Genomic DNA, 144,179 nt, shown 5'->3' with positions numbered 1-144,179 from the left:
TAGTTCCAGATGGTCCTGATGCGACCCCCAGGATTGGCTGTACACGACAATGTCGTCCAGGTAAGCAGCAGCGTATCCAGCATGCGGTCTTAGTATGATGTCCATCAGCCTCTGGAACGTGGCGGGGGCCCCATGGAGTCCAAAGGGTAGAACCTTATATTGGTATAAGCCTTGTGGGGTGGAAAAGGCAGTTTTCTCCCTATCCTGGGTGCGTAGGGGTATCTGCCAATAGCCCTTGGTTAAATCCAGAGTACTTAAGAAATGGGCTGCTCCAAGGCCCTCCAGTAGTTCGTCCATCCGAGCCATTGGATAGGCTTCGTATCGGGACACTGCATTTAATTGTCTGTAGTCCATATAGAAACGGACCGAACCGTCCGGTTTAGGAACGAGCACTATGGGGGACGACCAAACGCTGACAGATGGCTCGATGATATCCATCCGTAACATTTCATCCACCTCGGATTTAATGATGTTCCGTCTGGCTTTGGGTATCCGGTACGGTCTAAGCCTCACGGGTGGTCCGGGGTCCGTTTTGATTACATGCTCAAGCACGTCGGTTCGTCCAGGTAAGGAGGAAAAGGCGTCAGCATAGGGGAACAGCCTGTTCCTAATGTCCGTCTTCATTTCGGGGGAAAGGGTGTCACCCCAGTTGACTGCATCCAGGGTATGGGGAACGGTGTTCAGGATTTCTTCTGATTCGGGTTCCTCGATGCTCACAAAGGCGCCCAGAAGAGGCTTGTTCCATTTTTTTAGAAGGTTGATGTGATAGACCTTTTCTGGGGTAGTTTGATCGGGTTGTTGTACCCGGTAGGTCACTGGGCTTAGCACATCAATGATCTTGTAGGGCCCTCTCCATCTGGCTAAGAGCTTGTTGGTGCTGGTAGGCAGGAGTACCAATACCTGGTCCCCTGGGCTGAAGGTTCTCATCCGCCTCCCCTTGTTGTAATTTCTTTCTTGAGTTGTTTGGGCATATCCAAGGTTGATCTGGGCCAGTGTACGTAATGCGGTTAGGTGTTCCTTTAATTCCTCTGTATACTCGGTTAAGGACACCTCTTCCGTGGATTCCCACTCCTCCTTAACCAGGTCCAGTATCGTCCGAGGTTGTCTCCCAAACAAGAGCTCGAAGGGAGAAAAACCAGTGGAAGACTGGGGGGTGTCTCTTAACACCATTAACACCAGGGGGATCGCCCAATCCCAGTTTTTCCCGGTTGGTCCCGTCACCCTTCTTAGCATTTTTTTGATCGTCTGGTTATATCGTTCTACCAGCCCATCAGTTTGGGGATGGTATACTGAGGTTCTCAATTGTTTGATCTGAAGCTGTCCACATATTTGTTTTAGGAGGGTTGACATGAAATTAGTGCCCTGGTTGGTGATTATCTCGGAGGGTATCCCCACTCGGGCAAAGAAGGGGATTAGTTGGTCGCATAATACCCGGGCCGATGTTCCCTTTAGGGGAAAGGCCTCTGGGTAGTGGGTGGAGTAGTCGACTACGACCAATAAGTATTTATAACCGCGGCTGGCTGGTTCCAGGGGTCCCACTATGTCCATGCCGATCCTCTGGAATGGGTTCGAAATGAGGGGCATTTTCTTTAGTGGTGCCTTGGCGGGTAGTATCCCGCTGGGAAGCTGGCAGGTGGAACAATTCTTGCAATGTTGGGCTACCTCCCCGTAAATGCCAGGCCAGTAAAACCTCTTTAGAAGATTTTGTTGGGTCTTAAGGGAGGCCATGTGACCCCCACAGGGATGATTATGAGCCAGTTGTAGTACTATAAGGTGGTGACTCTTCGGTAACACTAATTGTTCTTTTACGGCGTCATCGTCACCCTTATACCTCCGGTATGGGAGACCATGGCGTAGAAGGAACCCTGGGCCACTGGCTAGGTTGGGTTCCCCTTCTCTGGCTGTCCTTTCCCTGGCCACACGTAGGGTTGGGTCGGTTAGGGTCTCTCCCCTTATGGTGTCCTCGTTATCTTCAAGCTTCCAATCGATGGGTCGGGTCATATAACTGGCCTGACACCATGCCATCCGGGTCCGCCTCTTTCGCCCTGGTAGGGGTTCCCGGGGAACAGGGTCCGTTCCCGTAACATTGGATTCGGGCGGGTACTTCTCTTCCCTTAGGTCCCTTATGGTCTGTTTGAAGTGGGGAAGGTCAGTCCCAACTACCACGGGGGTGGGAAGACAAGGTAGGATGGCAACCCTCAAGGGAGTGGAGGTTTCATTTAAGTCAATCACTACATCCTTCATTGGGTAACACTTGGTGTCCCCGTGAATGCATCGGATAGGTACCGTTACGTTAGATAAGCAGGGAGAGTTACTCACGGTTGGTGATATGGCCGTCTGCCTGCTGCCGCTGTCTAAGAGTGCACGTGATGGTCGGCCGTCGACACGAATGTCCACCACATAGGGTCCCAGGACGCCCTCCTCGTCTATTGGGTTCAGGTAACCGATGTCCATGGGTTCAACCGGTCTTCTCCTGGGACAAAACCGGGCTATGTGGCCCCACTCGTTGCACTCATAACACTGCGGTTGCTTGTAACCAGGTGTCGCCATTGGGGCCTTCTCTTCGCTTCCTGGTCTCTTGTCCTCTGGTCTCCTGGTGTTCTCGTCTGAGGGTTTCCATCTGAAGGGTAGGACTCGGCTACCCCTAATCACATGGGGGTCGGAAACCGGGATGGCAATGCGGGCTGATACTCCTGTGGGTGGTAGCCGGAAGTGACCTGCCTTCTGATATGCCGACACTATGTCCACTGCTTCGGTTAGGGTGGGCCGATGGTGCTGCCTGACCCATTTCTGCATTTGCCCGGGCAGGGCTTCTATGAACTGTTCCAGTATGATTTTATCGAGCAGGGGTTGGTTAGCGGGGTTTGGAGCCAGCAACCATTTCTCGGCTAGGTCTTTTATCCTATAATACAGCTGGCGTGGGCTTTCCCCAGCCCTGAGTCTGGCTTCCCTTAGCTGGATCCGGTATGCTTCATCGTCCAGGCCTAAACGGTCTAGCACTGCGGCCTTGATCTCTCTGTATGGCGTATTGCCGTTGGGGTTTACCGCCTGGTAGGCGCCCTGCATCACCCCAGATAGAAGGGGGGCAACATACTGACCCCACCGGTCCAGAGGCCATTGCGCGTTCCTGGCTATGCGTTCGAAACTGGTAAAGAAAAAGGCAGGGTCCTCCCCGTCCCTATACTTCTGCAGGAGGGCCGAGGGCACCAGTGGTTGGTTTCTCGTATTGGCTACTGCATCCGTGAGACGGGTTATGGTATCATGCTGTTTGTCCTGCGCAGTGGTCTGTATAGTACCCTGCAGTTGGATGGCCTGTTGAAAGGCTTGCCGATCCGCAGCTGCTTGTTGTGACTGTAGCTGCACCATCTGTTGCAATTGCTGTTGACCCTCGGTCAGGGTCTTTATCAATGCCTCCATAGCGCTGTCAGAAATCCCACCTTCGTCGCCAGTGTGGAATTAAGCTCGGAGACAGGTGGATGCTGAAACAATAATTTAATCACTGGTTGAAGGATAGCGTTATGTTTAAGGGAATTACTATCAAGTCCTCCCGGTTAACTTCACTGGTGTCTTGGTCTTCCAAAATATAACGACGTTAGTCCTGGTCTGGTCTTATCTTGAGGTGTCCGGATAGGCCCACCACTCTGTTTCTCCCCTCTCTCCTTTCTCCGTGTCCTGTGGAATGAGAGCAAACCATTAGTTTGGTTTGGCGCCCTTTTATCATAACAGGAGGTTTTAAACCCCCTCCAATCACTGAGAGCCTAGGCTAACCCCCTTCTCATTGGTTCCTGGGACGTTGTCCCGCCTCCCTTAAAGGTTGCCGGCCTGGGCTGTCGCCATTCCCGTTTCCCTTGAGGTGGTGAGGGTTCACGTTGGCCATGCGGCCGTGGCCGCGTGGTGTAAGGATGCATCCGGACGATGGGCGTCCTTCTCCAGCCACATGTAGTCCTGGCACCATCAGAAGGAGCACGGAGGCGGCGATCCGGTCGCTGCTCTCCTGCGTCCCGGCACCACCGCGAGCACGGCTCCCCATTCCCCGGACAGGGGTGGAACCCAGGTGAGTGTTCCGCGGGCCCGCCGCGGCTGTCCGCGGCGGCTTCCCCCTTCCTTGCTACAACGGGAAGGGCGGGCATGGATAGGAGGGCGGGCATGCCGCCAGGGTGTCCAGCGTCTCCGGGCTTGTGCGGGTTGAGTGCATGCCGCGGCACCACCCGAGGCATGACTCCACAGTTTGCTACCCTGTTTTTTCCTGTTTTTCCTTGTAGGTCGCGGTGTTCTTCAGTGCGTGTGCAACTTCCGGAGTGGTGCCAGCCGAGAGGCGACCAGCCAGGTAAGCCTTTAGAGCAGTTCGTAATTTACAATGTCTCTTATGCTTTCTTTAATGTTATCTCTATCTTCCTCTTGCAGGTCGTTTAGTTCGGGATGTTTTCAGATTCAATGAAGCTGTTCTCCGGAGCTGCAAGTAGCTAAAGATGAAGACTGCAGGTAAGATTCTGCTGCTAATGATGTTCCTTTTGTCTCCTTGCAGGTTCTGCTTCTCTGAGGTTCGTGGGTATAGCTGGACACGGTGAGCGTCACGTTGCAAACTGCAAAGTAACGCAAAGCGTGTTGTCTTGCTTGGGTGTGGTTTAAAAAGCCCCAACAAAATAGTCCAGGTAAAGTAGTCCCTAGGCTACCACACCCAAAACACTAGACCGCATAGCTTGGTTTCTAGGAACCAAGTTATGTGGATGCCTCCATGTTGGCTGACAAACACAATAAAGTAGTTCCCAAGCATATGCTCTTCACGGTGCATGAGCCTGGCGCCACAGGTGCCAGAACTGGCCCCAGAAGGGCTTTTGAAGAGGATGCCAAGCTCTAGAGGCCCGAGTCCTGACTCCACCTGGCCAATCGGTTTGCCAGAAGGGGTTTCAGGCGAGGGTCGTGACAGCTACATGGCAAACTACAAAACCTATGAGTACCTGTGGTTGGCTCTCAGTGAACATCTACATATATGTATTATATAGCCACTGGTTATGATTGGGTATTTATGTCAGGTGAGCATCAGAACCCACCCCCAAATAACTGGTCATCATTGTCGTCACTAAATACACAACGATCAATTGGTTCTTCAAACTATAGGGCACTTCATTACACGGCTCAATATGATTGGTTTGGCACCCTTGTACCCCTCTGAAATATTCCACACGCTAGCAGCAACCAGGCTACCATCCTAGGTGCATGGAAGCTTGGTGTGATCATGCCTCCCGTCCAATTAACCCACTATCCATCAACACTCCTTTCAGTCTATCAGATAATTAGGCTTTTGAACCTGGCCTTGTAACTGTTGACTTTGTCTGGGAAATAAAGGGAGCATAGCTTCACTCTGTCTTCTAGTTTCGGCACAGCCTGACCCAAGCTATTTCAATCTCGCCTATGTGACTTGAAGACCACTCTTTGCGAGCCTTTTGCAGCATTTAATCCTATTTAATGGTGAACTGTAGAAACCTTTAGAGTTTTTTCATGCTGCTTCAAACGGAAGCGTGTTCCCTTCTCACATTCGGTGTATCCTTCTTCACTGGCATCAGTTTCATTGTGGTCTTATTTCCTTGGTTCTGGGCCAGCCCTATCTTCTCTGAAACTTGCCTTGCCATCAGTAATTTCCAACTGTGCCTCTCATTTGAAAGTCTTTTCCTTCCTTGTTCATGAAGTTTCAGGCCTGCTAAATTGCGTTGTGCAATCATCCAGGTTATATACATTCCTATGTATATACATTGGCGCATAACCGCAATCTAATTCACTACATAGCAAGCTCATGAATACTTTTCCTGACTTGCGTTTCAGCAGTGTACACGTGTACACTGATTTACATATTCTTCAGCGTTTCTGTAGCTTGAGCATCTTCATCTCGAGCCCGAAATGTTGCTCCTCTGTACCATTTGTTGTTCAATTCTTAGAGAATACTGTTATGTTTCTTCTCTCCATCCAACCTTTAGCTACGTCACTCCTATTTCATGTGACGTTATCAGGCTCCTTTCTTTGATCAAATGCACATTTCTTCCGGTACTTCATCCAAAAGAATACAATGTCTTTGTGCATTTAGGTAGGGTTTCCTCAATGGATTTCTTATCTCAAAGGTTTTCTGCGGTATTGATATACTGACTGGGACTGCACATGTCGTCATCTCTGGTTCCCAAAATATAGGCAACATGGGGGCAGAGCTTGGAGTGAGGATGTCTGACTGTACCTCTACACCTCCCGGCTCCACCTCGGGCCACCTGAACTTTCACCCCCTGTGCCTGCTCGGAGTCACTGCAACGCTCCTCACTGCACTCTGCTTCCGGGTGGATGGGAGAAGGGGCTAAAGGATACACCTCCGGCCCACGGGGACCCTCAGGGACCCTCGGGGACACCCGCCCAAGCTCCGCCGGCACTCCTCTACTTTTGGCTGGGCGCCTTAGCTGTTGCGGGCTCTCACTACCGGTTCACAAGACCACGTGACACTGCCTCACCCTGGCAGGTACTGCTCTCAGGACTCCCCGGCCCACAGGGACCAGAACTGGATCGGGTGTCGTGCAGCTTCCGTTAAATCCAGGGGGGGTCTGCTCCTTTCCCTGGAGGTTCATGGGGGTGGGGGGCTCAACCCATAAAAGGGAGCATTGGGACAGAGCAGCTCTCAGGAGTAGTTCATTCCTGCGCCCCATAGTGGCTAGCCGACATTGCTATTCTACGTTTGGCAAGTATATATGATAGGTCCTTCATTTAAGATACATGATGTGTGGTTCTGGGGTGAGTGAAACATCATAATAGGCAAGCGGGAGGTAATAGCAGGTTTGTGGTCAGGCCTGCTTTACCCAGTCTAGTCGCCACTTTGGCCCAATATGTCGCAATAGTTGAGCATGACCAAAACACATGCAGTATACCTGCATTGGTGGCATGGCATCTAGGGCACTATTGAGTGGCGGCCCTGGGGAAGCTGGATATTCTGAGGGGCATCAAATAAGCCCTGTGAGTAATAAACAGCTAGATCAATTGCAATCTGGCCTTGCAGGATACTTTCTTATAGTACTTTATCTTTGCCCAGTCCATGTCCCGGAAGAGGGCACCAAAGTCCTCCTCCCATTTGCCCTTATTCGCTAAAGCCCTGGGAGGGCCGTTGGTCAACAGAAAGTCATATAACCTTGTTATTGCATGACCTCCCTCTGCAATGTCATACAGGGTATTGACTACCGAATGTGTTGCCATTGTCTCGCTATATGTTGGCCATCTGCAGATTATTGTGTTCAAAACAGTGTGGTGCAGCAAATATTGCCCATGGTGTATACCCGTGTTGTTTACTAATTCGTTGAACGGTGTAAAGGAGGTTCCACTCATCAGGTCCTCTATAGTGGCGACGCAGTGAGTTTCCCAGTATGTGTGGATACCCAGTCGAGCTTGGGGTGGTAATGGAACAAGAGAGGCGAGAGGTATCTGGACTGAGAATGGGTCAATCAGTCCTATCAATTTGAGAGATCTGTCCCATACTTGTATGCCCAACGATACCAGGTGTGGGTTTGAAGTGGGTTGTGGCTTCTTGTGCTACAAGAGCTCCCCGAGAAAGTGATTAGGTGTGGTGGGCTGAAGCAATTTGGTGTCTGCTGTGGGCTCGTCAGCCAGTCAGCCCGCCACAAACTGCAGCTGTCCTGCAATATAGCATGCCTCAAAGTGTGGAGCCATGATGCCGCCCTCGTTGTAGGGCCTTTGTAGGGAGGATAATGCTATTCTGCACCTACCGTTCTGCCACAGGAATTCCCTCCATAGGGAGCTTAAGGCCTTGAAGGACTGAGGTATGTTGAAAGGGACATTCACAAAATGATGTAGGAGCCCGGAGAGCGCCACCATTTTCAGCAGTGTGACTCTGCCCATAAGTGAGAGGGGTAGTTTGGTCCAGAACTTCATTGAGCTTTTTGTGCCATCTAGAGATTTTAGAGTATTGGCGACGTGTTGCTCTGCACGGTCATGTTGTATGTTAATGCCCAGGTATCTGAAAATATCAGTGCTCTACTGCAAAGCTAGAACAGGTAGTCTGTCAAGACGGGATTTGGCTAGGCTTGCAAGTGGGAAAAGGGATGATTTATCTATATTGATTGAAATCCCAGACTCTGTGTGAAAAGCCCTAGGGTGTCTATCAGAATTTCCAAGTTGTCTTTGGGATTTTGCACATAGAGCAATGTATCGTCGGCATACAGTGAGATTAGATGGAGTGTTCCATCAATGATGTTTTCTGCCTGTACGTATGCCACTATCGGCTCCATTGTGAACATGTAGAGCAGCGGGGGAACATGGGCAGCCGTGTCTGGTACCTCTCTCCAGCTCCCATGTACGTGAAACGTGTTTGCCCATCTTTACTCTAGCCATTGGCTTGGTGTATATGAGTCTCACCCAGATGATGAACGCCTGGCCGAAGCCGAAACGGTGAAACAACGCAATGTGGCATGAAGCCAGTCCCATTTAATGGAGTCTTAATGAAGGCTATCGCACAAGGAGTGTTCCACTTCGCGGTTCGGTCGATTACGTGGTGCAGGCGCCTTAGGTTTCATTAACCATCCGTGATGATATCCAGCAAAAGATGTATGTCAGCCAATCTTCATCGTCTCCTACTGGGTTTGTCACTGCCTCCATTTTGGCTTGCAGGTCTGATAATTGCATGATTGCCTCATTGAGTGTCCCTTTCTCTGCATTATGGGAGGGCACGTACGTGCTGCAAGATAGCCAAATCTTGGTGTACCTGCCTCCTTCCATGGCTGTGAGGAGATCCAGAAAGTTTCTGCTCTGTAGGGTCATGAGTCTGACAGCTCTCAACTCTTCTTTGATAGCATTGAACCCTTTGACGGTCGAGTTTATTTTCTGCAACATTTCCCATCTAGTGATCCGGAGACATTTGGTGTTCACATTGGCATGAACTCCTAGAACTACTGAGGCAAAGAACATTTCAGTTCTGCTGAACAGTCTGTGCTCTGGGGGTATCGCATCCAATGCATCTTCCATCATGTTTGATACATAGTTTCCTCTCTTTACTCTTCTCAGCTCTACAGATCTCTTCTTCCTTTGGTGTATGTTCAGTTTGTGGAACCCATCTACTTGCATGTCTTTTTCTAGGCACTACTATTGTTGGTGTGTTCAGTTGTACTAGAGAGTATATTCCTCCCCAGTTTGACGGTAGCTACATGTATGCCTTGGGCCAGTAGGCCCAGTAGTGATCCATTATCACTTTGGTACCGACCTTCATGCATTCTCGAACGGTATGATTGGCATGGGACCTGTTTCGTTCTCCACCCAGGTGAGCAGTTTTACACTTGCTGCCAATTCCCTGAGGCAATTGTAACTGTCCTTCTGCACCACTTCTACTGGATATATGAATATGTGTCTGTATCTGTATACCAGCAGCTGAGGTCTCTCCCAGCATCCTGGCATCCCTACTCCCTCCCTTTGTCCTGTCTTTGGGCATTGTAACTCCTTTTGTGTCACTAGCCTTGCTTCTCCTTTGTTTGGGCCATTGTGAAAGTATTCTATTGTCTTGTCTGTACTCCAATAATCATCCATAATTTCTTGAGTCTTGATGTAGCTATCTTCATAAGGGAACATCTTCTGTAACAAACATCTCAGTGTGACCCATCTTCCTTGAAATCGCCCTCTTGTTGTGCAGAGCGATTGATGCATAAGGCATTATGCTCTGGCCACTGGAAATTCTGTAACTATGAATGTACTGAAAGCACTCATGGCATAGGGGATGAGAGAGCACACATAGCAGCTCTCCTTCATTGTCTCTCTCCCATCCTTGGTCATGTGCTGATACCACACATTGTTAGACACATGGGCCGAATCAGCTGGATATGCATTTACATGTTCACAATCTATGCCTGCGCTTCTCCTGAGTCTTTTTACCTCTCAGGCAGTGCTAGTAACTTGCCAAGATATGGCTTCAGTAATGGCAGGAATAGGGGTTGTGTTAACATGTACTACAGTGTGTCCGTGAGACAATGCAACCTTCAGTAACGCAAAGAGGGTAAAGAGGTAGGGACAGCAGAATGCAGAAAATTTCAACACAATTGTTCTCGCTGTAACTTCCATATCTTGTAAGGCTGTATGCTCCCTGTTTTGTACAAATATTCCACAAAACCGCTTGCAAAAACCTTTGATGTTCATTATTATTACTTGTTAGGACAATCAGGATCTTCTGCGTAATACTGTGTCAATATGGCAGTGAACAGTCATTCCCAAACAAATCATATTTTCGCACTAGTAAGCAATGCAATAACAGGTGTGACGCCTGTGTCAATATTGGGTAAGTACGGGCTACGTAGAGAAGGAACGCATAAAAGAACACCTTAGGTGGTATCATTTGTCCGGAGATGGCTACAACTTAGTAAATGTGATCTTCAATGTTTGTGCTGGTATAAAATTCCTTGCCGAAATCAGTCCAAACATTCACGATGATTAGCTAGTGTAAGGAAAAGACAATGGGCCAAATCAGGGAAATGTGGATGAAAATGATGATGCAATGGCACTACACGCCAGAACGACTACACACAATGTATAGCACTACCCCAGATAGATGCTGGAGGGAATGTGGAGGTCGAGGAGACTGGCGACACATCTGGTGAGATTGCCCAAGCCTAAGTACATTCTGGGGAGAGGTGAAAACCCAAATGCAGGGAAAGTTCCCAGAGCCGAAGGGCATAGGGTAAGACGTGTGGCTAGGGGGCCTCTGGGACCCCAGGGACAAACAGTGGAATGTGACTCAGAAAAGGAACTTTATGGGTCTATTGATAGGGCCATGGATGGAAATAGCTCACAAGTGGAAACAAAAAAGCCCCCCACTTACAGTGGATTGGATGAGAAGAGTATGGTCATACCTAGCCATGGAGCGAATAACTAACTCTATCCAGGGGGAACATCAAAAGTTCAGAACAGACTTGGGCATAGCTCTGGGATACCTCCAAACGGACTAAAATGAACAATGGTGCCCACATACAATAAGGATACTGGACCTCTTCAACTGAAGCAGCTGAAGTTGAATGAGCAATTTCCCGAAAGAAAGAAAATGGACGAAACTCTTCCGGAGGGGAAGGGGAGGGGGGAGGGAATTAAATGTTGTATACACTGTTCAATGAAAGGTGACGTTTTGAAAATTAATGAAAACACTGTAAAAAAAAAACAGACAGTGGACCTCATTACGAGCTTGCCGGCCCAGATACAACGGTACCGGTAAGCTTGCTGGTAACGTTGTATCTGGACCGGCAAACTCTGAGTTATGCTCGCGGTGCCTTTCATTCTGCCAGGTCTGACCTGGCGGAATGAAAGGCACCCGCAAGCACAGCATTTCGGATACACAGGCACCGTTGATAACGGTGCATCCGGCTTCCCCATTCCCATTGAGTCCTATGGGGTTCAAATAGGAATGGGGAAGAATTTATTCGGGCACCCAGGAATGGGCAAATAGCAGGTCCGGCAAGGCCGTAATGACCAAGTAATTGCACATTTCTGGGCGCTGGAAAAAATGCAACTCCAGCGGCAACCGTGCCTGTTTTACAGGCACGACTGCTGCTGGGTTGTAATGAGGCCCAGTGTGCCTAATCTGGCTTTTCAATTTGCTCTTTTGTAGCTCTAGTCCTTGATCATGTCTGAATTTGTCACTGTGTTTCTTCTTCTTTTTCTTCTTGTGTGTTCTTGTGTCAAATTGTCTATGCATTGGGCCGAGGGGGTCTCCAAATTAGTTCCAGGCTTTTTTCCCTACAAGCTTTACAGCCTTGTCTGTGGCTTGCTCTACGGTAAAAGGGCCATAAAACCAAGGTTTATTCCAGGACTGGACAGTTTCTTAGGAGCACTCAGTCTCCTGGATAACAAGGTGGTTGCTTCAGCAGTACAGATTGTTCTACTGGTGTGTTATCTCCATCATCCTTCCTAGACCTCCCCTGCCGTGACTTCAACTGTTGAGACAAAAGAAGCACTAGCCATCATTGGAACGAGATATTCATGCATTTCATCAACCAGAACAGTAGCTGTACTTTGGGCATCTGTCCACGATCCAGTGGGAGGAGGAAGCGGGAGGCGCATGTGCCGTCCTGTCACCATCTCATGAGTGGTTAAATGGTGGTCAGATCCAGGTTGATTAACGAATGTGAACCATGCTAAGGGCAGGAAATTGAGCCATCCCTTTTTTAGTGCGACTTTTATTTTGGCCATTTTTTCTTTAGGCTGGCCATTGAGTCGTACACAAATCCCATTCGCTTATGAGTGATAAGCACAGGAAAATGTCTGCTTATTCCCCAGCAGGGCTATGATTTGCTCAAAAACATCATTTATGAAGTGAGGTCCATTGTCTGAAGGCAGGAACTTGCACACTGCGCATTGTGGGAACTCCTCTCTGACGACGGCATTCAGTGTGAGCAGGGAGCAGCTTCGATCCAGCAAGAAAAGGGGCACACTACCATGATCATATACCTTTAATATTTGCATACTTGGATCATGTCCATGTAATCCATATGAAGATGTTGGAAAGGCCCATTAGGGCACAGTATTGCTCCTCGCACTACGCGTAACATGTGACCTGCGTTGAACTTTGAATGCATTTTATGCACTTGCTCATAAAAGTGGCGAAATATTCCGCCACATTGGGACAGAACCAATCTTCCCCAATATGTGCCACAAGTACATCTTTACTAAGGTGAGTAGGCTAGTGCAGCTGCATGAGCGCAATCTGCAACAAAGCTGAGGGAATCACTCGCTTTCCTGTGATTTCCTGTCACCACAGAGTATCTGTGGGGGATATTGAACACCCTCTCTTTATCCACAGCTCTTTCTCCTTTGCTGGTGCTCGTCCCTGAAATTCCACTATTTGGGTAACTGGTAATGAACTTTATCCCTCTCGCAATATCATGCAGAGCGAACGTTCACGTTTATTAGGTGGGGTGTCAAACTTATTTATTTCTGTGTAATATGCTGCTCGTTTTGCTTCTGTGTCTGTGGCTGCGTTGTGGCGAGCAAGATCGCATACTCCCCCCTCATGTGTGCCTGACACTTCACGACTGCTATGGCTGATGGGAGTTGTAGCACGTCTATGAGTCTAGCCAACAGAGCCGCGTGCAGCGCCGGCATGCCGTCAGCACGTCGATAGCCCCTCCTTTTCTAATGTGACAGTCTTGCATTTACTGTTGATGTCACGTAGGCAGAGTCCTTGTCCTCATGCGCTTCTAATGCGATTATGAGAGCTACTAATTATGCCGCTTGTGCTGAAAAATGTGAGGGCAATCGCGCACTCACCACTATTTCAACTGTCCTGCTTGGTTTCAGCTTTACCACTGATGCCCCAGTATGACTCTCCCCTTTTGTCTGGTCAATGGTCAAGGATCCATCAATAAAGATTACCTCTCCTCCCCGAGGGCATTTTCACCTGCTCTGGGGATGTTGTCATAGTGTTCTTAGTACGTGCTATAGTCATATTCATAGTCTCCTTCCTCTACTGGTTCTGCTATGAGTGTCGCAGGGTTTAGAACTTTGCATCTTACTATTTTTGTTGCTGGATTCAAGATAATTACCTCGTATCCGGACGCTCTCTGCGTGGTCAATGTGCTCTTGGGCTTTTTGAGGTAGTACAACATGGTACTACAATCCATTGTGACATTTGCTGACTTTTCTACTGCAAAGGCAGCAGCAGCCAACACCTGTTCGCAAGGGTAATTACCTCTCATTACTGGATCTAAATGCCCACTGTAGTAGGCTATTGGTTTATGCCCTAGGGTTGTTTTCATTGTGAGCACTACCGTCATCACCACTCCGTTGGAGTGTCAGAACAAGTACAATTCTTACCTATAGTCGGGAATCAAGGCCGCGGTATTGTGCTATGCAGGTGAGCAAGAGACGCTGCCGGTTGATAGGTAATATATTACACTTATGTCCACGCATCCAAACCTTTAAGAACCGAGGATCGGACCCTCTGCGACAAAGCCCTTGCAGGACAAGGCCACATTGTTGTGACACAGGTGTGCAGGAGACACTGCCCGTCAATACATAATACGTTGCACCTACATCCATGCATCAAAACCTTTAAGAACGGAGGATTGGACCCTCTGCAGCAAAGTCCTCGCAGGACAAGGCTGCAGTGTTGTGTGATAAAGCTGTTAGGGGACAAAGGGGTATCGATGCGGAGTGCAATCACGTGATGCAACCGTCCACCACCTGGGTCCCAAAGGTAAGAAAGATGCGGGGAGCAGTCACTACTGCTCTCTACTAAACTTCCCGGCCTTTGCGCGTACTTCCACCTAACCGCCTGACATAACATACTCTGTCCCTGCACAATCCGAGGCTCTCCCCTTCCAGCTGTTAGGCGTACTTTGTGTTCTCTGTGTTTTCTCTAGGTCCCCTCATTTATGGTTACTATTGCACTGTGATCGGTGCCCTTTTGGATCTCTCCCACTCTCTAAGTACCCCCCTAACTGTGGTTACTGTTGTATTGTGATCTGTGTCCTTTATGCTCTCTCCCACTCTCTAGGTCCCCCCTCCCCTACTCTGGTTACTGTTGTACTGTGATCTGTGACCTTTAGTCTCTCGCCCACTCTCTAGGCCCCCCACTAACTGTGGTTACTGTTGTACTGAGATCTGTGTCCTTTAGGCTCTCCCACTCTGGGACCCCACCATGCTGGGGGTACCATTTGTACTGTTACTTGTACCTGTCTGCCCCTTCTGTGTGTTCCCTACTGTGTGAGCCCCCTTTGGCGTGTCCTGTGCATCCTGCGAAAGAGAGAGTATTCTATCTTTCGCTCCCTCCTCCTCCTACTTCCTCCTTGCACCCTCAACAGCACTTTCCGTCATCCCTATCTTCTCTAACTGCTACTCTATCTCCTATCCTATCCCTCTAACTAAGTCGGGAAGGAAGAAGTTCAAGAGGGACATCCCAGTCTCCAACCCAGGACTCCCTATCGCTGATGCCTACATCAGTGCTTCCTCCAGGCAGACTCTTACCAACATCCTCTTTGTCATTCCCTCTCCAGACCTATGGACCCCTTATATGGTCTCTGTTATCTCTCCTTTTTCCTCCTGTCGCATTAATGGTGGCACGCGGTGGGTGATCCTCTTGGCCTCCTTCAACTCCTACAAGACCATCATTAATGTCTATCTGAATGCCACCGTCTTGTTCCAGGGCCATGAGCCCAAACTCTCTTTTTCGATAGGCATCTCCTGCTTCTTGTCAACTTCCTTCCCTCTACTGCTACTCCCACCAGCAACTCTCTGGCTCCTCTGACACCTCCTTCTCCTGCCATCTCGCTGGCACTCTCCTCATCCTCTCTAGCTACTTTGCCATCTCCTTCTACCTCCTATGCCCACTCTCGGGCCCGTCTACCACCTCCGCAGGGTGTACCTCAAGCTTGTACCCTTCCACAGAAATCTTTCAAATGTAGCAACCTGCTCCACATAGCTACTCTTCACTCTCGCTCTGCTGTCAAACACTCCTCTGACATCTGCCAACTCCTTGAAGAACTTGACCTGGATGTCCTTGCTCTCACCGAGACATGGTTCATGGCCAGCTCTTGAAGAGGGATGGGGAAGTTCGCCCCTACCTCCCCCTCCTATAAGATATATGACACAGGAGACACTGTGAACCCCCATACTATTTCGGACCAATTCCTAGTGCTCCAATGATAGACAGGTATGTCGAGAGGTACCCTCTCACCAGCCCTACAGGTCAGGCGTGGTACAAGTCTACACCAGAGTGGATGAGGAGCCCCAGGCTGCAACCAAAGACACCTCAATTGACAGTATTGACTAAAGCACCAAGAAGCCAAGTTACTGACATCATTAGAGACACCATGACCTAGCTGCGTTAGAGATGAAGCACACGTACCATCTGCACTTCGGGACATAAACACACACTCGAATACATGAAGAACACGAGTGTACAGTTCTATAGATAGTGGACAGATACATATACATACTATCATTGCTTTATTATTTTGCCATTAGCTAAATGCAGAAACTGCAAGAAGTAAGAGACCCTGAGTAAAGCTTGCAGATGTTTATATGCAAATGACCTTATGGAACTGCAGGAGCACCTATGGGACCTGACATGAATGTATGCACAGAGGGGGGTAAGGATCCTACTGCGCCACCTGCCCCTCCCGAAACAAAAACCGAAGAAAGTAAGGACGAGGGATTATACCCGTTAAGGGAACTCAAAGCAGCCATGGGGTACAGCAACCCTGCATATGAGTCACCTACACACAGTAGTGACGAGAATCAAGGGAGAGAAAAGGACAAAAATCTTGCCTCCATAGTCCCAAGGCACAAGGGGAGATGTGATGATGAAAGAAAAGATCAGGCACAGACAAGTGCATCTCTCGACAAGGAGAGAGAAGGGAAGCGATGGAAAGGGAGCGAAGACAGAACTGGTGAGATAGCATTCGCGAAAGACGAATGGATGGGAGGACAAATCTTATTGAAACTCGATGGGAAAGGCAGTGATGACGCGAGACAAAAGGAGAGTTCAGATGAGACACAGAGAAAAGGGAAAGAAAAGGAGTTAAGAGACGAAAGGATAAGAAGGAAAGACAGACAAAGGCGAGAACAGCTATATCGCGAAGAGCAAGAAAAACAGCTTGATCGCAACCCAAGAGCAGCCTATGGTCAAGACAGACAGAAACAGCAAAGGTTAGAAGAAGAGCAAAGGGTACGTGAGAAAAGAATAAAAAGACGAAGAGATGAGGAAATACGATGGGCAGATGAACGTAGAAATGATAAAAGAAAGGAAGAGGACAGGGTCAGAGAAGAGGCGACGAAGTGCAAAGAAGTTGATGACGACGTAGAACGTAAGCGAAGACAGAGCACGCAATCTCGAATATCTGGGGAGAGAAGTTAAAAACCCACTCCAGTAGTAGATTGGGAAGACATCAAAGAATTCTTTCCTGCATACGATTCAGTACCAGGCACGTCTAGAGCAAATATTGATGATGACTTCGACACCAGAAGCATTGGAGAAACGATCAATAAAATATATGATGAAATGGGGCTAGATCAAATACCCCAAGGAGAGGGGGAAGACGAGCGCCCGGAGAGCACTCAGCTGTATGACACTGTCACCCGAAGTAGTGGGAATAGGGAACTGTCGCTGGATAGATTAGAAATCAGTAGAAACGATGAAGACACAAGAAGTTGCATGAATTGGGGACAAACAATGTCCGACTCCGAAAGGGAGGAATGCGAAGAAAACAAAGAAGGGAGGCGCAGCGAAAGGTGACTCCCAAGGGAAAAGGAAATAAGATGGTCAGACACTAGCGAGTCTGCACCAAGAGCGTAAGAGTCAGCCATGCAGTCTGACCAACATGATGGAGTACCTCATGGTCAGTGGGGGGTGTCTTCACCGCCCTATGTAGACAGGCTAAGGACATTGCCAGGTAGACGGCGATGCAGGAATATAACTCCTGCAATAGACCTGAGAACAATGAGAGAAGAGAAAGAGGGCTACGCATTCCAATTTCTGCTACTAGAGAAAGGGGGAGTAAGACCACAATATATTCCATGGCCACACAAGGATCCAGAAAACTTGAAAAACAAGCTTCCAATGCTGACATCGGGAGCCAGAAAATGGATAAATGAGTTAGAAAAAATGACAGGAAGCAAACACGCTAGCTATAGGGGACATTAAAGGTCTCCTGATCACCATACTTGGTGAGCGAGCAGACGGTGTGTGGGCACGAGCAGGGTACCCTGGTGTAACCACAATTAATACCACACATGACGGAGCACCATTTAACAATTGTAGAGCAGCAGTATGGAAAGCGCTACGAGTACTTTACCCAGATACTTCTGATATGGGAGCTATAATGACTTGAAAAATGAAGGATTCTGAAGATCTGTTAATTTATATACAGAATTTCCAAGACGCGTGGGTACTCAAAGCACATGAATCTTGGACAAAATCAATACCTGTGTTTTAGCATATATTGTGCCAAGGGTTGCCAGAACCAGTGCAGAAACAACTCAAGAAATTGGTAGGAGTTGAGGCAAAACCTTGGGCAGAAATACAGTTGACCATTGCACATTATTGTAGACTGTTGCAAGAAACGAATCGCAAAAAGGAAGCAACTCGAAAGGGTGAGGAAGCGAAGTTGGTGCAAAAGAAATTATCAAAGTATGCTCTTCAAGGAGCTATGCTAACTAGTGCAGCTGAACAAAGCATGCAGCAGGTGGCTAGTCCACAACAGAATAATCAGGGTAACGTAGGATTTTACCCACGACTAAGAGGATTTACAGGAAGAGGATGGCAGAGCAATCAGGGAGGTTTCCAAAATAATCAAGGAGGCTTTCAAAATATGCAGAATGGTAACCAAGACATGTCAAATGGGCAAATGATCCGACCACCGCCAGTGTGTTGGCTGTGTGGAATGACAGGGAATTTGGCACGCACATGCAGAAGTCAAGGCATGATGCAGAACGGCCAAGGAATGGGAGCAGGCATGGCGAATCCACCTGCAATTTTACAACAGGGCGTTGCACAGAATCACACGATGCAACAACAAGTGCCAGGAGTGCAACCTCAGAGCATGGGCAGTTTCCCACAAAGACAAACCCAACAGGCAACATTGCAAGTGTCACACACGATGAGCACAGGGCAGACCCAGAACCCTGGAAGGGGAAGTAACAATGGGAATGGGGACAATTCACAAGTGCACAGTGGGCCAAACTTGTGTATGAACTAGGACAGCTCACTGGGAACCCTGATGTGCTCTATCCTATCAGTGACACCAGCCCCTCATAGGGAACCTAGGGTGGATGTCGTTATAGGGGGTAAAGAATATTCCTTCCTAGTGGACACGGGTGCAACACGCTCGTGCATATGTGAAGGCAAGTTTTCCTTGTCCGGCGAGGCCATAGAAAGTCAGAGTTTTACAGGAGCTCACAGTCGAGTTCCCTTTACAGACGCACTCCCAGTCTCCATAGGAGAGTGTGAAATGAATGTACCTTTATTATATTCACGTCAGACTCCAGTAAACATTTTCGGTCGAGACTTAATGACAAAGTTGAACATGACAATTTTGTTCACGGAGGAGGGCATAGTATGCTCCACTCCAGGAATGCACTACTCAAATGTATGTGAAATGGTTAGAGCATACTCAGGACCATACCATTGGAGCCAGAAATCTTCGCATATGGCATGCGAGTGCTTATGGTGGGATTGCCAGGCCTTGCAGACAGGTTCATGAGAACTCCTGACGAGTTTTTATTCAGACCAAGAATACCTATGCATGAGAAGGAGGGACAAGTATTTCCCTTGATGATACACACAGCTGCAGTGCGAGGGAAAGTGGTATTGGTTGACGGTTACGATGATGAAGGCAGACAATGGTGCGCGATTATCGCCATTGAAGAAGGATATCGAGTGATTGACGTCACCGATGACTATCTGTTTGAAGAACAAGCAGAAATGGGAGAGACAATGGTGGAAGTGCCTCAGAGAATGATGTTGCCACTAAAACGTCCTGAATATTTTGATGACGATATAGCTAAAGTGCCTTTCTCAGTGTGGACTACTGGACCCTATGATGTGGGGTTGGAGAAGTGAAAACTAAACTAAAACCAGGAGCAATTCTACCAAGAGCCCGACAATATCCCATGTCCAGAGAGGCAGATGAAGGGATTTCTAAGACAATTTCTGCCATGATGGACCAGGGCATCTTAGTGATGTCAGAGTCACCATGTAATACGGCAGTTTATCCTATCAAGAAATCAAAAGCGGGTCTTGGAGGCTAATTCAAGATCTTATACCGATTAACAATATTGTTGAGGCCGAGTTCCCTTTAGTCCTGAACCCGGCTACAATATTATGCAATACACCCGTCAAGGCAAATTATTTCACAGTGATTGATTTGAAAAATGAATTTTCCTCAATCCTGTTGCACCGTGACTCACAAGATCTGACGTCATTCACGTTCAGACAAATGCGTCTGAAAAACATGAGGCTGCCACAGGGGTATTGCGAGTCCCCTTCTATTTTCAACAGAGTCCTGCAGATGGATTTGAGCAATATTGCACTAGAAAGTGTTGTCTTACAATATGTGGATGACATCCTAATTTGCAGCACCACAGAAGAGCAATGCAGGCACGATTCTGTTGAGCTACTTACTATACTGGCTGAGAAAGGTTATAAGGTTGACAAAGAAAAGTTACAATATTGTCAACAGGAAGTGCTATTCATAGGCCAGCTGATCTCACATGAAGGCAAGAAAGTGACCCCAGAAAGGGCTGAAGCCATATTGAACACGGCTAAGCCACACACGATAAAGCAAATGCAGAGCTTTCTAGGCCTGTGCAACTATATTAGGGCATGGGTTTTTGATTACAGCTCTTATACTAAGCCTTTACATCAAGCCCAAAGAAGGCCCAAGAGACAAAAGAAAAGATTGAATGGTCTGAAGCCATGGAGAAAGGGTTTGCTGAACTCAAGAGAGCGATTTGTACAGCTCCAGTTCTCGGAATTCCCAATTATGCAGAGGAATTTTTCCTGTTTTCAGACACAGATGGCAACGTCATGACGGCAGTGCTCACTCAAAGAACCTCCTTGGGGTACAAGCCCCTAGCATACTACAGTGGCAATCTGGACCCAGTAATGAGAGTCCACTTCCCATGCAAACAAAGTTTAGCTGCTGCAGTGTTCGCCATAGAGAAGGCGGCAACCATTGTAATGGGATGCTCCATGACGTTGTACGTCGATCACTCATTATTTGCCATTCTAGAGGAACCAAAGGGCACATTGACATCTCAGAGAGCTTCTGCTTATGAAGTGATCATATCAAACCCATCGATTAAAATAGTCCGATGTGAGATAGTGAACCCAGCTATGTTTATAGCAGAGCCAGTCACTGAAAGAGAGCCGATACATGACTGCACGATTTATGAAGAATTCTATGATGAAATTCTGAGGGTAGAAGAAAATGCCTTGGCAGGAGGAGAGGTTGTCTTTATTGACGGGTCTTCGAGAATTGAACAAAGTGATGGGCAAAGATACACAGGCTTTGCTGTGATGAAGCACACAGCGAATTGAGAGTTTCAAGTGCTTCTTAGTGCAAGAATACCATCTCATTATTCAGCACAAGCTGCAGAATTATTGGCGTTGATACTCGCCATTGAGAATCACACAGACCAGGAAGTAACAGTATACAGTGAATCTGCCTATGTGACGTCAACAGTGCACGAAGTCTTAGCGCGCTGGAAAAGGAGGGGTTACCTCTGAGCGGACGGCACACCAGTGCAGCACGCAGCCTTATTGGACAGGCTGATAAAGGCACTACAACTCCCAGTGGGCATAGCGGTCGTGAAATGCGCCGGCCACACCAAAGGGACAGATTTTATCTCACACGGAAATCGAGCAGCAGACACCAAGGCCAAGCGTATGGCATCCAAAAGTGAGACGATTGTGGAAGTGGCGTGCACCAATGAAAGGATGATGGTTGCACGTACAACATCTGAAGCCTATAATGATCTTGGGCAAACGCAACTAATGCAGCTCCAAGGGGACGCCCCACAGGAAGAGAAAAACCTGTGGAAACCTCGAGGGTGTTCTTTAAACCCCTCTGACAGCTTGTGGCGACAAGACAGCACTGGTAAACCAGTAATGCCTGTAGCCCTATTAAAAATAGTGCTGGAGCAGTTACATTACCCGGCGCATATGACAAAAGAGAATCTAGCAGCAACGCTCACGGAAGACTGGTTCATACCGAATTTAGCTGAGCATGTTGAATATTTTGTGGTGAACTGCATAATCTGCCAGCAATTCAACGCTGGGCATACATTAAAAGTACTGAGAGGAGTCATCCCCAGGCCAAATGGGCCTTTTCAGCACTTGCATGTCAATTACGTCGACATGATTCAAGTGTGTAACAGGTACAGATACTTAATTGTTGTGGTGTGTCCATTCTCTAGATGGATAGAGGCAGGTCCATGTACACACACAAACTCTACCTGTGCAGCCAAATTTTTAGTGAGGGAAGTGTTCCCCAGGTGGGGGGTGTGTGAAGTCATGAGATCAGATAATCGGGCTCACTTTGTCAATGCAGTCTTTGAGCAGATTAGCTTGCTGCTTGGTATAAAGCACAAGTTCTCGTCGGCGTATAATCCACAAGGTAATGGGATCTGTGAGAAGCTCAACGGCTTGTTGAAAGAGAAAATAGCCAAATTGAAGCTTACTCTAAAGAGGGGATGGTTGCACTGCCTTCCACTGGCACTGTATGCTCTTCGGAACCAACCAGGCTCCGATCATCATCTTACGCCACACGAGATAGCCACAGGAAGAAGAATGAGAACTCCCCTAACACCCTTAGATAGAGCTAGATGTGATGCCCAGTCAACAGGGGAGGTTTTAGGGTCTGAAATGCAAAACTATCTGAACTGCATGACATCTTGCTATACTGTAATTTCAGACCAGCTGCAGCGACGATGAAAAGGGTGCAGCGCAGCACAGAACACAGTAGGAGACACTACAAAAGACTCAGTTCAAGGTCTACGTGTTCCACTCGTCTTCCCGGGAGATGCCTTCTTAGTGAGAAACCATACAAGGAAAAAGTGGGGCGAGTCAAGGTTCAACAGACCGATCACAGTTGAAGACGTTACTCCATCTGCAGTCAAGCTACAAGGAAGAAGAGCTTGGATCTTCCTGGGTGATACAAGAAGAGAAATGGACCGTAATGGCATACCCTATTCGGGAGAGTATAAGTACGTTTCTAGGGTAAATGTTAAAGAAAGTGAAGAAAAGAAGATTAAGTAGTTTTAAGGTGCAGAGGAGAGAGAAACAACCTTGACACCTAGGTTGTGTAGAACAATGAGAAAAATGGCTAAGTTCCCAACTTGGGAACTCACATCCCCTGTACACTTGTTTGCGTCTGGAATACCAGACCAGTAATTAATTAATGCTTTTAACAGTAAAACACATGTTATACCCAAAAGGAATTCAAGTTTACTAGGTTTGCAAAGACAAATTGTTCAAAAAAATAGGCTTTCAATCAGATTAAGGTCACAAGAACCAATCTTCATTTTATTCATAATGTTGAAGCTGTGGAAGGCCCAACGCATTTCGAGTGATTCAACACTCTTCATCAGGGGCAGATCAAGTTTCTAGAAAAGATATGTACAATCATATTTACATGAGTATTTTGACATAATATTCAAATCCAATAGTTTTTTATGCAAATATTTTTATGAAAACAATATTTTTGCCATCATGGAAAGCTATCTAGTAGAAAAAGGATCGGAATCCTTTGTGTAGTGAGAATCTTGTCATACCTAATTCGTCTACTTAGACATAGTGCGCATCAAAACCCATTGTGAGATATTTAATGTTATACCAATTGCTTAATGCAATACCTGGAGAGAGCATCGATCTAATGAGAAGATAGCTAAAGACAGGTATATTAAACAAGTCTACTGTATATCAGCAAATAACCTTGTGATTAGTTATGGTGAGTTGTTTCATAGGCTGGATGATATGTCATCATGGCCGGGAAAGTATATCAATAAAGATGCCCAGGCTTGTAAGGTGTAAGTGATGAGGCCAGGCTCTATGTAAAGGTGAGGAAACAAGATAAGTAAGGAACTGATCAGGCAATTGTAGAATGTAAGGCAAGTAGGCTATTAGAGTGACGCCTCCAAGAGAATTTTATGGAGCTTACCTTAATCCGACGAGGCTGCAGCATGGAAACAGGAAGCACTAACTGCATCCTATTCCATCAACAGTGCCGTCAGAGTTTTTATGATGAATCCGACAGTGACATCATCATGCGGATGCGTGCGCGACGTCACTGCCGTGTTCCCCACATGAATTTTGAAAAATATATATAGTCCATGATATCTTAACTCATGAATAAGGCATTGCCAATAATGAATGATGATGTTACCCATAGATCTTATTACGGTGTAAAAACATTGTTATTGGAGGGTAACTGTTTACCTGTCTGATGTCATCACGTTGGCGCGTGTGTGACATCACATGTGAACAAGGACGTGGTGGCTACAGGTAACTCAGCCTTAAAAATATAATCGTGCATTTTATAGTTATGTGCGGAATTCCACACAGTCATGAAATGCCGTTTGACATGCTTGCACGTTCTAATGGGGGAGAGTGGAACAGGTTACTAGTATACTCGAGTCTATGTACATAGCTGTTTGAATATTACTGCCAATTTGAGACGATGATGTTTAGTCAACATTACGTTTGTGTGCCACAATACAGGTAGAAAGTACAAGAGGTGTCAAATATACTAGAGTGATGGAATCTAGATATGACATACCCACAGTTGCAGAACAAGAAAGGAATACTAGAGGAATAATAAAGGGGATTAGATGAGAGCAGTAATGAAGAGATTAAAGCAATGAAAGGATAATTACTCTGGGTAAGAAGATCATATAGTACTCTCATAATGAGAGTCATGTACATATAGTATGTAGAGGCCAATGCCGGTGGGACGATATATAGGACACTAAGTCAAAATTGTGGAATGAATGAGCAGTCCAATCTGCCATCAATATATACAAAGTAAGGATAGAAAGGATCACCCTAGAGTATTGCCATAGGCTATTGTTATATGACTTAATGTGAAAGTGCTCAGTCGAGAGTACATGATAAAGAAAAGGCATCAATCATACATTATGTTTTGTCGATAAATAATTTGTACAAGAAAATACACATCTTATCATTCTTTCTTGAAAATTATTTTTTTAAACTTTGTTTATTAAGGGAAAGGTTCACAGCAAGACAATTCTCATAAGCAGTGCAGCACAACATGTGCATAGTTTCGACAATGACATACATCTGTGGCAATGAGGCAGGCATCGTCACCTAAGGTGACGGAGTAGGTGTTACATCAGCATCAGACATCAAATCACATAGGTACAGACGTAGCAACGACCATATATCTTTGGGACGATAGGGCGTCGGGACTGATAAGACAAAAAGTTCCTCATCATCATTCGCCATACATAAGTCTTTCAGGAAGTTGGATCGGGTAAGCCCTGCGGTGGATTTCCAACATTTAAGGATGCAGCGTTTGGCAATAACACATGAGATATTAAAAAACCTTCTCGTGGTTTCCTTCACCTTTCCAATGTCACCAAACAGGTATTTCTGGGGGGACAGAGCGGCTGGGATCGCCGTTATCTCCTCAAGGAGCTCAGCCACTTCTCGCCAAAAGTCTGCAATAACAGGACACGACCAGTACATATGATACGCTCCAGCATCGGGTGCGCCACATTTCGAACATGTCCCTGTGCAACCATCTACAAACTTAGCTTACCTAGCCGGGGAGTAATGTAACTGATTAAGGATTTTAAATTGGATCAGTCGGAGTCCTGAGTTCATGGAGACCGGTTTGGTGAGTTGACAATATCGGGCCCATCTCACATCATCAATCTGGGTACCAACATCCCGCTCCCAGGTTTCTCTGATAGAGTTTCGTGAGGGGGAGTGTGTTTGCACCAAGGTGTATAGCGACGAGATTCCCTTATCATGACCATCCGTCGTCACCATAGCTCTGATACATTCATGTGTCTGGGATTCTGCCAGGAAGGAAGGCCATTTAGCAGCAAAAGCTGTTCTCATACGATAATATTGAAGCCGCTTAAGCTGACTTCCCCCCACTGCATCTATGAAGTCTGCGAGTTCACAAAACATGCCATCGGGGAACATATCTTGCATCCTGAAGAGTTTATTCGGGTCCCAGGTTCGCTGAAGGGCCTTGTCAAAAGTCGGGGAAATACTAGAGAAGTTCCACAGGGGTATATCTGGGTCATAGGGGATCTCCAGGCCAATCCTCCTGTAAACCCTGGACCAAGCTCGTGTGGTGATGTGTACCGGGTCGAAAGGGCAGTTGTTACCATAAGTGGGGTTCAAAAGGACCGATCGTATATCATTAGGGCGAACTGCATGCTTTTCAAGAAGAAAGTGTGGGGCTGTGTCTTCGGGGTCAAACCAATGCTTCACAAATTGTGCCTGTGCTGCTATACAATACAATTCAAAATCAGGGGCCGCAATACCGCCCTGTGACTATGGCTCCACCATCTTGTCCCAACCCAGCCTAGCAGTTTTCCCGTTCCAAATAAAGGAAGATGCCAATGATCTAAGTTTCGCAAAAAAGGGTTTACCGGGCCATATCGGGATGTTGTTGAAGAGATATAAGAGTTTGGGTAGAACTACCATTTTAAGTAGGACCACTCGGCCGTATAAAAACAGAGGGAGATTAGCCCATAGTTGGAGCTTGGTCGTAAAGGTGAGCAGTAATTCACTGTGATTATGCGAGTGAAGCAGCTGTCTATCTCTGGCCACCATGATTCCCAGGTATCTTACCTGCGTGGGGGCAGGCTTAAACCCTGTAATGTGGGATAGGTCACCTGTATTAGGGGTCAATGGAAATATTTCAGATTTGGGGACATTGATTTTATATCCTGAATATTCCGAGAACTCGTGTATATCAGACATAATGTGTTGCACATTCTCATGTGGGTCCCGGACATATAACAGCGTATCATCCGCGTACAGTGATATAATTTGGGGAGGGCCAGACATCCTGAGACCTCTGTGCGAGTGGTGTTGATAGATATATTCTGCCATCGGTTCAATAGTGAGTGCAAAGAGAATGGGCGAGAAAGGACAGCGCTGTCTGGTCCCTCTGTGTAGATGGAAAGAAGGGGACAGGGTGTTATTGGTTAGGACTTTGGCGGATGGTTGGGTATATAGCAGCCGGACGCTTTTAATAAAATATGGCCCAAGTCCAAACCTCTCGAGTACCAGGAAAAGGTATGTCCAGGAGACGGAATCAAATGCCTTTTCAGCATCTAGGGCCACTACAGCCACTTTTGCCTCTGGATCTATTTCCGCCAGCACATTAAATAATCGTCTCAGGTTTAAAGCTGTAGATCTAGTTGGTATAAAGCCAGCTTGGTCAGTGTGGAACAGGATTGGCATGTATGGCAGGAGTCTGGTGGTCAGCACCTTGGCGAAGATTTTCACATCAGTGTTGATTAGGGAGAGGGGCCTGTAGGAGGCCATATCCTGTGCTGGTCTGCGTGGCTTCAGACGGACCGTAATAACTGCTTCACGCATCGAGTCTGGAAGGATACCACAATTCATGGCCTCTTCCCACACTTTCAGTAATAGTGGGGCTAGCTCACCCTGAAATTCTTTGTACAGTTCGGCGGTCAGGCCGTCTGAGCCAGGGGCGCGGCCACCGGATAGAGATTTAATGGCCTCAGTGAGTTCTTCAATAGTAACGGGTTGATCCAATATGTTTCGTGTCGTTTGGGTAAGTGTTGGGAGATCGAGGGAGTCCAGGTACCTGAACGTGTCTTCCCTGGTTTTAACATCATGATCAGAGTACAGAGCGGAGTAGAAATCAGCAAAAGTAGAATGAATGTCACTTTCTTTATTGACCGTGACCCCATCCGGGTTCTGGATGCTAGCGATTGGGTTGAGGTGCCTGTCTGTTCTAAGCATGTTGGCCAGAAATCTCCCCGCTCTATTACTCTCCTCGTACCTGCGGGCCTTAGCCGGGGCCGCCATGTATAAGACTTCCCTACTGGCTAGCTCATTGAATTCCTTGAGGGAAGCGTGCATCTTAGATAGGGTTTCCTTGTTCAATGTGGCGCTATATTCTGTCTGTAATGCGTCTATTGTGGCTTCAGCCACACCCAGTTCCCTTCTCACCACTTTCAGCATACCTGTAGACTTACCCAGTATAGTACCCCGGATCCAAACCTTGAATGCCTCCCATAGGGTAGCGTAGGTGCTCACCGAACCCTCGTTCAACTCCAGAAATTCCTCAATTTCAATATGCAGTGCCTCACAGATATTGGGGTCCCTAAGGATCGCAGAGGGCATTCTCCACCTTTTAGCCGGAGGTGGGGAGTCATCTAGGCTGATGTCTAGTTTTATCGGTGAGTGGTCTGAGAGCGTGCAGGGGTGTATTGCACAGTCAGCGATCGCCCCAGGGAGGGATGAACTAATGAACCAATAATCTATACGGGAGTGGGAATCATGAACAGATGAGTAGAAAGTGAATTTCCTCTCATGTGGATGTAACGTGCGCCATGCGTCAATTATATCAGTTTGTTCCATCATCTGTCTAACAGTAAGAGCCGCTTTGGACGGGGCCTTGGGGGAGGTAGATGAACGATCCAGGGAGTGATCAAGAATCATATTGAAATCCCCACCCCATATTATTTGCGCCTCTTCCAATGTGGACAGCATATCAAGGATTGCGCAGTAAAATAGCGGGTCATCTATATTAGGACCGTATGTGTTAATGAGCAGTATTTGCCGTCCCGCCACCTCCCCCCATACCAACACTTATCTACCTAGAGGGTCTATCTTAATAGAAAGATACCTGAAGCATAGCTTGAGGTGTATAAGAGTCAGGACTCCCCTGTATTTTGTTGAATACTCTGTGAAGTACCTATGAGGACCCCATTGTGGGAGGAATTTGGTATTGATACTCCCCAGCGCATGTGTTTCCTGTATCAGAAGGATATGGGGGTCGTGGCGTGTAATGTATGCGGCAATTTTCCTCACCTTGACTGGATTGTTGAGACCCCGAATGTTCCAAGAGAGTAGTCTAATGTTCAACCCACCCTTAGCCTGCGCCATAGTTGCCTATCGGAGGGAGCGTTCGCCAAGTATGGCGCCATTGTCTCAAGTGATGGAAGAGTCCTGCTGGAAAGTAGTCCCCTGATTTTAACTTTGTAACATCTCCAACCATGCCTGGCAGAACACCAGGAAAAACTTTTACCTGTTTCCCCCACCAACCCCCACCCGCATCATCAACCCCAACCCGATGATGTATCCCATCAACCATAACTTGGGAAGTCTCCTGGGGGTGTGAGCTGTACTCACGTGACCGACCACCATGGGGGGGGCTCACAGCCCTACGACAACATATGGTGGACAGGGCCACCTCGCCGTCAACGGGTTATTGAACTTGTGGCAAGGCAGTGCGGAATAAGTCTCATCAGCCAGCATGGTCCTCCGGTTCCGCCACTGGCCGGGGCGGCAAGTTTTGGTTAGTCTCCCGGCTGCCCGGGGGGGGAGGGGATCGAGGCCTCGACATACATCATGGCCTCCGTAGGATTCTCAAAAAAGTGTGCACGGCCTCCGTGTTGGATGTGCATTTTAGCCGGGAAGACAAGTGCATATGGGACCTGGCGTAGCCTCAGCTGTCTCTTGACCAGTTCGTAGGACCTCCTCAACGTTTGCACATTAGCTGAAAAATCCGGATATATGTGTATCCTGTTGTCTTCATAATGCAGGGAGCCTTTTTCTCTGGAAAGCCTCAGGATAGTGTCTCTGTCTCTATAATTCAGGAGTCGGGCAATGATTGTGTGGGGCGGTGCTCCAGGCTTGGGAGGGGGGGCCAGGGCACGAAGGGTACGCTCCACGAGAAAATGATGGGAGAAAGCATCAGGGCACAAGAGGGATTTCAGGAGGTTTCCACCTGGCGTTCCATGGAACCTTTTCCGAAGGATTCGGCTACTCCAACCAGGCGAATGTTGTTTCTCCTGGAACGAGATTCCAAGTCCTTGCATTTATTCAGCGTTTTCTGCAGGTCACCCTTTAACTGGGCGATATTGCGGCTGTTTTGTGCTATCAAGTCCTCGTTGACTCCAATTCCGTTCTCCACCTCAGTAGTGCGTGCACTTTCCTTGTCAACCCTTGCCTTCAGAGAGCTGATCGTGGCCCCTATATCATTCAGTTTGCTGTTAACCGCCAGGAATCCACTCTGGACCATCGATAATAGTTTGTCCTCTCTCTCACCCATTGGAGACTCCAGTCGGCCGCCCGAGGGCTCAGCGGGTGTCTCGGCAGACCCATGTGGCTGGGAGCTGGCAAAGGAGTCCATCGGACCAGTTTTCTTGGGGCCCATACTTTTCTTTTTTCTGCGGCCCATATATTAAATCTGTTGGGTTGCGTCTACACACGTTCTGGTGCCCAGTGGTAGTCAGTGGTCAGCAATCGCCGGCACTTAGGAGTGTGACTCAATCATCAGCGTAGTTTGTCGGCAGCATGCGCTGCATACAGGGCGGCGAGGGCAACACTGCTTGTGTGGCGGGTATATGCAGAGGCGTCCTGGGAGGAGCTACGACAAGGGCACCCACCTTATGATGTTATCAGCAGGCCCTGACGAGCGATCACAACTGGCACGCTGCCGTTGGCAAGGTCTGACTCGGTGGCCAGTCAAGGATCAGTCCGCGTGGCAGCAACGGCTCAGGGAGCGGGTCGGCACCCCGCTGAAGAAAAGTAATGTTCCGTCCGGGCCGGGCTTGCGGTGTACACCCAGGTGGAGGACCGGGGGCCAGCAGGATATATTCACTGGCGACTCCGAAGTGTATCAGGAAGGCACCCGGCAGCAAAAAGGTGCGCAGCGCGGCTCCTCCCCTCTCCGGCCTGCAGACGAGCCGACGCCTCTGACTGTCGCGTGATTCCTCTGGAGCCGTGGTCCGGGTATGGCGCCGCCGCGCTCACGGTGTAGGTTTCCAGTCCGATATCTCAGGATTGAACTGGCGTTTCTGCAGGGAAATCAGTGGAACGATGCCGCAGGTCTTCCACTGCCGATAACAGATGTTTATTGGCGTGTAGGTGGCCCCGAACAGGATTAATTGTATAGTAGGATATGTTATGGGCTGGAGCTCTCCCTTCAGGCGGCCATCTTCGTCGTGCGCAACAGCACCCCCCACATCTTATCATTCTTAAACATTGTGAGAATGTCCATGTCTAGCCAAGATCTATAGTTGGCTGGTGGTGGTAAAAAAAAACTATTCCGTGACACTTTTCATAGTATGAGAGTCTTCATTTACATCAGTGACTTTAGATATTTAGCTGCCCAATCCTGGTTCACATTCTAATGGCTTAGGTGATATCATTAAATGAATACCCTCAAAACGGGCCATTTTCAAGAGGCCTAGTGAAAGTAGAATTTAATAAAAAGGAAGTAGATACAGTATCACTAATTGTCTGATGGTTCTGAGTTTAGATAAAAGGACCTGAGTAATAATCTTCATTCAAGCCAAGTGGAGACATAGCATCTAATTTATGTATCCAGTAAAGTTCTTTTTGAGCAAGTATTTTTGGTAAATCACCTCCCCTCAGGAGGGGGGTGGACTACATGCAATATTGCAAACCGCATCTGTACGATGTTGTGTTTGTTGTCACGGAAGTGGCGGAAAACCGGTGATTTGAGGTTTTTGGTTCTAATCTGTGACTTGTGCTCTGTCCACCTTTCCTTTGCTCTTCTGCTTGTTTTGCCCACATAGTATTTCCCACATGGGCACCTGATGGTGTAAATTACATTTTTGGAGTCACAGGTGGCGTAGTTTTTAAGGGGGATCTTCTTTCCATTGTATGGATGCCTGATGTGGTTCCCTTTTAGAATGTTGGAGCAATGTTGACAGTTAAGGCAGGGGAAAGTACCATTCTTTTGCTTTGTGAGTGTTCTTTGGGTTGATTTTCTGGGTCTTTCTGCTTTGATAAGGGTGTCTCTGAAATTCCTCCCTCTTTTATACGCCAGCATCGGGGGAGATGGAAAAAGGCGATTAAGGTATGGATCTGATTTGATGAGGGCCCAGTTCCTTGTAATGATCTTTTTTACCTGAAAGCTCTGTGCCGAGTATCTCAGTGTGTAGATGAGGTTGGATTTAGTCTGTGTTGGTTGTTTGGTTAATAATTTTTCACAAGGGTTACTTTCTGTCCTTGTGATAGCTTTCCTCACTACATCCTCAGGAAATCCTCTTTCCGAGAATCTTGGTCGCATTGTGTCTTGCTGTGTTAGAGGTAATCCGTTTAGCTAGTAAGAGTTGGCTATAGGGAAGGTTTTCCTTCAGATGTTTTGGATGGAAACTATTGAAGTGTAAGGAGTTGTTTACATCCGTTGGTTTCCTAAACATAGATGTCTCTAGTTCGATATTATTCACTCCACTGTCACGTTTAAAAAGTTCACATGTGGTCTTCCAATTTCAATAGTGAATTTAATTTGTGGATTGCATTGATTGATGTATTGCCAAAAGTCAATGAGTTCTTGTTCAGTGCCGTTCCAGATGCCAAAGACGTCATCAATGTATCTTTTCCAACAGAATATCTTGTTTTTCCAGTGAGGGTGGTGCAGAACATGGGTTTTCTCGAAGTGAAACATAAAGATATTTGTGTAAGAGGGGGCCACAGCAGAGCCCATAGATGTCCCTGAGATCTGTAAATAATATTGCTCATTAATCCTAAAGTAGTTGTTGTATAATATTAGATTAATGAGTTCAATTGCGAAAGTTTTCTGAATTCGTATGTCATCGTGATTTAGGAGGAACCATTCAAAGGCAGCTATACCTTCGTCATGTGGGATTGAAGTGTATAGACTGCTTACGTCCATAGAGAATATTACGGGATCTGTAAAGTTGATCCTCAAGGTGTTAATTATCTGGAGAAAGTGTGTAGTATCCTTAAGATACGTTGGTATTTTCAGTGGCCCATCTGTTACCCTCCAATAATGATGTTTTTATACCGTAATAAGATCTATGGGCAACATCATCATTCATTATTGGCAATGCCTTATTCATGAGTTAAGATACCATGGACTATATATATTTTTCAAAATTCATGTGGGGAACACGGCAGTGACGTCGCGCACGCATCCGCGTGATGACGTCACTGTCGGATTCGTCATAAAAACTCAGACGGCGCTGTTGGTGGAATAGGATGCAGTTAGTGCTTCCTGTTTCCATGCTGCAGCGTCGTCGGGTTAAGGTTTGCTCCATAGAATTCTCTTGGAGGCGTCACTCTAATAGCCTACTTGCCTTACATTCTACAATTGCCTGATCTCTTCCTTACTTATCTTGTTTCCTCACCTTTACATAGAGCCTGGCCTCATCACTTACACCTTACAAGCCTGGGCATCTTTATTGATATACTTTCCTGGCCATGATGACATATCATCCAGCCTATGAAACAACTGTAAGTTTCCTTTTTTTACCCCCAGTGTGAGTGAGATTTTTATAATTCTAAAGCCACTATTCTCATGATTTATCCCCCTCCTCTCTTTACAGATTGGATGTGAACTCACAATCTTTGCATCTTGATTTCCCGAATTCTCATGCAGCTCCATTTCCCCGTATAATCCGGAGACTTTTCTCCATTGGCTGACATGACATTCTTCTCACCATAACTAATCACAAGTTTAGTTGCTGATATATAGTAGACTAGTTTAATATACCTGTCTTTAGCTATCTTCTCATTAGATCGAGCTCTCTCTAGGTATTGCCTTAAGCAATTGGTATAACATTAAATATCTCACAATGGGTTTTGATGCGCACTATGTCTAAGTAGACCAATTAGGTATGACAAGATTCACACTACACAAAGGATTCTGATCCATGATTATAAAAGCAATAAGTACTAGTTGCACGATAAAAAAGGTTTTTCTACTAGATAGCTTTCCATGATGGCAAAAATATTGTTTTCATAAAAATATCTGCATAAAAAACTATTGGATTTGAATATTATGTCAAAATACTCATGTAAATATGATTGTACATATCTTTTCTAGAAACTTGATCTGCCCCTGATGAAGAGTGTTGAATCACTCGAAACGCGTTGGGCCTTCCACAGCTTCAACATTATGAATAAAATGAAGATTGGTTCTTGTGACCTTAATCTGATTGAAAGCCTATTTTTTTGAACAATTTGTCTTTGCAAACCTAGTAAACCTGAATTCCTTTTGGGTATAACATGTGTTTTACTGTTAAAAGCATTAATTAATTACTGGTCTGGTATTCCAGACACAAACAAGTGTGCAGGGGACGTGTGTTCCCAAGTTGGGAACTTAGCCGTTTTTCTCATCTTCCTGGGTGATATCAAGCCATACATCGGAGGAATCCCCCTGGCTGCAACCCACCGCGAGAGGCTGCAGACAATGGGGAAGAACCACAGCACGTGCAGACGAGATCCATGATGAGGAAGAAGGACGCATGACCAGCAAAGTAAAGACAAAGTACTTTTTACAAGTTGTGGCTTAACTTGGACACTTCCTCTAAGCAAAAAAGGGGAGAAGGACATAAAAACTGACACTCTGTGCATCCTAGTTGCAGGGTGAAGAAGAAAATTGCACATATAAGCCACAACATGTTTTGTTGATTTGAACTTTGAACTGAGGCATACTTAAGCCGTGATGAGAAAAAGACTATGACAAATTTTGACCAAGGATATTTACATTGAAAACAGATACAGTATCCCGATTCATCCAAAACCGAGACCTTGTTTGGAAGCACTTATGGTGTCCCACAGTAGAGACATCACAAAGGACGTGGTCACCTATTTCAACCTAGTGCTAAAATCATACCCGTCACTAGTAGGAAGGCTCACCAGTGTCACAGACTTTCTCCAAGATCTGAAAATGAAAAAATAATAAGACAACTGCTTACCGTCATTGCCGAGCAATTCATTATACTCCCTTAGTACAGCGAGAAAGAAGCAAATGTTCCCAACACAGTCGGAAATAGATGAGCTTATCAACACACTGTTCTTTTGCATAATTGAAAACTGTCCAACAGGAGAACACACGCTCTCACATTCCTTCGAGATCCAGCGAATACCGAACATTTAAGCCGTTTTTTAAATAAAATAATCATTTTGGTCACAATCCACGCAACTGGACAGTGCAGACATTGTTTACAACAAGGAAAAAACATATAACCCTGAAACAAGCAAAGACAGGACAAATGTCCCTGTCACCAGAAGACAGCAGATTGGCGCACAATATCCTTTTTCGCCTAGTTACTGACTTTCCAGAATTGGTGGGGAGACCTATTGAGGTTGACGTCCTCACCTTCATCAGAGATCCAGCTAATGTTGCACAGATGGGATGCTTCTGCATGGAACCATACTCCAAGTGGAACTTTCTAACCATCAGACAGATTATCTGAGGAGATTCTGAGGAAGCTTTCCACCAAGGGACAGATCGAGGGAGCAGAGTCGAGAACTCCATTTGTTATGATGTTGTTATTTTTTCCCTATTTCTTCATACTCACCAGTGTCCAATATGTCCTCCGGACTGAAGCAGATTCGAGGAGTGAACTGGGAGCTCACATACTTTGAACATGCACAGTAAAAGTGACTCACCGAAGTATTATTTTGATCTATTATTCCCATAGTTTAGCAAAGGAACTGTATCCTGCATTAAGAGACAATTGTCACTCGCACGAGGGGGGACACTTGTGAAGCACCTGACACTTTTGACACAGAACTCGAAGAACGATATTGGGTAGGTGAACAATAACATTGACATTTGGTGCATGATCGAGATGGGGGCCCAGAGCAGCAACCTGGTCCTCCCACAATCTCCGGTCGAAAAGGGATACGCACGGTGAGCCGGCTCCGGGAGGCTGCCCGCCAACGGCGACCGGTACACTAAGAAGTGCGCACTCAAAAGAGAGAGGGTACGGGATCCCGGTTGAAAAATCCCCTTTGAGTACCGCCAAAAGGGGACGGTAATGTTAGGTCCGGAAATAATAATAATAATAATAATCACGCTTTTTCTTTGCATATGGCCATTAGGATTAAGAGGTGAATAAGAGATAAAAGTGACGGGAACCTAGCTCCGAAAGGAGGTGGAAGGCGGCGCCGCATAGTGCTATCTTGACTAGTACTGGGAATATATGAAGAAGTGGAATATAAGATAAAAGTGTTCAGCAAAAGGGGGCACTGAGAATATATTAGTGACCGCTATTACTTCTTTCTTTTCTTTTTCTTTAGGGTTAGGGGGAAAATAAACAGTGAGATTAACACAAACTTAAGGAGAAAGTAAGATTCCTACTAGAAAAGGGAAGAGCAGACCTATATATATATATGCGCATCCATAGATCCAAGTAAGACGGACAGGGACAGCCGGCTAGGGAGGAAAGGGAGGACGGCGTGAATTGTGAATAGAGTGTTACCAAGAGGTGTGTGCACCTCGCATGTGTCAGACGACAAGTTGATGTTGTGAATGTGTAAAACAGCTCTGAATGTATAGTAGTTAAATGGTCATGGTAAGTGTGACCGGATAGAACTTTTGAAGACAAAAATGACACGGTGAAGTGAGTGGGTACCTTTTTGATTTCCTGGTTGATATTGTCAAAATAAATGATGGTTTGCTCTTGTATGTGTCCCCCAAAGAGAATAGAATATAACCTGTGTACAGCCATTTTTGTATTGCGCAGACAAGGGGGAGAGCACAAAGGAGCCCGTTATTGATTGTGAAGCAGAAAACGAAAAATAATATTGATAACACACCTACATTGTAGTTGCAGACACACAGACACACACATGTACTAGGAGGGCACAGGGATGGACGGACCCAGTTTCGGAGACTATCGGTTCAAGACGGGCACGTGAGTACTGAGTGCGAGCGACTGTAAAGGGAGTGGGGGAAGAAGTGTAGGACAGGGAACAAAGAGGGGGTACGCAGATCTACTAAGGATCATCCTAAAATTTTCCTTGCTTTTTCTTTGCATATGGCCATTAGGATTAAGAGGTGAATAAGAGATAAAAATGCTGTTGCCTTACATATCGAACCTTAATGTACTTATGCATTGTATTTATCATTATTTTACTGTCATTAGTGTTCCAATTTCAGTGCACCCACCTGATGATACACACAGTCAGTAATGCAGTGTACAATGAATGACGGGGAGGAGGCTATGGATTACATTTTCCGGGTCCAAGAGATGTGGAGAGCAGAAACGGGCACGCCCTGGTATCAATCGACATCTTTATTTTACTTCATTATAAAAAGAGGGCTCCCCAAAGAAGTGCAAAAGGCGCTCGACAAAATAGCAGGGATGGCCTGAGATTCAGAGCATAATAGTACACCATTGTAAGCGAATAAAAGAGAGGGAGAAGGAGGTGGCGCAGAAAAGATTGGCAGACGAGGCAAAGTTAGTACAGACAAAGTTGGTGAAGGTTGCAGCAGCAGTAGCCGCGCTCCCACACAGCAGGGAGGGTGAAGACGAGGAGGAGGGGCTGATAGCAATACAAGGAAGGGTGGCAACTAATTGGGTTGGAGCAGGACAGCGGGAGTGGAATGAACAGGAGCAAGGCGGAGGTCAGCAGTGGCAAGAGTGGACCCCTCGAGGGGGACGAGGTGGGTACAGGGGCCGGAGAGGAGGTGGACCAGGGTATGGGGGAATGGGAGGAAATGGATGGCAGGGCCCCAGAGGCGCACAAGGGAGTTGCTGGAACTGCGGACGGTGGGGGCATTACTCTAGGGAGTGCAGAGCTAGACCCAACAGTGGGTTCCAAGAGGTAGAACAGTATGGCCACCCTCACCCGGGGAGCCCATATGGTCTCCCAATGGGACAACAACAGCCGAGAAACCCAGGCCGAGGTGTTGTTGAGCAGCAACAAGGGCACCAGTATAGAACACAGAACCACCCCCAAAACAATGACAATATGCAGTATGCGCCAGGCAACCCCTTCGCGACAACAGTAAACGGGGCCCCCGTACCAGCACCTTACAACGGCATGTCAGTGGTTTCGGGAAGTGTCTTTAATCAGGGGGGAGCAATGAGCCACCCCGCATAGGACAGCCCACAGAGAACACTTGCGTGTCCAGTTCTGTCTACAACCTACAATGCAGCAGAGGAACCATTGGTAGGGGCGCAGATAGGAGACAAGCAGTTCATATTCATGGTTGATTCGGGAGCGGAAAAATCATGTATCAGAGAGGGCCGGTTCCCGTTATCTAACCGGAAGTTAGAGACGCAGGGGTTCTCTGGGGCTGTAATTGAAGTTCCTTACACAGAAGCATTGGATGTAACAGTGGGGGGTAAAACTGTAAAGGCACCCTTACTGTACTATGAAAACTCACCAATAAATTTATTAGGGAGGGACCTCCTGAGTAAACTTAACATGACCATATCATTTACCGAGAGAGAAATAGTGTGTTCTACACCCAGGATATGCCCTTTGCGTGCAATGTTGGTAGTGCAAGCTTACACAACCACACAGGAGATACGAGGGCTGCCGGAAAATGAGGAAATGTTTATTGAAGGGCTAAAAACTTTGGCCCACATAATTCCAGAACTAAGAAGAATGGACTGGAGGATCCCAGCGGAGTTCCTCTTCCGCCCCATAGTGTGTCCCGACGCAGCACCAGGATCAGTGGTATCATTAGACTTGCATGCTGTACAGGTGTCAGCGAAAAGGATCGCTGCAATTGGAGTGGATAGGGAGGGATGCGAGTGGCGTGCAGTGCTGTGTACGAATGCCAACATCGCCCTACGAGAGATAACAGATGAGGATCTCTTTTCAGACACAGAAGGGGATGGTGAGATAGTAATGGAAATAGCGATGCCCTGTGACATTTTGATTCAAGCCAGGGAAACACCCGTCCAATTGATGGCAGTGGTGGGAGCACCACCGTCGTTTTTTGACGACGACATGAGGCTCGTACCAAATAATTTATGGACAGCAGGCCCACATGATGTCGGGCTGTTGCACGGAGTCCAACCTGTGGTAATAAAACTAAAGCAAGGAGCAATTTTACCCCGAGTTAAACAGTATCCATTGTCCCGCGAAGCTGAAGAGGGGATAAAAGAGACAATAAATGCATTACTAGCACAAGGGATAATAGTGCCTTCAAACTCCCCATGTAACACATGTATCTACCCAATCAAAAAGGCGAAAGGAGGGTCTTGGAGGATGATACAGGACTTACGCCCCCTAAATGACGTAATTCAGAAGGAGTTCCCTCTTGTCCCGAACCCTGCATCAATACTATGCAGCATCCCGAAAGTGGCATCATATTTCACAGTAGTAGACTTGAAAAATGCGTTTTTCTCAATACCCCTGGCTGAAGAGAGTAGATACCTTACAGCTTTCACACTAGGGGGTAAGAGATATGAACACTGCAGACTACCACAAGGATACTGTGAGAGCCCGAGCATATTCAACCGCATATTGCATGAAGACTTGGGAAACCTATCAGTTGAGAGTACGATTATTCAGTATGTAGACGATTTATTAGTATGTGCACCAGACGAAGCAACATGTAGAAAAGATTCAACAACGCTCCTGACTTTACTGGCCAACAAGGGGTACAAGGTAGACAGGGAGAAGCTACAGTACTGCCTGACTGAGGTTTTATACCTGGGACAGCTCATATCAAAAGATGGAAAAAGAATAATTCCCGACAGGGTAGAAGCAATAAGATCCGTAGGAGAACCGGCAACAGTGAAAGACATGCAGAAATTCTTGGGAATGTGCAATTATTGCCGCGCATGGATATTAGACTATGCAGCATACATGAGACCCTCCTACAAGCACTCAAGGAAGCACAACAGGACAACAAAAAAATAGAATGGTCAGAAGAAATGAGTACATCATTTCAATCATTAAAAGAGCTAATTTCAAGCGCTCCAGTGCTAGCAAACCCTGATTATGGACACAAATGTTACCTATTCTCACACTGCAAGGGAACACTCATGACAGCAGTACTGACACAAAAGACATCCCTAGGACACAAGCCATTGGCTTACTATAGTGGTACTTTGGATGCCGTGATGCAAGGTCACTTCGCGTGCGAGCAATCACTCGCTGCAGCCGCGTTCGCGATTGAAAAAAGTGCCACAATAGTAATGGGCTGCCCTGTAACATTGTTTGTGGAACATTCATTATTTGCAATACTTGAGAGGTCAAAAAGCACACTGACAACACAGCGGGCGACAGCCTACGAGATTATATTGTCTAGCGCCAACATTCATGTGGTAAGATGCAAGACAGTGAACCCCGCCACATTTATTACAGAAGCATGCACACTAGAGGACATGCAGGACCACGACTGCGCGACCTACACAGGAGAAAGAGGGGAGGACACAGTGGTGTGTGAGAATGCTCTGAGCGAGGGGGAAGTGTACTTCGTGGATGGGTCTGCATCTATTGACGTGGACACGGGAGAAAAACATGTCGGCATGGCAGTAGTGAGGCTAGAAGACGGTGAGTATGAAACACTAGTGCAGTACCGCCTCCCATCACACTACTCCGCACAAGCAGCAGAACTAATTGCGCTCATAGAAGCACTACATGCAGCAAAAGGTTGCGCAGTGACAATATATATAGACTCAGCTTACATGACAACGACAGTACATGGAGGACTAGCAAGATGGGGGCGTAGGGGGTTTCGACGGGCAGACGGAACACCAGTACAGCATGCAGAGTTGTTGAAAGAGTTAATTGAGGCCCTACAAAACCCTACTGCAGTAGCAATAGTAAAGTGCCAAGCACATACATCCAACACAGACGTTGTGTCTTTGGGGAACGCGGCAGAGGACGCCGCCGCCAAGGAGGCTTCCTATTTTCAGAAATATGACGCAGGTGAGTACATGCTGTGGCATAAGACAACCGAAGAGCCCCCGGAAGGGTACAACATGATGCCCATATCACAAATACTCGAATTGCAGGAAGGAGCTAGCGCAGATGAAAAATTGATGTGGACTAAACGAGGGTGCAGCAGGTCCGGAACAGACTTGCTATGGCGGCAAAATAGCTCAGGGAAAGTGGTGATGCCCATCCAGTTACTAGAAATTGCGTTTCAACAACTACACTTCCCCGCACATAATACCAAACAGCACATTGCAGCAGAAATACAGGAAGAATGGTTCGTGCCCTGTCTCCAGGAGCACGTATCTCGATTAGCAATGGAATGCACAACATGTCAGATCTACAATTCAGGAATGACAATACGCACACTCCGGGGAACAATTCCTAAACCCACTGGCCCATTCAGAGAACTGCACATCGACTACGCAGATATGGGGGAAAGGTGTAACGGCGCACGGTACATGATCGTGGTTGTGTGCCCATTCTCAAGGTGGGTGGAAGCTGGACCGTGTGCACGGCCTGATGCTAAAAGCGCCGCCAAGTTCCTAGTAAGGGAAGTGTTCCCGCGCTGGGGAATTTGTGACGTGATTCGCTCAGACAACGGCACTCATTTTGTGAATGAACTTTTCAAGGAAGTCACTACATTATTGGGAATAAAACATAAATTGTGTTCGATTTATCACCCTCAAAGGAATGACGTAGTGGAAAAGATGAACGGACTGTTAAAGGGCAGGTTATCGAAACTATGCTTTTCATTGAAGAAAAATTGGATATACTGTCTGCCCCTGGCGCTATTTGAACTGAGAAATCAGCCAAGCAAAGATCACCATTTGCCCCCGCACGAAATCGTGACCGGGAGACGAATGCACACAGCACACTCCCCACTACGCGAACACTGAGATGCACACAGGAGCGCCGCGATATTGGGAGAAGAATTCACGGACTATTTAAAAAAATTAACAAGGGCAGCGCGCGTAATATCAAAGCAGCTCTCCCCACCCTTCACTAGAGAGGAGGGAAACATAACAGGGTCTGTCACAGAGCCTGAGCAGCAGCTACAGCTAATGCCGGGCGAACTAATTTATGTCAGGAGCTTTGTGCGTCGATGGAATGCACCACGGTTCCACGGCCCATACGAGGTAGTGTTCTGCACGCCCACAGCTGTAAAAGTGAAGGGCTTGAGGTATTGGATACACTTGACAGATGTGCGAAGAGCTTATAATAATGTGCAAGGGGAGGCAGATGAGGAGGCACAGACAACAGCAACCGATTAAGCTGAACAGAATGTCTGAATGTTAGCTTGAGTTTGTGCGTCAGCTATGCACGTGAATGGGAAAGTGACTGATGAAGTATTGCCGCATTCTCTTCTTATACACCACTGGGAAAGAAAAAAAAAAAAAAAGAGAACGTTTTTTGTTTGTTTGGACTTATATGTAATTAATGAAGTGATCGAATTATGACATGTTTACACCCTTGTCTGTGAATACCCTTCCCCGCAACCCTACCCGCTCCCATCCCCCGTCAATATATATATATTGGCACTCATGGTGCCAACAGAACGTTTACATGCATGCACTTAATACACTTTTATATCTCAAACAGGAACTACCATGGCATCTAACAGGCAGCCTGCAATGGATAGAATTAGTAGAATGAGAGAATCATTAAATGAGAGATGTAGCTATTCGTATGAGTGCGGATTATCTGTATGCATTACGATGTTTTTTATGCTAATGTTCGGTCTGATTACATATTGGTTTATAGCGTTCATCTCTATCGAGATGAACGAGGGGGGAGGGATTAACAGCACTGGGATTAACAGCACCACTAGGACCAATGTAACTGCAAGTGTCACTGTAAGGGAAGGTGATTTTCTGGTATGGGACGGAGCTAAAGTTGTATGGGGATATCGCACCACACCATCCAATGTTGTCATATCAGAAAAGAAAGAGCCACAGAGTGGAACGCAAAACAACACAGTATCACCACCAGTGATGTATAGGTATAATGCCCGCAGTTTAAATGACCGAAGCCCGTCTGCCATATCATGGTTGTATAACACCCCCACCAGCCAACCTGCCCCTACCCTAAAAAATGACCTGCAAGATAACGTCTGGGACGAAAAAGAAAAGCTGCTAGCAATACACAAAATATTATATGATGCATGGACCACAGGGGGCGGGAATGGGGCCACAGGGGGCGGGAATGGGAAAGGGGGGTCTATTCTATCCCTCGCCCAGGGAGTTGGGAAGTACATGAGGAGCAAGAACAACAGACGGAGGAGGGAAGCAGGGAGGAGAAAGTATGATGAGTACTATGGGCTAGGTTTAGATAAGATGGAAGACCCACGACACCCCCACCAAACAAATAAATGGTATGCGGATATGAGTGCTACAGCTAAACAAACAACAAATGAGAGCTGCTATGTCTGCTCCCTCATCCCTCACGCTTCAGGTACACCAAAAGTATTGCTACCCAAAGAGTTGCCAATTATAGATGCCCAATGTCTCCTTCATCTCATGTTATGCAGGATTAAGAACACCTTCCAGGCACATGAAGTTACTTTTCAAATGCTGCAGAACGAGAAAACGTGCTATCCAAAGACAGCAGGGGTGATATGTTTGAAAGAACCGTTTTTTGCAATGCAAGGGACACTTTTTTCTGATAACAAGTGGAAGGATGAAAAAGTAATGTGCAAGGCGGAAGCACTGAGAGGTGTGGCACCAGAGAAATTGCAGTGGATGGAAGAAACATGCACACCAGTATGGAAAGAACACATTTCAAAACTAACTTGGGTAACAGCCATTGAAAAACCCTTCAAACTACAGAGCGAAATAGACTATGAACTATGTTTTAAAGGAGAGGGGAAGACCTCCATGGGAACAAACAAGAGCTGTAACAAAACCCTCACCATCCCAGATCTGAGAAAAGGGACAGCGGCCCTTATGGACACGTACTGGGTATGCGGCAACCAGGCATACCTACACCTCCCCCCGTCATGGAGTGGCAGCTGCTCAATGGCCACTCTACACTCAGCCCTAATGGTAATACCGGAGAGCCACATCGACGGGAGCAAAAAGGCACAGGAACGCCCGCAACAGAGCGCAGCCCAGCCAACTGCGGAGTCGCAAATGTACGTCCTATCTTCCGGAAGCAAGGGAGAAGTGCTTACCCGTAACAGACGTGCATCAAACTACATATCAAAGGAATCATCAGAACTATTGGCCCAGATCCCAGATAAATATCGATTATTCAGCTCAGCATAAACATTCTTTGCCTCACTGGTCTCAAGTGTCCAAGCAAGAGCAAATGCAGAATGGCTCCAGATAACACGCTGGGAACTGATTCAGCTGGCGAACGACACTGAAGAAGGGTTCAATGTAATCAAAGTGGAACTGAGGGCTTTACGATTGATGACTATGCAAAACAGGTATGTCCTGGACCTGTTGACGGCAATGGATGGAGGTGTTTGCCGAAAAATAGGAAGTGCCTGCTGATCTTTCGTACCTTCTGAAGACGCAGAAAATGGCTCCCTGTCCCATGTGATCGAGGCAGTCCACAACCTAGGAGAAAAAATTAAAATGGAAGGTGGAGCAGAAGACAGTACATGGTTCGATAACTTCTTCTCCTGGGTCCCCTCATGGCTTGGAACAACTGTGAAATTTTTGATGCCAGCTGTGGTGTTCCTCCTGGGCAACACTCGTGGGACAATACAAAACATGCAGGAAGTGCAGGTGCAAACAGGAGCAGATGACACACCAAGATATCAGCTAGTGCCTATCTATCACGACAAAGATATCATAGATAAAGCGTGGCACACCACCATTAGAGAGCCCCGTGTATTAGAATGGTACCAGGAAGTGTGGGTGGATTTGGCGGGAGATGGTGGATGTATCTACCTGACTTGCACCCCAGATGAGTATGCCAGAAGAGGGGAAAGCCTACGAGGGGTGTGCAGAGCATGGATGCCCATAAAAGGCACACCTGCATGGGATGAGGCAGTGATGGAGGAAGAAGAATGTAGGAGGTTGGAGGAGTTAAAGTATTTGTTACTTAAGTAACGAAAGGGGGGAAATGTAGGGGAGGGGTGGTCCATGGGACCCCCCCTGGCCTGCATCTCCACCCCAGGTGAGGGCCATGGCTCATCGGGCGTCCCCTCCTTACCACCAGGGCCCAGGTGGTGGATGGCTCACCTGCTGAAGACATTAGCTAGGCCTCAGAAACCATTTTTTGTCTGCTAGAGATGGTGTGAGCTCAGCGCGCTGTAGCGCGGCCCCCACCTTCAGAAAGTTTCAGTCCTCCTTGTCTCCGCAGCACCATGGTAGATCCGCTGCAAGCCCGTTCCCACGAACAAGACGGGCATGATCTAGCGTAATACATTAACATTGTAACAGTTCACCTTCCGCAGTGTATCGCTGCTCCCACAATGACCCGGTCAGCAAGGCCTGGGCGATGGGAAGATCTGTATAATGGTCATCTGCTGAAAGCAGACAGGTACCCAAATATGAATGAAAGAAACCACTTTTAACACATGTATCCTCTCCATACAACCACTCTTACTAAAGAAACCTGTGAAATTGTGTAATTATCGTACATGACACCAGCCGTGAAGGACCCACACCCCTGCAGTGGTGTGCAAATGATAAAAGCATTTCCGGGGGATTATTCTTCATAAGTATCATCGAAAGCCCTACACCCCGCGGTCCCGCGCCACAACTGAACTGATGCTGCTAGGGTACACAAGAAAACGAATGTAACCATACCACGGGCACATGTGTAGAGTGTGCGAGAATGCACTCGTCATACGTGTATGTCTAAGCCCCTCACGTGCCACCTCCGCCACGTACAGTGGCGAGTTACTTTCTATGTACCCCACCAACCCCAATAATACCTCACTTACTGCAAATGTATATGCATATAACTAAATACTGTAGTTGTTAAAACATAGTGTACGAATAAGGTGCTCAGACTGGATATAATCGAGACACATCCAGCAAAGTTTAAATGCATGTTTTAAAATGATTTGAATAAGTATTATAGAGTGTTCAAATGTTTGTGATGTTTTTACCTAAAATCGGCAACACACGAGGGAGATACCTTTGTGAAATGCATGCAAGGCCATTCCCCCTCCCACCCTGCGAAGGCTGCCAAGACATGAGAGCAGAGGCCTGCGCTGCGCTACTCTGCCTCCCCCAACCAGACTGGAGCCGCTTCAAAGATTTGTAGCCCCCTCTGCAGCACCCAAGGCCACGGCCCGCCACCTGCATTAGTTACAGCACAGCAGTAAACCTCAGCCTGAACACCCACTTCCAAAGGCGCCCCCTCGTAAACCCTGTTATGGCCCTGTGCAATCAGGACACCCAACACTCTGACAACACACAGCGGCACATCCATAACAACTTCTAACAAGACAGAAAGACCTGTACCGCCCGTCCCAAGCCCTGAAGCTTAGCACCTCGACCTATGGCCCCGGTCAACAGGACTCTGGTAACCATGTCCTGACATATTACCGCCAGACCCCTCACAAGGTACATTCCTCCTGTGTTGCATTAACCTGTAGAATAACCTATTGGAAGATTTACTAAAGAAGATAATATTGAAATGACTGAATGAATGCGGTGTGCATGGCCTAGGGCAAATAAGTCAGGAAAAGACATTCATCTCTGACACTGGCCGCGATGGCACAACAACACCGCCCGGATGAACTCTGCCAACCTGCCAGGCCATGCCCAACCCACGAGGCTGCCCAGTGACGTTCTCCAGCCATGGCCAACCACATCGCAGCAGCACCTATAGTTAGTCGTCGCCACCCAATCCCATTGAACTTGTGCCCCTTATAGTGTGTAGGTTCTTATGACGTTTTTTGTAAATATATACGCCTGTCTTTGCTATTGTCAGACAGAGCGCTCTCGGAGTTTGCAGAGTTCTTTGCATGCCGTATTCTCATTGATAAACTCCCATTTAAGCTCACCCGCACTCTGTCTTGGCCTTATTCCCGATTTGGGAGAGTCCTTCATTGCCTCTCATTGCGGGGAGGATCGTGCTGGCTGGGGACGCATGCCTTCACCCACAAGAGCACCCAGACCCTATATAGTCATTCCAGTCCGTAGAAAATCTGATGGTAGAGTAAATGAACTTGAAATTAACGTGATTAATAGTGATACACACACACTTATGGTAACGAATGAGCAGGAAATCCGGAGACAGGGACGGCATGAAATGAGTGAAGAAAAAACACTGACAACTACACGCACACACACACTGAATGCACACGAAACAGGCATAGTGTTAATAACCACAGAACCACAAACAAAAGGAGCAGAGGAGATGAGACTGCCTACCATAAAAACCTTCACAGAAGATAGCGGGAGAAAACAAGAAAAATTAAGAGAAAGACCAACAGAAGCAGTCATATCAGAAACCCTTAAGAAAACAGAAGCAGCCTCAGAAAAACTCTCCGCAAGGACAAAAATATTAGTAAACTTACTATTCCCATACATAGCCAGAGCGAGGAAACGACAAGAGGAACTGAAGAACAAAACGACAGAGAGTGTATTACCCAGCACACATATTCTAACACAAGGGACAAGTACCTGGTCTGCAATACAGCCATATACCGGACCAGTGTCAGGCTGGTTGGCATGGGCATTTGCACGCAGCAGAGAAAAGATGCATGAGGACCGGGAAAGAGCTGCCAGACTCCTGTCCACTCAAATGGCACAGATGGAGAAGCATGCACCATGGGCCAGGATACCTGAGGATCCTCCCGCAAGAAAAAGCCATACAGAGGCGTTCAGAGATGTAGTTATAGCAAACTACAGAAAAACCTTAAGAATCAAGAGAAGCATGCACGAAGATGACAATGAGCTAAACGATTACCTGGATAGCACAGCACACCTAGGTAACAACATTTGGTACCAGCACATGAAAGAAGTTGGAAGACGAAATTCAGAAGGAGAATGCTTTGTTTGCGCACTCATACCTTACAGCATGGGAAAGTCCAAGATCTTCGTGGGTGTAGAAATTGATGTCCCAACAGCACACTGTCTCTCACACATAGCAATGTGCAACACCAGAGGCCAGTTCATGGGAAGTGATGCCTTGTTGATATGGGCAACTGAAACAGCTTATACCGATGAAGATGATTATGTTCAGGACATCAAGACTTGTCATGGAGTTGCACCCTTCTCACCTGAGTTCGATCTTTGCTGGATTTCTTGATCAATGCCTTCTTGCGTACTGCTCGAGTCTTGAATAAGGCTGCACAAGTCTCTTCCGACTCCAGCGTGCGTTCAAGTACCGGGAAGCAGGGGTCCAGGAATCAAGGAAATAACAGGGTGCGCAACTAGCACACAAGTCCAGGAATCAAGAAAGGAAGGAAAGGGACTAGAATTGGGTTAGAGAGGAAGAAGCAAGTGTAACGCTCACCTGATTCCCGCAGAGGCGCCGGTCTTGACTGGGTGAATGCCGTATCTTCAAAGGTGATGTGTAACACACGGTTGGCTCTTTGGGCTGGACCTCTGTGCACTGTATGTCTGACTCGAAGAGTAAGATGTCTGCAGATAGAAAATATGGGATTAATGAACTGGGGTTATTGGGTGCCTCTCTCCTCTTCCCTTTCTCTTCTCCTGTAGATCCCCAAAGGTTAACGCCCTCACCTTAGGTAAGTGAACGCCGAGCTCTCCATCTGCCTCAGGGCAGGGTGCCGTAACCAGTTTCTTCACTGGATAAGGGTGCAGGCCTCTTGACTTCAGAGGACTGCTGTCCGTCGTTAACTGCACGAACGGTAAGTTCTGGGCACTTCAAATGTCTTAAAAGTCTTTTGTAATGATATCTCTTGTTTTGCAGGGTTCCGGCGATGGCGGATGGCGGGCTGATGAGAGTTGAGGATCGAACCCGCATGAGGAATAGAAGCGCCTGGAAGCACGTAAGTAAGCGCTTTTAGACTACTTCACGATGCGCACTAACTGTCCCTTTTATCTTGCAGGTGCAAGTTCGGAGCTTTAGAGAAGCTGAAGGGTGCTGGAATACCCACTGGATTCGGCGTGGGAAGGAGTAATGGCACGTGAGTAATAAAGTTGCCCAATGTCTTTAAACGCACCTTCTTTTGTCTTTCAGATGCGGGAAGCAGCGCCGAAGGCCTCCGGAGCGTGCAAAGAGCTGGTAAGCTTTTGTCTTTCAGATGCCGGAATGCAGTGCGAAGACCTCCGGAGCATGTGAAGAGTAGGTAAGCCTTTGTCTTTCAGATGCCGGAATGCAGCACGAGGCGTTGGTGACAGCCGATGGACCAGGTAAGAGATGCGCTGCCACTGAAGACCGTAGTGCTAACCTGTTCTTTCTTTGTCTTTACAGGTGCTGCTGAAGACTGGATTCCAGGATGGTAAGCCTTTGTTCCCTTAGGCCCAGGATCAGAAGCAGAAGACACGATGAGCGTTCTGCTGCAGAGAATGCAGAATAACGCAAAGCAAGATTCATCCATCGGGTGTGGTTTAAATAGCCTCCTGTAGTGCTTAGGTGTCTCCTTCCACAGCCACGCCTAGGTAAGAAAAGAGTTCCTGCTTTCCAGAAGAGTTCCAGTGTTCTGAACCTAGGGAGTGGCTCCTGCCCCACCCAACAGGAAAAGTAGTCCCAAACAGAAGAGGATCAGGGGTTCTACTGGCAGGTAAGTAAGCAGCATGGTCTGCTGCAGGTAAGTCCACCCAAGCATTATGAGCCCGGCGCTTCCAGTGCTGGGACTGGGCATCTTTATGAGCCTGGTGCCACTGGCGCCAGGACAGGGTCCAAAAGGTCCCAATTGGGACTGGCTGGCACTCGGAACCGGGGTTATGGGTCTGCTTCCAAGGGAGTTGGGCAAGTCCTGATCTTTTGGAAGCAGAGATCATGACAGCACCCCCCCTCAAGGCCCCTCCCAAACCGGGCTTCTCCGGGGGTTTGGGCTTGTTAGGAAATGTTCGATGAAATCTTTTGATTAGACGAGGCGCGTGGACATATTCTGCAGGTTCCCAGGATCTTTCTTGGGGACCGTACCCTTTCCAGTCAATCAGGTAAAATAGTTTAGATTTGGAGATCTTGGAATCCAGGATGCTTTTGACTTCAAATTCGAGTTCTTCATCAACTAGAATAGGTTTTGGAGATGTAGTTAGTCGGGTTTGAGGTTGCACAGGTTTTAATAGAGAGACGTGGAAGACCGGATGTATCTTCATGTGAGGGGGCAAGTCCAACTTGACCGCTACTGGATTTACTATGGTAGTGATGGAATAGGGACCAAGGTATCTTGGGTTGAATGTGCGTGGTCCTTTTAGAGGTAGATATTTGGTGGATAACCAGACTTGATCTCCTACTTGATATTGGGGGGCTTCCTTCCGATGTTGGTCTGCTCCTTTCTTGTATTGTTCTTTAGCCCTTTGAAGGTGAGAAACGGCTTCCTTAAAGGCTTGGGTGATTGTAGAATGCAGGTGGTCTACTGCTGGTGTTCCAAGATCTTGGAGTGGATCCAACTCCGAGGTTCGAGGGTGACTACCGTATAAAAGAAAAAACGGGGTCTTCCCAGTTCCCGAGTGGACAGAGTTATTGTAGGCATATTCGGCTATCCAAAGGATATCTTTCCAAGTTTTTTCAGTTTGTTGTAGCATGCAGCGCAAATACTGTTCCAGAGTTTGATTGGTCCTCTCGGTTTGTCCGTCGGTTTGAGGGTGGTGGCTGGTCAAAAGTCTCACATCAATTTGAGCCGACCGACAGCAACTAAGCCAAAAATGAGAAATAAATTGACTACGTCGATCCGAAATTAGAACTGAAGGAAAACCGTGCAGTCGGACGATGTTTTCGAGAAATTCTCGGGCCAGAGTTGCTGCTGTTGGTAAGCCTTTGAGTGGAATGAAATGCGCCATCTTGGAGAATAGGTCCATGATTACTAGGATCGTATTGTATCCGGAGCATGGAGGTAGATCGGTGATGAAGTCCATAGAAAGTGTATGCCAAGGGCGAGGCGGGATGTCAATAGGGCGTAAGAGGCCGGCTGGTTTTTCCTTTTGACTCTTGTTTTGGGCGCATACTCCACAGGACATTATAAAGTCTCTGATATCTTTTTTCCAAGACGGCCACCAGAAGTAGCGTTTGATCTTTTCCGAGGTCTTGGTCATACCGGGATGTCCTTCCATTAAAGAATCGTGATAACAAGAGATTACCTTTTTCTGTAAATCTGTGCTGGGCAGGTATAACCGTTCTTGGAAATATAATAGGTTGTCCTTCACCGTAAAGTCCTTTCCCTGCACATGCCAATTCTGTATGTCTGCTGGAGTTACCAGTAGCCTGGCTTTATCCTTAACTTCCTCTATGGATTGTGTGGCGATTACACCTAGAATTCTTTGTTCGGGAATGATAGGTACAGGTTTAGGATTGATCAAATGTTCTTCCACTCCCATCCGAGAAAGGGCATCAGCTTTACCGTTTTTTGTACCAGGTCGATAGGTAATTATGAAGTCAAACTCGGCAAAGAATAGTGCCCAACGGAGTTGCCTAGAGGATTGAGCTTTTGCGGTTTTCAAGTATTGCAGGTTTCGGTGATCTGTAATCACAGTAACGGTGTGTCGGGCCCCCAGAAGATAATGCCGCCAAGCCTTAAAGGCGGACTTGATAGCTAGAAGTTCCTTATCAGTAATAGTGTAATTGATTTCAGGAGGCGAGAATTTGCGGGACCAAAATGCCACGGGATGCAACTGATTGGTTACTGGGTCCTTTTGTGATAGAACTGCCCCCATGGCAAGGCTCGAAGCATCAGTTTCAACGATGTAGGGGAGTTCTGGGCGAGGATGTTTTAAGATCGGTGCAGAGATAAATCTAGTCTTCAAATTCTGGAAAGCTTGTTCCGCCTCGGTAGACCATTCAAAACGTTTGTTTTTCTTTAACAAGGCGGTGATGGGCTGGACTATTCGAGAGAATTCGGGGATAAACCTGCGGTAAAAGTTAGCGAAGCCTAACATGCTTTGAACACCTTTTACGGAGGATGGCGATGGCCATTTGAGAATTGCATCGACCTTCTTTGAATCCATACGCACTCCACTAGGTGATAATATGAATCCCAAGAATTCAACTTCAGTCACGTTGAAAACACATTTTTCCAACTTAGCGAAAAGTTTGTGTTGACGCAATCTCTCGAGGACCACTTTCACGTGTTTCCGATGTTCAGTTTCCGATGAAGAATAAACGAGGATGTCGTCAATGTAAACAACAACACACACATCTACGAGCTCTCTGAGGACATCGTTCATAAAATATTGAAAGGCGGCCGGGGCATTGCAAAGTCCAAAGGGCATGACCTGATATTCAAATAGCCCATACTTGGTGCGGGAGGCCGTCTTCCATTCATCGCCCTCTTTTACTCGTACCAAGTGGTAGGCTCCTCTAAGATCCAGCTTTGTATATATGCATGCTTTTCTGACTTGGTCCAGGAGTTCAGGGGTCAAAGGTAACGGATATCTATTCTTAATGGTGATCCGGTTCAGGGCGCGATAATCTATACAAGTTCTAAGGTCCCCTTCTTTTTTTGGAACAAAGAACAAAGCTGAGGAAGCAGGGGACTTGAAAGGACAAATAAACCCATTCGCTAGGTATTGATCCAGGTATTGTCGGAGGTGAAGATTCTCAGGCTCGGTGAGGGCATAAATTCTACTACAAGGAGGAGTAGATCCAGGTATCAGGTCTATCTGGCAGTCATAAGACCTATGAGGAGGTAGAGAGTTAGCCTGATCCTTCCGGAAAACATCTTGGAATTCTAGGTATTCAGGAGGTAACTGGGGAGCCTCCGAGGAAATTGCTGCCAGTGCAACACCAGGTCGAGGGTGACAACTAGAGACACATTCTGGAAACTGAACCGTTCTTGCTCGCCAATCGATCTGAGGATTGTGCTTCTCTAACCAAGGAATTCCTAGAATAATCTGGAACTGAGGGGCCTTGATCACATCGAACACGATCTTCTCATGGTGTCCATCTTGACTTACTAGCGTCACTTCTTGGGTGGTATGCGTTACTGGTCCGGAGGTTATCTCCGTACCATCCACCGTAGTAATGACGTCCTTTACAGCCTTTGGACAAAGAGTCAGATTCATCCTCAAAACCATTTCATGATCCACATAATTGCCGATGGCACCGCTGTCGACGTAAGCTTCAATCGCATGTAATCGATCTGGATGTTCAGGGCTAATGAGGACCATAGGTATCACGAAATGCGAGGTCACGGAACTGGTTTTAACGCTCGGCAAGAGGACCTCTATTCTTGTCGGGCGAGGTCGTTTCCCTGCTCAGAGTTTGTGACCTTGGTAACTGCAGCTCCTACTGCCTTCTTGGCTGGTTTCACCGGACAGTCTCGAAGAAAGTGCCCCGAGTTTCCGCAATAGAGGCATAATTGCAGCTGTTTTCTCCTTTCCCGCTCCTTTTGTGTTAGTGGTCCTTTCAGGCCCCCTATTTGCATGGGTTCCCCGGAGTCTACTCCTTTGGTAGGAGTTGGTGGTTTGGAAAATACTCGAGCATCAAACTTGGAACGATCGGCCTTCCTGTTCTGCAGTCTGTGGTCAATTTGAACGACTAAGTCAATATAGTCCGAACAGTCTTGCGGGGGATTCACTACTTGGGCTAACACATCTTTGAGCTCTCCACGTAGACCTCTATAAAACAGTGTAATCCTTTTGTCCTCAGGCCATCGAGTTTCCACTATCAGTCGGTTGAAAGACGCAATATAAGCCAAAAGGTCTTGATTACCCTGTCGCAATGAAAGGAGCTCATTGTCCAAGGCCTGCCCCTGTGAATGTCTTCCAAACAGTTTTTCCATACTGAGCTGAAAAGCTTGAAAATCATGGAGAACCGGATCATCTTGATTAACTAGAGGGATCGACCAGTCTGCCGCATTGCCACTAAGGTACGAAAGCACGAAAGCTACCTTAGCTTGATCAGTTGGAAAGGCTGCTGGCCGGCATAAGAAGTGCAACCGGCACTGATTAATAAATACTGCAAACCTCTTTGGGTCACCAGAAAATCGTTCGGGCGGAGCCAGAGGTACATTCCCAGGTAGGTTGATCTGCACTGGGTTCGTAGGGATTGTTGAAGGAAGATTTGCCCCTGATGCGGGTAACAGAGTTTGTCCGGCTTGTGACTGTAGCAATTGTCTAGTGAGATCGTCTGTTCGCTCCTTGGAAATAATCAGTTCCCTTCTTAGAGCATTCGTTTCCTGACGGGCTGCATGCACTTATGCTCTTAGTTCCCCAAGTAACTGGGCTAGCTGGTCGGTATCCGAGGTTTCCATAGCGCCTGGGTGGGAGTTTTGCGGTAGGCTTTGCGTTCTGTAACGCTCACCTGATTCCCGCAGAGGCGCCGGTCTTGACTGGGTGAATGCCGTATCTTCAAAGGTGATGTGTAACACACGGTTGGCTCTTTGGGCTGGACCTCTGTGCACTGTATGTCTGACTCGAAGAGTAAGATGTCTGCAGATAGAAAATATGAGATTAATGAACTGGGGTTATTGGGTGCCTCTCTCCTCTTCCCTTTCTCTTCTCCTGTAGATCCCCAAAGGTTAACGCCCTCACCTTAGGTAAGTGAACGCCGAGCTCTCCATCTGCCTCGGGGCAGGGTGCCGTAACCAGTTTCTTCACTGGATAAGGGTGCAGGCCTCTTGACTTCAGAGGACTGCTGTCCGTCGTTAACTGCACGAACGGTAAGTTCTGGGCACTTCAAATGTCTTAAAAGTCTTTTGTAATGATATCTCTTGTTTTGCAGGGTTCCGGCGATGGCGGATGGCGGGCTGATGAGAGTTGAGGATCGAACCCGCGTGAGGAATAGAAGCGCCTGGAAGCACGTAAGTAAGCGCTTGTAGCCTGCTTCACGATGCGCACTAACTGTCCCTTTTATCTTGCAGGTGCAAGTTCGGAGCTTTAAAGAAGCTGAGGGTGCTGGAATACCCACTGGATTCGGCGTGGGAAGGAGTAATGGCACGTGAGTAATAAAGTTGCCCAATGTCTTTAAACGCACCTTCTTTTATCTTTCAGATGCGGGATGCAGCGCCGAAGGCCTCCGGAGCGTGCAAAGAGCTGGTAAGCTTTTGTCTTTCAGATGCCGGAATGCAGTGCGAAGACCTCCGGAGCATGTGAAGAGTAGGTAAGCCTTTGTCTTTCAGATGCCGGAATGCAGCACGAGGCGTTGGTGACAGCCGATGGACCAGGTAAGAGATGCGCTGCCACTGAAGACCGTAGTGCTAACCTGTTCTTTCTTTGTCTTTACAGGTGCTGCTGAAGACTGGATTCCAGGATGGTAAGCCTTTGTTCCCTTAGGCCCAGGATCAGAAGCAGAAGACACGATGAGCGTTCTGCTGCAGAGAATGCAGAATAACGCAAAGCAAGATTCATCCATCGGGTGTGGTTTAAATAGCCTCCTGTAGTGCTTAGGTGTCTCCTTCCACAGCCACGCCTAGGTAAGAAAAGAGTTCCGGCTTTCCAGAAGAGTTCCAGTGTTCTGAACCTAGGGAGTGGCTCCTGCCCCACCCAACAGGAAAAGTAGTCCCAAACAGAAGAGGATCAGGGGTTCAACTGGCAGGTAAGTAAGCAGCATGGTCTGCTGCAGGTAAGTCCACCCAAGCATTATGAGCCCGGCGCTTCCAGTGCTGGGACTGGGCATCTTTATGAGCCTGGTGCCACTGGCGCCAGGACAGGGTCCAAAAGGTCCCAATTGGGACTGGCTGGCACTCGGAACCGGGGTTATGGGTCTGCTTCCAAGGGAGTCGGGCAAGTCCTGATCTTTTGGAAGCAGAGATCATGACAGCCAGGGAATAATACCGCGAGCTACGGAGCACAAGTCTGGTCTCTACTTCGCAATAGCATTGAGATGCGCGGGCCTGCGGTGGCGTGGCATATTTATGGAACGTACTACGTGCGCCGTGAAAGTTGGTGCGAGGTGTGTCACGTGATACGGCCATGTTGGGAGAAACAATGAATGCAAACCCCGCAGTGACAAGGACCAGGAAGTCCAGAAGGGGCGCGTTCTGTGGGTCATGACAGCATGCCTCCTCCAAAAAGCTGTTCCACCAGGTTTGCCTGGGTGTATAAGGTGAAATCTTCTGAGTAGTCGAGGAGTCTTGAGATTAGAAAGTGGTTCCCAGGTTCTTTCACTAGGAGGATATCCTTTCCATTCAACCAGGTATTGAAGCTGACCCCGTTTATACCTGTAGTCACATATTCGAGATACTTCATATTCCAATTGGTTGTCGACCAGTAGAGGAGGAGGTTGGTAGGATTTCCGGGAGGATTGGTGGTAGGGTTTTAGTAAGGATGTGTGGAATAATGGGTGAATTTTCTTCAAAGAGTCTGGTAGACTAATCCGATATGAAACCGGGTTGATAGTTTCCTTGATGGGAAATGGACCATAATACCGAGGGGCCAACATGTTTGGCTGTAGATGCCGGGGTAGTAATTTCGAGGACAAACAGACTTGATCACCAATTGCATAAGAAGGACCTGGTCTCCTTTTTAAATCTGCATACCTCTTAGTCTGTGTTCTGGCCTTTTCTAAATTTAAATTTTCTTTGGCCTCTTGGTGTACATTGATGAGGGTTTCAATCCAGGAGTCGACAGTAGGAACTGGTGTAGGATGAGGGAGAACAGAGGGTAGAACTGATGGATGGAACCATTGGCTACAATAAAAGGGGCTGGTCTTAATTGTTGAATGGTCAGAATTGTTGTAGGCAAATTCAGCCACGGGTATCAGGAGCGACCAGTCATCCTGAACCTTGGTGGCGAAACATCGAAGATACTGTTCCAGGGTCTGATTAGCACGTTCTGTGGCCCCATTGGTCTGGGGATGATAACCAGATTAGAGGGCTCGTTGGATTCCCAAAATGCGACAGAGATGTTTCCAGAATTGAGAGACGTACTGAGGTCCTCGATCAGATATGATCTTGGAAGGGGGTCAATGTAAACGAAATATGTGTTCCAGGAAGTTGGCAAGCCCCAGAAAGGATTGAACTTGTTTCACAAAGGTGGCAGCAGGCCATGCCAATATGGCCTTTACATTTGAATGGTCCATACCAATTCCTTCTAGGCTAAGGATGAATCCCAGTTAGTGAACAGAAGTAACGTGAAACAAACATTTTTCGGGTTTGGCTAAAAGTTTGTGTTCACAGAGTCGTTGCAGTACTGCCTTTACATGCTCTTCATGCTTTAGGGGATCCTTGGAAAAGATCAATATGTCATCAAGATAGACAATGACAAAAAGGAATAACATGTCAGAAAACACCCTGTCCATAAATCGTTGAAAAACCGCGGGGGCATTAGCTAGTCCAAAGGGCATGACTAGATATTCATAGTGACCAAAGGGTGTTCTAAAGGCTGTTTTCCATTCGTCTCCTTCCCGGACACGGATCAAATGATAGGCACCCCGAGATCCAATTTCGTGAAGACTACAGCGCCTCTCACAGCTTCCAGGATATCCAAGATCAGGGGTAGTGGGTACCGATCTTTGAGGGTGCACTGATTTAAGCCATGATAGTCGAGGCAAGGTCTGAGTTCCTTAGTGTCCTTCTTGGGAACAAAGAACAATGAAGCACCCGCTGGAGATTTTGAAGGTCTTATGGTGCCGTTTTCAAGGTTGGTATCCAGGTATTCTCTGAGGGCCTTTTTCTCAGGTTCGGAAAGAATGAATATTCTGCCAAAAGGAATCACTGCTGAGGGATCTGTATCTATGGCACAGTCTTCAGGTCTGTGAGGGGGTAAGGCCTGGACTATGGCAGTTGAAAATACATCAGAATATCCCTGATAGGCCTCTGGGACTTGTATGATATTAGAAACCATGAGTGGTGTTTTCAGGTCTCTTGGTGGTTCTTTAAGGGGTGTCGAGGAGGGATCCAGGATTAGACAGTGGACATACAAAACTCAGAGCCTAGGAATAGTGATCCTGCTGTCCAATTGATATACGGATTGTGCTTCTGTAACCAGGGCATACCCAATACCATGGGGTAATGGGCTGACTTAATGATGTCGAATGTAATCCGCTCTTGGTGATGGTTTATGGAAAGTTGGATCTCTTTTGTCTGCAGGCTTATGGGTCCTGCAGAGAGGGGTCTTCCGTCGATTGTTTCCACCGGCTGCATGGTGCTTCGTGTCTCGTACGGAATATGATGACTAACAACCCAGTCTTGATCAATGAAAATTCCCATAGCTCCGCAGTCCACCAAGGCCAGAATGGGATAGGTCTTATTCTTGGAGGGCGACAGGAAGGCTTGTAGAATCACCAAATTGTTTTGTCCAGGAGAGTTCAAGGATGGAATTGACGTGGAGCAAACATCTCTCTCCCGAAGCTATGCTCCATCTAGGATCGGGAGCTGGCGTTTCGCGAACGCCGAGGAGGGGCCAGAGGACACTCCCTAACCAGGTGTTTGTCTGAGGCACAATACATACACAACCCCGTATGAATCCTTCTCATTCTTTCTTGCGGGGATATAGGTCCACGGAAGGCTCCTATCTGCATGGGTTCTGGTTCAGAGATTGAGCCTGGGTTAGTATCTGCCTTGTTGGTACTCTCAAAGGACGGCTTCGGAGGATTAACTTTGGATTTCTTCTTCTCTGCCTTTCTTTCCTGGATACGAAACTCTATTTGCATGGCAAGGTCCATTAGTGCCTGGAATGAGTTTGGGCGAGCCACTCTGGCCAACTCATCCTTAATCTCCTCATTCAATCCTCTCCTGAAAAGGGTAAAACTCGCCTCCGGGGACCAATCTGCTTCCTTGACTAACTGCTTGAATCGGGTAACATAGGTGAGCATATCCTGGGATCCTTGCTGAAAGTCTAACAGGCGTTCCTGGGCACTATAGACCTGTTCTGGATAGTCAAACATGTTCTTGAGGGCCTGTATGAAGCCATCATAGTCATCTAGAAGAACGTCGCGGAATTAGCCCAGGTTAAGGCGTTTCCTGAAAGGTGGGAAATTACGAAGCCCACTTTAGCCCTGGGAGTTGAAAAGTAGTAGGGCTTAAAAGTAAAGTGAACCAAACATGAATCCAGGAATCCTCGAAGGGTTTTTGGTGAGCCATCATGTTTGTCCACTATACCGCCCAGCAATACACTTTCTTTTGTGGCAGAATCGCGGGATAGAACTAGTTGTTTGAGAGCAGCGTTTTCCGCCTTTAGATTCTGCACCTCGGTTGATAGCTCTTGCATGCCACGCATTAGGTCCTGGACGGCCGCTTCCATGTCCATATCGAGTTCGGTCGGGTGGCGTCTCAAACTGTCAAGGAGTTCCCCCCTTCTCACCTGAGTTCGATCTTTGCTGGATTTCTTGATCAATGCCTTCTTGCGTACTGCTCGAGTCTTGAATAAGGCTGCACAAGTCTCTTCCGACTCCAGCATGCGTTCAAGTACCGGGAAGCAGGGGTCCAGGAATCCAGGAAATAACAGGGTGCGCAACTAGCACACGAGTCCAGGAATCAAGAAAGGAAGGAAAGGGACTAGAATTGGGTTAGAGAGGAAGAAGCAAGGGAATAATACCGCGAGCTACAGAGCACACGTCTGGTCCCTACTTCGCAATAGCATTGAGACGCACGGTGCCGCAGGGGCGTGGCATATTTATGGAATGTACTACGTGCGCCGTGAAGGTTGGTGCGAGGCGTGTCACGTGATACGGCCATATTGGGAGAAACAATGAATGCAAACCCCGCCGTGACAAGAACCAGGAAGTCCAGAAGGGGCGCGTTCTGTGGGTCATGACAAGACGAGAAACAGAGCTCATACTAGGAATCATGTGATCAGGTACGAGAAGCATGGAGTTAAAGGAGCAGGAATAAGATGGGAAGTGAACCCAAGACTAACTGTCCAAGGGAAGACTCCAGCAGAGGCTCAAATTTGGAAAAACAGAGGCCAAATGCAGATTTGGGGAACAGTGCTTTCACCAGACGGATGGGAGCAAGGAGTAGTGATCTGCAGGGCATGGATGGTCTTCGGGGCCTGCAAGGAAGCAATTGAAAACTCACAAAGACTGTGCAAACCACTATGGCCAAAACCTACAAAATTACTGACATGGGTCGAAGATAGAGGAGGACCTTTGCAGATAGTGCCACTAGAAAGCCCGAAATTCTGCTTCAGGAACAATGGCACAAGGAAAATGAGAGAGAATCAGAACTGCGGACACATTTTTGAAGCTCTGGGAATGACTCATGGGACTGCAGTAATTATGGATCATTATTGGACATGTGGATCCAAAGCATACATCAGACTGCTAAAAAACACTCGGGAGGCATATGCGCAATAGTGAATGTCCACGTTCCAGCACTAGTGATCCCGAAAAGTGATCTGAATATTGACAGTTTTCCAAAAGCAGATGCTCACCTGAGGAAGAAGAGATCTGTGGAACTTATAACACAAATGAAGAGAGAGAATTACTTCTCTGCTAAATCGGAAGAAGCCTTTCATGCAATCCCATATGAACACAGGCTGTTCAGCCTCACCTCATCAGTGTTCACGACAATTCTGATGCCAAGATTTCAGGTTGGAGCAAATACTAAATGGTTGCAGATAACCAGATGGGAGTTACTGCAAACCATCAACACGACAATAAAAGGATTAATTGATGACTCTCCAGAACAGATATCTACTTGACATGATCACAGCTATGGATGGAGAAGTTTGGGCAAAAATTGGAGAATCATGTTGCACATTTATACCTTCTCACGACGGAGAAAATGCAACTTTAACAGAGGCTATAGGTATGCTGCCAAACCTACAGAACCAGATGATCAATGAAACCGTTGAAGTTGATGATGACAGCTGGATTGGATCGCTATTTTCATGGGTTCCGCAATGGATGGCAGATGCATTGTAGTTCCTAAGAGCCCTGCTAGTAATGATATTACTAGGATTTTGTGTTATCAAGATAATAATCTCGCAAGCCAGAAAACTGCGAAGAAAGCCATAGGGGTGAAGATCATGATTGATGTCAACCCAGGATGGAAGCCCAGAGATCTGACTGAGGAAGAAATAAGAGACTTTGTGAAGGCCAGGAAGCATGCGCCAAAAGGTACGAAGTTTCTTTATCCCAGGAAACGCAGAAATTATGAAGGAAAATTGATTTATTGCAGCCCAAATTAACAATGTCAGCTGATGACATGGAACAAAGACGAACATGTAAGGACAGCAGAAAGCCTGAAAGGAGTGATAAAAATATGGACTCCAAAGAGATACTTCTTCAAACTATCATGTACAAACCCAGAAGATGAAGAAGGAATGAACCCAGAAGATGAAGTGAAGATGAATACAGAAGAACCAAGTAAGATTAATCCAAAGGAGAAAGCGGAAGTGGTTGATGGATCGACCAGAGGGGGGAGTGTAGAGGAGGTCCCAAATAAAGCCTGCACTCCAGTCACCCATTTTGAAGTACCAGGAACGTTCACACTGAGATATGTGACGTATGATGAGCAAATAAACCAGCAGAGAGCTGCAGTAGGGCTCTGCCCATTGCCTATCAGAAGAATAATACCTATTGAAGTACCAATAACCAGACAACCATGGACAGTAAGGTATCCATTGAGAAAACCCTACCAGCAAATGAAACGAAATGGAGATTGCTTAAACAAGAAACTCAAAAGGCCTTAATTGAAGATGAATGGTGACGACACGAGGGCCCGGACAGACTCACAGATGAAAGAAACGACAACCAAAAGATGACACACAGAGATGACACACCATGAATAAGGACATCGTAAACTTAGAAGGAGAGATGATGTTGAAATATAAAGAAACTTAAGGCGTAAGCAGGATGAAGATATTCAACCAGCTAACGCCTGTACATATGCTTGGAACCGCAAGAAGCTAAGAAAACAGTACAGCTTGCTATACTTAGTAGAAGATAGACTCCGGCAAGCACCACTTATACATATCTACCTCAACGAAGCACACTATATAAGTGCAAGTCCACTTTACACAAAAGCAGAATTAACTCAGGTTGCTAGAGGTCAAACAGGAGAGGATTCGTATTCCAGCTAAAACGAGAAGAGATGGCTGAATCAAAACTCAGCAAGAGCAACTCGTGCCTGGGAAGCCAAGGGCAGACCAAGAGAAGGAGCGAACAGTAGCTTAGGGGAATCCAAACTTAAGAACAGAACAGCCTATCTCAGGAAGGCCGAGATAAGGAGACCCAGTCAGGTGGCAAGCCGAATAACAATTAAATGTGCAAATAGAAGGAAAACTAGGCAGATTCACGGTGTGAGCAGAACGTGACCACCCGAGCAAGAAGAGGCACGGATTCACACCTATGCCTGGCTGTCACCCAGACAGAGATATCATAACTTTTTCTGACAAGAAGATACAGTTTAGAGGCCGACCACAGCCAACTAATTGACACATAGCCACTAAAGTAATGATTGATGGAAGGGAGGCCGGGTGAATCTTGGGACATCCTGCACCTGGTTGACAATTCTGCGTGCTGCTAATTAAAGTGGAGATTTATGCATGGGGTTGAAGCCAACCCAATCACAATGGACCAAATAATCTAGGTTCCTATAGATAGTAAAACCAATGGGACGTCATACTTTTAGTGACGTCTACAAGAGTAATGTTAGAAGGATGGGTTTAGACGCTCACCTGATATTGTTTATCCATTCCCCGCACTGCGTTAACATATACAGATATAACACCTATATCAAAGTTACCTTTTCCTAACCAATAGAATAGCATGTTAACTTTTGAGTGTTACACGTCAATGATGACGAGTTTTGGGTACAAATGTTACTGTTTGTGTGAAATTCTTGGGAGTTGAAGCGAGACGGGCTATCGCATCACTGTTCTTTTCCATGTTTCCTCGTTTTTTGTACTTGTCATTAAACGGACTTCCCTTTGCCAAACCATTGAGTTGTCCTTATTGATGGGTGTTGGAAATCACAACACAACCCAAAGCAATTGTGCAGCAGCCAAAGACTGAGGGTAGCAAAACTGCCCAGCCAGCCTCATGCCCAGAAGAGCTGAAGGAAAACCGGAAAACGACACATCAACCTACAACGTGGGGGTAACAACAAGTGGCAGCACAAATAAACCACAAGAACCCCCCCAGCAGCTGAAACGGACTGGGGAATAAACACTGAAAAAACCAAAATAAACAAGAGCTAGACGCAACTTGAGTCACTGTAGTGTTGGTGGAAGAGAGATAGCCACCTAGAAACAGGCCAATGCACAGGAGCAGCTAAGAAGGAAGAGAAGGGTGACAGCAGTAGACCAAGCCTGAAGATAAAGACTAAGGAGCACAGAAGGCACAAGCATTCTACTGGCAGGACACAAAGACATGAAGGGGCACAGCAACCTAACGGGAAAGTGGGGGACACCACGCATCCTGAAAATCAGAGACTCCCCAATCCCCCCGTGCTGGAGCACAGTTTTTTCCTGACGGATGTCGGCGCACCCTGCAGTGCCCTGCTCAAACATGCCCTCTACTAAAGACAAAGGCAAGGTGAAGATGACGACAATGGATTCATTCATGGTGCCGAAAACAACGTCCACGACACACAGAGGCGCAACAGAAACAGAGGCACAGAGAGAAACAGAAACAGACAACAAAGATGGGCAAGTGCTAGAGGCCATAGCTGCTCTCAGGACCTTCATAGAGACAAAGATAGACAAAGTGAAAACAGATATGCAGCTAATGAGGCAAGATGCGAGGAACCTTACAGAAAGAGTGGCTGTGACTGAAGCTGGTGTGTCAGAAACCACACAAACCACAACCGAACTGAAGATCAAGGTGGGGGAATTGGAGAGGAAAGTGGCAATGCTGGAAGCAAGAGCTGAGGAAGCGGAAGGAAGGGCCAGGAGAAGTAACGTCAGACTGCTGGGAATCCCTGAAGGAACCAAAGGGACGAACCCAACAAGATAAGTGGAGTCCCTACTACAAAAGAAAATAGGCGCAAACAAACTCTCACAGGGATTTGTGGTAGAAACTGCTCACCGATCCCTTCAAAAGAAACCACCTCCAGGCTCGCACCCCCATCCGATGATTGTAAACATCCTCAATTTCCAAGATAGAGAGATTATACTCAAGCATTCGCGAGAAGGCAGGATAATAGAGCGAGGAGACTCCAAGATAACCATATACCCTGACTATACGCAAACGGTGCAACGAGCAAGGAACTCCTTTGTCCCGATCAAAGCGGGGCTGAGGCAACTAAACGTGAAGTACAAGCTGCTTTATCCCTCTAGGCTAAAGATAATCCATAAAGGGCGAGCCATATTCTTAGAAACCCCAGCGGCAGCCAACATGTGGCTAGAGCATAATAACTTGGCGGACGGCCAAGACAAAGACCCTTGAAATGAACCGAAACTGAGGGACGGACACAGAAGCACAGAAGAAACATTATCTTTTGAACAATTTACCACCAGGAGAGATCCATAAACGCACTTAACGGACGGCCGAGAAAGAGCTCGGATGACCATCCTATGTGCGACGCCCTAACCCTTGGAATGACCAGAGCCGGCCTGTTGCTGGCACACCCACGTCCGCGCTGGATGCCCTGGAAGGGGCCAGACAGTGCAGAGGCACCCGAGCACAACATGGGTGTAGTTGTTGGGCACAACTGTTCAGGCTGCATTTGTTGTTGCAGTTGTTCCCGTTTTACACCAGAGTCTTTATGCAGTACGGAAAAGGCAAAAAGGTGGCCAACAAGTTGAGGACACAAGAGAAGAGGTGAGAGGGCGGGAGGAGAAAAGATGCCTTTGGGGTAAAAGCCCCAAACTGGTGGAATGGCGAGGGAAGGTGGGCCCGGAAGCATAGGACAACCAAACATGGCAACGCAACTTAAAATACTAACATGGAATGTACGCCGGCTGGGGTCCTACATACGCAGGAACAGGAGCAGGTCTTATCTGCGTAGGAAGAAAGTAGACATTGCACTGCTCCAAGAAACTCACCTCACAGCGGATGACCAGGCCAAGCTACAAGAATACTGGGGAGGACAGGGACAAGGCGCCTCATACTCCAAATATGCGAGGGGAGTGTATACCTGGATCAGCCCTGGGGTGCCTTTCCAGCTAATGGGGACTGAGGCAGACACTGAAGGGAGGTACTTGATAATATGGGGTGTAATTGAGCAAGTAGAGATCTGCATAGTAAACACGTATTTCCCAAACCAAGGCATACCATCATGTCTTGATAGGCTACAAACCAAACTGACTGGACACAGGGAGGGCCTGTGATCTTAACTGTGTGAGGGACCTCAACCTAGACAGATCTGAACCCCCACAGAACCGGGCTGACAAGGCCCCAACAGCACTGAATAACACATTGGAACAACTAGACCCCGCGGATGCCTGGAGGGAACAACACCCCACAGATAGGGGCTACTCATACTATTCTTCACCACACAGCCTTTACACGAGAATCGACTACATATTCATTGACAAAACACATCTAGCACAAGTGGAGTCAATACAATGCATGGGCAGAACGATCTCGGACCACTCGCCTCTGCTAATGCACTGGGCAATGAAAGGCCCCAGGTCCCCCATCCCACTATGGTGAATGCCCACAGAGGCATTGGCAGACCCAACTTTCAGAGATGAGCTGGGGGACAAGCTAATAGAATATGTCACAACCAACAGCGGCAGTGTAGAATGCTGGGCTACAGTGTGGGAGGCCCTGAAGGTGGTAATGAGGGGAGAGATTATAGCTGGGGCAGGGAGGATCAGAAAAATGCTGAGCAAGGAACTAGAGTAGAGGAGGAAGAAATAAAGCAGAAAGAGGTGAATAGCTCGGGATCCAGGGAAGAGGAGGAAAGTTTGCTGGAGGCGCGGACAAGCTGGCACCAGGCGTGGGGGCGGCTGGTTAAATTTGATTATACAACGCGCACCGCCAGGACATACATAAACGGTGACAAACCGGGTAGACTACTGGCATGGCTATGCAAACGAGAGCATCCAAAGCACCGAGTGACCGCACTAAAAGATGAGAAAGGGGACACGAAAAGGACGCAGAACTCAATAAATGATACTTTCGCTGACTTCTACTCCACACTATATACACATGACACCCAAGTGCCGCTGACAGACATACACGTCACCCTGGAAGAAATAGAACTCCCCAAGTTGAGTGAGCAACAGCAAGAGACACTAGAGGAGGCAATCACACTAGAAGACATCACAGACGCCATCAAATCCCTGGCCACATGCAAGACCCCAGGAACAGACAGGCTTCCCCCAGAGTTCTATAAAGCGTATGAAGCAATGCTAACCCCACTACTGTACGAGGTGTATCAAGAGGCCTACGAGATAAAAGCATGAGAGAAACACTAATAGTCCCGATACCTAAGCCACACAAACCAACAGACGAAATGCGACTCATTCTGTCCAATAACAATGTTAAACTAAAACAGTAAAATACTGACTACCATACTGGCCAAGAAATTGTCCAAAGTGATAGGGAGCTTGGTACATGAGGACCAAAATGGCTTTGTGCCTGGCCGCAACACGACTGCCAACTTGCGTAGGCTACAACACATTATGGCACAAACAGAGGGGGACCAGGAACATATGGCAGTGATGTCTTTAAATGCCATTAAGGCATTCAACTCCATCTACTGGGAGTGGCTGATAGAGGTGCTGTGGGAATTTGGATTCGGGGAGGGATTTGTGCGTTGGATTAAGATACTGTATAAAGACCCCACGGCAAGGGTAAAGACGGGCAAACTGTTCTCGAGAGTTTAGAACATACAGAGAGACACCAGACAGGGCTGCCCCTTGTTGCACATGCTCTACATTCTGGGGTTAGAACCAATTGCAATCTACTTAAGGAAACAGTTCTGGGATGCAGGGATACGGGTGGGTGGGAGATATCATGTTATCTCATTATATGCAGACAACGTCCTGCTCTACCTGAGAGATCCACGGAACAATGCCCCAACAATCCTAGAAGTGCTAGACAACTTTGCAAGCTACTCAGGGATACGCTTTAGCAGACAAAAATCTTGCATGTTCCCACTAGCAGACTTAAGGGAGTGTCATGATTCCTGCCCCTCATGTCCCCAGCCCTCCAAGATGTCAGGCTGGAGCCAGGCCACGATCACCTACATGGCCCTCAAGGGCCTCTCCATCCCCCCAAAGACCCACTTGGAGTCAGACTTGGCGCTTGTGGCACCGGACTCACTCACTCCCATAGGATAACATTGGGGATTGGACTTGTAGTGCATTGATGGGGACAAGATGGATGCTCCCACATATTTCGGTTCCCAGAACTGCATGTGCAGTCTAGTCTTTTGGGTGTGGTTCAGCCCAGAGACACCTGGGATACCCAGCGACTATTTAAGCCACGCCCAGGCTGAGAAACATGCTTTGCGTTTTCTGCACCTGCAGCGTGACACTCACCGTGTTCGGATCGGTCTCCAGTAGGCCTGCATCTATCTTCTGCGCTCAGCTCCTGCAAGAACAAGAACACCGTTAAGAACAGCCTTACCTTGCGGCGCTTCTGCCCATCATTCATCGTTCCTTCTGTACTGCGGGCATCTTCGGCGGTGTCATTCCCATCCCGGCACGCCGCTTCCTAAGGAAAAGGGAAAAGAACAGAAAAAAGGCATTAGTAAGTATTCATTCTGCAAATCTTCGCTTATTTTTAAAGATTATACGAGCTTCAAACGCTTACCTGAATCCCAGCCGCTCTGGGGGAACTCTGTCTCCAGAACTTCTCTTCCATCTGCAAGAGGGAAAAGACACTCCAGGTTAGCGTGGAAACATCTAGAGGCGCCGCATACCGCACTTACTCACCGCATTTTTTCTTCATAACCGGCATCCACGCTGAAAACATCGCGGCACCTAAAAGACACAGAAAAAGAACTCAGTTCAATACAAATACGAAAGGGGTCCATTGCGCATCGTGCTCTCACTCACCTTCAGCGCTACTCATCTCAGCAGCACACCGCCATCCCTGGACGCCAGCCATCATCTAAGGAAGGAAAGGAACGAAGTTAGAGAACTGTTCAAAAGACTCATTATACATACCTGTCGGACTCTTGGCAGTGAAGTAACTAGGCAGCAATGAGCCTGCATCAATCAACGCACCCCTGCGCTCAAAGCAGGACAGAGAGCACACTATCCAAGAAAACAAGGTGAGCTGTGGATCAAAGGGAAGGGTTGGACCCCGGGGAAGAAGGGGTTCAAGCACACAGAGACAATAGTGAGTTAAACTCTACCAATCCTGTGTTTCAGGCCCAGTCTCCAGTTGAGTAGCCTCCAGGGAAGAGTTTGAGGTCGTAAGAGGTCAGAACAGGCTGAGTGACGTCCCCGTGGATACCAGGTGAGCGTTACAGCGTGACAAGGATAGGAACCTTACCGCAGGTAGGGATACAGTGGCAGCCAGATACATTTAAGTACTTGGGGGTTAAGATCATGCACACACCAGAACTCATGCATGAGCACAACACAATGGCGGTAACACAAGGACTCTGCAACTCAACGAAATTCTGGTCCAAGCTCCCGCTGTCAATGATGGGGAAAATGATTATACTGCCATGATTCCTATACTTCTCCCAGACCATCTGCCACTACATCAGACCGATCTTTTTCCGCAAGTTAGACGCCAAGATCAGAGACTTCATATGGGGGAAAGACACGCGATAAACTGGCACTGACCACACTAATCCTAACACACGGAGCAGGGGCATGCAGCTTCCAGACTTCGAAAGATACTACTTAGCGGCCCAACTACGTCACGTCACCAAATGGTTGTCTGATAAAGTCACTAACGAAACGGGCCTACTGAGTGACTTGATCAAACCTATACACCTCAAAGAAACAATATGGATACCAGGAGATCATACCTGCGGCGCACCTGTGCTGGCCAAACTAGGCAGACAGGTATGGGGAACAGCTAAAATCATCATGCATTTGGAGAACCCTTACTCCCCTGAAATACCAATTACGGCAGAGATGAGAACGACGCCAGCTGACCTCAACACCATTAGACAATGGGAAATAATGGGTATATACACCTGGGGGGAAATGTACGAGGAAGGAGAATTCAGGGAACTGAAATGAGAAAGAGGGCCTGCCAATGGGACAATTCTTGCGGTACCAGAAACTCAAACACGAGGCCAGGGTAAGATGGAGTGACTGGCCAGATGAACCAACAACAAGTCCCCTAGTGACAGAAATGTACAATCTGAGTGACCGTTGGAGGCCAGTGTCAAAAATCTATGCACAATTAAATGATAGGCCCAACCTCCGCAGCACCACACTAAAAACCAAATGGGAAATGGACACTGGTGAAGACATCACAGACAATGAATGGGAGAGAGCACTGAAACATCCAAAGGCAGTGTCCAGAAATCCTAGATTCAGACTAATACAAACAAATGTCCTATACAGGACGTACATGACCCCAAAAAAGATAGCCAGCTTCAAGAGGCAGGCGGAGGCGCAATGCCCGTGGTGCAACTGTGATGAAGCTGATCTAATGCACATGTTCTGGGGATGTGTGAAAGCGAGTATCCTCTGGGCAAACATAAAACAGACATGTGAGAAAGGTGGAGTCAAAAGATATGATTGGACACCGAAAGAATGTTTACTAGGCACGTACCCCAGGCTGAGCAAAATCAAACATATAGTGAGAGTGATGGACATGGCATGTATACTGGCAAAAAGAGAGATAGCAATGTCATGGAAATCAAAAAGAGGCCCACAATATGCACGTTGTAAAAGGGAAATGGAATTATGGACATCTGCTGAGACAGAAGCAAGGGGCATGGGGGCCGCCAGGAGTGAGGGGGACACTAACGCTAAATTCGAGGCATGGAAGACAGTGGTGAGAGACATGTTCCTCCCGTCCGATGACATGCCTCCGTGAGGAGGTGCATAAGGACAGATGCAGATGGAGCACAACAGAGAAAGAACAACAAACCAAACCTCCCTCGCAACCGCACCAAGGAAGGAGATAGACAAGCCACCAACCCAACCCTAGACAATGAAGGAAGTCACAATTGTCCAAAATAAGTCAAAATGTTCTCTCCCCCATAGGAACCATCTTTATGCACATGTGTTACTCAGCACCCTCCGTGCAGTGACACAGGGGTGTCGTTGTGACCCCCAAACATAGACTCCATACCCTGGGACTGACTACTGTCTCCCAGAGCATGTACAGTCTCCATTGACTTTACTAGTCAAATCTTACGAACTTAACCAGTACAACCCATCTTACTATGGAGGTACTGGAAAGGGTTAATAGTTTTTCCCTCAGGTTCATTTTCGAGGGGGTACCTTAATGTCCCGCTCTCTAAAGATTCTGGCTGGTGGCAGTGGTTACTACCAAAAATATTCAACAATGAATATTTTCCTATGGGATTTTCCCATTGTGCGAGGCTAGTACTTTTACTGACAGCCTCTAACATACCACTGGTTTATTTTATTATTAACTTTACTCCGATAGGTTTTATTTGCCAGTACTTTAATATAACTTTTTTCTCGGGTCTTACTCCATACTCCTAACCCAGGTCGGGTATCCTTTGTTCGCTCTTTTGGCGTGCTTCTGCCAAGAAGCCCTCCTTTCGGCGCCTCTGAGTCTGGGGTGGGTCTGTTGTTTGGGAGGGGGAGTAGAACCCCTGGACAGAGTTGCCACAGCAACTCAGGTCGCACTCTAACCTGATAGGCTGGAGGGTCTCCCGCCAAGAAGACCACTCCACTGTCTGAGTGACAGCTAGGCTGTATGAATGGGTCTCTTTCTGCATAAAAGCAGGGTCCTGAGGACTGGAAGAGCAAGACGTCGCCACTGGATCTACGGAACCAAAGGGGAGAGAAGCAACAGACATCTTCAGCATCTACACCACCGGTGAAGCCCTGCCGGATCGTCTCACCACTTTTCTTCCACACGACGAGAGGAGATCTTCATCGAAAGAGCCTTCTTCCCTTGAGCTGGTGGGGACAACCAGTTCACCCATCGCTTCTCCGGACCTGCCTTGGTCCAATCGACAGTGCACCGCACTTGGAGACAGATAGTCAGGCAGCTATCGACCTGGACCGTGATTAAAAGGAGCGTACCTTTTAAACTTTGTTTGGCAGCACCGCGGCTGGTTTCATCCCTGGGTAGTGCAGTGACTCGAACCTTCCTCCATGATGAGAGCCTCTCTTCCTCTACTGAACGCCTCGAACTGCAGGAACTACCAAGAACAACAGCCACCGCAGGAGCCACTTCTTCACGTTTAAGGTACATTGTACCGCCAGGCCTCCCTTTTTCCGTGGTAGCCCTAAAGGTGTTTTAAATCCTTTATCTACTTGTTGGGTTGGCCGCCCTCTCTCTTAACATTGTCTTTCGCCTCATATCTACCTCTTCAATATTTTTCTATTAAAGACTTGACTGCAGCTACAAGAACATTTTTGCTCCCAAGCTCTGGGTCCTGTACCACTGACTCTGGCTCAGGCCTATTGACTCTGGCTGATTTGTTAGATCTGCTATCACTAGATTGGTTTTCAATGAGAAATGTGTTGATACACCTAAATCGTCTAAACCCCTCTTCCTTCCTACTGTTTTAACTTGTGGAGTGCCATTTTGCTCAGTTTTGATTCACTTATCTTTCTGCTAAAGTGTCACTGTGCAGTACTTGTTCACAAAACTTCAGGGAAGTGTTGCTTGGGGGTGTCTGAAGATATTTCGATTTAACTTCTGCTTTCCTTCCCTTTCAGTAAATTGTTAGAGTGCCATTTGTAGTTGGTTTTCACTGTGCCGTTTTGCTCAGTTTTCACTCTACCGCAAACTTGTCTACAATTGAATAGGGAGTTGTATATACTTTTCCTTGACTAAACTGAACTTACTTTATCAACTGTGATTTATGTGTTGAACTAGATGTGTATAGAATAAATATATTCTCTTTTTGATATACAGCTTTTGTCAGTGTTACCTTGTTCCATAGTGCTGTGATACCTATTGTTTAAACCCTGAATAGTGCTCATCTCCCTCTTGAGATAAGTCTGACTGCTCAGCCACAGCTACCAACTAAATCTTTGTGGTACAGGCTGATACCAAAGGGGATTTATTGCTCTCACCTGTAGTCCTAATCTGGTTTAGTGCTCCCTAAGGGAACTGCACTGGATTCTGCCTAACACTGGTGTACAGCGGTGAGGATAAAAGTATTGGATTTAAATTTTAGTGTGCTACTAGTACCTTGGTTCAATAAACCACAAGGTTAACATTCACAAAAAGTTATTTTAACAAAGTCAAAGATGGAAAGTTATAGCCAGGAGACCCTCCTTGCAAAAACTGCTGATAATCTGAAAGATTTGTGCAGACAGAAAGGTCTTCCTGTCAAAGGCAAGAAAACAGAAAAGATTGATAGGCTTTTAGAGAAACAAAGTCTGGATAGTGGTGCTGTAGGCCCTACTACTCCAGCAAATGTGGCAAACAGTAATGAGGATAATGTTGAAAATGTTATTGTTGAGTCAGATGAGGAAGAGGAGGATAACAATGTCACCCCTCTGGTCCTCTGCCTGCTCAAGGGCCTCAACCTATAGCTACTGGACCCTTACCAGGTGCCACATTAAGTCCTGAATTTATATCACTAGAGAAAATGAGACTTGAACTTGAATTCAAACGAATTAGTGCCCAAACTGACCAGAGACACCAAGAACTAAGGCTCAAAGAAATGGAGCTCAATCATGAGCTTGAGATGAAGACATTGTCTTTGGAAAATGCTTCTCTCCCCGAATCCTCTAGATCTTCCAGTCCAAAAAGACCCCGGATGCCTAAAGAGATTGTGGGTATGTATGAACCTAAGTTGGATGTATTAGATTGGCTTGCTATGTTTATATATGATCATGGGCTCCAGGATCCCCTGGTTATTCTCTAGGCTCCACCTGTTGCATCTGATGTGGTAATGGATTTGGGGGTGGTGGATAGGATGGACTATGAATGTGTAAAGCTAGCTCTGATAGCTAGATTTGGGAAGACTCCTTCTCAGTACCTTAACAGGTTTAGGACCCTCAAAAACCATGATAGTACCCCTTGGGCTACTTGGGTGAATGAATATTTGAAGAACTTAGAGGGATGGATTAAGGGTTATAGAGTTAACACTTATGAGGGAATGAGAAATCTTGTAATGTTGGAGTCTATTTATGATGCCTGCTCTCCTGAGCTCAGACAGCACTTGGCTGATTCTAAGGAAATGTATCCTAGAAAGTTAGGCAAAGCTGCTGACTTGTGGGTTACCAACAGGGCTACTCACAAGGAATCTGGGGCAACTCAGAAGAAGGATGAGGGGAAGCAGCCACCAAAAGAGAACCAAGAGAATTCTAATACCTCCCATACCAAAGAGGGCCACAAACAACAAAATAACCAGGGTAAGCCCAAAGGGAAACCAAATAGGGCTAGTGAATCCTCTGGTGTTCAACCAGAGAGAGGTCAGCAGAAGCCCCCTTTCCAGAGCACATTTGGAACATGCTAGGTCTGTGGGGAAACTGACCATATCAAAGGGGATCCCAGGTGCAAGGGTAAACCTGCAGGGATCGGCACAGTCTCCTTAGCCTTCACTCCTGAGGAGGAAGTACAAATGGCTAGTGCTCACTTTGAATGTTTTGCTGAAGAACTCTTGAGTCTTCAAGCAACTGTATCCTTAGAGTCCTTGGGTCTGGTTAGCAAACAGAATAGGGGTGTGTATGACTCCCTTCCAGAAAACTCTAAAGTATATTACATGGACAGTGTTCTTGTCAATGGCCAGGCTACCCCTGCCAGAAGAGACGCTGGGGCCAGCAGAACAGTAGTGGATGAAAGCTTTTCCAAGCCTGAGGATGTTGCTAAGGCACCCAAAGGCCCCACTCAATTTTCTGGAGGTCCTGTCCAGATGGTTCCTATTCTACCAGCCCTCATTCATTGTAATAACATAAAAGTGAGGATTCCTGTCAGTGTTCAGACTGAGGTGCCTGGGAGAGTCCTGTTGGGGAATGATCTAAAAACTCTAGGAGTAGTATCCAGTAACCCCAGGCCTCCCAGTCTGGAGAAGCAGAACCTAACCAAATTGGCTAGAGAGGCCACCTTAAGGGACCACTCTAAGGCTGTGGGAACCTCTACAGAGAACCCCACTACAAGCCCTGGTGTTAGTAAGTTGACCTCTAACTCAGGCAAATTTCAGGCTAGTATGTTAGGGAAATGGGAGCCCCAACCAAGCTCCATCATTGTTCCCCCCGTTTTAGAGTCTCTGACTCCCCCTACTTCTGAGGAAGAGGTGGATAGACCAACTGGGCCCCTATCTAGGTCTAAGAGAACTGGTAATTCTCAGTGCTGGTGGAAAACCAGAAAGGAAAAGTCTAAGGCCAAAAACCTTCAGACTGTTGGACCTTCTACTGAAGACTCCAACTCAAATCCTAGTATTACGAGGGAAACTCCTAAAGTAGGTAAGGTTAGATCCAAGAGGAAGGGGAAGCAGGTATATTGCCTAACTACAGCCCCTCCAACCAAGATACCTAATACCCAATCTGCTCCCACAAGAGAAGTGGTGAGGAACCCTGGAGGCCACTCTAGATCTAAGGGAATCCTTTATAAGGACCCCTTGAAAAAGCCTATCACAGGTCCAGGAGTTGTACCAACTTCTGAGGGACTGGTCAACCAGATCCCCTATAGATTTAAAAAGAAAGATGTTTCTCAAAGGGTTTGTAGGTCATGTAGCTTACAAAGGAAAACCTTTGATTTTACCATTGATCACAGGTCAGATGTCACCACCAAAATGCTGATGGTCTCTCTAGGATGTTTATAACCGACTAGAGGTATGAGACTCATCCAGGAGTGGATTAGATCCTCCTGTCCCTTAGTCTTGGGGGCCGAGTATTAGGGAGGATTCTCATTTTATGGCTAATTTCCCTTACCTATAGAGTCCACCAGCAGCTTTGCTGGATTTGAAGGGTTTGTTTCTTTTTACCTGCTAAGAGTGAGACTCTTTTTCCCACTCTTAGGCATCTTTGCTATGTGTGTTCTAGGCTATTTTATTGTGTTTAATGCATATGGGGTTTCCTCTCCCCCATAGGAACCATCTTTATGCACATGTGTTACACAGCACCCTCCGTGCAGTGACACAGGGGTGTCGTAGCGACCCCCAAACATAGACTCCATACCCTGGGACTGACTACTGTCTCCCAGAGCATGTACAGTCTCCATTGACTTTAAAAGTCAAATCTTACAAACTTAACCAGTACAACCCATCTTACTATGGAGCGACTGGAAAGGGTTAATAGTTTTTCCCTTAGGTTCATTTTCGAGGGGGTACCTTAAAGTCCCGCTCTGTAAAGTTTCTGGCTGGTGGCAGTGGTTACTACCAAAAAGATTCAACTGCAAATATTTTCCTGTGGGATTTTCCCAATGTGCGAGGCTAGTACTTTTACTGACAGCCTCTAACATACCGCTGGTTTATTTTATTATTAACTTTACTCCAGTAGGTTTTATTTGCCAGAACTTTAATATAACTTCTTTCTCGAGTCTTACTCCATACTCCTAACCCAGGTTGGGGATCCTTTGTTCGCTCTTTCGGCAGGCTTCTGCCAAGAAGCCCTCCTTTCGGCGCCTCTGAGTCTGGGGTGGGTCTGTTGTTTGGGAGGGGGAGTAGAACCCCTGGACAGAGTTGTCACAGCAACTCAGGTCGCACTCTAACCTGATAGGCTGGAGGGTCTCCCGCCAAGACCACTCCACTGTCTGAGTGACAGCTAGGCTGTATGAATGGGTCTCTTTCTGCATAAAAGCAGGGTCCTGAGGACTGGAAGAGCAAGACGTCGCCACTGGAACTACGGAACCAAAGGGGAGAGAAGCCACAAACATCTTCAGCATCTACACCACCAGTGAAGCCCTGCCGGATTGTCTCACCACTTTTCTTCCACACGACGAGAGGAGATCTTCATCGAAAGAGCCTTCTTCCCTTGAGCTAGTGGGGACAACCAGTTCACCCATCACTTCTCTGAACCTGCCTTGGTCGAATAGACAGTGCACCGCACTTGGAGACCGGATAGCCAGGCAGCTATCGACCCGGACTGAGATTAAAAGGAGTGTACCTTTTAAACTTCGTTTGGCAGCACCGCGGCTGGTTTCATCCCTGGGTAGTGCAGTGACTCGAACCTTCCTCCACGATGAGAGCCTCTCTTCCTCTACTGGACACCTCGAACTGCAGGAACTACCAGGAACAACCGCCACCACAGGAGGCACTTCTTCACGTTTAAGGTACATTGTTCCACCAGGCCTCCCTTTTCCCGTGGTAGCCCTAAAGGTGTTTAAATTCTTTATCTACTTGTTGGGTTGGCCACCCTCTCTCTTAACATTGTCTTTCGCCTCGCATCTACCTCTTCAATATTTTTCTACTAAAGACTTGACTGCAGCTACAAGAACATTTTTGCTCCTAAGCTCTTGGTCCTGCACCACTGACTCTGGCTCAGCCACAGATACCAACTAAATCTTTGTGGTACAGACTGATACCAAAGGGGATTTATTGCTCTCACCTGTAGTCCTAATCTGGTGAAGTGCTCCACAAGGGAACTGCACTGGATTCTGCCTAACAGGGATCAGCTCGGGTCCACTGCAACATGTCTCGGGGCAAAGGGGGCGCAGCAGCAGCGCACCCTCGAAGTTCGTCATCACGGCTGGGCGACACGGTGACCGTGTGTAATCGGGTTCAGGCGTGCTCTCCTAATTCCAGACTTAGGGTGCCTAGGTGTATGAAACTCGGTGGGAGAGTACCTTGGACCCAGTACTTACGTTCTTCCGAAGTCTCAGGGGTTAACTCGAGATGGTGGCGGTTCCAGAGCAAAGATCCTGTGCAAGCTGGTCAGTTCTCTGTTTGGCCCAGGAACACTTCCTAGAAGGCTCGCTTGCAGGTTAAGGTGGAGGTGTCGTAAATCGTTGTCCCCACTATTTAAATGGCTCGAAGCGCCTTTGCAGACCTTCTAATTCCATCAGATGCAGAGGGGTCCTGCGGGACAACAGCAGGTTCAGGGTGCTAAATCTTCCAGTAGATCACCAGCGGTTCCTTGACTCAGCTTCTTGGTTTCAGGATGCTTGGATCCTATCCTTGGTTCAGTGAGAACTCAAGAGATAGACTTGGTATGGGTGTTTGGAGACTTCTCTTATCCAGAATCTCCTTCACGTGAAAATGAAGAGGACCCAATGGGAGATCTGCTCACATACAGGCACACCAGACGTGGACCAATCATGGACCACAGTGGTCCCAGTCATTCCCAGCACACCAGACTCTCTGGCACCCAGCATGTGTATGGGAACTAGACAGTCCAGCCCACATCCTGGAGGAATACACTCAAGGCATGTAGAAGCCTGTGAAAGCTTGGCGTTTTGCAGGAGAATGCATGACCAAATAAGGACTGACCCGGGTCTGCTCGACCTGAGGAAGGCAAAGGGACAAGATGGCCAAAGGACAGGACAAAGAACCTCATGGCATGGCCATTTTGGAGCCAGGCCACCTTCCTGTGCCAACTGTGGTAAATGCGGTTTGCATGGCAAGAAAGAGTTAAAAATATGCAAAAGTAAAAGCTACCACCAGCCCTTTCCAAAGCACATCTACCAGAAAATCCTTTGAGGGAGTCTAGGGCCTTTGGAAACGAAAGGAAGACCCCAGCGCACTGTACTGTAGGGTGCATTGTGCACTGGTAACATGTTGCAGAAAAGTTGCAACATAGGAAAGGACTAAGGGAAACAAAGTCTCCCAGCACTGACTGTCTTTAAGAGCATGTAAGTTTCCAGATAACAAAGTGAGCGAAAACCCAGCGGAGTGCAGCAGAAGGCTGTGCTCCACTAGCAAAAGTCAAGCGAGGCTTGTTAGACAACAGCAAAAACTTGGGGGGTCCACAACTGGAGGGAAATATCACATAAATGGGAATCTTTTCTAACACCCCCCTTCTAGGCCTCTGACTCACCGCTCAGGTCTCGCTGAAGCCTCTGCTGAGATCTCCACCAATGGTAGGCACCTCCCTCCTTCTCCTGCTCGGGCGAGAAGCTAACTCTCCTTGCTCTGAACATCCAAGCCTGTCTGATACTCAGCCTGCAGGGCTGGCCGCCACCTCCATCACAACCCGCATCTCTGGGTCGGTTTCCCTCCATATGGCACTGCTGCGGGCCTCCCACACCAAAATTGCTGACGCCACACAGTAATCCGCCCGCAGTTTGCTCTCCGAGGCCAGCTCCACATCTGTCTCAGTGATCGCTACTCAGTGATTCGGCTCGCCCATCCCTCTGTCCTCGGCTCAGCCCACATAAGGTGCGAAAATCCAGGATATATCAGGATATCAACAGGCTGGCAATGGAGCTCATGAGGCTCGTGTCTGCATCGCTCTGTTGCTGGCCACACTCCCCGCAATAACCCTCTTTAGTGCCAACACTCTATCCTGCTCTTGAACTTTTACACTAATGTCCTTCCCTACTTTTTGTTGAATTATCAACCACATAGGGGTCCCTCAACTTGTATCGGTTGAGCTGCATCACACTCCAGACACCATTTGCGAAGGCATCACGAAGTACGACACACACAACAAATTCAAGATTCAAAGCAAAGTAATTTATTAACTCAAATGCCATAACTTGCCCTTTGCTAAGGTGGGATTTCCCTACCCGAACAAAACTAAGGAAAGTCGGAGTCCAAGAGTTCAACTCAAACATCTGTCTGTGTCCAAAATCTATGCTTGCCTTCACAAATAAAGCTAAACAGTGTTTAGGGGTGTCAATAATCAAAGAAATGGTGATCAACATAAAGTTCAGAGCAGCATTCTTTCAGCTCCCCTTCCCCAAGTATAAGAAAGTTCCACGAAAATATCTCAAGATTACCTTTCTCCACACCATGTAATACAGTTCCACACAATCCTCGGGATTCCCTTCCCCACGCTCTAAGCAGTACAGTTCAAAGGAAAATGGTCTTGAGGCTTCTTCTCGAGACAAGTATAGCTCCTCACGTCTCAGGGCTTCCTTCCCCAAGACTTCAGCTTTCACCAGTTCCTTATTTCAGTCTTTCAAACAAAAGATTCAACACCCCTCCATGTCAGTTTGAGCATGTTCCTGGATTGCCTCATCCATTCACTGGCAGTGCCCCTTCTTGGTTTATTACACAATGGGCCTCATTACAACCTGCCAGTCTGGGACCGTGCAAAATCCGTGACGGCGGTAAAAACGTTTCCGTGTTCGCAAGGTTGCGGAAAAACCGTCCGATTACACGCTGTCGGTCGCGCGCACCACACGGACTCGGAAACGTTGTTACCGCCATCACGGAAAACCCCACGGAAATGGAAATAACTCAGCCACAAGTGGCGCAAAACCCATGTCCTTCTCCGCCGCCACGGACACGGAACCAGAAATACCATGATCGCCAAAACAGGAAAAAGAGAGGCTGCACAATCCATTGCCATCCAGAGCCAGCACAAGCACAATCCTAACTCTGAGAAGCCAAAAGGGACCACCAGCATGTCTGCCAGGATTCCTGCTCAGAGGCAGCGCAAACAGCGCTTCAGCGAGGCGGAGCTAACCGTCTTGGTGGAGCACATTGTGGACAATGCGGAGATGCTGTTCAGCGCCGACCAATGGCGTGCCACACAGCAGCGGAGGAAGGAGGTGTGGGCCGAAGCTGCACGCAAGTGCACCGCTGTGGGCGTGACACCGAGGAGCGTGAAGGACTGCCACAAGCGGTGGGAAGACCTGAGGCTGAGGGTACGCAACCTCATTTCCACGCACCGCCAACGCAGCAGTGGGACAGGCGGAGGACCCCCTTCCCCACTGAGGCTGCAAGCATGGGAGGAGCGTTGCAGCAGCGTCCTCCACCTAGAGGGAATCCATGGGATCGGGGAGGCTGAGGCAGGAGTGAGCCCACTTGCAATGCCGGTAAGTGCCGAAACATGAATGCCACATGAAAATATGCAGTTGTGAGTACTGGGCCAAAGGACCCATTAACAACCCCCTCCCCTCCCCCAGGCAGTGCATGTGTGGGCCAAAGGACCCATTAACAACCCCCCCCAGGCAGTGCATGTGTGGGCCATAGGACCCATTAACAACCCCCCCCCCCAGGCAGTGCATGTGTGGGCCAAAGGACCCATCAACAACCCCCCCCAGGCAGTGCATGTGTGGGCCAAAGGACCCATTAACACCCCCCCCAGGCAGTGCATGTGTGACCCAAAGGACCCATTAACAACCCCCCCACCCCAAGCAGTGCATGTGTGGGCCAAAGGACCCATCATGATCCGTATGGCAACCAATATCACAGAATGCATACACCAGCAATCAGATGCATGTGACTAACACTATTCAATGTACAATCTTAATGACGCATGTGATGCACCCATCTGCCACCACAACAACACTAATTGCATGCCCTTTGTGTCCGCACAGCCGTTTCAAGTGACAGTGATACTGCACAACAGGCCAGCCAATCTGCACCGGCAAGTACACAAGCCACCGCCACCACACAGGAGGATGCTGCCGGCAGTTCTGCACCTCTGGCCACATTACCAGCCACTACAGACGTGCGGCCCACCACCACCACCGACATCCCCACCGTCTCCACACTGCCTGAGTCTAGACAGGTGCCACGGGAACCTATCATGGCCACCCAACACAACACCAAAGGCAGCAGCACTGCAGAGGGGGCGGCCTGCAGTGATAACAGTGCCCCGCAAGAGCACTCGGAAACGGGGCCACAGGGGGAGATGCCCACATTGGAAGACCTGGGCTCCTTCCATGAACTGGAGTTCAGCCCCACATCACTGGGGAGTCCCATGAGGTCGCCCACCCCATCCATGGCCGAACTGAATGCCCGCATGCAGCGGATGGAGGACCAGCAGGCTACCCTCACCCAGCTGGTGGAGAGGCAGCTATAGGAATCCAGGCTGCAGAGGGAGAGCTACAGCGCCTCAGTGCGTCACCTGTCGAGGTCCATCAGACGCTTTGCGAGCACTATAGTGACCCTTGCACGCCATGTGCGGGAGGGCAACGACCACACCTCCAGGCTTGTAGAGGCCATGTTGGTTGGCCAACAGGCAAATCTGGCACGGATGCCCTCAATCCCAGATTCTGCCCAATCAAACACAACCACCCCATCCAGCTCCACTACTGCCAGTCCAAGGAGGCACTCGAGTAGGCTAACGGGTCCCTCTGGCAAGGTTGCACAGGCACAGAAGCGCACACGGAAGTGATGGCATGTGTGTGGGGCAGTGCAGGACACATGTGGACTTCAAGGGTGTGAGAGGGGTGGGCACGTTTGGGTGGTGGGGTAGGTAGTTTTGGGGGTTTGAACAATGCGGTCTGGGTGGGGGTGGGCACGTTTGGGTGGTGGGGTAGGTAGTTTTGGGGGTTTGAACAATGGGGTCTGGGTGGGGGTGGGCACGTTTGGGTGGTGGGGTAGGTAGTTTTGGGGGTTTGAACAATGGGGTCTGGGTGGGGGTGGGCACGTTTGGGTGGTGGGTGGCCCCGGGTGTACAGCTTCCCTAACCAATGCACCTCCTTCCCTGTTGTTATTACATCAATACATCACCATTTCTAATCAAGACATACATGTGTGGACATTGATCATTTATTTTGCAGTGCAACTATTAATTCATTGTCGTCACCATGTTCGTGCATTTCTGTGAATGTGCTGTGACTCAAAAGTAAATGCGAATCAGGGCATCCCGTGCTCTCTGGCCATCATGTGGACCCCTAGGGGGAGGCGGTGCCATCCCATCCCCATCTCCATCCCCATCCCCATCTCCATCCTCATCTCCATCCCCATCCCCATCCCCATCTTCCTCATCTGCGTCTGGTGGCATTGGGATGTTCCTGCGCAGGCATATATTGTCCAGCATGGCACATACGAGCGTGATTTTACCCGTCTTCACTGGGCTGTACAGCAATGATCCGCCAGATCTGCTCAGAAAGCGGAAACGGGCCTTCAGCAGTCCAAATGTCCTCTCAATCATTCCACGTGTGCGGATATGTGCCCTATTGTATGCCTCTTCATGCCTGTTCCTTGGTCTCCGTACAGGTGTCATCATCCATGGCGTGAGTGCATATCCCGCATCACCTACATGGGATGTAGATGGGGGAACATGTCAGTGTTTGTAGCATCATGTCCTCATCTGCTGCTGTGCATTCTTGTATCATCATTCATTCATGCATATGTACCATGCAGTGTATGGAGGTATGTTTTGGGCATCACGATGTATGTCGCTAACTGGATATGGGCCTACACATTAACTTGCATGTTTACTGTGCCCTGTGGGTGACATTTGGTTGTGTGCATGTCACGGTGCAGTGCTGTCCACACATGGCAGAGTGACTCCAATGTACGGAAGTAGTAAATACACGTCGTCTCATTTACACGCCTCTCGTGCCTTTTGAGGCAGTGTTTCAATTGAGGGTGGGTGTCTGCAGTGGCACAAGGTTCATGGGACAGTGACGGGATTGGCTGTGCCAGCGTGTGCACGGGCACATTGTGGTGCCCTGTCATGTCTTCCTTCATGATGCTTGGCATCCGCTGTGTATTTGGTAGATGGAAGGGGGTGATGCATGTGCGGTCACAGCGGCACACTCACAATGCTCATTGGCCTGGACACACACACACCGCTTCGACAGGGTTGTAGCATCGTCAGCTGTACTCACCCAATAGCCATGTGCTTTGTCCGGCATAGCGTTCCATGTACCGTGGCAACGTGGAATTCCGCAGTACCATTGAGTCATGTGATGAGCCTGGGAAACGTGCGCAGCAGTGTGTAATCAGTTGCATGGCATCACAAACCATCTGGGCATTCAAAGAGTGATACTGTTTCCTATTGCGGAACACCGCCTCAATTGCATGTGGTACTGTCAGCTCAACGTGGGTGCAGTCAACTGCGCCTATGCAATTTGGCATGCCTGCTATGGCATGGAAGGCCAACTTGGTGGCAATGACCTCGGGGAGGGTGCGGGGTAGGGCTATGTGTTCCGACACATGGCGCAACAGGGCATCCAGTACCTGTACCAGGATTTTGGAGAAACAGGGTTGTGATATGCCGTGCAGCTCACCAACCGTGTGTTGATAGGTGCCAGTGCCAAGGAAATGCAGTACTGAGACAACCTTCAAGAGGGGGGGGGTGGCGGTGGGGGTGTCAATTAGGCTGCTGATGTTGTCCTCAATCATGGCGGTGATGTGCAGGATTGTTGCACGGTCCAGCCGGTATAGTGTGTGGATCTGTCCCGGGGTGAGGTTCCAGGGTGAGGCCCTGATGCGTGGTATTGCTGGCTGGCGGCGGGGTCGGGCTGGCTGGGCAATGGGGTTTGCCATAGCTGCAGGGTTGGCTGGTTTGTCGCCTGCGCCTCCTCCGCCTACGCCTCCTCCTCTGCGCCATTACTGCCACCATGTGCAGTGCTGCCTGTTGGTTGAGTAGGCCCAGTCCCAGTGCTATTAGACCTGCTGCCTGCATGGTTCTGTGTTGTGTTGGGCTGAGTGTGGCCCTTTTGTAGGTCCAGCTGGGCTGATTTGGTGCACCTGTGCCCTGATTCAGTTCAGCAGGCAGTGTATAACGCCATGTTCACGGTGGCGGCGGTTCCGCCACCGTGATCACGGTATTTACGCCATTTTTTTGCCGGTATTTCCATGTCCGCGCTAGTTGTGATGCTCACAGTGTTTCGTGTTGACAATAACGGAGGGGTTTCCGTGCAGACGGACTTAACGGGACCCCTATTTCCGCGGTGGCGGTTTAGGGTGGTGCTATTACCGGGGCCGCGGGTCATGATTGGGCGGACATGGAAACGGTGCCGGTATGGTTTTACCGGCAGTGTTAATTCCGGACCGGAGTACTTGTAATGAGGCCCAATGTCTTTTGGTTCTCACAGTTAAGGGCTCACTGGTTTAGGTGCAGTTGTCAGACCACGCGGTGCACCCATCATAGGTTGCACAACCGGAATCCCTCTCTTCATTGGCATCTTGGCTTTATGGACAATATTCACACTTCTCTGGCTTCTCCTGGGTAGCCTCTTGGCTCTGCCAGAGTATGTCACACACGTTCTGCCTGTCTTCTGCCTTGCCGCATTGCATTTATCCGTAAAGTTCATTTTGTAGTGGTCTTACTCTTGTCCCACCTTTCTATGGAGCTCTTTCACACTTCTGCTTTTTCTTACAGACTGTTATCTTTTGGGCACTTTCCCTTTGGTGGTCTTTGATTATTTTCTTTGCCCCTAAAGCTTCATCTAATCTTATGTTCAACAAGCTTAAGTGAGAGCTTTCATTCCGTTTGGAATTCACCAGGTATTCAATATGCTCAATTCCAAGTTTCCTTCAGTTCGATGTTAAACAAATGCTTGATATGTTCAATTTCACGTTCCCATGTGGTTCGTTATCCAATATGCATCTCGCATGTTTTTGTTAAGGTTTTTCCTTCACTTCGGGAAAGCATTCACTTCTGCGCCACCCACTAGGAATGCCCCCGTAGCCAAGTGCTTGCCCGGACACTCACCGGTCTTTGGCATAGTTCTGCGGTGGCCCCTGCTACTTCTCCTAGCCTCACAAGGCAGCGTGCCAGCTGCTACGAGCCCCGCTCGCAGTTCGGGTCTGTCTTGGTCTCACTGGTTGCTCCGCTACCTCCTTCTGGACATGGAGAGCGTTGCGCTCTAACCCGCTATCCTGCAGCCCCAGCTGCTGGTTTCTTTGCCACAGAGCCTCCCAATGGCCCATCTCGCCTTGGACTGGACAGGCTTTCTGAGCTTCGTGCCAGCATCATGGCTCCTCCACAGGTCATACCACAGTTGACTCCTATGAACACGGGTCCCCTGCTGGTCTCCTTCCCACAGGTCTCACTGTTTCTCCTGTTGCTGCACATTTTGTCTCCCTTTATACACCTGTAACCCTTTGACAGGTTGCAGGTGTGTATTTCCAATTGGATTTGCCTGACCATGATTAAGCAGACATGCCTGACCTTCTCTTCTCTTTGCAGGCATCTTCCTCGTCCCAGTACTAAAGTTGTGACATGGTCTAGTGTGCATTAATCTCAGTCTCATCTTCCTCGTCTCAGTACTGTCAAGTGTCACATGCGGGGGAATGAGGGTAACTGGCTTAAAATAGCCCATAAATGTTGGGGGATGGTTAGGGTGTTTGTCAATGGGAAAAGAGGGATACCATGTTTCGCCCATTTTATACTTAATCCTTTTCACCCTCTTTTTGGTGGGTCTGCACTGGTGAGATCTCCTGTCATTGAGATATGGATAACAATATCCCATACCTGCCTTTGGAATAGAGGGTTCTTCCTGGAAGGGAAATGCAGAATACTGTGTCTCGTCTGAGAATATCTCATTCCCAATCCCGAAGGACCCTCCACCCAGGGGATCCTCCCTCACTTCTCCACCCATAAACTGTGGCATTGTGTGATAGGTGGTACACTTGAAAGTGTCAGCACCGCCAGAGTATGGCAAGGGCCTCCCGTTTGATGAGCACATAGTTTTGTTCCACTCTGGTCAGTGCCCGGCTAGCAAAAGCGATGGTGTGCGTGGTTCCTTCCTGGTCTATCTGTGAGAGGACAGCGTCCACCAGGAGCTCGGTCTTCGAGGTGGTGTTGAAGAACACCATTGTGGTGTTGGTTGTGAGGGAGTCCTTATTTTGCTGAAATGCTTCTATGTGCTCCTGTCCCCATGTCCACAGCGCACCCTTCTTGGTGGGCTCTCATAGCGGGGCTGCGGCCGTCGCAAGGTCGGGAATGAACTGGCTGCAGTAAGTAGCCATCTCCATAAAGCGCCAGACCTCTGTTGCAGTGGTTGCCATCTGCTACCATGGTTGGGTCAGGGGAGACCCCATTTGCGTTGAATACATAGCATGACCCTTGTTAATGTGCCTGGCCTGCTCCTGCTCCCATTGGCTAGCCTTGCCATCATTAGCCAATCGAACCAACCATGAGGTGGGAGCCAGACCAGCTGCTCTAAGGTCCGTATTGAAGGCCCTTGGTGTTCCTTCCTGCTCCATTCTTTTGGTAGTGAGTGAGGAGCAGCAGAACAGCTGATCGGTGCTCCGGAATCAACTGAGAGCACTTCTGGCCTTAGATCCATGGGCTCCATGCTGGTAAGACCTCTCCCCGGTATTGGGTTCTGCAAACCACCACTTTGTTTTTCAATTTACAATTACAGCGGTAACTGAAGATTCATATGCAACCAAAACAAAAGCATTTTCATTTCTCTACATGTGCGGCATCCACATGCTTTTGTTTGCCAATTTGATTTAGAATATACATTTTGGCCCTCTAACATGGCTGCCCCCTTGTACCGCAGGCCCACTTGTTAATGTGCCAGGCCTGCTCCTGCTCCCATTGGCTAGCCTTGCCATCATTAGCCAATCAAACAAACCGGAAGGTGGGAACTGGCCCGTCTGCCTTAAGGCCCGCATCAAAGGCCCTGTCTGTCCCTGTACATGCCCTGGACCGTTATTTCCTGCTGGCCTTTCAATCCACATACTGAAGTAGTTATTTTCTCCATTCACGTCGGTCTGCCAGTTGATAACATTGTGAGCCATTCCATCAGGTGAAATCAGTGACTTCCCAGCCTCAGACCTTCTCCCTTGACACCTAACAAGGCGATAACGTCGGTATGGCCCCATGCACAACAATGACACTGATTCTTCTCACATTACCTACCGTGACTTTCCCACACTCTACTGCAGTTCTGTGCTGCAACCTGTTACATCTCTATGCGTGGTATGCCTTTGAATTCGCCCCATTTGTGCATATCGGCTACCCGAACGTTTGCATTTTTTGTAATTCGTTCTGGCTCTGCTACCTCCTTGTCACACTTATGCTGTGTTAAAGCATGCCTGCGGCACCTACTGCCCCCTTACTCTGTGTCATCCGTAAATGCCCCCCATAATCACTCCATGCTTGCTACACATCCACACCCCAGCCTCCCCCCTTGGTTACACCAAGGAGACCTGCCGACATCAGCTCCACTGTCAGCCCTTTAACTAGGCTTCCAAATTGTGCTCCCAAATCATTGTCACATTTTACCTACTTGCCACTGCATGTTTTTGATGTAGCACCCCGTACCATGAGGTGAGGCTTTCCAAAATTGTGCTCTTAAATTTAGGTCACATTTAACCTACTCGCAACTGCATGTTTTTAATGTAGCACCCCGTACCATGAGGTGAGGCTTTCCGTCAAATTTAACCTACTTGCACCTGCATGTTTTTGATATAACACCCCATACCATGAGTAGAGGCTTTCCAAAATTGTGCTCTTAAATTTATGTCACATTTAACCTACCCACAACTGCATATTTTTGATGTAGCACCTCGTACCATGAAGTGAGGCTTTCCAAAACTGTGCTCTTAAATTTATGTCACATTTAACCTACTCGCAACTGCATGTTTTTGATGTAGCACCCATACCATGAAGTGAGGCTTTCCAAAACTGTGCTCTTAAATTTATGTCACATTTAACCTACTCGCAACTGCATGTTTTTGATGTAGCATCCTGTACCATGAGGTGAGGCTTTCCAAAATTGTGCTCTTAAATTTAAGTCACATTTAACCTACTCACAACTGCATGTTTTGACGTAGCACCACATACCATGAGGTGAGGCTTTTCAAAATTGTGCTCCCAAATCAATATCACATTTAACTCACTTGCAACTGCATATTTTGTGATGCAACACCCTGTACCATCCTATTAATGCAATTAATGTAAACTGCTATCTATGTAAGTAACCACTGTAACCGGCATTCTTTTTTCTCACATTTGGTTTTATTTTGTTTTGCAGAGGAATGTGATATTACAACCTTACAACGTTAATGCTTCAAAGAAAACATCAATAACTAGAACCCCCTCCAACTCCCCATCTTTCTCCCCCACCTACCCTACCCACCCCCCCTTTCCATCTGGTACTGCTTATTCCTTCCATGTTCAGGTGCTAAGGCCTTTGTCTGATGAACAGTCTACTTTTAGGCTCCCCATTCCTCCCTCCCCCATTACTCCAGAGGCTCCCTCTGAACGACACTGATGCTCCTCCATTTCCCCCTATTTCTCCACTTCCATACCTTGAGCCCTTTCCCTAGGCGGTTTCACCTCCTTCTACCCCGTCTGTGGGTCTGGATTCATATATCTGACAATGAAGGGGTACCACTCCGTCTCCATCGGCCCCGGTCTTCCATGGAGCCCTGCCGTGAATCTTTCCATCGTGTAAATGCTCTTGGCCGCTCTCTCCTACCAGGTATGTGTTCATTTTTCCATTTGGTGGCAATTCATGCCCTGGCGGCCAACAATAAGGATACTGCCATTTTTGGAAGCCTGGAGTATTCCCCGTCCAACTCCTCTATCCCAAACAAAGCCAGCAGAGTCTTTTTAAATCTCTGAGTACCCGTTCTAGGTCTCTAATCCATCCAAGGACCTAATCCTAGAAAACCTGTATCCTGGGACATCCCCCCCACCACATATGCCAATAATTGTCTCTCTCTTCACAACCCCTCCGGCACTTGGGACTAGTATCGGGGAACATCTTTGACGGTCTGACTGGGTCAAATTGCCACCTATGGAGGGGTGTCCAGTCAACTGGTCGACAACAAACTGGTCGACTGCAATTTAGTCGACACCATTTGGTCGAATGCCAAATGGTCGATTTTTTTTTTTTTTATATATATATATATGTGTTTTGTGGGTTTTCGTGTGGGGAAAAAAAATAAAAAAGAAAAAAAGGGGGTTGGGGGGGACCCCCCAAAAAAAACCAAAAAATGGGTAAAAAAAAAATTGTCTGTCGACCAAATGTTTTCGACCATTTGACTGGTAACCCTATGGAGGAGCTTGATAGGGTGCTGTCTATACTGGCAAGATAATGAAGTCTTGGTAACCCCCCTGCAAAGTCTGCTCCAGATGCTCTAATCAACCTCCACCCCTGAGTCTCGTTCCTATCACCCTCTCATGTTGTCTGTGGTCCCACCTCCCGCCCCAACCAAGGCCCCTTATATGGCTGATATTTACTCTCTCATTACTCTGCTCCTGTCCAACAATTTCTCAAACGGGGTGAGCTCTCTCCCGGTCTTGGCCCTGACTTTCGGATCTGTGAGGGCCTCTTTCAGCTGCAAGAATAGGAATAATGAGAGTTTGCCTATGCCCAGGGCAACCTCTAGGTCAGTAATGTTGATGAAAGTGCCCCCCCTGAAAAGCTGCCCTATCCTCTCGAGACCGGCCTCAAACCATTCCTCCCGGTACCAAGAGGTGACTCAACAGGCGACAGCCATGTGGTTTTAATTGATTGATTGATATTTTATTTCTATCGTGCTCATACACAAGTGTTTCAGAGCGCGACAAGGCAAGGGAGGGGAACAGGGGAGAACAAAACAGCGATCTTACTAGGCCCAGTGACATTGAGAACGCGCAAGTGCATAGGAGAGGGGGGAGGGGAAAAGTGCATGGAAGGGGGGAGAGGTGGAAAGTGCGAAGCAGAGGAGAAACAGATAAATAACAATAAATAAATAATAAAGGCAACAAACAGTGGTAATGCAGCCAGCAATTTGCAAGTGCTAGGTTTAAGGCAGCAGACAGGGTAGGTCTGATATGTGCAAGAAGAAAAAGGGGGGCTGTATGGGTACAGATACAGACCCCAGTGCAAGGGGTGGCCCGGAGGCAGTGCGGGAGGGTGACAGGATGAGCAGGTACCTGGGCCTAAAAGACAGAGGGTGGCCAGGTGCACGGTGCCAAGAGAGAACAGATCAGCATGGGAGAGGGGGAGCGAAAGCAGAAGAAAAGAGGAAGGTCTTGAGGTGTTTCCGGAACCGGAGATGGTTCTCCTCAAGTTTTGGAGTGGCAGGGAGGCTGTTCCAGAGGGAGGCCCCAGCCGAAGACAGAGATCTACCCGCAGCTCGTTTCTTAGAAAAACGACTGACCCTGAGTGAGTTGGAGGTAGAGGAGCGAAGAGCTCGAGAGGGGAGGTATTTGCGGAGGGATAGCTGAAGGTATTTTGGACCCAGGCCCCAGAAAGCCTTGTGGACAATGCAGAGGGTTTTGAATTTAATCCTTGCATCCACTGGGAGCCAGTGAAGAGATTTCAGAGCTGGAGAGATACGATCCCAGGGCTTGAGACCAAGGACAAGTCTTGCAGTCCTGTTCTGGATTAGTTGCAGAGGGCGGAGAGTAGAGGCAGGTAGATTTAGAAAGAGGCTGTTACAATAGTCCAAGCTAGAGAGAACCAGAGCTTGAGATACCATGAGCTTCTGGGGGAAGGAGAGGAAAGGCAGAGTACCTCTGAGGAGGTGCAGTCGGAAATTTGACTTTTTAGAGACCTCAGAGATGTGGGCGGAGAAGGAAAGGGTGGAGTCAAAGATTACCCCAAGGTTTTTAGCCTCCCAGGTGGGGGTAGGAGGAGGGCCAAGGGAGGCCGGCCAGAGAGTGAGGGGAAAGGATGGTGAAGGTGTGCCGATGAGGAGGATCTCCGTCTTGCTGGCATTCAGACAAAGATCATTGGCGGCACACCAATCTTGAATGGCAGTTAGGCAATCAGAGATGAGAGAGGGAGAGGAGGTGGCAGAGGGCAGCCTGAAAATGAGTTGAGTGTCATCAGCGTAGCACTGGAAATTTGAGCAGAAAATGGCAATGCAGTGGGCGAGAGTTGCCAGGTATTGGTTGAAAAGCCAGGGCGAGAGGTTAGACCCCTGGGGAACACCACAGGTAGAGAGGAAGATAGATGAAAGGAAGGACCCAAGTTGGACCTGGGAGGGTCGATCTGAGAGGAAAGAGGTCAGCCAGGCCAGAGCCTGATCAGTGATACCCAAGTTTTCACAGAGACGGTTGAGCAGGATGGTATGGTTGATCGTGTCGAAGGCAGAAGAGAGATCGAGGAGGATGAGGATAGAGGGAATGTTTGAGTCAAGGTTGGTGAGCAGATCTTCACGGATGTTTAGGAGAGCAGTTTCCGTGCTTCTGGCAGCTCTGAAGCCAGACTGGTGGTCATGGAGACAGCCGACAGAATTGGAATGAAGCTTAAACTGAGAGATGGCCAACTTTTCCAGGCGTTTGCCAAGAAAGGGAGTAATGGAAATTGGGTGATAGTTAGCTGGACAAGAAGGATCAGCTGTGGGTTTCTTGAGAAGAGGATGCACAAAGGAGTGCTTCTGATGGGGGAGGGGAAGGATCCAGAGGCAAAGAAGTGGTTGCAAAAATCAGCAAGGGACGGAGTGAGGGTGTCAATGTGGTCCTTGATGGTTTTAGAGGAACAGGGATGAACCTGTTTTGAAGAGGCTTTCATATATCGGACTTGTCTAGCAACCTTGTCAGGGGTGAAAAGAGGAAAGGACGAGAAGGATGGTGGCAGGGTGGCTAAAGGAGGATCAGCAAGCACAGATGTAGAGGGAAGAGGAGGAGTGTGGGTGGAGAGGGTGGACAGGATGGCCTGGGTTTTTGAAATTAAGTGAGAGGCAAGGGCATTGCAAAGAGTTCGGCAGAAACACGAGCTTGAATGTGGACTCTCTTCTTGGTGAGGACAGAGAGTCGGTATTGCCTTTGTAGCAGGCGACAGGCCAGTTTGTCAGAGGATGAACAGGAAGTCCTCCATTTCCTCTCAGCTGCCCTACACTTACATTTAAGTGTAGCTAGGTCAGAGTCATACCAGGAATTGCACTTGGCTTTGGACTTCAAACGGATCCTCATGACAGGGGCAAGAACATCAAGCGTATCAGAAATTGAAGAGTAGAGCAGAGACAGGGCTGTCTCAGGATGAGAGACAGCCAAAGGTGGAGGGGGGGAGAGAAAGTGGCGGCAAAAGCCTCAACTGACACACGCTTCATGGGCCGGATGTCCGAGAAGGTAGGTGGCAGTGCTGGGGTAGGCTTGGCTTGGGGGGAAGAGAGGGAGAGATGTGATGAGAGGAGGGAGTGATCACTCCAGGAGAGAGGAGTGGCCAGAGGGATGGAGAGGGGGAGGTCAGAGGAGTTCAAGACATTGAGTGTGTGCCTTGCAGAGTGAGTCGGGCCAGAGGGGAGGATGGACAGGGAGAGCGAGTCGCAGAGGTCACGGAAGAGTACAGAGGAGGAGCAAGGAGAGTTTAAATGTATATTTAGGTCACTGAGGAGGAGGAGTTGAGTGGTAGAGGCCAGGTGGGAGGAGGAGAGGTCTGCCCACTCAGAGAGAAATGAGGTGATTTGACCAGGAGGCCGGTAGATCGTAACCACAGTAAGAGAATGGGTAGGCGAGAGAGAAAGCCTACAGACAAGGCATTCAAAAGGCAAGTACGTCTGAGTGGGAATGATAGAGGCAGGAATCCACTCAGGAAAGATCAGGGCTACCCCCCACCGGACCGGGAGGATCTGGGTGCTGAGAGGATCTTGTAGCCATCAGGGAGGAGAGTGTCAAAGCTCGTAACAGAGCTGGCCGTGAATCATGTCTCAGTAAGACCAAGGACATCAAGGTCTAGTTCTTCAAGGAAGTGGCAGATGTCAGAGGAGTGTTTGACGGCAGAGCGAGAGTTGGAAGTGGCAATATATAGATGGTTGCCAGCCTTAAAGATCTTCCGGGGAGGGGTACAGATCAGAGGTACGCCCTGTGGAGGAGAAAGAGCCCTAGGAGGGGCAGAGGAGGAGGAGGAGAGAGAGGGCAAGGTAGCCAAGGGGGGAGAGGAGAGGACAGCAGGAGATGAGAGGAAATTGATGAGGCGAGGGAAGCGCCTATCAAAGAGGAGGAGATTGGCCTGAGGGCCTTGGACCATGACAGTGCCATTTCGGTAGACATTAATGATGACTTTAGAGGAGTCGAAGGAAGCCATGAGAACTTCCCAGCGAGTGCCACCATTAATGGGAGAGGAGGAGATAGGGCAGAGCACATAGACCAAATGAGGAGTCCATAGATCTGGCTAAGGAACGACAAAGAGCATGTCGGTAAGGGTCTGTCTGGCGGAAGCATTGGAGTAGGTGTCAGCGATAGCAAGACCAGGATTAGAGGCCAAGATATCCTTTTTGAACTTCTTCCTACCAGGCTTAGTGAGAAGGGAAGGATAGTCAATGGAGAAGCAGTTGGAGAAGATAGGAGAAACAGAAAGCGCCACTGGGGTGGAAGTAAGGAGAGGATGGAGATACTGGGGGGGCTAAGGCAGGTAGGTGTGAGACAAAAGAGAGTGGTGAGGTCACTAGGCTGGAAAGTTACAGAGAAGAAACAGTATACAAGCAACATACAGAGAATTTTGCACTGGGCAGCAAAATATGACTTTTAAGAGCAAAGCAAAAACAGCAAGATTTGACTTTTAAGAGCAAAGCAAAAACAGCAAGATTTGACGTTTTAACACAAAGCAAAAACAGCAAGATTTGACTTTTAAGAGCAAAGCAAAAACAGCAAGATTTGACTTTTCAATCTTGGAATCGGATGTTGGCAAAGGGTTTAGGAAGCACTGTGCAGCAAGATGACCCCCTTCATGTCTGCCCCTTGTCTCCAGATTTCCCATATAGGTCCCAAGATGGAGTTATCTTGGATTCTCCTTGGCAATTTATTCCTGCGTACCAACAACCATTCCCCAACCATGGCCGGGCTCAGATGAAAGTTATCCGTTGCCACCCATTGTTGGTCTACCTGGGACCCCAGGTGGAGAATCAGGATTCTAAGCTGGGCTGCCTTGTAATAGAGGCGCACATCGGGAGGCCAACCCCTCCCTTCTCCATTGGTAATATCAGGGTAGCCCTAGGAATTCTAGCCTTCTTCCCCTGCCAGAGAAACCTATGAAGTGCCCCTTTATCTCCCGGAAAAAAAACTCCGGAATGTGTGTTGCGAACATTTGGAATAGGTACAGAACCTCGGGAGGACCACCATTTTCAGTGCATTGAGACGACCCAACCATGAGATTGTAAGCTTTTGCCATTTTGCAATATCTGCATATATTTTCAGCTTCAGTGGGGGAAAATTGGCGTCAAATAAGCTCTCCAGATTCCTCGTGAGATTAGTGCCCAGGTATCGCATTGTGGTCACAGTAACCTCCAGACCGAGTGGGGTGAACCTCTCAATATCCCCATCGCTCCCCCTGTCAAAGGGAAAAAGAACCAACTTAGCTCTGTTAATTTTCAGGTTGGCCATAGTACCGTAATGCTTGATCAGTTGGAGTGCCGTCGATATGGTGACCAAGGGTTCGCTCAAATGTAGCAGCATATCGTCTGCGTATAAGGCTACCTTAAAGTCCACTCCTCCCATTTTTATGCCCCCACCCCCGGGTCATCCCTGATCCTCTGGGCAAGAGGTTCTATCGACATAGCATATAGTGTAGGAGAGAGGGGACATCCCTGCCTGGTTCATCTCCCAAGCACAAACCACCGTAAGGACCCTCCGTTCACCATGACTGAGGCCATTGGGGCTGTGTACACCACCATGATCCCACGAAGGAGCCTTTCCCCAATACCAAACTTAACTAGGACTGCCCTGAGAAAACCCTACTCCACCCGATCAAAGCCCTTCTCGGCATCTATTGAAAGAAGAGACGGGTACCCCCTCATATCCTGAGATGCGTGTATGAGGTGTAATGTCTTACTCATTGTGTCCGCCCCCTTGTCACCCTTAAATCAACCCCACTTGATCCGGATGAATCAATCTCGGCATATACCATTCCAGTCTCGTGGCTATCACCCTGGTGTACAGCTTGGTGTCCGTATTAAGGAGAGAAATCGGTCGATATGCCCTGCACCTCCAATGATCTCTACCGTCTTTGGGAATCACTGTAATAAGGGCGTGGGCGAAGGACTCCGAGGCCCATCCCGTATTGAGTATGTAATTGAACAAAGGAGTCCTGGTTACCTTGCAGTAAGTTATGAAGTTTTTTTAACCCTTATAAATAAGAAGGATCTCAAGCAGGTTGCTGTGTCTTCACATGTGGTTTTTATTGTCCAAGATGTGGACATATAGTAACAGAAAGGTGGTCAGCCAACACATGTTTCAACCCAGAAGGGTCTTTATCAAGGCTGAGATTTACACATTTTTGGTCACAGAAGTCACATTAGTGTTTTCACAAGGTAGTGAGGTGACAAGAGTGGCCAACGTGACATAGTGGTGAAGAATGTAATAAGGTGAAAGTGAGTTCAATACACAATTGCATTAGGATTTAGGATTTAGATTATGTTAGTGACATCATGGCAATACATTTGGATATGCAGCAAGGTGTAACAGTTAAACCTTCCAGCCATCACCTTTTCGTTTTGCTAAAGTCACCCCGAGTGAACGGGTATGCCCAGACGTGGGTCCCGAGTCTGCCGGGCCTAGAGACCCAAGCTACTCCTCACTGATGACGCCCAACAAGGCTGAAACATGTCTGGGGATGCTTGTGGTCTCGTACAGAAGGGATGTGACCTAGCAGTTCGGGCTGGACTGCCCCTTTTGAGGTAGGACCATGCCTGATTTGCATATGGTTTTTCCCCTTCTGTAATGGCTTGGCAGACTGAAAAACGACGGTCTGGAGGGTTGCCCAGAGCTTTGCCCGTGGTTATGATTTATTCAAAACCTTACAGCCATCACCTTTTCATTTTGCTAAAGTCACGCCGAGTGGGACGGGTATGCCCAGACGTGGGTCCCGAGTCTGCCGGGCCTAGAGACCCAAGCTACTCCTCACTGATGACGCCCAACAAGGCTGAAACATGTCTGGGGATGCTTGTGGTCTCGTGCAGAAGGGATGTGACCTAGCAGTTCGGGCTGGACTGCCCCTTTTGGGGTAGGACCATGCCTGATTTGCATATGGTTTTTCCCCTTCTGTAATGGCTTGGCAGACTGAAAAACGATGGTCTGGAGGGTTGCCCAGAGCTTTGCCCGTGGTTATGATTTATTCAAAACCTTACAGCCATCACCTTTTCGTTTTGCTAAAGTCACCCCGAGTGGGACGGGTATGCCCAGACGTGGGTCCCGAGTCTGCTGGGCCTAGAGACCCAAGCTACTCCTCACTGATGAAGCCCAACAAGGCTGAAACATGTCTGGGGATGCTTGTGGTCTCGTGCAGAAGGGATGTGACCTAGCAGTTCGGGATGGACTGCCCCTTTTGGGGTAGGACAATGCATGATTTGCATATGGTTTTTCCCCTTCTGTAATGGCTTGGCAGACTGAAAAACGATGGTCTGGAGGGTTGCCCAGAGCTTTGCCCGTGGTTATGATTTATTCAAAACCTTCCAGCCATCACCTTTTCATTTTGCTAAAGTCACCCTGAGTGGGACGGGTATGCCCAGACGTGGGTCCCGAGTCTGCCGGGCCTAGAGACCAAGCTACTCCTCACTGATGACACCCAACAAGGCTGAAACATGTCTGGGGATGCTTGTGGTCTCGTGCAGAAGGGATGTGACCTAGCAGTTCGGGCTGGACTGCCCCTTTTGGGGTAGGACCATGCCTGATTTGCATATGGTTTTTCCCCTTCTGTAATGGCTTGGCAGACTGAAAAACGATGGTCTGGAGGGTTGCCCAGGGCTTTGCCCGTGGTTACGATTTATTCAGAACCTTACAGCCATCACCTTTTCGTTTTGTTAAAGTCACCCCGAGTGGGACGGGTATGCCCAGACGTGGGTCCCGAGTCTGCCGGGCCTAGAGACCCAAGCTACTCCTCACTGATGACGCCCAACAAGGCTGAAACATGTCTGGGGATGCTTGTGGTCTCGTGCAGAAGGGATGTGACCTAGCAGTTTGGGCTGGACTGCCCCTTTTGGGGTAGAACCATGCCTGATTTGCATATGGTTTTTCCCCTTCTGTAATGGCTTGGCAGACTGAAAAACAATGGTCTGGAGGGTTGCCCAGAGCTTTGCCCGTGGTTATGATTTATTCAAAACCTTCCAGCCATCACCTTTTCGTTTTGCTAAAGTCACCCCGAGTGGGACGGGTATGCCCAGATGTGGGTCCCGAGTCTGCCGGGCCTAGACACCCAAGCTACTCCTCACTGATGACGCCCAACAAGGCTGAAGCATGTCTGGGGATGCTTGTGGTCTCGTGTAGAAGGGATGTGACCTAGCAGTTCGGGCTGGACTGCCCCTTTTGGGGTAGGACCATGCCTGATTTGCATATGGTTTTTCCCCTTCTGTAATGGCTTGGCAGACTGAAAAACAATGGTCTGGAGGGTTGCCCAGAGCTTTGCCCGTGGTTATGATTTATTCAGAACCTTCCAGCCGTCACCTTTTCGTTTTGCTAAAGTCACCCCGAGTGGGACGGGTATGCCCAGACGTGGGTCCCGAGTCTGCCGGGCCTAGAGACCCAAGCTACTCCTCATTGATGACGCCCAACAAGGCTGAAACATGTCTGGGGATGCTTGTGGTCTCGTGCAGAAGGGATGTGACCTAGCAGTTCGGGCTGGACTGCCCCTTTTGGGGTAGGACCATGCCTGATTTGCATATGGTTTTTCCCCTTCTGTAATGGCTTGGCAGACTGAAAAACGATGGTCTGGAGGGTTGCCCAGAGCTTTGCCCGTGGTTATGATTTATTCAAAACCTTCCAGCCATCACCTTTTCATTTTGCTAAAGTCACCCCGAGTGGGACGGGTATGCCCAGACGTGGGTCCCGAGTCTGCCGGGCCTAGAGACCCAAGCTACTCCTCACTGATGACACCCAACAAGGCTGAAACATGTCTGGGGATGCTTGTGGTCTCGTGCAGAAGGGATGTGACCTAGCAGTTCGGGCTGGACTGCCCCTTTTGGGGTAGGACCATGCCTGATTTGCATATGGTTTTTCCCCTTCTGTAATGGCTTGGCAGACTGAAAAACGATGGTCTGGAGGGTTGCCCAGAGCTTTGCCCGTGGTTATGATTTATTCAAAACCTTCCAGCCATCACCTTTTCGTTTTGCTAAAGTCACCCCGAGTGGAACGGGTATGCCCAGACGTGGGTCCCGAGTCTGCCGGGCCTAGAGACCCAAGCTACTCCTCACTGATGACGCCCAACAAGGCTGAAACATGTCTGGGGATGCTTGTGGTCTCGTGTAGAAGGGATGTGACCTAGCAGTTCGGGCTGGACTGCCCCTTTTGGGGTAGGACCATGCCTGATTTGCATATGGTTTTTCCCCTTCTGTAATGGCTTGACAGACTGAAAAAGATGGTCTGGAGGGTTGCCCAGAGCTTTGCCCGTGGTTATGATTTATTCAAAACCTTCCAGCCATCACCTTTTCGTTTTGTAACAGTTAATTGTGCCACGAGGAAGGTGTCTATTGTGGCACTTGCTGAGTGTGTTTCATAATTAAATGGATTGGCAGGGGCTGCTAGGTATGTCCTGCCTGTGGGCTTTCTGCCAAATTGAATACCAGAACAATACCCGAACACTGTCCGTAGAACACCCGCGCGCATGCGCATGACCGTTCCTGTGCATTTGGTGTCCTGCGCACACCCATTCCCTTCGCGGGCATGTTCACGACATCATCATGTAACCGCACCCACGCTGAGTGTGTGTCCTAATTTGCGCACTTTGCTTCCCCAACATTTTAAAAGAATTTATGCAGACAATCCAAATTATTTTACAGTAAAAAATCACCATTTCACATGTCCCAGACAATGGCCCTAGCTTTCCACATGTTTTTTGGAACTTTTTGATCACTTTTGAGTGATCGATATGGTCACAAGGCACACCCCTCCACCCTTATAAAAGGCCACACCCCAGAGCTCATCTTCATTGTAATTCTGGCTATTGGAGATTGACTTTTGCTGCCTTTAGTGCTCTAGCAGAGATTACCTCACCAACCCTAATGGCATTCATGGCTGCTGTTGCTACATCAGCCTCAGCACCGCCCTCAAACGATCCACCACCACCACCTCCCAGAGGGCCTGCAGAGAGGAATACGCGTGAGGATGTAGAGAACGAGGATGAAGAGGATGAAGAGAATGTGGTCGAGGAACTCTCTACTACCAGCACTCGCCGGGAGTCATGGGTGTGGCAGTTGTTTACTGTTCATGTTAAGGTCCCGAAAGCACTTGCGAACAAGGTCACCTGTAACCAGTGTAATTTGGTGCTGAGTCGTGGGAGACGTGGTTCGTACAGCTTTGGTACGACATCCATGAAGCGACACCTAACTTCGTTCCATGTTGCAGACATTCGCAAAGTTATACCATGTAAAGAACGTAGTAGGTTGAGTTCCTCCGCAGCATCCTCTGTTTCCGATCCTCTCACCACCAGAGACAGTCCTGTGGGAGAGCGCATCCCTCCAGCTGCTTCACAGGACATTTGCAATGCTGTTGACCCTTACCTTTCGAGGGTCACAATATTGTGTATGTACTCCGACACAGTACTTTGCAGGGTGGAGAGTCTTCAAAGTGCTTTCGAGACTACGGTCAGGGAGCACCAGAAGAGTGCTACCTACCTAAATAAGGGCCACCCCACATCTTCCTCTCTCCACCTGCCCTTTCTTATCCCCGTGGTTGGTGTTCCTTCCTTACCCTCCTTTCCCCTCCTCTCCTAGTGTGTCGGGTGTAGAAAAAGCCACCTTTCTCAGTTTAAAAATAGAACTATCAAGTAAATGGTGCAGACCCCCGCGCATTTTTTTAAAAGTTTGCGAACAGTCCTAGGACAGATAACATTTTGGGGTGCAACCCTAGTAAAACCAATGCACTTTTCTCTGGGAGTAAGTGGTGGCTCTGAAAACCAATATATCCATGAGTCTCCCAAAATCCAGATAATCTGTTTTCGAGCACACACAGCTATAGCTATCTGTTCTCCTCTCAGGAAAATGACGTCCTCACTAAATCTCTCCATACACAACACACCCACTGAACTTTACTGACCAATCCCTAGCTCTGCTCATTCTGATTTGCATGCCTCTCCACCCCAGAATCCCTGTATGTAATACGTGCTGTCCGCACACTACCGCCATGTCCGCGGACATGTAGAAGATCTATGTGTGGCAAATGTACATTTAAATAGTGTTCCCCATTTCCCCTTTAAGGTGGGCTCTGAAAAGAGCCGTTTTTTTTTTTGTTTTTTGCAGATGCCTGACAGACACCTGTTATTTTGTATTTTTTGGGGGATTTTTCTTCTTAGTTTACTCCTAATATCTTCACATAACCTGTTCCAAAGCAACCGTTACATTCCAAAAAAACATGGCATTTCTCAAAAAAGATAAAGAAACACCATCTGCTTCAAAATAAACCGCATTACTCAAAACAATGTTCTCGTGGCTACAGAAAAACATACCAGCTCTTAGCATGAAAGCACGCATGCCTCGATTGATTGCACACCTAGCAATGCTTTGATCAGGACAAAAAACAGAACTGTTGTCCCATTTTGCTCTAGGAAGTTATCCAGAAAAAAATACTTTTGCAGTTGGAAAGATGTTGATTACTGCTTGAACCAACTGTTCCAAATCTCCCAACAAATTAGGGGAACTCACGTAGCCCAAATGTAAAGCACCATAGTGCAGAACTACCACATGGGGACTGTTCATCCTACGCCTATCTCTGCAAACTTGGAGAATTGCCTCTACATTGCAGTCAGTCACAGTGCTCCACACCACCTCCACTCCTCTAACATCAAAATTGTTTGCCACATGCCTGCATTGAGAATAGTGCTGTAAACCATGGACAAACATATCTCTGAGCACCAACACCCTGACAGTCTCCACCTCTGCCATCTTCACTACACACACTCTTTTCCTACACAAATCAATAACGTCAACATCTGATTGGCTGATCCCTACAGTCCCCTTTCCATGCTGGATTTGCTGTAAAACCCTGTATGTGGCACGCCCTTCCCGTTGACAGGCGCGGTGTCCGTGTGGCACGTAACTCTTAGCCAGCCCTTCTACCCTTTCCACATCACTCGCAAATCCATTCCCTCATTGGACACATCTAAGCAGTCACACAACCATCCACCAATCACATCCAAGACCGCTACATCTAACTCCATCATCAGAGTTCCGCACTGCAAATGTACTGTTGATCACTCTGAATACAAGTCTCATATCATTGCAAAGCATCTACTACAAAAACTACTGTGCAAGTCTCGAAGATTTCTACTTACAGCTCCATGCATATCCACATGCATGATTACAAATTACAGGTATGCATATTTATTCAGAGTACATGTACAACTCTTATGAATCCATATAAACAAAGTAATGCGACTAAATCTGCATAGCCAATACATACATGCCAACGCTCCAGCTTTAAGCGCGAGACTCCCAATTTTTCATTGAAAAATCGCACTACGGGGGCGCTGTTGTGCGCCGAGCAAGATGGCCACCTGATGCGTGAGCTCCGTGGCGAGCGGACCTCATAACCCTGTTTTTTGGTGCTTTTGCTGACTGCTGCCGTGTACGGGGCACACGACTTTATTGCCACTGCTTCAGGGATCCTGTGGACCCGGTCCTGCTGCGAACCGGAGCCGGGAGGGGCTTTCCCCGACTCCGTAGTACCCATCCCCCCGCCTGCGGCGCTCCTGCGCGCCTAAAACCCAGCCCCGGCGGAGAGTGGACGTACCCGCCCGGGGCCCTGCCGCGCTACTTCCCACATCTGCCGGGCATTGGTGGGGGCCGGCGTGCCTCAATCTTCCCGGCGGCGGGGTCGACGGAGACCTGGGACCGTGACCCGCAGGCCGCGCTGTAGCTTCTGCTGGGACGGTGCGGCCTGGGGTGCGCTGCCCCCGTGTCCCTGGTGGGGCGTCGGGCCTGCGGCGCGGCCGCCCTGCTCTCTCTCCCCTGCTGCATACTTCACCTCGGGGCCTCCTTGCCTTCTCCGGGGGGTCTCCGCGGCCTGTGGGGAGGTCGCTGGAGCCTCTCCCCCCGACAGCACACGCTGCGCTGCTGGAGCGGCGCGGCTTCCAGGTACGTGCTGCGGGGGGTCTCACTGCCTCCGGGGGCGACCTTGCGGCCGCTGCCTCGGGGCTCCTGCGGCCCCGGCCCTGACGTTGATCGGGGGCCAGAGGGGCTCCCTCGGGCTCCGCTGGGCCGTCCCCCCTCCTGGGGTGCTCTTGTGGGCCGCAGCCAGCCCCAGCGGAGGGTGGATGAATCCGCCTGGGGCCTCGCTGAACCCCTTCCTACATCTGCGATCTGCTGGGGGGGGCCGAGCTTCCGTTCCCCCTGGTGCCGTGTGGCCTGGGGCGCGCTGCCCCCGCCATTCCTGGCGAATCGCCTGGACCGCTCCTTCTTCCCGGCTTGGGAGTCACCGTGGGGTCTCCTTTCCTTCTTCCAGGAGGCCCAGCAGGGGGGTCGTGGGGACCTTTCCCCCCCTGCTTGCACACGCTGCGCTGCTGGAGCGACGCGGTCTCCGGGTGCATGCTGGGGAGGCTCCATTGACTTTTCGCGCCTGAACTACTGCCTCCCTACCTCGGGACTCTGGGGTCGCCCCTCTCTGGCGGGCCTTCCCCTCTATGGCGAGGGGTGTCGGAGGCCCACAAGCAATGACTACCGGCTCCGCCTGGTGAGCCCCGACCTTCCTGGCTCTCCTGCTTTGAGGCCCAGCTCTTGCCCTCCCCCCCCTTGGGGGGCTACTCGGCCTTCATCAACTTCACATTGCTTCTACCTTGGCTGGAATTTTTTTATCCTGTGTGGCCCTATCGTTCACTGGGGGCTGGCCTCTCCCCGCTTCATTGCTTTGGAGGCTGCTGCCACTCCACCCGGAGTGATACTCTGCAGAGGGGTGCCGTCAACACCACTGGTCCCCACTCTTCCATCTCTGGGATCTCCCACCTTCAAGGCCCCTCACTGTTGTCTTCCACACCTTCCCGATCGGGCTGGAGCCCTGCGGTCTACACTTCTCCGGCATAGTCTCGCGGCCACGACATTCCCTGCTTCCCTCTCTTTTACGCACCATACCTGGATTATTGGCTTGCGCGGCCTGGGATCCCCCCGTCTCCCTCTCGGGGCTGCTGGTGGTTCCCCTTTACCCCAATCGACCATCACCCTTGTCAAAATGACCAAAGGAGGCGCGAGGAAACAGAGCTCCATCAACATGTTTGCGAAGGCAGCTGTGAGATCCCCGGAGGACTCCATTGAGCAGGCCCCTGTTGAGTCATCGTCCGCAGTGGCACCTGGATCCCAAAACATGATGGACTTTATCAGGGAGGGTTTCACTGCCCTACACTCAAAACTGGATGATATGAACGGCACAATATCCTCGATCAAGGCCCACATCGAGAGGACCGATAGTCGCGTGTCTGAGGTCGAGACATGGGTCGGCTCCGCCGAGGATGCACTGGGTGCACTGCGCTCCGAGGTTGTCGCTCTCTCGGGCCGAGTCCTCGAGGTGGAGAAGAAGAATGAGGACTTGGAATCCCGCTCAAGGCGCAATAACCTTCGTATTATAGGGGTCCCTGAGAATGAAGTACACGAGCCAATGGAGGACTTCGTTGAGCACACATTAATGTCACTTCTGGATTCGCCCAAGCTCTCCCCTCACTTCGCTATTGAGCGGGCGCACCGTGCCCTTTCCGCTAAACCCAAACCCGGGGCTCCGCCTCGTCCCATCATCGCCCGGGTCCTGAACTACCGGGATCGTGATACTTTACTCAGAGCCGCAAGGATCAAGGGCGAGCTGTTATTGGGGGGTGCGAGGATTCATCTTTACCCCGACTTCTCGACTGCCGTCCAACGTGAATGCAAGACTTTCCAAGCTGTGAACCGGATGCTGCGAGATCACTCCATTAAATATGCCATGCTCTACCCCGCCAAACTACGCATAGAACATGCTAATCAGGTGTTCTTCTTCACGATCCCGGAGGAGGCCTCCAAGTTTATGGACGAACACTTCCCAGGTTCACTTCCTTCTTCGGTCCACAGCTCTGCAGCTTCCCCCTTGGGCCCTGCGGGGGACGGCCGGGTCATGCCCTTCCCCGTCACCAGTGCCGCATTGATCCTCTCTCTCGGATTCGGCTTGTTCAAGTCTCTCCTTTCATTTCAATGATGTGCCATACTGCTAAGTGCAAGACACCCTGTCTAAGTTACATACAATGTTTGTAGTTGCACCTTAAGCTCTACTGGTCCTGCTGCGACCCGGAGCGCTGCGGCCAGCCCGGCCTACAGGCCCCCAGGCGCTGATGCCTCTAGTTTGGTTTTGGTTGAAGGGGTTTGGGATTGTCATTCCTCTGTTTGGGAGGGGGATGTGGGTGGGGGTGGGACATGTTTGGGGTTTTATTATTAGAAAATTGGCGCTGGCAGCGAATGCGGACCGTGGTGCACCACTCACCCATTGGTCTTGGACACCTTTTTTGACTCTACCACTATCACATCTATGGCTGAGGGGGACTTAACCTTTATGAGTTGGAACGTTCGGGGGTTGGGGAACTATAGAAAAATGAGGCAGCTCCAGCTGCAGGCTGAGCGCCACGGGTCCAAGATTCTCTTTTTGCAGGGAAAACATGCTCGCATGGAACAATGTGTGCGTTTCGCCAAAACCTGGGGCCCTCATAGATTCTTTACCGACTTCTCTACTCAAAGTCGTGGGGTCATGACCCTTATTCACAAGAGTCTCCGGTTCACCCTCATCTCTTCACATATTGACCCCCTGGGCAGGTATGTTCTGTTACACGCCACGCTTCAAGGGAAAGAAGTGGTTTTGCTGAACATTTATGGCCCCAACTTCGATGACCCTGAGTTCTACAGACAGGTCACGTCCCTTCTAGATGGCTTCCCCCTTGTTCCAATTCTCTGGGGGGGTGACTTTAATACTATCTTCGATGTAGCCCTTGATAGATCTGGGTCCAAGCCCCGTCATCTCTCCAGGGCGGCCTATGCTGCATTATCATCCCTACCCCGTTTGGCCATGGTGGACGCATGGAGGTTCTTTTACCCCGATTCCCGCATTTATTCATTCTACTCTTCAGTCCATGACTCATACTCCCGAATTGACCGCTGGGTGATCTCCAATGTCTTGGTTAAAGACGTGAAACAGTTAATGATTTTACCCAGAACCTTGTCCGACCACTCTCCAGTGACCATCACCGTGAGTTGGGCCCCTGATCCTGGCCGGTCCCGTTGTTGGAGACTGAAACCCCTCGCCCTACTCGATCCAGAGTTTCATTCCGAGCTCGAGGACTCTATTGAAGAGTTCTTTGAGTTAAACGCAGGCTCGGTACCATCACTAGCCACACTATGGGAGTCTTTCAAGGCCTATATTAGAGGGATTGCACTTTCCAAGGAAAACGGAGTCCTCAAATCGATTCGGAGGGATCTAGCCGAGAGTGAGTCCAGGTTGTCGACCCTGGAGGCTGCGTGTTCACTTCACTCTTCTCCGGGTAACCTAGCGGCCATTGGGGTGGAATTGGATACGTTTCGCTCCCTGGCTGATCGTGAACAGAGGTTTCTGGACAACCCAGGCATCGCGCGGAAATACGGGGAGGGCGAGCGCCCTGGTCGCCTCCTTGCGAGGTTGATCCGACATGAGACAGGTTCCCCACACATTCTCGGGATTGAGAGACTGGACGGCTCTTTGGCTGTCTCCTCCCGGGACGTCAACACGGAATTCTTTAATTTTTACGAGTCCCTATACTCCAATTCGGACGAAGTATCAGTGGAAGAAATCGACTCCTTTCTCAATTCCCTTCCCTTGTCAACTTTATCCCCTGAGGCCGCGGGCTCTCTTGACTCCCCATTTACACTGGAGGAGCTCTCCGACGCTATTGATTCTCTATCCTCGGGGAGAGCCCCCGGCTCGGATGGTATCCCAGTCGAATTTTACAAGTCCTATAAGTCACTTCTCCTTCCCCACTTGTTGGCTGTGTGGGAGGAGTCGGTCGAGACAGGTGTGTTCCCCCCTTCACTACGTGAGGCCACGATTACAGTATTGCTAAAGGCTGGCAAACCCCCCTCGCACTGTGGATCGTATCGTCCGCTTTCCCTTATAAATTGCGACGCCAAAATATACGCAAAGGCCCTGGCTCTCAGGTTGGCCCCCATCCTACCATCCATCATTCATTCCGATCAAGCGGGCTTTGTCCCGGGGCGGTCCACCTCCCTGAACTTAAGGCGTATATTTAATATAATTGACAGGATTAGCCCAGAGACTCAGGCTGTAGCGGCCACGCTGGACATGCAAAAGGCCTTTGATTCGGTATCATGGCAATTCCTTTGGCGGGTTCTCGAGAGCTGTAAATTTGGTTCCTCCTTTCTCTCTTGGGTCAAGCTACTTTATTCGTCCCCCGTGGCTAGGATCCGTACAGGTGACCACTGCTCTCCTTCCTTTGGGATCGCCAGGGGGACGAGGCAGGGGTGCCCATTCTCTCCCTTGGTTTTTGCAATTGCCATGGAGCCCTTCGCGGACATGCTTCGTCACCGCCATGCCCACAGAGGCCTCCGTACTGCCGGGAGGGCGGACATAGTTTCCCTATATGCGGATGACGCGTTGTTGTTCATTCGCTCTCCATCCCTCAACTTGCCTCCAGTGCTGGAGGATATCATTTATTTTGGCCGGGTCTCGGGCCTTAGGGTGAATTGCTCGAAATCCACCCTTTTCCCACTTACGGAATTCACTCTCCCCCCCCTCACACTCTGGGATTCACATGGGCTCAATCCACATTCACTTACCTGGGAATAGCAGTAACGCGCCAACGGGCACTAACCTTCGAAGAGAACTTTCGGAAGTACCTTACACATCTGTCCGTTAAGGTTTTAGCCTGGGACAAGCTCTCGATTTCTCTCGCGGGCAGAATGGGTCTATTGAAAATGGTGGTGTTACCTTAGCTGCTTTACAAGTTTGCCAACGTACCCTTGTGGCCAGGCGCGGACTTTTTTCGCGACTTGACTCGTACAATTAACTCCTTCCTTTGGCACTCCGGAGCGGTCCGCCTTAAGTATGAGACCTTGTCCACCCCCATGGCCAAGGGGGGCTTTGGTGCCCCTGATTTTCTTAAATATTGGCTAGTATCCCAGATCCAATATATCTCCCATTGGTTTAACACAACTGACCCCCCCCCCCTCATGTCCGGCTCGAGAAACTTGCGGTCTGTGACCGCGAAATCCGCTCTTTGGTTATACAACCCGCTCCTCTGGTACTGGATTCACAGAGTCCGGTCGCCTGCACATCCCTTGCATTAGCCAAAACATGGAAGCTGCTTGGAATAGCCCGCGCCTTCCACGGCAACCTTCCCCTCTGCAACTTCCTCCCGGGGGTCCCCCAGGTCGCACCACTTACTGTTCGTCGCTGGGCTGAAGCAGGCTATGAGCTGCTGCGGGACGTGTTTGACCAGGGCATATTCATTGAGTGGACTGATCTTCCCCTACCCTTGAGGAGTGACCGGAGTGTCTGGCTTCAATACGCGTCTCTCCGTAAGACCCTTAAGCGTAATTATCCAACATTCCCTGCGTTACCACCAGACGACCCGGCCATTGGGGAACTCACTTCCCCCTCACCCATGAAAGGTAAAATCTCCAGGTTATACTCCATGTTGCAGTCCAGATCCTTCCCAGAATTTTCTAAACTCAGGGGGTCTTGGGAGAAGGACCTGGGGGTGGAAATGTCAGACGACCGCTGGGCACATTTATGCGACCGCACTCACCGGGTGTGCTTTAATTCCCGATTTAAACTCATCCAGTTAAAAGTGCTGCATAGGTTCCACTATACTCCGGCCAGATTGCATTGCATGTCCAGTGAGCATCCATCTAGTTGCCCTCAATGCGGGCATGATGACGCGGACTACATCCACATGATCTGGTCCTGCCCTCGCCTCTCACAGTTCTGGGGAGCGGTTTGCTCGACGGTATCTGCTATGCTTGATCACCCCATTGATCCTTCCCCAGCATTGTGTCTCTTCCACGACCTCCCTGGCCTCCCTCGAAACTCCAAAAAACTGACTGGCCTCTGCATGCTCTTAGCGGTTCGGTCCATCCTGCTCTGCTGGCTTCACCCCTTTCCCCCCACACATGCCCAATGGTTAAAAGCGGTTACTTGGGCCTCTGATTCCGAGGAAACTTGGTCTCACATGCAACCTACCCACTCCAGGCCTAGGGACATCTGGCTTAGGTTCCGCTCCTACTTGTCCGACCTTGACATGACTCCGGTTGCTTCCCCTCCACCTGCTCTTTTTCACTAGTGTGAGAGCTCCTTCCATATTATTTTGCTCAGCCACCCCTCCTCGCATGTCGTTTGTAATTCTGTTTTTGAATCATTTTGTGTGCAATCTCCGTATGACTGTACCATGAACTGTATTGTCAGTCTGTACCTGCTGGGCGCTGTTCGCCTGTTGTATTGCTGCCATGCTGCCTAATAAAAAAAAGTTTTAAAAAAAAGAAAAATCGCACTACTTTTTACTATCTCCCGCATAACCTATAGATTCATGCCAACCCTCCCGATTTACGCACGAACCTCGATTTTTCATTAAAAAATGTCACAATTTGTCTGTGTCTCCTGCCTAAATTAATGCTAATCCCAATGTGATTGTATGAGAAAAATAAGCGTTCCCGATTGCAGTAGTGAAATCTCCCTCTCAGGTGCTCCCGATTGTTTGCATGTCTAGTAATAATATACAAGAATTCGGCTACCACTACTGCTAACACTGCTCCTATAAATCCTCATATACTAGCAAGAAACCATACTAAAAAAAGTATTTTAGCAAAAATGTTCCGCCACAGAGTCTTTCAGAATCTAATAAGAACAGGAGCGAAATCATCCACAACCCTTAAAACCTACCGTAGAAAATGAATCCTAGAAGTTCTCGTAGACAGTGCACTCCTTCTCAAAAGGAACTTATCTATTTTAGTTTTAAACAGGATGAAACCACTAACGAAACTAAGTACTAAACTGCAAAAGAAACTTTCAATAAACGGAATGTCAACAAAAATAACTTCTTCCAAATATCTGTGGAGGTGAATGGAGTCCCACCACGACCACAGAACCATATTTTAATGAAGAAGCCTACAAACAAAACCAAACAAACACAATTGCCATCCATAGCAGTGGACGAGGATATGAAAAAATCAATAATACCATCATGGAACAAGAAACACTGCTTACAAAAGTATCTGCAGAAAATTCAGAATTACCTCTCCATTCGACTGAACCTGAACGTCCAGTATACAAATGGCCGTGCACGTCAATGTGTAACATTCCCAACAAATCTTTCAAATCTTTACGCCAGTTCCTCAATCAGTATGTGAAAGTTAAAGACAAAAGCAAAATGAAAGTGCTGCAAAATATGGATACCTGTCCAGTGCGCAAATACACAGGACTACAAGGACATTCATTAGTCTGCATTTCAGGACCTATTTGCAAAAGCACCTTCCATGATATCAAAATGATATCAACACATCATTCAAATGTAAGAATTCTAGTGTATAAACTGTACTATGCTAAAATTCTTGCTTTAGAATTAGCCAATTTAATTTAAATAACACTCTTCTACATGGTACACCCAAATACCTACAAGAAGAAAATAAGTGAAAGCCACTTACAAAATTCAATAGCTTTAGAACAGACTAGCTACAATTGTGCACATGGCAACCTTCTATTACACACATACAAAAAAGAAATACGAAATTTAAAAGTACATCCACTGAAGTACCAAACCATGTGTGTGTGTGTTGCCACAGAACTTTTTACAAAAGTAACACAAAACCTATAGACGTAACATACAAAATAGAAGACAATGAAGATTCCAAATGGTTTGAATTAGCTCACTACCTTTTAGCAGAAAACAAATACGAAATAAGTGAACCCTTAATATGTTGCAGTTACTGCACTACAAAACTTGACAACAAGCAAACACCTTCACGTGCTATCACAAATAACTTGGAATTATTCCCACTACCAAAACCCCTGCAACAACTCAATTTGTATGAGAGCATCATAATTCAAACAGTACACCCATTTCAAGCATTAATACGCCTTCAACCAAAACAGCAAAATTACCTCCCTCTGAATTGGTGAAAGACATTTGTGGCAAAGTAGTTTATTTACCATTAGATCTGACAGAAAATATGCACACTCTAGGAGTGCAACGTCCAATAGAGCAATCTTTAATTGTCTTAGTAAATGGTGTACCAACAAAAGACAAAAACATTTGGCAACAACTCGTGGACTTACATAAAGTTAGACAAGCCTTGCAATATCTGAAAGACAATAATGAATACTACAAAGAAATAAATATTGAAGAAAGCTTAAGGGAAACAGCTGAAATAATTCAAGAGTCATCAGAAACTGGTCAATTTGAACTTCTGGATCCTGCTGCAGTATCTACTCTTTTGGACCATTATACAATTCATCCATTGCTCTAATGACAGCATAGATGATGCACTAGAAACTTACCAAATGCAACAAACCAAAGGTTCACCAATGAGCATATGGGGTAAAAGTATAGAAGCACATTCTTTCCCACTGCTATTTCCTACTGGCAAAGGAGGAAGATACGATGATAGACCCACTCAGATAACAGCATCAGAATACCGCTCATTACGAATGTATTCTGAAGATCCTAGATTTAGACAAAATGTGGAATACATATTCCACCTACTCTTTGAAAGTGAACTAGCAACCCTATGTTACGGAGTTACACACATATTGAAATCTGGAACCCACTTTCAAAATATGTCAGCTATGCAATTAATACAAAAAGTGCAAGAAAAAGATGACGTTTTACAATCAAGCATAACAAATCTGTTTGCAAACATGCGTGGTACGAAAGAATACTGGTTCCGACGTCACGGAGATGTACGTTGTATGATCATGAACCTTGGACCACCCACTTGGTTTGTTACATTAAGTTGTGCAGAATATGCACAGGAAGATTTACATGATTTCCTACGCATATCAAACAACAACATAACCAACAAAGATACACTAACACCTGGAGAACTTTGCTCTCTAGATCCTGTTAATGTTTCAAGATATTTCCACCATTGTTTTATTGCTATGCTACACTTTATTTGTAATAAAACTGTTCCTCCCCTCGGAGAAGTGCGACACTTCTTTTGGAGAAAATAATACCCAGCCAGAGGAGTACCACATATCCACATGCTTTTGTGGATTAAAGGTGCACCTAAATTTGGTCACGACAGTGATGCCACTGTTTTGCAGTTCATCCAAAAACATGTCACTTGTAAAATCCCTTCACAAACGAGACATAGTGACCTTCATGGGTAAATTGTACAATTTCAAAGACACAAATGTGTCAAATATTGTCGTTGCAAATACAAAAACAAAGGGAAAAACTACACCAAATGCCACTTTGGTTTCCCTAGACCAGTTACAGAAACAGGTGAAGTGAACAACTTCATGTCTTCAGATAGACATAGTGTTAAAGGTAAATCACCTAAGAACACGTATTACATAAAAAGAACAGAAAAATCAAAATATATGAATGATTACATGCAATCATTGCCCTCTTATGGAATGCAAACATAGATATGCAGTACATTGCAGATAATTCCACTGCAGTTGCACGATATGTTACGGCCTACTTAACAAAAGCAGAAAAAACAGAGTTTCAAGACCACTGGAATGACCTATCATCAGACAAGACACTATCTCAGAAATTGTACAAACTAGGCATAAAAATGCTCTCTCATAGAGAATGTGGTGCCTATGAAGCTGCAGATCGTTTAACCGGTACTGCTTTGTATGGAAAATCTGAAAATATAGCATGGCTTAGTCTTGGTCCTGCTAAATCTAGAAAAAGAGTTCTCAAATCATATGAGAACATAGAAACAATAGCCAGAAATGATCCCAACAGCCAAGACATTTTGAAAAACAATTTACTAGACACATACTACCCGAACAGGAGTACCACCATGGCCCTCATTAGGACCCTGGCGCTAAGTGTTTAACGGCGCCATAAAAGGCTGCGGCGCCGTTAAAAACTTAGCGCCATACTACGAGGTCCCTTTGCGGGACCCGACCTGACCGGCTGGTATAGACCAGCCGTTAAAGTAGGGACCCGCAAAGGGACTCTCGAGATAAGTACGGTACCGCAATTTGCAGTACCGTACTTACTGCCTTCCCCAGTCCCATTGAGCCCTATGGGGCGAAAAGGGGAATGGAGAAGTGCCAATGTTCAATGGGGAATTACCGCCCGCCAACCTTGGAATGGGGTGGTAATTCCCCAGTGAACATTGGCGGACTCGTTACAATACCGGCACCAACCGAGGTGCTAAAAGCGCCATGGTTTAGCGCCAGTATCCTAATGAGGGCCCATGTGTCTATACCACATATCCCAAAACTTTGCATACAAAAATAATATAGAAACAGATGAAAACAAAGGTAGATATAGAGTGACAGATTGTGAAGACAGCTTAGTGAAACTTACCAAACGAAGCTTAATTATTTATGTCAAATTGTCATTAAAAACTCCTCAACAGAAAGAACTATATTACATGTCCCTGCTACAACTTTTTAAACCATGGAGAAAAGAAGAAGAGATACTAGATAACTATGACTGCTATGAAGACGTTTTCAAAGCAAATGAAAGCACTATCAATGATGTGAACTTTACGCAGTACAAAACAATGTTGCACAATGAACAGCAACACAAAGAAGAACTCCAGGCCCAACTAGATAAGGACACTTTCAACAGTAGTCAACCTTCTGTAACAGCAAGCCAAGTACCACTGGGACAGCCACTAATAGCAAATGAGGCAGAATTATCTATGACAGAAGTAGAAAACACCATGTGTCACTATGAAGAAGATACAGAAGAATTAACTGTACTACAATCAAAACTTAACAAAAACCAGCGCACCATTTTTGAAGAAGTAACAAAAGAAATTGCACATGGTGTACAACACGAAAATAAAGAATGTACCTGCCAAAATTACAAACCTATACTGCTGTACGTCAGTGGGGAAGCTGGTTCAGGCAAAACATTCTTAATCAAAATCATCAGCAAGTTGCTTCAACAATTGACAAACAACAAACTGTCAGCTGTTGTAACTCCCCCCACAGGTAACTACGTAATACTAATGCTTCTACGTTACAATGCAGATGGTACCAAAAACAACTGCAAGTTGACTGGATTCACACAAGGTCAAGTGTCACTTGGTAAGAAAACCTTCACAACAATAGGTATAATCTTCCACGCAGGAGCCACAACCAATGCAGGTCACTACACTGCATATATTAAAAAGAAATGTGGATGGTTTGAATGTAATGATAGTACCATTACTCTAAAGCAGAGATTACCAGCAAATCTTACAAACGCTTATTTAATCTTCTTAAAGCCAAAATTTAATAACTAATCTGTACTTCAACATTAACAAGCATGCAATTAAAAGACTATAAACAGTTAGAATATGTCAACAGGTATCTAACTGCCCAAGCTTGTATAACAACCACACAGATAAATGAATAGCACTGAATTGTAACAACAAATACACAGTTAGAATACGCCAACAGGTATCTAACTTCTTCAAAAATCTGCAACAAGCCAACAGATAGAACATTAACCAGAAACAACAAGTGAACACTCAAAGAAAACAAACAAATAGTTTGTAGCATAGCAAAAAATGGTTTCTTTAATCCGACAAGGATTTTTTTTCCCCCCAGACTCAATGATTTGAAAAACAAACACAGAAACTGAGCAAAATGCACAGTACACTGGTTTGTAAACTAAATATGAGGGTAAAAAAAGCTAAAATGTCTATTATGCAATTTAATAAGTCTTTATAAAATACCTACACTAACATGCTCTTTTCTTTTATCACAGAAATTGAAAAAGAATATTTCCTCCAAGTACTAAAGTCATGTAAAAAATATAATGAATCTCAACAAATGAAACAGTAAGTATAATTTCAAACATTTCATATATATTCAAATCTATATGTGTGATCTATGGCTGTAATATGGTGCAGTGGTTGTGGCCAGGGCCTAGAGTCTTGGGTGTATAGCCTACGGCCTACGGCCATGCACCCAAGACTTTAGTTTCCTAGCCACAACCCCCGCAGCATATCAAACCCATGGTGGCTTATAACTTCACTACTTATAACTTTGGTCTTGGGTGCGCACCCAAGACTCTAGGCACTTCCCACAACCACCTGATAGATATTCAATTCTATGGGTGTATTTATGGATGTGATATGCTGCATGGTTGTGGCTAGGGCCTCGGGTCTTGGGTATATGGCCTATGGCCTCCGGCCTGGTGGCTTATAAGTCATTAGCACACCCATAAAATGAAACATTTTAACTGCAGCATATACTCAATTTTCACCCAGGACTCTAGGCCGTGCCCACACCTACCAGATAGATATTCTATTGTATGGGTGTGATATGCTGCAATGGTTGTGGCCAGGGCCTAGAGGCTTGGGTGTATGGCCTACGGCCTTCGGCCATGCACCCAAGACTCCAGATCCTGGCCACAACCACCACAGTATATGAAATCCAGGGTGGCTTATAACTTCAGTGCTTATAACTTTGGTCTTGGGTGCATGGCCTTTGGCCATGCACCCAATACTCTAGGCCCTCCCTACAACCACCTGATAGATATTCGATACTACGGGTGTATCTATTGCTGTGATATGCTGCAGTGGTTGTGCCCAGGGCCTAGAGTCTTGGGTGTATGGCCGTAGATATTCGAATCTATGGGTTTGCAGTATATAAAACCCATGGTGGCTTATAACTTTAGTGCTTATAACTTTGTTCTTGGGTGCATGGCTTTTGGCCATGCACCCAAGACTCTAGGTCCTGGCCACAACGACCGCAGCATATCACACCCATTGTGTCTTATAACTTCACTACTTATAAATTTGGTTTTGGTATGCATGACCTTCGGCCATGCACCCAAGACTCCAGGTCCTAGCCACAACCGCTGGAGTATATGAAACCCATGGTGGCTTATAACTTCAGTGCTTATAACTTTGTTTTTGGGTGCATGGCCACTGGCCATGCACCCAAGACTCTAGGTCCTGGCCCCACAACCACTTCAGCATATCACACCCATTGTGGCTTATAACTTTACTACTTTTAAATTTGGTCTTGGGTGCATGGCCACCCAAGACTCTAGGCCCTCCCCACAACCACCTAATAGATATTCGATAATACGGGTGTATCTATTGCTGTGATATGCTGCTGTGGTTGTGGCCATGGCCTAGAGTCTTGCGTGTATGGCCGTAGATATTCAAATCTATGGGTGTGATCTATGGGTGCGATATGCTGCAGTGGTTGTGGCCAGGGCCTAGAGTCTTGGGTGTATGGCCTACGGCCTACGGCCATGTACCCAAGACTCTAGGCCCTGGCCACAACCACCGCAGCATATCACACTTATGGCAGCTTATAAGTCAGTACCACACCCATAGAATCAAAAATGTTATCTGCGGCATGCACTGAATTTTAATGTCCGCTGACACCACACCTTAGAACAGTTTCAACTTGCCTGCGCACAGAACGGACGGAAATACTATCCTTATGAGACCCCTCATTTTCAGTAATTACAAACATCCTGGACAGCGGGGGCATGGCGAATACATCATTAGCACCTGCCGCCTAAACAAATACAGTAATCCACGCATCTCTTACTCTCTAAACGTCCCCAATCACTCTGACACACCAAAACACTCCACAAAACTGCATTTCGCCTCTGCTTGCCGCCGCGCTGTCGGCAGATCCAAGATGTCGGGCGCATGCGAACAATCTGACGCACATCACGCCTCACTCCAGCCAATTGGCGGACACGTTGCGTGTCCACGGTCATGACGCAAGCCCATTAGCCAATCGTTATCTTGTCCACGGAGCGAACAGGGAAGTGTGACCGCGGAGCGGACATAGATATCACTAATTTTTTGAGACATACTTTATTTTTTTTAGAGATATTTTACTATTTTAATCAAACCAAACACCAAACAATACAACTTTTCAGGACGTTCATAATCAATATCAAATCATCACATTATACAGTGTTATTCTCTGTCCTCCCCCCTCCCTCTCCACAAACTTGAGTCGGCTCATCCGTGTCATCTACAGGAGCGTTTTCAGGGATCGCAGTGCTTGTAGACTCATCTGAGTCTTCTGTGTCATAATTGACCTGGTGGGGGTTGGCCATAGAGGTCACCAGTTGTCTCCAGGCCATCAGGGGGCCCACTTCCTCTTATCCCCCTGGTAGCAGCTTCAAACCATACTGTGGTTTCTGCTTCTGCCCACCTCAAGAGGTCCGCCCACCATGTCTCCACCCTAGGCCTATGGGCCGCCTTCCAGCACATTGCTATCCTGCGCTTGGCCAGGATAGAGGCCAGGTCCTTCATCTTACTGATATGCTTAAAATTACGTGGCCTGTGAAAATTCCCGAGCATACATGCCCAAGCAGACCCCACATCAAGCACCACGCCCCCACCGGCCATTTTAATCTTTATTTCTTCCCAGAATCTGTGCACCTCAGGACAAGCCCAGAACATGTGCAGCAGTCCCGCCTCCTCCTCCCCACACCTGAGGCATTTCTGTATATCCGAGCCTCTAAACCTGGCTATTCTCCTGGGGGTCAGGTAAGCTCTATGAGTGACATACAGCTGGATCTGCTGGAGTCTCGCGTTCCCGGGACACCTTTTTATGGTACATCTGAGCTCTATCCCATTGTCCCTCTGTCATGGTTTTCCTACTTCTTCCTCCCAGTCCTGCCTCAGTTGAAGCAGCTCCTTCCCTATCCTCGCTCTCAGGAGCTCAGATACCCTGGATATTTCATGCCCACCCTTCGAGACATCGTACATCATTTCTAGGGTGGAATCAGGGTCCTCCGCCAACACCGTCTCAGGCCATCTCTCCCTCATGAGCCTGGTATAAGTAATATATTGGCCTCTGTGCACTCCTGTCTCCTCCTGCAACCTCTGAAATTCCAATGCCTCCCCATCCTGCCATATATCCCTGAGGGTGGCCAAGCCCACCGGTTCCCAGTATCTGCAGACTGCTTCGAACAATTGGGAGTCTTCCCCACATAACACCACCAGCGGGGCCTGCTGAGAGAGCGGATATGGGTCACCCACCGTTCTCCATGTTCTACGCAAGACTTCCCAGCCCAGCTCCAATAGTCTCCATACCTCTCAACTCACACGCTTTTGGCGGGTGTCACCCACCTCGTAAAGGGCTGACTCACCCGCCAAGCCACCTGCACACCCATTCATTCCAATGGCCGTCTCACCCGCCAAAAACAAAATTGGGTGATTTCACCCGCCTTTGAAACACAAATGGTTGAGAGCTATGAGTCTCCCTCTCCCCACCATTTTCTTTTTTGGCAGCCATACTGTCTCTCTCAAAAAGTATGGAGCTGAGTCACCTTGCAGAAGCCTAGCTTCTGCCGAGTCCTCCGCAGACAACCACCTGACCACAAACAACAGCTGCCCCGCCAAATAATATAGTTCAAAATTTGGCAGGTTTATGCCCCCTTGTCACATGTGTTCTGTAGTTTGCACAGGGCAACTCTATTCCTGGAGTTGCCCCATATGAAGCCCCTGCACATGCTGTGAAGTCTCACAAAAAAGCGTCTGGGAATCAAGTACAGGACATTCACAAAAAAATGCAAGAGTCTGGGCCGAACGACCATTTTAAGCAGGGCAGCTGTACCCATCATGGCCAGGGGCAGTCTGGACCAAAACGCCATGCTATTCTTTATTCCCTCGATCGCTTTCTCTGTATTGTGCTTGTGCTCTGTCTCTCTCCTATGGTAAATGTTTACGCATAGATACGTGAATGTCACAGTCTGCCCGGGTATTTGCAGGATGGGTAACCTTTCCTGTGGGACACTCTTATACCTCCCTAAGGGGAACAAGCTAGACTTCCCGGGGCTCACTGATATGCCCGAGAGGGTGGCATAACGATCCATCACCTCCGGCACATATTGCAGGTTCTCCTCCGGGTAACACAAGTAGAGGAGCATATCTTCTGCATACAGTGATATCAGGTGTGTGCCCCCTATTGTACGAATCCACATCTCCCCGTATTGTTGATGCAGGCTTATTGCCAGCGGCTCTAATGCCAGAATGTATAACATGGGTGACCAGGGGCATCCCTGTCTGGTCCCCCTGCTGAGTTGCCATTTATCTGAAATTGTGGTTCCTGTTTTAACTCTCGCCATCGGGGTGCTATATAATATCTGGACCCACCTGATATATCCTGCTCCCTTTCCATATCCTTTCAGGGTCGCTTTCAACCATGGCCACCGCACTGATTCAAAGGCTTTAACTGCGTCTAGCGACACGATTGCCAGCTCTTCCGAGTCTTCCTCGGTGTGATCAATGATATGATGCAGCCTCCTGTGGTTGTCTGTGATATTCCTGCCTGGGACGTACCCCGTTTGGTCTGGGTGTATCAACCTACCAATTACCCTTTTTAGCCTATTGGCTAGAACTGCCGTGAGTATTTTACTATCCTGATTGGGCATAGACAAGGGCCTGTAGGATCCGCATTCCAAGGCCGGCTTGCCTGGTTTTAAGAGTGGAATGATCATTGCCTCGCGGAGGGACATCGGCAATTCCCCTTGCTCATAGGCTTCATTAAACATGGCAAGCAGTGGCTGCAGTAGCTCCTGCTTATATGTCTTATAAAACTCACTGGGTAATCCCTCCGACCCGGGCGCTTTACATTTGGGCAGATGTTGGATCACCACCTCCAGTTCGTCCGAGGTGATAGGAGCATCCAAATCAGTGGGTTCTAGGTCATCCAAGGTGGGCAGGAATATATCCTCTATTGTTTCCAGTATCTCTTGACTCATATCCTCTCCTGTTTCCTCGTATAATTGTCTATAATACTTGAGAAACTCCTCATTTACCCCCTCCTGAGTATTACAGATTAGACCTTCTACGTCCCTGACCTCTCTAATCACCTGGCCAGTAATCTACCCAGCTTATCCCCCCCTGCATGTAGCCTCTCCGTATATTTGTTGTAATTTAATTTGCATAACCTATCCCAGAGTTCACTGCAGGCTAACTGTAAGTCCTTTATCTTGGCACTGTTCTCTCGGGTGGCCCCCTCATTTTGTGTAAGACCCTCCAGCTCTCTCTCTGTGCAGTTCCCGTTCAATGCCCCCCTGGAGCCTTTTAGATTTCGATATAGCAACTCCACAAACTACCACCTTAATTGCCTCCCATACTGTTCCCACGGAACATACACTGCCCGTGTTAATTTCAAAATATTCCTCTATGGCCTCCCTCAGGTCCTCTGGAATCCTGCATCTTGCAGAGCCTCAGTCCTGAGCCTCCATGTCGGGATACGCGCCCTGGGGGATTGATGTCGCCACTCTACAACCAAAGGCGAGTGGTCAGATAATACCCGGGCCTTGTATTCCGTTTCCACCATTTCTCCCACTATCTCAGCATCAGCAAACACATAGTCCAGCCTCGTGTGCAAGTCATGTGGTGCTGCGTAATGCGAATATTGCCTACTCATTGGGTGCAATCTTCTCCACACATCTTCTAGGCCGAGGTCTTCCAACATTGTCCTCAGCACTTTAGCCGCTTGCGCCAGCTTCCCTAATTTGTCATCCGACCTGTCTATTGTGGGATTCAGGTTGCAATTAAAGTCCCCTTCCCACGGCGCCACCCACCAGGGGGCTAATCTTATTGTATAGGGACCTGAAATAAGCCGCTGTTTCATGGTTGGGGGCGTACAAATTTATGATATTCACCTCTCTGTTCTCTAGGAGTCCCGCCACCATCACCATTCTGCCCTCTGGGTCTATCGTCGAGCTGAGCACCTGGAAAGGCACATGCGGTGCCACCCATGTGATCAACCCTCTTGCATATGCCGATTATGTGGCACCTATGACGTTACCCCTCAATTTTATCCTAACCACCTCCAATTTCTCCTTGGTGAGGTGGGTCTCCTGTATCAATGCTACGTCAATACGCATTCTAGTTAGGTACAGCATCACTTTATTACGTTTTAAGTAACTACTGAGGCCTCGCACGTTCCAGGTCACCACTCTGAGATTACCCGATGCCATCTACTCGGCGTACTCCCCTCCCACCCTTCCCACCAGTGCTTCCTTTGATGGCTCGTTTTCCGACTCTTGCCCCTCCCAACCTCAACAACTCACCCCCTCCCAGTACCCCAATTCCTCCCCACTAAACACAACCAGTCCCCTCTCCCCACCCTACCCAACCCCAACAAATGCCCAGCTCCATCCCTGGATCTCAGGCCCACCCGCGTCTGGTCCTATCTCGTAACCGAGGCCTAGGACCCCACGGGGCGTCACCGATCTGATAGTGACCTAACTAAGTGTGCTACTAAGGGGTCAAGGAATGCTTCCCAGGTGCTCCCGCTCCTCTATTTAGGGTTGTTGCATCCAACGGATCCTACCAGCGCGTTTTAGCTGCAACACACTCCCCAAAAACTCAATCTAACACTATATTCAAGCCCCAATGTCTTAGCCATGTCACCAGAGATGACCCAGCTGCGTGCTACTTATCTTCTGCAGCTCCCATCTGGACATCTGGTTCCTGGGGGCGACCCTGCATGTCCAACCATTCCATCGCTTCCTTCGGCGTCTCTAAAAACAGGGTTTTGTTCTTGTAGAACACTTTCAATTTGGCTAGGTAGAGCAGCATGTAACGGTGGCCGGCCTCTTTTAGCCTCCTTTTCACCACCCCGAAGTTCATCCTGCTGCGCTGTACATACAAAGTATAGTCCGGATACGCTGTGATTTTTGCCAGCCCCCTTTCAATCGTTCCACCCTTCCGGAAAAATTTGAGTATCTTCTCCCCGTCTCAGTAATTCAGAATCTTCGCGATCAGCGGCCGCGAGGTGGGTTCCTGGGGGTGGTCTCCCTGTGGTATTAATAAAGAGGTTTTTGTAGAGAAAACAAACAGAAATGCAAAAAATTCATTCACAAATACTGAGTGTGCAGGGAGGTTAATTCACAGTCTTAGCCTTGCCCTCACACGATTGTTATGACAAGATAAATTGCAGAAATGCAAAGATAAAACAAGATAGTGCTTTAAAGAACACTGTGTAACCACCACCTCTAGTGACAAGTGATTAACGTGTATTCAATACAAGACAACCAAAACAGAAGCAGTAAATGAGGAAACTCTTGGTTGTCTGTAGCCAGGCTAGAGGGTGACCTAACATGTGGTCGACGTCTAGATATAGATCAAAAAGATGTTGGGACCAGGAGAAGTATGTAAATGTTGGTCCTTAAGACGTTTCGGCTAAGTGCCTTCATCTTGGGCCTGGAGTAGGTCTCCCTAGGATAGAGATATGGGGACACTATTAGTGTCTGAATTTAAGAGTTAAAAACTGGTTTTTAAAAACACAAGACATAATCTATTCCAAGAATATGGTACACCACTATAAAATCGGGGGCAGGGGAGACAGGAGACTGACCTTAGGGGCTGCAATGCTGCATGAATCTGGAGATTGCTTGTGGCACCAGAATAGCGTGAGGTGCAGGATAAAGTAGGCTTCTAAGCGCTAACAGCAGGCTGAGAAAGGCTGCAGGATTCAAAAACACATACAGTTTTAGGTAAATTTTCAGTTGCTGGTAGTCAAAACTGGAGTTTGGTGACTTAAGTGCATAAAAGTAGCAAGCGCTCACCTTGCTAGGTAACTTCTGTGTGGAAAATCACAGGAGAGGCATGGGATGCCGGTAGATTGGCAAATGGCCGCAAGACTTCGGACCCGTATGGAATGGTGGCTGGGTGAAGCCAAAAACGATTTCTAATTTGTAGCTGTTAAGAAAACAAGATATGTGCAACCGTTTTGTTAGATAGTGTAAATAAGGTCTGCAATCTAATGCAAAGGTTAGGGGTTCTGATTACCTGGAGTTCGTGTCCCGAGCTTAATGCAGGCTGGCGAGTGGAGTTGCGTGTGTAACTTGCGACTTGAGCGCCACGTACACACAAGGAAAATCCCCAAAGAAAAAAGCTGAGCTGTGCACGGCTGTGCTGCATGCGCATGCGCGCCGGGGGTAGTGTTTGTTCTACTGACCGGCGTGTGCGCATGTCCGTGCCCGAGTTCCTGCAGCGTTTCTATGCGAGCCTGCCATTGTGGGATGCTAGTCACTTGAACGTGCGCATTGGGAAATGGAGTGCCCAGTTCTTCGTGAACATGGAGTGCAAAAGCTCATGTATATGCCGCGTGACTTGTGTAGGCTGTATGGAAGTTTGGAGGCCAGATGTATTTGGCAACTCATATTTGAGGAGGCAATATATACAATCAATGTAATGCTGTATTTAGAGAACAAGTAATTGGGTGCTCCCCACTTGAATGGGAGTATAGTTGTAGGGGCTGTGTTGGAAGACATGCGGCTCCTACAAGGTAGCAAATTGAGCGTAAATAAAATTAAATACGATGGGACCTTGTGGGTGAGAAGAATAGATAAAGATCTAGTTAAATGCCATCTTTGGTGGTGTCTACAAAAGACAGGAGAAGTAAAGGGTTTCTCAGGAGGTGGAGAATAAGACTCCTAGATGTATGATTATCTGCAGAAGCGCGTGGGGTCTATCTCATTTAGGCCGTTGGTAGTGCTTTTAAGTTTAAAAATCCACCACGCCTCTTTATGGTTGAGTGAGTTAGTAGTGTTACTTGTATTTGGTACTGAATATGCTATCCACCACAGGATATCGTCTGGTCCATGATGATTTTCGATGAAATGTTGTACCATTGGGGCATTGGCAGATTTACATCGGATTCGGGATCTGTGTTCACCTATCCTTTTGTGGATTTGACGAGTTGTTTGCCCCACGTAGCGAAGACCACAAGGACATTCAATAATGTAAATTACATTAGCTGTTTTCAATTTGTGAACTGTCTGAGTTGCCAGTCTTTTTCACCTATTCTAAATGAAGACATTTTCCTGGTGAAGCGGCAGACTGTACAAGTGCCACAGGGGTGGTGTCCCCTTATTTCCCACATGTTGCAGAGCGTGGATCTTTGAGACTTCTTCTCTAGTCTGGCATGTGATAGCATGTCCTTCAGATTCTTGGATCTTTTGAGCGCCATTCTCGGGCCCAGATCGCATTCCTCATTGTTTTCTGTCTCTTTTGGGCCCCTCTGTATTGTATTTTCCTCAACCTCCAATGCTGTGAGGAGGTGGCCCCCTAGAGCGTGTTTGTTCCCTGGGATCTAGCACACCTCACTGTCCTGGCCACCGCTCCCTCCGCCGGCAGCCCAGCTTGCAATATCATTGTGCGTGTGGGGCATTTGTCTGAACCTGTTGGCAGCCCTTTTAGATCTTCCTATTCACTCCGTGTGTCGAGGATCTGGTCTGCAGCATTCTGAGATGTTGCCGCTGCTGCTCGTTCCCTCTCACTGGCCTCATGGTCCCCCGTTACAATGTTGCCTGCTCATCTGAGGGCCCCATACATCGAGCGCAACGCTCATTCGTGCTTCCCCTGGTCACGCTGTTACAAAGTGTCTCTCCCAAAGTCCTCCAGCGTTCGGTCGCGCTCCAGCGCCGGCCCAGCATCCACCGGCTGTTCGCCTATGCTCGGCGGGTCTAGTCAATTACCCGCCCAGCATACGCGCGTCTTCGGTTTCCTACAGCCTGCAAGACCGACACGTGGCCCGGGCAGCTTGCCTCTCTCTGACCACTCCTCAGCACATCAGCCCCTGCAAGTTCTTTGCCTGGAGCAGGGTGCTGCTATTCATAGCGGGATCCAGCCAGGCCCTCTTTCTGTCGTCGCCGCAGCGCACCAATGTATCTTAGTCATTCCTTTGTTCTCACCGCCATTTTGTTTTTGTTTTCCACATCGGGGCTCACAATCGTCAAATAGATGTAACTTTGTTTCCGTGCCTCACGCGTGCAACGAAAATTCAGCGAGTGCGCTCGCTACATTCATAGTCAAGTATGCTTAATCCCAGCGCTGACAGGCATCCGCGCCTGCACTTTTCCACAGGATCATCCACAGATCGAAGGAGCCCCTCCGGAGCACGTCCTCTTACATGGCCGTCCTAGCCACGCCCCTGTTTTGAGACATACTTTTTGGTCGTTTTAAAGAAAACTACTGGATGGATTGGCACCAAATTTACAAAAGCACGCTTTCGGGACCAACCTCCTGCCACAAATTTGGTGAAAATCCGTCCAGCGGTTTGGGCTGTAGGCGTGTGCAAAGTTTTTCCCCATTCAGTCTATGGGAAAACTACGTTTTGGGACCCCCCATATAACTTTTCCCCCCCTGGACCAAACATCACCAAACTTTGCATACAAATTTAAAGTGGCCCATATACTTATTATGCAAAGATTGGTGAGGATTCGTCCAGGGGGAGCGAAGCCGCCCAAAAAGTGTTCTTCCTATGGAAACAGCAACTTAACCATAACTACACAGCCACTACTGTGGCTGTGGAATAAAATTGGAACACCCGTAAAAAAAAAGAATATATATATATTTTTTATTTTCTTTATTTTACTTGATTCAATTTACAAATACATTTTTAGAAGAAAATTTTACAAATCCCTCCTCCTTTAGTAAAAGTCCTCCTTTTACCGAAAGTATTGTCGTCTCCAGAGGAAACATCGACTTTCAGACGAGTCAACGAGTCCCAATCCGGGAAGGAATAGGTGAACTGAAAGAAAATGGAAAAGGCCAAACCAATCCTCTAAGTCGTGGCTTGAATACCGAAAGGAAAGGTAGAGAAAGGAGAAAAAAGGAAAGCAAGAGGAGAGATATATGCTAGAATCCTACTGAATGTCCACAAACTCACAAAGCATTGACAAAAGGTTCTTCCGTTTCAGTTACTGTCCTGAAGCTTTACGTTTGCAAAGAACTGGGAGACCGCTTTCACGTAGCAAGTATTATCTCCCTCAATTAAGCAGCACCCCCAGTCATCTTCATCACAGGTTCTCAGGTCTGTGAATAGGTGGCCGATATAAGTTGTTCTTAGCACAGTCAGTCCCGTACATGACAACAGTAGATGTCTAATTGTCTCCTGTTGTTCTTTACTTCTACAAAAATTGTCTGTTGTTAGCTTTCATATGGCTCTGATCTCGTTGGTCATTAATAAATTCAATCGAATACGTAGAAAAGTGTTTCTCAGAGGCTTGTTAGGATATTTTGTCATGTATGTTGGTAATTCATTTAATCCCCTTGTTGTCAGTGGCAAGTGGGTTCTCAGTTTGCTTCTTGTCGTTAAGGAAGTCGTCTGAATCCAGTCCCATTTGCTCCGTTTTTGTTTAGATTTAGCAGGGTTTTGAATGAGTTCCTCCTCTGAGCTGGCTATTTCTTCCAGAATTTTCTGGTTTCTTTGAGCCCAGTTCGGCAGTAAATTAGTTTTTTTCCCCTTGATTTTAGTGTGAATGATGGTCATCACATGTGTTCGATTGCTGGTGATTATTTTCCTGTAGAGCATCATTGTATTTCTAATGACCATGGAGTGTAGTGACTGGAGGCACAGTTCGTAGCGTTTTGTTGATATTGGTGTTCATGCCGGCAAGTTAAACGTTGTTCGCCAAAAGAGACCTTCTAGGCGTTGCCAACAACATGCTGGAAGCATCGGCAATGCGTCTGCACCATAGATTAGAGAGGGTACCACCTTTCCCTTGTAGAATTGTACAAGCGGTGTTATTGTGAAACAGCAGTACTTTCTGTCTATTGCTCTTGCCTGTAGTGCTAGTTTCTTTGCTCTTTCCATCAGATAGTTTTGCATGGGACTTTCTTGTTTGTTGTTACTTAGAATCAGCCCCAGATATTTAAATTCTTTGGCCTATTCAATCTTGTCTCCTTCCAAGGTCCAACAAAGGTCTCCTGATGTTTTTTTTCTTTTTTCCATTATCATAATCTTTGTTTTTGCCTTGTTAATTTCAAGATTGTTTTTTTTTAATGTAAGCTGCCAATTCGTTTTGTTGACGCTGCAGGCCGATTGGGGTGTAATCCAACAAGATTAGATCATCTGCTTAGAGTAGTCTGGAGATCGTTGTCTTGCCTACAGTTGCAAGAAACGATCGGACTTTCAATTCTGAGTCTTTGATGTCCCACAGGTAAGAGTTTAACAGAGTAGGAGCGAGGGGGCACCCATGTTTAACTACCCTGGCTGTTTGAATTTGGTCTGACAGCGTGCCCCCTCTGTTTAAGCAGACCCTTACTGATGTGTCTTGATGAAGGGCTCTGATTGGCCCTAATATGATTTGTGGGCAGTTTCATGTTGTTAATTTCTCCCACAGTATTTCACGGTTGACCTGGTCGAAAGCCTGGACCAGGTCAACGCATGCGAGGTAAATTTTAGAACTGCCTTCATGTATCTTGCCCTTTAGGGTACTCAATCGGAGGATATTTGGGGATGTTCCTGCAGTGTGCAGTCATAATGTCGACAGTCAAAATGTCGACAGTCAAAATGTCGACAAATAAATGTCGAAAAACAATAATGTCGACAAACAAAAATGTCGACATTTTTCGATATTTTTTCGAAATTTTGTATTTATTGTAAGAATAAATAAATAAATAAATATATAATTAGAATGTGTTGAGTATGAGGGGTGGGAGGGTGGTTGGAGGGGGTGTGGGGGGGGGTGGCAGGGGGGTGTTGGGTGAGGGGGGGTTGGGGGGGACCCCCCCCAATAGTAAATGATACTCTTTTTGGTTATTTATTTATTGAAAAAATAAATAAATAAATATATAATTAGAATGTGTCGAGTATGAGGGGTGGGAGGGTGGTTGGGGAGGGTGTGGGGGGGTGGCAGGGGGGTGTTGGATGAGGGGGGGTTGGGGGGACCCCCCCCAATAGTAAATGATACGCTTTTTGGTTATTTATTTATTGAAAAAAATAAATAAATAAATATATAATTAGAATGTGTTGAGTATGAGGGGTGGGAGGGTGGTGGTGGGGGTGTGGGGGGGGTGGCAGGGGGTGTTGGGTGAGGTGTTGATAGTTTTAAGTGACATTTTTTTTGTCGATATTTTTTTTTCGAAAAAATGACTTTTTACATTATAAGTATAGGATGTCGACATTATTATTTTCGACATTTTTTTTCGACATTTTTGTTTGTCGACATTTTTGTTTCGACATTTTGACTATAAACCGTTCCTGCGTCTTTAACAAATCCAGATTGAAGAAGATCTTCGAGCCCAGAGGTTCTTGCCCAGTTTTGAAAGTTGTCAAGTAAAAGCGACCCAAAGACTTTCCCGATGACATCTAATAGTGCTATCGGGCGATAGTTTTTGACTTGGTCTCTTGGGCCACTTTTGTAAATAGGCACGATTGTTGCTGTTGTCTATGAGGTGGGTATTGCTCTTGCATCCATGCAGTTGGTTATTACTTCATGAATGAACGCTGCCCATTCTAGCAGATATTCCTTGAGATCCGCGTTTGTAATGCCGTCTGGGCCAGGGGAACTAGAGGTGTTCAGGCGGGATACTTTCTTTTTGATGTTCCAGTTTGCAGTCCATGGATTGTTAGAGTTGGTCTGATTAACAGAGATCTCGTCTCCGGTTTTCTGGGATAGGATAGTAAAGTAATCAGTCCAGGCTCTTTCTCCCACGTTGTTGTTTAAGGGATTGTTCTGATTTCAAGATATGGCTTTAAGGTACAAAATTCTCTGGATTTTCTGCTGCACACTATCTTTAGCATTGCATCGGCTTCAGCCTGATATAAAGTTTCTCTTTGGAATCGCAACCAGGTCTTATTGCTTTTGCCTGTTCTATGAGCACACAGGAGTTAAACTTTTTCACCTGCCGTTTTATCTTTCTTAGTTTTTTCCTCTCTATTACTAAGAGTATGTTAAATTCATGTGGATGAGTTTTTGAATCACTATTAGACCAGCTTTTTCTTTAGTTTCATAAAATATTAGGAGTGGTTGATAATCAATGGCACATTTTGTGCCTGCAGCTTGTTTTTTTTTTAACAGATGTCGCTGTTGGTGCCAGTCAATTCCATCATCGAGTTTGGGGTCAGTCTAAGCTTGGTGCCCCCTTTTGAAAGCATCCACCTCTGCGGCCATTCTGGACCTGATGTCCCGAATCGAGGTCCACATTACCTTCAAGAGGTTATGGTCGCTGTTATTTGTTTTAATTATCTCAAAATCAATCACGTTCTCCAACATCTATCTCGAGACGAATATGTGGTCCAAGTTAACTCCTTGGTTATTTCTTTCCCAAGTCGGGATTATAAGACTAGATTTGGATACTGATGTTTGTAGGTTTTTTAAGTCCCAAGAGGCCAACATAGACATCCATAGGTGTCCACGGACCATGTTCAGAGGGACATTTTTGTGAATTCCCTTAAAATCTTTAGTTTTAGGGCAAACGGCATTCAGGTCTCCACAGATTATGATACATTTCAGATGCCAGTCTGCATATGCTTCTTCTAGAATGTTATCTGCCATTTCCAGGTAATCTTCATTTGTGATTGCTGCAGTGTTGCAGTATGTGTTTGTCAGCATCACGGCGTCACCCTTGTCTTTTTCCTTTTCTGAATATTGCTGGGTCCAGTTCAAGAGAGACACTTGGATGTGGGTATTCGTTGTCATTGGTTTTATGTATTGAAATTCTATTCCAGATCGAATGCCAGTCAGCTGGCCTGAAGAAGGACGACCTCTCCCGCCCCGGAATGCCGGTGAGAGATGGATTTAAAAACTGTCCAGGAGTGGCTTTTTAGTTAGCCAAGTCTCCTGGAGACATAGGATGTCAAAAGCTCCCAAATTGACGTCACTTGGTTCCAGGAGGTGGCCAAAGCCTCTTGTATTCCAACTGCCCATTGTTATATGGTCCTCCCATGTGGCCTTAACTAGTTGCCTTAGTGTGTCTTCTCCTTTATCAATCGGTCCTTTGAGTGGCTGGCTTTTTGTAGCTAGAGCCTTCGAGATCCCTGTCCATCTAGAATGGTCATTTTTTCCACTTTCTCCAGTTTTTGTCATTGCCAGCTCCTGGGGTTTCCATGTCAGGTTCTTCTCGGGCAAAAGGTGATTGTCAACTTCTGGAGAGGTCCTGTCGGGACGCGTCCAATGTTCAAAGGGTCCATATATGCATTCCCATCAGGCTCCACGGTTTGTACCACCGGCCATTGCTCCGAAAAATATATATTGAAAGATGGTGATCAGATAAAAAGAGGATAAAGATCTTTTTTTTTAAATATGAAAGGGGTCTTAAAAAAATATACGTGTGATCAAAAGAAAAAATAAATGAGAATATATCATAAAGAAAATAATAGAGATCCGACCACTGATAGAAATGATGAGCTCTGATAAAAAAATGTACACTATTTATGTCAAAATATTGCTATTTATATTGGGAATGTTGATTGTATGAAGCCGGGGGATAACATAAAATATGATGCCTGGATTTCAATGTATATGATGTTTCTTTTCAATGTTTATTTTCAAATGTGAAGAATTCAATTGGGGGACATGGATTGAGAGAGGTTTGGTGATCTTGGCAGTTCCGATAATACGGATCGTGGGGTGGTTAATTGTTCTCACCATTAAGATGAAGATGTTGATTCTGGTTATGATGACAATGGGGAAGGAAAGATTTCAATGGGGGCGACACATAGATTTTAAAGAGTTTGTTTTGTTTTCTCCTGCAGTGATGAGCAGGGGATCTCAGCAGTAGAAAAAAGGAGGGGATATGTAGGCACAATTAGAGCAATGAAGTACAGGGATCATTAATAAGTAGTGGTGGGGGGTTCATGTGGGAAATACAAACATCATGAATGGTCGGTGCACATTACAGATGAAATGCACACATTCTGGCGGTGGGCACATATTTTAAATGCTCTAGTTTAGGGTAACAGATCATCTATCCGGTTTGCACTACGCACATTAATACAGACATGAGCTAATCAACTAACAACCCTTCCCAATAATTGTAACCAGTCATTAACAAATGAGTGCAAAATGGCCTCAGATGAGATGAACTGAAAGTGAAGTGACTCTGCAATGGAGTTAAGACGTGCAAACATATTTTACTGGCTGGGTGATTTCATTCAGCAGGGCACAGATTGAGACATATGAAATATGCTGTGAAATGCTAAAAGGCCATTGTTTTTGCAGGAGGCAGAAAGTGAGAGGATACATGTTTAGTTTAGTAGGCATTTGGAAAAGTACTGTGCAGCTCGGGGGATGTGAGCACATCGGGAAGAGAGGCAGGTCCTGCTGAGTGACAGGGATAGCCTTTAAAAGTAAGAGAGAGGAGGGTGTGGGCAGACTGGCAGAGCAGAGGTTCAAAAACTTCCTGGGAGACGGCAGGCTGAGTTTGAGGAGACAGGCGGTAGACTGTGTAAGCATAGATCCTGGCACACAAGTCGTGTCCTTCTTGTGGGCTGCCTGGGTGGGCTGAGGTTGCGATTCTTCTTATTGCTGCCAAGCCGACAAAAGGGGTTTTCCAGAGAAAGCAGCGCAGGAATCTTGCCAACTTCCAAGATAAATAAAAATCAGTCACAAGCGAGGTGGACGCCTGAATGTATGCATTTTCATAGTTAGTCAGGGCCGGCAGGTTTCTTTCATGTGTAATGTTCTTTGATGTAAAATGAACACAACTTGAACATTTCCAAAAAAAGAGGTTGTTTTGTTGTGAATTTTTTTCTCTTCCCTTTTCTTTCTCAGACTGCCTCTACTGCCAAGGGCATCGGAATACAAGTTTGGTAGTATGATAAGAATCGAGGATGTCTATTAATGAATGCAAACTGTATCATGTAGAACAATGTAGATGTTCTCTTCTTGTACCCAAGTTTATACCACATGTCATGTTTTCTGAATAGAACCAAATAACAGTGTATATAAAAAACGTTTTTAAAAACTAAGACAGTTTGGGTTCTGTTTTATGTGCATAAATGCGCTCAGGGAAGAGCCCAATATACTGCAAGTGGTAAGGCATTTTATCACAGGTGGTAAAACCTAAAGTTAATTTTGGTGATCAAAGCAAGTAAGTTCAAATGTGTGTGATGCATGTGTATCTGATGACTCATTCATAATTAAAAAAACATTTTGTGATTGGCTGCTAGTGCATAGCTCAGCATCGTAGATAGGTTGCTGAGATAAAACAGTGACACTGTCAAATATAAGTGTAACAAGTCTGGTAACTTTTATTTTGGGAGGCCCAGGGATGAAATACAGGCCTTAGGGTATGTTCTGAGGGTAGCATTACCACTCTAAACAGGGAAGACACCAATGCGTTACCACAATAAGATATACCACCATTTTACCGCAATAACATACTACCACAAGATTAGGTGCACCTCCTCCAGAAAATATCTCCAGCAAGCCCCACTGCCAGACTCACGGGAGACACGACTATGGGGGTAGAAAATCCACAAGACCATATATGCAAGGCCCTGCCCTGCCCCTGTATTGCAAAAGATTAAGAAATATCACAACCAGTGGGTGACAGACTAGATGGGGGGAATGCCCCACTCCTGGCCCGATCAGGGCTCTTTTGACAGAAGCGTGTTGGAACATATGTCTACCTTCTTGACAGCAAACTATAAGGGCAGACCGTTGCAGAATAGAAGGGAAGTATTGAACCTCTGGAAAATGTTTGAAGAAACAGAGGACCCAAAGGGGGAAGGGGCGTCACACAACAGTAGTAAAGAGACAGGTGCAGGGGAACATGGGAAGAGCGTGGGGGGGAAAGGAATATATCTGCTAGCAACTTGCCCAGCAGAAGGGTACACTAATCCAACATATGTATCAGCAGGCATGGTGGCAGCAGCACCTGCCACAGCCCCGCCTCCCACTTATGTCTCACCTCTGGAGGTGACTTCCCACACCGGGGTGAGAGATCTAGAAAGAGCATCGGCATCAACATGGGCAGAGTTATCCAGGCTAAGGGCAAAATACAATGTGACCAAGGTAGATACAGCGGTGCCACCTGTGGGGGCACCGGCGCAACCAAGAGGGGATGAGTGGAAGTCAGGAGATTTCTTATTCAGAATAGACAGCGCACCCATAAGAACCGTTCATGTAGAGCATGATGGAGAGACAGACAGCTTGGGCTACGAGAATGTAGGGTCATATAGAGAAGATGAAGACGACTGGAGTAAATGTGATGATACCGAGGATGAAGGGGAAGGGGATGAAAAGCAAGCGTCCCAGCGCACACCGAGGTTAGAAAGTTTGTGGGATGGAAGATTGAGGGAGAGATTTGGCAGAATAGCATTAGCGAGGAAAAAGGGAAATGTGACTAAAGCAGAAAAGGAAAGATGAAAATGCAAATGCCACTGATACACAAAGCGGCAGGGAGGCCTCACTATGCACCCTGGGCACAGATGGACAAGAATAACCTCCTTAAAACACTCCCGCCACTCACGGCAGGGAAGTGGATATATGCTTTTAAAAAGAATACAGTGGGGGTGCCCTTAGCAATAGCAGATATCAAAATCCTGTTAGTGGCCGCAGTTGGGGACCAAGCTGAAAGTGTATGGGTGAAAGCGGGATGCCCAGGAGTAACGCTGATCAATGATGCCCATGATGTGCATTGTTCCACAGAAACTGTTCTCCTGAACATCAGTGAAGACCGGCTCTCCAACCTCGACTCCAATACCCCATGTGTCCTCATCTTACTTGATCTCTCTTCTGCCTTTGACATGGTCAACCATGCCATGCTGCTCAACCATCTCCGTGATAACCTAAGTATCACCAATCAGGCCCTGGCTGACCTCTTTCCTCTCCGATCGTCCCTCGCAGGTCCAACTTAGGTCCTTCCTCTCCTCTATCTTTAGCTCTACCTGTGGTGTTCCCCAGGCATCTAACCCCTCTCCCTGGTTGTTCAACCAATACCTGGCACTTCTTTCCCACCGCATTGCCGTTCTCTGCCCCAACTTACAGTGCTATGCGGACGACACTCAGCTCATCTTCAGGCTCCCTTCTGCCACCTCTTCTTCTCTTGCCACCTCTTCTCCTTCTCTCATCTCTGACTGTTTGTCCGCTATCCAGTAGTGGTGTGCTGCCAACAATCTATGCCTTAAGGCTAGTAAGACTGAGATTCTCCTCATTGGCACACCTGCTCCCTCCTTTCCTTTCGCTCTCTGGCCAGCCTCTCTTGGCCCTCTTCCTTCTCCCACCTGTGAGGCTAAAAACCTCAGGGTCATCTTCGACTACACTCTCCTTCTCTCCTCACATCTCTGACGTCTCTAAGAAGTCACACTACCAGCTGCACCTCCTCAGAGGTATTCTTCCTTTTCTCTCCTTCCCCCAGAAGCTCACGGTCTTCAGAGCTCTGGTTCTCTCTAGGCTATACACTGCAACAGCCTCTTTCTAAATCTTCCTGCTTCTACTCTCCGCCCTCTGCAACTCATCCAGAACAGGACTGTGAGACTTGTCCTTGGCCTCAAGCCCAGGGATTGGATCCCTCCAGGACTGAAATCTCTTCACTGGCTCCCAGTGGCTGCGAGGATTAAGTTAAAAACCCTCTGCATTGTCCACAAGGCTTTCTGGGGCCTGGGGCCTCTATACCTTCAACTCACTCTTCCTAAATATCTTTGTTCTTAAGTTCTTTGCTCATCCGCCTCCAACTCCCTCGGGGTCAGTCGCTTCTCCAAGCAACAAGTTGGTGGTAGATCTCTTTCTTCGGCTGGGACCTCCCTCTGGAACATCCTCCCTGCCTCTTTGAAACTTGAGGAGAACCATCTCCTGTTCCGGAAGCACCTCAAGACCTTACTCTTTGCTTCTGCTTTCTCTCCTCCTCTCCCCTGCTGAACTCCTGACTGAATCTGGACTGGTCACCTGGCTACCCTCTGATCTTGGGCCCACGTCTCCTCCCGCGCCAGCTGCACACCTGCACTGCCTCCTGGGCAACCCTTGCACTTGGGGCGCTGTTTCTGTATCCCTACAGTCCCCACCAGCTCTTGATACCTGATGTCTGCACTTACTCTTGCATTTGCCACTAGCTGGCCACACTTTCACCTATTGTTTTATTTATTCTTTACTGCTGACCTATGTATTGCATTGCCCCCTCCCACTCCCCCCGCACTTACCCTTTCCCCCTCCCCTACACTTGCGCAATCTCAATGTCACTTGGCCTAGTAAGATCGTTGTCTTTGTCTTCCCTCTGTTCCCCCTCCCTTGCCTCGTCATGCCTTGAAACACTTGTGTATAGGCACATTACAAATGCCATATCATATCATATGATTCAACAAGGTTAGGGCCAGGGTGTGGGATGTGTTGCGGCAGGCATTCCCAGAAACTCCAGATTTACAATCCATCATGCAGTGTACTATGGGGGATGATGAAGACGCTGCTTAGTTTATTCTCAGGGTCCAAGAGATGTGGAGGGGGCAGAAACGGGCAACGCCTGGGACCAATCAACCGTGCTTTTCTATTTTATAGTGAAACAGGGCCTACCCAAAGAAGTACAGCAGGCATTCGACAAAATAGCGGGGATGGAAGCCAAAGTATGGCCCAAAATTCACAGCATTATAGTTCACCATTGTAGAAGGATAAAAGAGCGTGAGAAGGAAACGATTCAGAGGCAACAGGCAGAGGAAGCAAAACTGGTCCAAAATAAGTTAGTGAAAGTAGCTGTGGTGGCAATAGAGCCAGCGACGACACAGGCAGAGGAGGGAGGGTACGCCTCCAACGTGGCGATTGCAAGAATAGCAGCGATGTGGGCGGAAGGAAGACAAGGACAGTAGGGTGGCAGCCAACAATGTTCGGGACCACAGTGTCAAAGACTGCAACGAGGACGAGGTGGGTTCAGATGGTCGAAGGAAGGTGGATTTGGGCATCTGGGCCACAAGGGAGGAGCAGGGCAGTCTTGGACATGTGGGGGGGTGGGGGCACTTCTCCAGAGAATGTCAGAGTAGACAGGGTGTGGAATACAACTACAATCAGCAGAACTATGGCCCTCCACCCCAAGGAAATCCCCAAGGGCCACCTCCCAGAATGACTTCAATACCTTATGAGATCTATCAAGCTTACACACAGCTACCCCCATATGTTCCCAGCCCCTGCCAACCCCAACACCCACACCAAACAGTTCAGCATTATCAACCCTGCACTAACATGCAGCCAGTAGACAACAGGAATGCCTTCGGTAGTGCACCCAATGGCACAGTGGCCCAGTTTCACGTCACTACCGTGGTAGGGGGAAACCCTCTCTCGTTTCCTGGGACAGACACATACCCTGACTAGGGCAGCCCACAGAGAGCACTTGCGTGTCCAGTCCTGTCAATGACCCTAAATCCAGAAGAGGAACCATCGGTGGGAGCAGAGATAGGGAACAAACAATTCATTGTTATGGTGGATTTAGGAGCCGAGAAGTGAAGGTAACTTACCGCTATCAGGAAAAACATTCGACATTAAGGGATTCTCTGGGGCTGTTTTAATGGGTCCATATACAAAAGACTTAGATGTAAAAGATGGAGGGAAAGTTGTACGGGCCCCACTCTTGTACTCTGAGAGTTCTCCTGTCAACTTGCTCGGCAGTGATCTGCTAAGCAAGCTGAACAAGACAATCTCATTCACAGACAGCGGTTATCGTCTGCGCCACACCTGGCATGTGCTCAATGAGGGCAATGCTCATGATACATGCCATGGCGCGTGATGTAGTGTACAAGGCATTCTTGTCAACCCTGACATGTTCATTTACGGCCTCACAGTGATTGCACTAGCAGTTCCCCAGATTACTAGAACTTGCCTGTGAGCACCCACTGGTTTCATGTTTCGTCCAGTGGTGTCCCCAGAGTTGGTTGCTGGTACAATACTCTCCCTGGACCTAGAGGGTCTGCTAGTGTCAGCCAAAAGAATTGTAGTTTTAGGTTCTGACCACCACAGATGCCAGTGGTGCACCGTCATATGCATTGAGGATGGCAATAATGACGGGGAAATCATACTTGAAATGTGCATACCCTGTGAGATTATGGTACAGTACCGAAGAGTCCAAAGCCCCCTCATGGCTGTTGTCACACCACCCCCATTTGGCCAGGCAGACTTACAACAGGTTCCCACACATTTATGGACAACCAACCCACATGACGTAGGGATGTTGAAAGAAGTAATCCTAGTGAGAATAACCCTAAAAGCCGGGGGAGGGTGTTACCCTGGTGAAGCAATACCCATTGTCGAGGGAGGCAGAAGAGGGGATCAGGGAGACGATACGGGTCTTATTACACCAAGGGATTATAGTCCCCTCCACCTCACCATCCAACACAGCCATATGTCCAATTAAAAAGGCAACAGGGGGCAGTTAGCAGATGATCCAGGATCCCCGTCCCCTCAATGATGTAGTGCAGAAACATGTTCCACTTGTCCCCAACCCAGTATCCATTTTGTGCAGTATCCCCAAAGAAGCTACCCATTTTAGAGGGATCGATTTGAAGAACGCCTTCTTTTCGGTGCCCCTGCACCCAGACTCACAGTACCTCAGGACATTTACCCGTGGCGGAAAGCATAATGAATACACTTGTTTGCCCCAAGGGTACTGCGAAAGTCCCAGCATATTTAATAGGATACTGCACGAAGACCGAGAAACATATAGGTACCCAGTGCAATACTTCAGTACGTAGATTATTTACTGGACTGCAGTGACTGTGAACAGAACTGCCGCAGAGACTCCATTGCACTGTTGCAACTTTTAGCACGTAAGGGCTACAAGGTAGACAGGAAAAAGCTCCAGTACTGCCAACAGGAAGTACTCTACCTGGTGCAGCTTATCTCTGCATATGGGAAAAGAATCATCCCTGACAGGGCGGCAACAGTGCGTGCCACTCCCAAGCAATTTACAGTGAAAGACATGCAGAAATTCTTGGGGTTATGTAACTACTGGAGGGCATGGATTCTTGACTATGCAGCATACATGAGGACACTTTTACTGGGCCACAAGGAAGCACAAAATGAGAACAGCAAAATAGAATGGACCGCAGCTATGATTAAGAGTTTCCATGATCTAAAGGCAGTGATGTCAACTGCTACTGTCCTTGCCACCCCAGATTACATGAAGGAATTGTACATATTCTCACACTCGAATGGCACACTCATGATAGCGGTACTGGCATAAAAAAACCACCATGGGCCACAAGCCACTGGCCTACTACAGCGGCACACTCGACATGGTCATGCAAGGACAGTTTGAATGCGAACAAGCTCTTGCTGCTGTGGCCTTCGCAATCGAGAAATGTTCCACAATTGTGATTGGGTGTTCAGTAACATTGTATGTGGAACATTCAGTGTTCGCCATCATAGGCCGTTCAAAGTCCACCATCACTACCCAGCAGGCATCAGCATACAAGATTATTCTCTCAAGCCCACATATCCACGTTATGAGGTGCAAAACAGTGAATCCGGCCACATTCCTCGCCAAGCCATGCAATGACGAAGATTTGCAGCAGCATGACTGTGCAGCTTATTATGGTGAGGAAGATGATATCCCCAAGGCCAGAGACAGCCTGTTAGAGGAAGACGAGGTACATTTTGTTGACGGGTCTGTGACCATTGACCAGGACACTGGGCAGAGGCATGTTGGGGCGGCAGTGGTGCACCTAGACGCAGATGACTAGGAGACATTAGTAATGAAAAGGTTACCCATGCAATACTCAGCACAAGCAGCAAACTCATAGCACTTATTGATGCCCTTTGGGCATCAAAGGGATGTTGTGCCACCCTTTATTCGGACTCTGCTTATCTCACCACAACGGTGCACGCAGGTCTTTCACGCTGGAGGAGGGGCTTCAGGCGGGCAGACGGCTCACCGGTGCAGCATGCCACATGCTCTATACACTGATTTTCGCCCTCGTAGAACCATCTGTAATGGCAGTTGTCAAATGCGCAGCACACAGCAACCACACAGAGGAAATCTCGTTGGAAAATGCAGCCACCGTCAGCGGCAGCATAGGATGCAGACTACGTCCCAGTGCCCACGCCTGCTGAGTATGTTATCGCAGCTGTCAGCACAAGGCCAGAGACTGATCCATATACTGCCCTACCCATAATGCATATAATATACCTTCAGCATAGGACATCACAAGAACGAGCAAGAAATGTGGCTTAAACGTGGATGCACACAGTCTCCAACTGACCTCTTATGGAGACAACAATGCAGTGGGAAAGTAGTGATGCCTGTGGAACTGTTATGCACAGCGTTTGAGCAGTTGCACTACTCATTTTACAGTTCCACACAACACATTGCAGCAGACATCCAGGAGGACTGGTTTATACCTAATCTACAGGAACACCTCTCAAAGATGGTCGTTCAATGCACCACCTGCCAAGTGTTTAGTAAAGGAATGACACTCAGAACATTACAAGGCAAACTATCCCGCCGAATCAGACCATTTCGCGAGCTGCATATTGACTATGCAGACATGGGGGAGAGACATGGGGAAGAGGTGCAATGGGGCTCGATACCTTATTGTGGTGGTGTGTTCGTTCTCAAGGTGGGTTGAGGCCAGTCCATGCGCCCACCCAAATGCCAAATGTGTGCTGCAAAGTTCCTTGTACGTGAGGTTTTCCTCGGATGGGGGGTATTTGACATTCTAAAACCAGACAACGGCACCCATTTTTTCAATGAACTCTTCGAAGAGATCACAGCACTATTGGGTATCAAACATTGCATGTGTTTGATTTACCACATACAAGCAAATGGGGTTGTGGAACGGATCAACGGCCTCCTCAAAAGCAGGTTCTCATGCCACACCCTGAAAAAGAACTGCGTATACTGCATACCCCTGGCCCTGTTCAATTTACACACTAAGCCCAGCAAGGACCACAACCTCTCCCCCCATTAAATAGTAACTGGCAGATGCATGCAAATGCCCATCTCCCCTGTGAAGGGGGCATCAGATTCCCATAGAGCGGCAGCGATCCTAGGGGAAGAATTCAAGCAATATTTAACACACCTAACACTTGCGATCAAGTGCGTGTCACGACAGACAGATGGCACCGCCGCACCCAGAGGATGCACAAAACGTGGCAGCTCCACCGGCTGACCTAGCACGCGCCCAACCACTGCTGCCGAGGGAGTTTGTGTATGTCAGGAGTTTTGTGAGAAAATTGAACAATCCCAGGTTCCATGGACCCTATATTGTGTTTTCCACCCCTCTCGCAGTGAAAATGAAAGGGCTCCGATATTGGATACTCCTCTCAGACATTCCCCGAGCCCCACCCGATTCAACACCAGCTACTGAAAGTTAACGCAACAAGTCCACCTCATCTCTTGTAGCATAATGCTGACTATATAAGTGCATGTACAAGAGCGATACAAACATGCATTGATTCTAAAGGCATAAGCTACTTAAATGAAAACTCTCTCTCTCTCTCCTCCTTGCCCCTCCCCAGTTTTACCTCCATTATCCCCATCCCCACCCCATCCCTTTGTTTTACCCATTCTTATTGCCACTACAGGTGGTGAAAAGACAACGTCAAATTGTTTATTGCCTAATAATAGACATGTAATTAGCAGTACAAGAATGTATTCTTATCAGTGTGGCCTCCATTTTACAGCTATTTTGTTTACCTTTCTCATGTTTTTGTTGGGAATATATTGGTGCGTGTCTTTTATCTGGGCAGGCCATCTAAAAGAAAGGGGTGGGAGGGAACAAGGGTGAGAAACTTAAATAAAAGTGCACCCTTTAATGTAGCTGAATTGACCCAAAGCATGAACCTTAATGAAAGCACATCCTTTCATTTAACTGAACAAAAGAATACAACTATATGACCTCCACAAATGACAGCAATACCCACATGACCGTTTGTACTAGTAAAATGTTTGAAGTATTACTTCCAAATGTCAAAAACCTTTTGTGCAATATAAATAATTATGTAAATATTATAAACAGAAGAAGCAGATTAACAAAAAGACATATATCTCACCATAACAGTATAAAAAGACAAGCACGTAAACCGAAATATGACGCATACCACGGCCTGGACATGGATGCGGTTGAAGATATTCGTCATCCCGAACACTCCAACAGTTGGTATTCTGACATGAGTGCAGTGGAAAGGTGAACAACTAATAGCAGTCACTATGTGTGCTCCTTAATACTGCACGCATCTGGGATACCCAAGGTTCTAGTACCACAAGAAGTACCAATCATTGAGGCACAATGCCTAATTCATCTTGCGCTATGTAGGATCAGAGGCACTTTCCAGGCATGCAATGTCCATCTACAAATGGTTGAACTGGATGCTCAGAAATGCAAAACAAGTCTAACCAACACCAAGTATCTAAATAAGCCCTACTTGGTGATGATCGAAGGAGCAAAATACGTTAACAATGAGTGGCAAGAAACAACCCTTACATGTAGAGCTGAAGGACTTTTGGGGTTTCCAGAAAAAACGGTGGCACTGGTGAATCAGACATGCACACAAACATGGACAGAGCATGTCACAAAACTGACATGGATTTCAGCCATAGAGAAGCTGGTAAAAGTGCACTAAGAAAAAACACAAGAACTGTGTTTTTTTCAGTGAAGGAACCATTTCTGTCGGCTCAAACGAACGGTGTAACAGAACTGTGCTGATTCCAGCTACTAGGTGTGTGGCCAACAAGCATACCTGCTCCTCCCACCTTCCTGGAGGGGCTATTACAGGCTAGCTATGCTGCACTCAGCCCTGTTAGTAGTCCCAGAAGAACACCTGAAAAGGGGGCCACTGCCTGATGATGCACCCACAGTGCTCCCAACCATTGCAGCACAGCATAGGCTGCCGCCACCAGACTTCAGCATCCTCCCTGAAAAAGAACCAGATGGCCAACTGCGAAGGAGAGAGCATCAAATTACCTATCAAAAGACTCATCAGAACTGCTCGCACAAATACCTGCTGAGTACAAGTTATTTACGTCAGCAGAGACATTTTACGCATCCTTACTACTACCCAGTGTAACGCGAGCCAATGCCAAATGGCTCCAGATCGCGAGATGGGAGCTGGTCCAGTTGGCCAATGACACTGAGCAAGGGTTCAACTTTATAAGAGTCGAGCTGCGCCCCCTTAGGCTGATGACGATGCAGAACCGGTATGTGCTTGACCTGCTGACAGCAATGGAAGGTGGTGTTTGCAAAAAGATCAGGAGTTCATGTTGCACATTTGTACCTTCAGAAGATGCTGAGAATGGGACATTATCACACGTTATCGCAGCAGTGCATGATATGGGAACAAAAATGAAAAAGGAAGCTGGCGTCCAAGAAGATTTGTTCACACTTGCGTTCAGTTGGGCCCAATCTTGGCTTGGAACATTGGTGAAAATGTTGGTGCCCATCATAGTGTTCGTCTTGGTGATCTTCTGCATGTGCCAGTTGGGTCCCCAGTGTTGTGCCAAAGCAATGCCTAATAACGCAACGATGATGGTCTCTATTGGCGCTCCAAAGTACCTCATGATAGAAAGGAAGTAGAAGTGCAGACTAATCATACCATTCCTCACATGGTCCCTATTCCCTGCGGAAATGTAGTTGACAAACTGTATCACACAACCATCATCACAGCCGAACTACCAGTAGATCTTCAACCCCCACCAAGCCTACCCAGAGCCATTGCCCACACTACTGACCTGATCCACGGACCCCTGCATTCTATGATAGTGAGTGACCCCAAACCCCAACTCATAAAAGGCAATGGCCATAAAAGATCTAGGCATGTGTGGCTGTGTTCACCCCTCCACATAAATACATCCTTTGTAACACAAGATGCATGCCACAGTGATATAGTAGTAGGCTTAGTGTATCATAGCAGTTCTGATATTGTAACTTACGAGGGGCCTGACCATCACTCCTCGGAGAGATGAGCCCAGCTGACCCATGTGGGAACTGACAGATGGCAGAAACGTGAAAGAATCGTAGCATGGATTCCCATGTGGAACAGGCCAATGTATATGGTATCGCCAATCAGTGGTGCTAATTTTTACTGTAGCGATGACAGTGATGCCTTATAAGCTTCTGTGTGTACTACTTTAGACCAGAATGTTCTCGAGCAGCAGAGTACTTAGCTGATACCTTTGTATTCTGTACAATTAAACCTTGTTATCCTTGCGAGCAATCTCTTGGCCTTTTTTCCTAGAGGGCTGTATTCTTTCTGGCATGAGCGTAAACAGGGACTTACCCTCAAGAACAAAGACAGGGCTCAGAGCAGTGTTGTATTCAGCTTTCCCGGACCAACAAAAGCTATGTCCAGGTAAGTGTTGGTAGTTTATGAAGCTATGATGACCCATTTCAGGCCACAGGATCAGTCCCGCTTATTGTTAGCTATTCGGAAACCTTCCAAGGCTGTTTCCGCAGCCACTCTTGCAAGGTGGAGTGCTGGTGCTTGCAGCAGGCAGGCATTGATATTCTGGTTTACGGAGGTCACTCGATGCGAGGAGCCATGGCTTCCAAAGCTTTCAGCGTAGGAGCACTCCTGGAAGACATCATGAAGGCCTCCGACTGGTCAAACTAGTCAGTCTTTAAGATCTTCTACTTTAGGCCTATCGAACTAGTGTTGACCTTAGTGGTAAGTAAGCTTTAAACAAGCACAACCCGAGACTCTGGTCTTGACATAGAATTCAGTTTCCCTACAATCGTAACAGAAAGTCATAATTCTATTAAAGACATGAAGGCGAAGGATTATCCCACCCAAGCAATCACGTAGAATGTGCATGGGAGCAGTGTGAGTGGCGTAGCACAACAGCATTCTTTGTTGCGATTTCCCATCCAAGACTTAGCATACAGTCAATGTCGTATGTTCTGGTTTTTCTTTGCAGGCGTAGAGGCCAAGCAAGTGGCTTTGTGAGGTAGCAGGATGAGTTCTTGAATATGAAGCATATACTGGTTGGGAGCCAGTTCAAGTTGGTAACAGCGAAAGAAAGAGGAAGAGAGTTGCCCAGTAAGGAGTGGTATCGCTTCAGAGGGACTGGGATTGGATGGCAGTATCAAATGGACTTTTTCTCACCCTAACAAGTACAAATTACAAAAGGACTGGGATGTTCATAGGCATTGTAGTTTTCCTTTTATTGTTTGTTAACCATGTTTTGTATGAAGCTGCACGAGGAGTAAAGAGTAGAGTTGAGCATAATTCTTCGCATCCATGTCTTTAATAGAATTAAGATTTTCTGTTATGATAGTTGGGAAAACCTGAATTGTGTTTGTTATTGGAATGGGGGTAGGCAAACTGGAAGAGAGAGGTGTGGGCTATCTCTGCGGTATGACTGGTTCTAGAATGCAGATACTGAGAGAGGGGAAAGGGAGCCTGCTGGAGAAGGACAGTAGCAGAACTCCTTGTGACAAAAAATCATGTTAAAACTAGTTACTGTTGTTATGTGCACGTCACTGTGCTAACGGAGTGATGTGCAATAAATGCGGCGGCGACACCAGAAAACGGTGGGGTAGTCGCGGGCACCAGCCAAGCATTGTGACTGTTTCTTTATGTACCGCGCAGTGCATGTAGTCCACAACATGGCGCTGACGACGAGCAGGAACATGGCCCAGGTGTGCAATGGCACACAAGAACAATAAATATGTAAAAATTACAGCATGTGGCCTACAGCCCAAAACAAGGCACCACAATGCACGTGCATGTCATAGGGAGCCGACCGGCAGCATGGCTTGACACGGCTGTTACTGATTAAGTGCTCCCCCAGCCACAAGAAAAAAAAGAAAAGCGCACAGAAGAGAAACATCTCTACGAAGAGCTCCATCACCAAGGTGGGTCCAGGACAAGCTCTGCCAAAAGCAAGGCGTGGCTGACTAGCCACTTGCCCCTCACAATGTCTGCCACACCGGGCCAATCCACTCCTGCCAGATTGGTACCAACGTTCAGCCCCAATGTCCAACAACAACCACAAGGACATCTGGGCATGGCCATAGCCCCTTACTACCCCTACTTGGAACCATCCCCGGTTGGACCCAAATGGGCCCTATGGATTCAGAAGTTCGAAATGACCATGGACTGCAAGGACATCCCCACGTCAATGAAAATGCAGTACCACCTGTTGTTAAACGTTGGGGATGACACACCTTCAATTAATTCCCATGCACGCAGGACAATGATGAATACAAAGCAAAGAAAGACGCGCTCACCCATTTCATGCCTCAACTCAATCCAGATTATGAAATCTTCAACTACTGCATGACGGTACAAGGCAAGGCGGAAACACTTGACGCTTACCACACCCAGCTGCAGCGGCTGGCACTATTGTGTGAATTTGAAAACTGTTGACAAGGAAATCAGACACCAAATCATAAATGGTATGCATTCGGAAAAACTAAAAAGAATCATAATAAGCGAGAAAGGAATCACCCTAGCCTGCATACTAGAGTACAGCCGCCGAAGGGAGCTTTCACATGCAAGAGCACGACCCTGGAAAGATTACTGTTGACACCAGCTCCCACGATTGCAGCGGTCACCAACCGACCACCACCACAAGAGGATGACGGTGGCCCCACACAAACTTTATGCATATGGCAGAAGGAAACCCCTAACGGTGGTAGGGCGATTTCGCACCACACCCAGGAGTAGTGGGGGACCGACAATACAAAGATATACGTTGTAGATGCAGGCATCGAATGCCTACTCAGTTGTAACTCAGCGGAGGACCTGGTACTGATCAAATTATTCTGTGACATCTCAGACGCCATTGAAATCTGCGACCTAACAAATCACCCCAAGCTACTCCAAGGGATCAGGTGTTTGAAGGACAAAGTGATCAAACTACCTATCGACTGAACCATACAGCCTCAAGCAGTATGACTCCAGAGAAAAAGCTTTCCACATGAGGGACCTAGTCGCTAAAGAACTACGTGATCTGGAAAAAGTCAGAATAATTGAGGTGACAGGACAAACGCCATGGTTCTCCCCGGTGATAGTAACAAAGAAACCCAAGCAACCAGGGAAGATCAGAATATGTATCGATATGCACCTCCCCAACGCGGCCATTATCCGGGAGAGACATATCACCCCAACACTCTATGAAATAATCGCAGACCTCACAGGTTCCAAAATCTTTTCCAGAATTGATCTAAAAGCAGGCTATCACCAGCTCAAGCTGCACAAGGACTCGAGATACATAACAACATTCTTGACGCACATAGGGCTGAGGAGATACATACGATTAAACTTTGGAATATCGTCTGCAGCAGAGGTCTTCCAACAGACCATACACACCATCCTACAAGGCCTCCCCAGAGTCCTAAATGTCAGTGATGACATCCTGGTACAAGACAAAGACAAAGCAGAACACATGAGTCAGTGGGAAGCAGTCATCAACCGGTTGGAGAAGGCTGGTTTGACCCACCACATGGACAAGTGGGAGTTCCTCAAG

This window comes from Ambystoma mexicanum, chromosome 11, assembly GCF_040938575.1.
Source record: "Ambystoma mexicanum isolate Mex_15411 chromosome 11, UKY_AmexF1_1, whole genome shotgun sequence".
Taxonomy (NCBI): domain Eukaryota; kingdom Metazoa; phylum Chordata; class Amphibia; order Caudata; family Ambystomatidae; genus Ambystoma; species Ambystoma mexicanum.
This window is presented reverse-complemented; position numbering follows the sequence as displayed.